Below are 120,483 nucleotides of genomic sequence, written 5' to 3'. Positions count from 1 at the left end.
AAACACATAGTAAAACAAATGCAAAATAAGAAAAATAAAACAAAAGCACAAGATAAAATTAACAAACAGTGGATTCACAATGAATATGCAGATTTGAACAGATGAGTTTTGAGTTGGGATTTAAACTGGGGGAGAGAACCAATGCTCCTTATTTCTGGGGGTAGAGTGTTCCACAGTCTGGGAGCAGAGCAGCTGAAAGCTCTGCTTCCCATAGTGCTGACGTGGAAGGAAGGTACAGCAAGCTAGATAGAAGAAGAAGATTGAAGTGAGCGGGCAGAACAGGTAGTGGGTAACAGGTCAGAAAGGTAAGGAGAAGCGAGGTTATGAATGGCCTTGAAGGTGAGCAGAAGAAGTTTGAATATTATCCAGAATTTCACAGGGAGCCAGTGAAGTTCCTGAGGAACAGGGGTGATGTGCTGGTAGGAGGGGGTTCTGGTGATAATGCGAGCAGCAGAGTTCTGAACCAGTTGAAGTTTATGGAGGGATTTTTGGGGGAGACCATGCAAAAGAGAATTGCATTAGTCAATACGGGAGGTAACAAGACTATGGACAAGAATGGACGTAGACTAGGTGGAAAGAGAAGGAAGTAATTGGTTAATGTTGCGTAGATGGAAGTAGGCAGAACGGATGAGATTATTGATGTGAGATTTATAGGAAAGTGAACTGTCTAGGATGACACCAAGGCTCTTAACCTGAGGAGAAGGGAAAACTGTGGAGTTATCGATGGTGAGTGAGAAAAGATTCACCTTCAAAAGGTTGGATTCAGTTTACTGCACACAAAAGCAAACAGTTTACTTCTCACACAACAAGTTTTAAACATGTACATTTTATGTCTCTATGTCTCATATGAAATACTTACACTTGTATTTAAATTATGTATCTTTGTATTTATTTGATAATATCACAAATTAATTTCCATATACTTCAAATACGTGATGAAATTATCTTTGCACATACACACAAAAGCACACATGTTTTTCCCATTGTTTTCCATGCTGACTTCCTGTTTTCAGTGAACTTCAGACAGTTCAAGGAAACATCCTGGCTCATAAGGCCATGACAAAAAGTGAGGATCACTGTTTTGGCAGTTAAACAAAACATTTTGTTGGAAAACTGATTTTGCCGCCACCATGGTGAGGGGGACGTAACAGTATAGAAACCAGTAGGCTCAGTCTTGGGCGTGGATACATGAGTGTGGAGTGCCAATAACATATTTGAAGTCAGGGAGCACACTGCCCAGATGTTCTAAGTTGGCAGAGATCCGAAAATTACCCTGAAACACATACAGAGGAAAAACTTAAAGTAAAGTAAAATGTAACCCTCAATACATTTATATAACCAAAATACATCCATCACAACTCAGGTTTGACTCCTGCACCCGAACAATGGCAGTTTGACTTCCAACAAGGAAATTCCTCTGAGAATACTTTCATGTTAAACACCACAACTTGCTTTATATACATTCCACTTTGTGGAAGAAGATGAAAGGGGACATATAAACCTCCTGTCAACGTGACTAAAACATGTTCCTCACCTTTTAGTGAATGAAAATTAGTGCTACACTATACATGAGTATACATTTATTAAAATGTGCCTATGACAGTATGACACACAAGCGGTCAGAGACTTTCAGAATAAATGTAATATAAAACAGCTGAGGACAGCCAGTGACCTTTAGAGACCCAACAAAATAATTGGTAATGTTAGTTCCTGTCGATAATGTGCACGGGAAAAAGAAAGAGGAAAATTTTGCTTAATTTAAATGATTCCATCGTTTTTATTCCATAACTTTCCATATTCCCACTCTACTGCCAAACTGGGATTTTACAGTGTTTTACAGTTGGTCTACTCCCCCCTCCCCCGGTTTTATACGCACGGTTCTGTCCTTCCAAAGAAAAGTCAGTGAGTCTGACTTCCCCTAAATGAGTGGTGCATTCTGCAACAGCTTTCACATGAGAAAGACTGTGAGACTCGGACGTAAGCGGCACACTGTGCGAATGGATTTAGGCTGGAGCCGAGCAGACCGCTTTCTACGAAAATACGCGAACTAAATGGTCTCGTAATGGATTCAAACAGGTAACCTGGATAACGTAAATTTGACTTTCTTCACGAATCCGTCAGGTTTGTTAAAAGAAAAGATCTTATTTTCGTTTTTTCTTCCAGACAAGTTTGCAACTGGATCTTTTATACCGTGCTTCTTTTTGGATACATGACTGCGGCCGTACTTCCTGGTATGTGGATTACAGTAAAAAAAATAAATAAATAATAATAATATTAATACTGTAATTAGATAGTCTGTGTGAGCACTCATAATTTACGTATTTGTATAATATGTTTCGTTCAGGAAAGAATCCGACAATTGGCTTCAACCTTGAATGTACGTACGACTTCCAGGTGATGCAGTGTGAGCTGGAGCTGCAAAACTGCACTGAGTACAGCATGACTCTCCAAGACAAGTATGTATATTTTAATCGATGATTTTAGTATTACACCGATCAGCCATGGCATTAAAACCAACCGGCTTACTTTCACTGGGTCCTGCATACTAGCTCCTACGTGTCTGGACACGATTTATCTAAGGGTATCTGCCCTGTGTGGGGGTTCCTGGGTCGGCTGTATGTGGACCGGACTTGCATTGGCACACTGAGTGGATTCTCAGTTAGATTGGGATGTTTGGATTTTTGCTCTTCGTTGTGTTCCTCACTCGCTTTCTAGACAGTTCTTGTTGTGTGGAAGTTCTCAGTGGAAATCCCAGCAAACTCAGTATTACTGGTGCTGAGAGGCAAAATGAATGTGCACAGAGTTATATCAAACATAAAAAAAAACTAAAATAATAATCTATGGAAGTTAAATGGTTGGTACATTCTTGTGAAGAACAAACATATTGTACTTTTAATACAGTTTTCCCAAATTTGTTTTTGTTTCTTTAGGTTGTTTTTTTTCAGTAAGTGTTAAACAGTTGCAGCTGCTTTTCTGTCTGTTAATCTTTTTTGGGATTCAGGGGAATGTGTCAATAGAAGAGCACTGTTAATTTTATGCCAGAATTTTTGTGCCGTTTAAACAATGACTTTAGTAAACTAGAGTAACACTGCCTCAGTATGTGGGACATGTGTACAAAGGATAAAAATGTGGCGTTGTTGTAGCGGGAGGTTAGCATGATCCAAAGATGATTAGTTGGGTGTAACTGAAATCCAAGGTTAATCATTAACACTGCATTTAATGTGATAGTCATTACTTGTTACTCTCTTCATCTGTCTGTGGTTTCAATGCTGTGGCTGACAGTGTAAATATACTGTGGCATATGAATGTTTAATTAAAGTGTTTTGCATATTATCTTTTGCTCCCCAGTGACAAGAAATGCACTGTACAACAGTTTGGCATTGGGAAGTGTTGTTGCTCCTTCAAACTGATGCGTGTGTTTGGAGAAACTCTCACAGCAAAAGTCTGGAAAGATGGCAACATCATGGAGTCAAAAGCTATCAATGTCACAGAGAGCAGTACGTTGGCTTCTTTCAAATTAATTCCCATAACTCTGCATCTGCCAGAATGACTCTCTGGAGGTGAACAAACATTCACTTTAATGCTCTTTTGTTTCTGTTTCTCTACAGTAAAACCAAAACCTCCAACAATCAAATCAGTCAATGAACTCGAAGGGAATTTTGAAGTCAAGTGGACGTCAAACATGGAGGAATTTATAAACAATGAAATGACTGCTGTGGTGACTTACTATAAAAAAGGAGAAACAGAAAAGGTAGGAACAATGCCACAATAACTATTTGTTCTGGAGATGTAAACATGGGCAACTGTCAAACTCATTTTTGTTCCTCCATACTAGACATCTGGACCTTTCAAACCAGCCACAGTTGATGGACTAAATTACTATGTAATAAAAGGTCAAGACCTGGATCCAAGTTCAGCATATGTGGTCAGCGTGAAAAGCTTCTTAAGTCTGAGTGGCAAGTTCAGTGACAGTAGCGAAGAGTGGGAATTTGAAACTGGTAAGTATTGTCTTTATTCAGTTGTAAAACAGTAAATTGTGTATTTCTTAACTGTGTTAAGAGGCCCTAATTATATTACTATTACACATTCAGCTGAAAAATAATAGGAGTTTTAATATTAACTCTCAAACTAACTTTCATGAAAGCCGTTGTCTCCAGAGAAAAGTGGAGTTGAGCTCCTTAGATTGTAACATTACAAGTGAATTTAGAAGTGTATTCAAATATAAAGGATCTGTGAAAATCTCAAAAACAAAGAGATAAATAGTTTGTATGTATGATATGTACAGTTTTAATTTCTCTTTTTTAATCTCCTGAACAACAAAGCAACAATAAATCAATAAATTATGATGCTATGTCCTCTTTTAGGTAGTATCGATCTGAACATTCATACTGTGTATAGCATAAGATACAGTATGAAGACTTTTTTAAAAATGTATATTTTATCTTTGTAACTTACATTTTGGAGGGTGCATAGAGTACAAACAAATGCAATGGGACACTAAATAACTAAAAACAATCCTTTTGAGGCAATATGAAGAAACTGTTTAGGAATTATATAGCATTAAGTAGTGACACACGATGTCATCAACACAACACATCTAACACAAAATACAAGTCTGTTAGCAGACATATAAGCATATGCTATGCACTTTATCCTACTATATCTCTCTGCTGTATAACATCTGTGTAAACACTGCGATTAGTAAACTTATTTCATACATGTTATTTCACAGGTCCTTCCCGCCACAACCTGATGTTGGTTATCATCATCACCCTCAGCATTGCGGCAGTCATTCTCAGCGTTGCTAAATATGGCTGTTATGCAAAGTGAGTCATGTAGATTAACAAGTTTTTCTTGTGCCTCGGTCAGTGCATATTTCCTCTAAATACTTGAATGGGGTCGTCATTTTTTTCCTACATTTCCTTTTAGGTTGAGAAAAATATATTGCGATGCAGTTCTGAAAACTACAAATCCCTCTTCTCTTAATATTAATCCAAGTGAGCAGAAGGTGAGACAGGTGAGGTGAAAAACCTCTAACTTCAATGGTTGCATTCATTTACTTTATTATTAATAATTATTAACAATTTAAAATCTTTTGGTGATTTTCATTAAATCATTATATTGCATCACTTTTTCATCATTTGCCATAATTGGATTTACATTTGGTCTATAAATAGCAGTTTTATCAGGAATGTTATAGTCAAAAGAAAATCTAATGCATCTAGTGGACAACATTTGGCGATTAGAATAGAAATGTATCTGCTTAGCCATCAGCTGATGAAGACTGGCACTAAAAATCAGCTGATCTGCAGGGACTACTGCTGAACTTGAATTTGTGGCCTGTCTTAAGTGACACTATATTTAATTTTTCATTGTTCATGGCATAATCAGCCCAGGAGTCAAACGGCCTTCACAAACGCTAGGACTTAACAGAAATTGTGCACAATGTAATTTGAAAACTACTTGTGCTGAAATCAGAATCCAGCTCTGCATTTTTTAACAATACAACAGGACATGTTTTAACTGCTCTGTAAACAGGCACACCAGTTAGTCCTCTATAAGCAAAGTAGCAGCTTAACAGGTTTTTTCTACGGTAAAATCAGTCACTAAATCCTATTGTCCCAAAAACAGGGCAAACTAAGTCAACCAGAAATGATATCTTAAGGAGTACAAAAGGCACTTTGAGAAACATACTAAAGTTCCAAAAGATTTTCCTCCTTTAACTGAAACGTTTAAGACTGTTCATTCCTTTTGCTTAGGTCTTGAAACTTGAACACTTCAGTACAATCCCCATACATGTTGAGACCCTTATTCAAGATGACAGTGAACTGGGGTTAGTATTGACTGCATTGATGCATCACCATTACAAGACATTTCCTTGAGGATTTATATCTGGCAGTTTCAGTAATTGTTTCTTTGTATTCAGGTCGAAGATGTCACTGACAGACACAAGCTGTGGAAGCCTTCAGCAAAGCAGTGGGGTCAGCACGGGTTCCTCTAATCTCAGTTATACAAATACTGAAAGCCCTGATGCTGTGAATGGAGAATCTTCTATTGCTAAAGCTGCTAAGAATGAGCTGTGTAAAATATTCCCAAATATTTGCCCAATATTACCAGTGAGCACCAGTCTCCCGACACAGTCAAACAATACACAAGGAAGTGAATTATTCTCTGAAAGGAGTTCTGGAGTATCTGCATTTGAAAATAAAACCTATCCCTTCCTTCTTCCTGGCTGTTTACATCAGACTATGACAAACAACTTAAACACCCAGGGGACGGCTGAAATGCTTTGTGACTCTAATTACCATCCCAGTAACAGTGGCATGGAGAGATGTCCGGATCACCAGATACCAGCTTGTCAAGTTCCTGCACAACTAAGTGGTATTTCACCATCAGTGGTTTCACCTCTTCTATCAACAGACATGTCCTATCAAGAGGTCCCCATATGTGTGCCCATAGGGTCACACAGTTTTCTTGCAGTGGATGACGACTATCAGGAAATTCCAAGTTTGGTGAGGCAGCCTGATGTTTCGCTTTTAGAGCACAGAAATACTGAGCATAAGGAACATTTGGACAAGTCGGAGGAGGAGTCACTTAGAAAGAGCCCTGAAAGCATCTTAAGCCCAGTTGTTCCAGTTCAGGATGGGCAGCGTGTCTCTGAACTCCAAGTACCCACCTGTTTTATATCTACTAACTGCTCTGTACCAATAATCACAGAGAATGGCTATCAAAGTGTGTAGTGTTGTGACCATAACTTCAGTTTTAGCTCTTTCTAATACATGGATGCATGAAAATGATCTGATGATAACTGTTTCTTATAGAATATGATCCTGCTGTCATTTGAAAATTATTCTATATAGTAAGTCAAAGATTTGCACTGTGAGGACACTTAGGTTCAGCATATTTAAAATGTACTCATAACAAACATTATTTTATTTATTTAACTTTGATTTCACCAGTTTAGTCCCATTGAGACCAAAGATCTCTTTTACAAGGGAGACCCGACCCTTAAAGGTCTGACTGAATTTAACTTGACCGGTGGATTTGAGGGGTGAGCACAGGAGGTAGAGCAGGTCATCTACTAATGTAAGGTTACTTCAGTCTGCATGCCAATATATCCTTGGGCAAGTTTCTGAATGCATTCACCAGAGGGTAAATCTTAAGGTCTATTTGGACTTCTGCGGTAAATCTACATCATACATGACGGTGGAACTAGAAACTCCATTTATCCCTACACCACAGCCTTCCACACCATTCAGGTCGTTGTGGTACGTGTCGACTGAACAGTGGTTATTTTTCTCAGGAAGTGCACATCAGTTACGTAGAAGGTTGTTGTGTAGGTTTGAAATGGGCTTTCAGTTATGGCGTACGATCTCAAATAAAAACAAACTGTGATATTTAGGGTATAAGTGATGTACATGTTGCCATTAGAATGCTTTTCAATCAAAGTGAATTACCCTGAGCTCTGTTTGTTTCAAAGAACCATTGCTGAAGAATTTTCAGATATTATATGGCTATAATTATAACCGTAATTTATTAAGTGTTTGTTTTCAACAAATGTTTAGGGAAAAAGTTTTATTTTTCATGTTGTTTTATATCCAAAATTCAAGTTATTTTCTTTTGTTTTGTTTTCACTTAATTGTAAATAACACATTTGAAATGAGGCAGCACAGTGGTTCACATTGTTGCCGCACAGTAAAAAGGTCCTGATTTTAATTCCACGATCAGGCCAGGGTCTTTCTGTGTGGAGTTTGCATGTTCTCCCAATGTTTGTGTGGGTTCTTCCTCCCACAGTCCAAAGACATGCAGTTAGTGGGTTACGTTAATTGGAAACTCGAAATTGCTCATAGGTGTGAATGTGAGTGCGAATGGATGTCTGTCTCTGTGTGCTAGACTGGCGACCCGTCCAGTAGCCCTATGAGAGTTGAGATAGGCTCCATCACCCCCCATGACCCTGAAAAGGATAAGTGGAAGCGAATGGATGGACATTTGAAATGTATTACCTGAATGTATAAATACTGATAAGACCTAAATATGTTAAATTTGTCGTAAATGCTAAAACAAGTGAGCTTTAATCTCTTTGCTTTTCCCGAGTTAAAAAAAATGTTCAAAGTGAATTACTCTGAGATGTGTTTGCTTCAAATAGACATTGCTGAAGACTTTCAATGATCTACAGTATGCTGTACTTTGTACAGTCTCCACAAACAATTTAATATTAAATTCTTCAAGCATCATTGCGTATCATTTGTAACATGGATCCCAATGCAGTGACCCATTTTAGAGATTGGTACTTCAAATCAAATTTGTTAATAAATGAGAGCACAAAACCGATAGCCAAAAAAAAAAAAAACACACACACACACACACACACACAAAGAATGAAAAACACAATACAGTTGCAGCTACACTGAGTCATACAAATAGTGGTGCATTTATTATAAACTTTTCAGTACTTAGTCAATACTCCTGATAACGTAGCTCTTTTCTGTTCACGTTGTTTAATTCAGATGTTTAATGCTGGCTTCCTTCAGTGTTACTTGGAGGCTGGATGTCTATCAGGGTCCGCCTCCATATTGTGGTCTCAGCATGAGCAGACACTGTCGCCTCTGCACTGTGAATTTGCATGAAATCACATGACCAAAACAGACTCACCTGCAGTGGGTGAGCATGCCAGAAGCCAAAAAACACGCATTAGATATTCATTGTTTCATTTATTTATTTGTTTGTTTTTGTCTGGCCCAGAGTTTTCCCTATTGGTATGGCGTAATATATAGAAAATGTACTAATCATAAACAATAGCATATAATAGTAGATTTAGTAGGGGTTAATTAGTCTCATAACTGACTCATAAATCACTTACAAGTTGATCACAAGTCAGAATAACTTTGGTTACTGTTACATGCTGAAGGAAGACAAGGTTCATCAAGGTGCAAATTGAGGTTTATTGCTCTGAAACACAGCAAAACAGCAGTTCTTTGTTACTGATGGCTTCCATTACCAAAACTGGCCCGCGTTACTTTTGTAAGGGATTACTTTGCCAGTCATTCATTTGTCTGAGTCGCTACTGCCACCTACTGGCGAAACTCAGTATCGCCTTAGCGGCACCGGCACAAAAACAGAAAATTGAGGTGGGCTGGGGGCAAGATCAGTATTACAGTATTACACTGAGAACACTGACTTCATTGTAATACGTTTATAAAAAGATATCTTTTTTTTTTTTTTACATCAAAGTGTTGAGTATATGCAGAGTTTGATGGCTGTAAAGGCTCTTGCCTCAGGTGGTTAAAAGTTGTGTCTTAATAACGAGTAAACAGGAGTCTATGACTCAATTCAAATCAAGTACACATAAGGACTTTGAACTAGAGTCAATTTTGATTTCATAATTAACTTTTTACAATGAAAAATATTTATATTATTCGAGATTGCCAAGTGAAATTTTGAGCATTGATGTCATAGAAAATCCAGATTACACTTTTTAGGATTTTTCAAAATTTAGGAGGGATGTTAGATATTTACATTGGAATAACTATCATTCTAAATACATTATTTATTCCATTGTCTTTTTAAATTAATCATTGTATATTTGCTGATGAGCTGATTGCCAATAATTGTTCAGAACAGGTCAACCTCCAGCCTCACACAGCACAGAGGAAAATGCACTCACCTGCATGCTTCACAGTGGAAACTATGCATGTAGAGACCTCGGTTCACCTTCTCTGTGTCATGCGAAGGCAAGGCGGGTGGATTCATCAGACCAAAGCACAGATTTTCATTAGTCTAATATCCATTCCTTGCGTTTCTTGGCTCAAACCAATCTCTTCTGCTTGTTGCTTTTTCTTAGTAGTCCCTAGTAATCTTTAGTAGTCCCTAGAAATCTGTTAATTTTGGGAACGATTTCTGAGGCTGGTGACCTTCATGAATTATCCTCAGCAGCAGAGGTGACTCTTGCTCTGCCTTTCCTGGGGCGTTCCTCGTGTGAGTCAATATTGCCATTTGTTGGTTTTGCAACTGCATTTGGGGACACATTCAAAGTGTTAGCAGTTTTCTGGACTGACTGACCTCCAGTTCTTCAAATAATGATGGACTGTCATTTGTCTTTACTTAGCTGGTTGGTTCTTGTCATAATATAAATCCTAACAGTTGTCAAATAGGGCTGTCAGCTGTGTTACCAACCTGACTTCTGCATAGCACAACTGATGGCCCCAACCCCATTAAAAAGCAAGAAATTGCACCAATAACAAGCCGCACCTGTAGAGCGAAAATCATTTTAGGTGACTACATCATGAATCTCACTGAGAGAAGGCCAAGGGTTTGCAGCACTGCCAACAAAGTAAAAGGTTTTATGTATGTATGTATCTACAATGTAGAAAGTAAAAAAAAAACCATCAAATGAGGAGGTGTGTCCAAACTTCTGACTGGTATATTCTTTATATATATTACAGCACCGGATCCCGCAAGGCTGCGTTCCCAGCCCCCTACTGTACAACCCTGTACACATATGACTGTACATCAACCCACCCAACTAACGTCATCGTCAAGTATGCTGATGATGGAGATGAAACAGCGTACGACATGCAGATAGAGGACGTGTCCCACTTGTTTAGAAAATAATCTGAATCTGAATGTCAGTGACCCCTTGAACCACCTGTTTGACCCGCTACCCTCTGGCCGATGCCTCAGGTAGATCAGGTCCCACACTTCCCGGCTCACAAACAGCTTCTTCCCCTGCATCATTCAGACCATCAAAAAACTATCACAAAATGCTAATTCTATTATTAACTACTTCTGATAATAATACAACTAAAAGAACTTATTAAAAAAAGATAAATTAAGTTTTCCAATAAAATTATGTTAAGAAATTTTTAAAATGTTAACTTACATGTTTTGTTTTGTATTAATAAATATTTCAAAAGAAAGAATTGTATGGAGTTGTGGTTTTAAGAGCCAGTGCATGGGTATGTTGTACTTTCAAGCTTATCATTTACTTTAACCAATGTTGTTTTTTCTTTCTGGCCGTTGGGCATAGCAGGAAAATAACATCAACCTCAATGCAGTTGAGTTACATGTCAGCCGTTTTGTGCTGTAATACAGTAACAGTGATATCAGTAAAGTTTTACTGATTGTATGTGTGTGAAAGAAAACCAACAGAACAAATCACAAACCAAAACTGAGCTCCTTTAAATTCCCCTCCTGACTTTGTGGGACCTTTTTTTTTTTATATTTTTCAGACTACACTTTAAAAACAGTAACGGAACACATTCACAGTGTAACAACAGATAATATAATATATGAAAAGGGGAGACAATAACTGAATCTTTTTCTCTTTTTTGTACAGCAGCAACAACAGCCTGGCATGATTATGCCACATGAACAAGAGCTACAACTCTTGCAACACTTCCTTTCTCAACATTTACCAACTATCTAAATTGTGAGTGGAAGTTTACAACATGTCTTCTCGCCACTTTTTATGCTGTATATGCTGTATATCTCTGCTGCAAGATACAACAAGATATCGCGGCCTTATTGTTTTATGCATAAAGTATGCCAATAAAAAAAACTACTCACTGGATATAAGTGTTTTGGGGACGAAATTTGAGCAGCAAGGCTGAGATGGTTTAGGCATGTGTAGGGTGCGATAGTGAGAGGAGGGATATATTGGACAAAGAATGTGTAATATGGAGACGAAAAGTGAGAGACAACAAAGAAAATCACAGGATGCAGTAAATAAGGACATGCAGAAGGCCAGTGTAAGCAAAGAGTATTCAAGTGACAGCAGGAGAGCTATTGTGCCCCCTTCAGGAGGCACCCAAGAGAAGAATATTAAATGTCAATGATGGGTTTCTTTCTAAACATTTACATGTCAATGTAAATGTCAGTGTTGGTAATACGTTACCAACAAAGGTGATAATACTTTTGTTGAAGTATTAAATAGATTTTATTAAGCGTATTTAATACGGCTGTGTCAGATAATGCATACCCAATTTCTCACTCTACACAAACACTGGGATTTCAGTAACTTTTTTGAGTCGACTCCCCCTCGACTACTGTTGTGGGCTTTATGCACACGGTTCTGTCTTCCTTAAGAAATGTGAGTAGGACTGACTTCCCTTAATGTGGCGCAATATGTCCTTCTATTGTTCCCATAACAGGAAGACTGTGAGACTATGAGACTTGGGCGTAAGCAGCATTCGCATTCCCAGGACATAGACCGTAGCTGAGTGTTTTCCATAGCAGAAAAAATGCACTCAGTCGTCTCATAATTTATTCAAATAGCTAAACTGAATAACTTGAAGTTGTCTTTCTTACTGAATCCGCCATGTTTGTTGAAAGAAAAGATCTCCTTTTGCGTTTCCCCTTTTCTTTTCCAGACGAGTCTGCATCAGGATCTCTGTTATCTTGCTTCTTTTAGCACACTGCGGCAGTTCTCTCTGGTATGTACATACCAGAGAGAACTGCAGGCTGAGATGGTTTAGGCATGTGTAGGGGAGTGATAGTGAAAGGAGGGATATGTTGGACAAAGAATGTGTAATATGGAGACGAAAAGTGTGGATGATGTGAAGAAGGACATGCAGAAGACTAGTATGAGAGGAGTATTCATGCAACAGCAGGAGATGGAGGCAGATGAGCCATTCAGGAGGCAGCCAAAAGAAGAATATTAAATGTCAACGATGGGTTTCTTGTTGATGTGAAACATTTACATCATAGTTCACCGTTATCGCTCAAAGCCTCTTAAGCCCAGTCTATTTCTCCAGGTTGAGTTATCCACACCCATAATACAATCCAACCATCCTTTTCTCTGCAATGTCTACTGACAGGTTTGATGACCCCTGCGGGGAAAGGCTCATCAGTGCCATCTGAGAACTCCTGGGCTCTCTGTTCCCCGATTATATAGCTGTGGTTGGCACATCATTCTGCCTCTCATGCACCTGCCTGCCTGCCACCATACCATGCTTCAACATACTTTCTTTATGTTGTTTAAGCACGTGCAATATCCATACTCACCTAATACTAAAGGAATATCAACGTGTGTCACACTCACTCATTCGATGAATCACTGCTTCATGTTTAATGTGAAAGAATCACCTTAAAGAAATTTGCACAGAGGAGCAAAGCAAACACAGACTTGTAGCTTATGATTACTAAATTTCATCTTTCATCAACTGTCAAATTTACAGAATTACTAGCTGTTGTTGTTTCTTGTCTTGTCATGTGTCATGCAGAGCTGTTATGACAGAGGCATCTTTGAAAATTAAGCTGTTTGTGTAGTGTAAAATTACACAAGCTAAGATAAAATCATAGAAAAAACATCTGATTTTATTTGAAATAAACAAACCACTTCCTAAAATGTAAATGTTTAGGACAAATCCAGTAAGATTATGCTAATACTTTTTCATAAACATATTGCTTAATCCAGTGTACCGGGAATCATTACATTTTTAGAAAATGGAAGATGCTCCTCTGTCAAAGTGGTGCCTGCTAACGCTTTGTAATCTAAGATAAATGCAAAATCGTGGGTTCCCTCCGGGTACTCCGGCTTCCTCCCACCGTCCAAAGACATGCAGCTTGTGGGGATAGGTTAATTGGATAATCCAAATTGCCACTAGGTGTGAATGTGCGAATGAATGTGAGTGCGAATGGTTGTCTGTCCCTGTGTGTTAGCCCTGCGACAGACTGGCGACCTGTCTAGGGTGTACCCTGCCTCTCGCCCTATGACAGCTGGGATAGGCTCCAGCGCCCCCCGCGACCCTGAAAAGGATAAGCGGAAGCGGATGGATGGATGGATGGATTTTTTATTAGGCTGTGGTTTCTTCTTGGTTCGTGTTTACTAGTGTTTTGGTTTCTGTTTTGTATTTCTAGTTCGTAGGTTTTGGATTCCTTTGCTCCTCATGTCACTCTGGTCCCTGTACTCTGGCTCTCTCTGTTTCGTGTCTCTGAGTCTGTCTGTAAGTTCAGTCTGTGTATTTTCTGTTTTATTTTGAAGGTCCATGCCTGGTGTCGCTGTATTCAGTTTTCCGCCATCCCTGTTTCGTCATGTTAATTAGGTTCAGCCGTGTCTCCCTCCTGTTTGCTATTCCTTGTTTCCCTTCGTGTATTTAAAAGTGTGTGTTTGCCTTTGCTCGTTGTCGGTCTGTCTGTGTTTCTCTGTTCATCATCCCGTGTTCCTCCCTGCATGTTATGAATTCAGGTTTGTTCACTAGTTTTCCCAGTTCAGCTTAGTTCTGTCCTCGCCATCCTAGCTTTTGCTTGTTTTCACCTCCTGATAGGGATGGGTATCGAAAACCGGTTCTTGTTGAGAACCGGTTCCCACTGTTTCAATTCCTTGGAATCGTTTGCCATTTTTGCAAACGATTCCCTTATCGATTCCAGTCGCCCCGAATGACGTCACCACATTGCGGAGCGTCATTTACCTGGCAGGAAACACGGCGCCTAAGCGGCTCAAACGCTCAAAAGTTTGGTTATACTTTACGAGAACGGATGACAACAGGGCAACTTGCAATACTTGCAAAGTAGATATTTTATTTAAGCGAGGAAACACTACGAATATGCAAAAGCATTTGCTCACAAAACACGCGATGACCTTAAATGAATGTCGTGTTTTAAATTCCGCTCCGGACTCGTGAATCTCAACCCAGCAGCAGCGGTAACGTTTGCACGTCCTCTCCCGTTAATGCGGCAGGTAAATAATCAACTAACAGTGCATATTATGTTAGCGCGATCTGCCTTATTACAAAACCTGCCATTACTGTGCGCTGCATTTAGGTGACCATGATGAGAGAGACAGACAGAGTCTGGCTCAGATGCTGGCAGTTGTCGCTGCAGTCTACCGTTAGCGTCTCCTTTCAGGCCAGGATAGACGAATGTCACCGAGCAGTGACTAAGTTTGTGGTCAAAGGCTTGCACCCATTTGCCACAGCAGATGCCCCGATTTTAGGTAAGTGAATGTGTTTAATTGTAGGCAGGGACATTACTGGATATTCTTGTTTTATTGCTACAGAAGAATATTTATTTTATTATTTTACATTTACAATTTTTTTCCTGGAGACCCTGTGACACCCCATTGAAAAGCCGTAGGCTGTGGATCTCTTAAGATCTCACTGTTGGGTTTGTAAGGCCATGTTACTCCTAAATTTCTATCTCGTTCAAAGAGAAGATATAAAACAAAGTTCTAAGCTATTTGACCTTAGTGTTCTCCTTTTTTAAAAAGAATCGATAAGAGAATCGATAAAGAATCGAATCGTTAAACAGAATCGAAAATGGAATCGGAATCGTGAAAATCTTATCAATACCCATCCCTACCTCCTGATAATAAAGCTCACTCGCATCAAAGACAGTGCCTGCATCTTGGGTCCTTCTCTTAACTCCATAGCTGCTTAATGAACAGTTCAAAGACATACAGTTTTACACGCACAGTATACTTTTAGACTAGATCTTTACGGTCCTTTTTACTGACAGTTCAACACAACAGTCAATGTGTTATTCAAATTGCACCACACTACCAAAACACTTCTAGTTTAACTCAGGATCAACTCTTGGACAAGAACAGTACAGGACATATTTGGTCTTCAAACAAGGAAACGTCACTGAGAATACATTTAGTTAAAAAGAAAGAAAGAAAGAAAGGTAGCACAGGTAGCATCATAACATGTCTATTAATATGTTTTTTGGTTGTTGTTTTCTTTTTTCAAATAAAGATCCCATCAAAGCAAAATGTTACATTTTATTTTATGACAGTTGTGAATATATTGATTAAAAGTATGCAAAATGATGCAGTAGAGCAATACAACTGTACAACTGCAGATATCTTTTGTATATACTGTACATCTGAAGTTGAAAAGTGTTCCCCTTTGAATGTGATCACAAATTCTTCTCAACATTGCATCTGGTCTAATATATGAATCAGAAAAATAAAAATAAAACTTTTTTCTGTCTGATCCATCTTGGGAAAGTTTAGCACCTACCATTACATCATCAAGTATTTTGTACTCTCGCCCACCAATGTCTAAACTCCAGGTGGTCCTGATCTAATCCCTATCAACACTGGGATACCGTTCCGCCAAGACACGCCATCAGAGTCTAACCACTAAATACCTCTATTTAAATTCTGTACATCATGTTCATTTCATTTTAATGATTTCTCCTTATATGTATATATATATATATATATATGTGTGTGTGTGTGTGTGTGTGTGTGTGTGTGTGTGTAGAGAGAGAGAGAGAGAGGCAGCCCATCCAATCCAACACACATAATGTTATGTGTAATGATGACAAATAACTAAGGCAAAAAAAATTCAACACAGGAAGGACGAGAGGTGCAAGCAAAAAAAGCATGGAATTTCATGACACCAGCTGAAATCTATCAGTAATTAGAAAGCAATACACCCACTTAGTACAAATTAAGTTTAGCTGGTTCAGTCCAAACATATAGTCTGTTAAAAGCTTTCTCATTACCACTGTCACACAAGAAGCATCATGGGTAAACATGTTGAGTAAACATGGTGATCGCTCTCACAACCCTCGCAACCCTATTATTGCGAAAAAAAAACGTACATAGCATACAAACAATGGTTACAGAAGAATTTCTAAACTACTGAAGGTTAATGAACATTGTTGGGGCCATAATTCGGAAGTGGAAAGGACATCATTTCACCATAAACCAGCCATGGCCAAGTGCTCCCTGCAAGATTTCAGAGATCGAGTGAAATAAATTATCAAAAGATTTGTCAAAAAGCCAAAAGCCACTGGTGGAGAGCTACAGAAAGACCTGGAAGCAGGAGGTACAATGATTTCAAAGAAAACTATAAGTAATGCACTCAACTGCCATGGCCTGTGTGCACATTCACCACTCAAGACTATTGCTAAAGAAAAAGCATGTTGAAGCGTTTTCAAATTTTAAGGAACAACCTTTAGTTTAAAAAAAAAGCCTGTGAAATACACTTGTGTATAATCTGGCCAGATGAGACAAAAATTTTACTTTTTGGATCCCATACTACAAACATTGTTTGGAGGTGAGGCTCTTTTTCAGAGCGTCACTGGCATTCTTCATATGACTGAAAGAAGTCTAAATAGAAAAATGTATGGAGACATTCTAGATAAAAATCTGCTGCCATGGACCAGGATGATGAAGATGAAATAAGGGGGGTCCTTTCAGCAATACATTGATCCCAAATACACAGCCAAGGAAACTCTCAGTGGGTTTCTGAAAAAGAAAATAAATCTGCTAGAATAGCCCAGCCAATCACCTGACCTGAATCCATCTTAAAATCAGTGGAAAGAAGCGAAGCTCAAAGTTCATCAAAGAGGCCCGCAGAACTTCAGAATTTGAAGTGTTTGTGTGGAACAACAGGCCACACAAGACACCTCAAAGCTGTCATTACCAACAAAGTTGGTAATATTTTTGTTGAAGTATTAAATAGATTTCATTAAGCGTATTCAATACGGCTGTGTCAGATAATTCATTCCTCTGTGAGGCATAGGCCAACATGCAATTAGTCACTTTCACTTTTCACAATAAATGCTCTCAATGTGCCAACAGCTGAGATAAGACACGAGACTTGAGTAGAAATCACACAACACAGTACAGTGGGACATGTTAACGTGTGTCTGTGATGTGGTAGGAAAAATATCGATGCTTGCTTTAAATGTTTGCTTTAAATCTTCATATGTACATTTTTTTTATTTGTTATATTTATTTTTGTCGGGGGTGTTTGTTTTAATTTCAACCTAGTTTCTCACTCTACACAAACACTGGGATTTCAGTAGCTGTTTTAAGTCGACTCCCCGCACCCCGGCTACTGTTGTGGGCTTTATGCGCACGGTTCTGTCTTTCTAAAGAAATGTGAGCAGGACTGACTTCCCCTAATGTGGCGCAATATATCCTTCTATCGCTCCCATAACAGGAAGACTGCGAGACTCGGGCGTAAGCAGCGTTCGCGTACTCAGGATATAGACCGTAGCTGAGTATTTTCCATAGCAGAAAAAATGCACTAAGTCGTCATACAATGGATTCAAATAGGTAAACTGAATAACTTGAAGTTGTCTTTCTTACTGAATCCGTCATGTTTGTTGAAAAGAAAAGATCTCCGTTTCCCTTTTTTCTTTTCCAGACGAGTCTGCAACAGGATCTCTGTTATCTTCCTTCTTTTAGGGCACATCGTGACTGTTCCCTTTGGTATGTAGCTCACAGTAAACTAATTAATTGTTCTATGTGTGAATTCTTAAGGAGCCACAATTTATAATTTGTTTCGTGCAGGAAATAATCAGACAACTAACTCCAGTCTTGACTGTACCAACGACTTTGACGAGCTGATGTTGTGTCAGCTGGAGCTACAAAACTGCACTGAGTACAGTTTGACTCTCCAGAGTGAAGACGGGTATGACTGAGATGTTTTTGTTTGTTTTTTAGTCTAATTTTAATATTAAACGGATCACCTATGACATTTAAACCAGCTGCGTCACTTTGAGTGGATCCTGCTTTTGTTAATAGCTCTGAACTGTCGACTTAGTGTGCGGAGCAGGGACTGTAACAGCGGGTTGTTTCGGCGGGTTTGTACTTGCTTTGGCTCATTAAGTGGATGCATATTTGGACTGATATGCGGGAGTATTGTTGCTGGTTGTTTGTTGTGTCCTTGCTTGTTTTAGGAGTGCGACTGATCCTCACAGAAATGATCCTAACAAACTGAAAGTGAAGCATGTTATAATGCTGAAGTTAGGTAAATAAAAGTAAATAAAATGATAAATATTAACATTCACGTGAAGAACATATATATTGTACTTCTTGTTAGTGGATTTTGAATTAGTATTTGTACACTTCCTTTGGCCGCTCCCTTATTGACATGGGGTCTCCGCAGCAATGTTTGATATTGGAGCTTTTTTTTTTGTTTTGTTTTTCTCGAGATTCATAAGGGGTTGTCTCCTCCCAGAATTTGTTTATTAGGCGAAGGTGTAAACCACCATTTCAACTCCTCTTTTATCTAGTGATCATCTTGGGATTTCAGGGGGAATGCTTTCATTTTCCAGCCGTGGTTTTGTGAGACTCAAACACTGGCTTTTGTAAGCTAGAGCAAATAAAAATGTGGGATGGAGGCATTGGGTGAAAATGCTGTACATAAAAATGTAATATTAGCTTAATCAGCATAAGATGTCATAAATATTTTTTTTATATTTGTTTTAAACATTTTGTATTATTAATTCCCACAGTAAGAAGAATTGCTTTTTACAACAGTGTGGCACTGGACAATGTTGTTGCTCCTTTCAACTGATACTCGTGCTTGGAGAAACTCACACAGCATCTATCTGGAAAGATGGCAACGTCATGGAGTCAAAAGTTTTCAGTGTCACAGAGAGCAGTACGTTGACTTCTTTTAAATTATTTCCCATAACTCTGCATCTGCCAGAAAGACCGGGCGAACAAACATTCACTTTAATGCTCTTGTTTCTGTTTCTGTACAGTAAAACCAAAAACTCCAACAATCAAATCAGTCAATGAACTCGAAGGGAATTTTGAAGTCAAGTGGACGTCAAACATGGAGGGATTTATAAACAATGAAATGACTGCTGTGGTGACTTACTATAAAAAAGGAGAAACAGAAAAGGTAGGAACAATGCCACAGTAACTATTTGTTCTGGAGATGTAAACATGGGCAACTGTCAAACTCATTTTTGTTCCTCCATACTAGACAACTGGACATTTCAAACCAGCCACAGTTGATGGACTAAATTACTATGCAATAAAAGGTCAAGACCTGGATCCAAGTTCAGCATATGTGGTCAGCGTGAAAAGCTTCATAAGTCTGAGTGGCAAGTTCAGTGACAGTAGCGAAGAGTGGGAATTTGAAACTGGTAAGTATTGTCTTTATTCAGTTGTAAGACATCAAATTCTGTATTTCTTAACTGTGTTAAGAGACACTAATTATATTTCTATTACACATTCAGCTGAAAAATAATATGAGTTTTAATATTAACTCTCAAACTAACTTTCATGGAAGCCGCTGTCTCCAGAGAAAAGTGGAGATGAGCTCCTTAGATTGTAACATTAAAGCTGAACTACAATGTCCTGTATTCAAATATAAAAGATCATTGAATATCTCAAAAGCAAAGCGATGCATACTTTGCTGTGAAGGTTCAGTTTGTTCATTTGAATTTTTCTCCAAAACAACAGAATTACTATGATGTCATGTCCTTCTATTTACGTTCCAGAGAGTGCACTCACATTTGTTATTTGCATTAGTGTTAATATGTACTTTCTCCAAACACTTTGAATAATGTGGTTATTGCGTTAAACTTCCTGACTTATGTCACAATACAAATTGAACCCTGTTTTCATTTTTGTTTGAATTGTTGGTCACAAAGGTTTTGTTTATGCTTTTGGAAATAACAAAAAATACAAAAGCTGATTCATACTTTTGTCTGTATACAGTAGTGTTTGCTCATAGTTGTGTATTTTCTGTACAAATAGAAAAAGCATTAAACTTTTTTCAAACGCGTATCTTCACAGCTCGCTCCCCACACTACCTGCTCGTGGTTATCATCATCTGCCTCAGTATTGCTGCCGTCATCTTAAGCGCTGTTATGTGTCGCTGTTATGTCAAGTAGGTTGTGCATATAAAAAGTTTGTTTTTTGTGCCAGTTTCTGCCAGTGCACATTTCTCCTAAATACTAGAACTTCTTTATTTTTTGTTGATTTTTTTTAAACATTTCCTTTTAGGTATAAAAGAAACTGGTGGGATGTAGTTACCAAACCTCCAAATCCAAGCTTTCTTAATATCTATCCAAGCAAGGAACAGGTGAGACATATTTCACACTAGTTAAAAGCTTCTGACTTCAAATGTTACACTCGTGTATTTTGTTAGTAATAATTGTGGGAAATTTTTATGATTTTTTTTTTCATTACTTTTTCATTAGTAGCAATTCATTGGATTTATGTTCTGTCCTTAAATAGCAGTTTGGTTGGGACTGTTATACTCAGAAGAACAGTGTTATTTCCATCTGCAGTCATTTATATTCTTATTATGGCTCTCTTCGCTGACTTCCTCACCCTTCCGTGTGTTTCATGAGCACAGATCAAACATGAATACATGGGCTGGAGGAGGTTTGCACCAATGGTAGGCAGGCTAAAACAACTTAATTAGTTCACTGAGTATAACATTTTCTGACGGCGCCCTGAACCTTATATTGGATAGTACTTCTCACACAATCTGCTAGGATTACAGCTGATCTTGAATTTATGACCTGCCTAAAGTGACTGTTTGTTTTTGTTGTCTGTGACGTTCCTGGATTCCAATGCCCATCACAAACAAGAGGGATTCCTAAAAGGCACTTTCAGAAACATACCAAAGTTTGTTCTGAAACATTTTCCTCCTTTAACTGAAATGTTTAAGACTGTTCATCCCTTTTGTTTAGGTCTTAAAACCTGAGCCATCCATTACTTCCTCTATCTGTGTTGAGCCCCTTATACCAGATGACAGTAAACTGGGGTCAGTATTGGCTCTATTGATGCATCAGCATTACAAGATATTTTCTTGAGGATTTTTATCTAGCAGTTTCAGTAATTGTTTCTCTATTCAGGTCGAAGATGTCACTGACAGACACAAGCAGTGGAAGCCTTCAGCAAAGCAGTGGTATCAGCACGGGCTCCTCCGATCTCAGTTATGCGAATGCCGAACCCCCTGAGACTATGAACGAAGAACCTCCTATCACTAAAGCTGTTCATGATGTCCTTTCTAAACTTTTCCTGAATATTAGCCCCATATCACCAGTGACCACCAGTCCCCTTACACAATTAATGAATATGCAAAAAAGCGATTTATGCTCAGCTCCCTACAGTCCGTGTAGTGTCCAAGCTAATGACACCAGTTCAGGATCATCTGTATTTGAAAATAAAACCTATTCCCTCCTAATTCCCATCTCTGAACATCAGGCCATGACGGGCGACTTGGAGGCACAGGAGAAGGCTGAAATGCTTTGTGTCCCTGATTACCATCCCAGTAAGAGCGACATGGAAATTTGTCCTCATCAGCTGCTACCATCTTGTCAAGTTCCTGCTCAGCAAGATTCTGGTTCATTTCTAAGGCAACCAGACATGCCATATCAATCCTACAAAGCAGATTCTGGGACATTTTCGTATGAAGAAGACACCAGCTTGTCCTCTGTCTCTAGTGGGACTAACGCATCTGATTCTTGTGAATTTTCATCCAGAGCTGAGGCAGAGTTTGAAAGCACTGATGAGGTCATCAGTGGTAAACCAAAGCTAGGTGAAGAGGTCACAATTTGTGATGAAAATCCCTGTTATGGTTGTGTGCCTAAAGGGTCAAACAGCTTTCTTGCAATGGATGATGACTACCAGGCACTTCCAAGTCTGGAGAAGCAACCTGATATTTTGCTTTTAGAGCAAGGAAATGGTGAGTATGAAAAATTATTCAAAAAGACTCCTCAAAGCATCTTAAGTGAAGTCTTTCCAGGTTTTATCCACAATGTCCAGGGCGGGCAGCTCCAAATACCTTTCCCCCCCTTAATGTCTGTTGACCACTCTGTGCCAATAATTACAGATGCTGGCTATCAAGCTGTGTAGCACTGTGACTGTGACCTATGTTTCATTCTTGTACTTGGAAACGGTTTTAAAATTATTGTAACTCAAGAGCCATTTAGTGTCTGTTTTTTGCATTGCATGGGATCTTTACGCTGTAAGTCCTGCTTTTACATATAAATGTATACATTTTTCAATATAGAGCGTCCACAGGTATTCATTCTGAAAACATTTCAACTGTAAATACTTTCTTTCTGATGTTTTTGATTGAAAATTGTGAAGTATTCATGAAACTTCCACATAAAATGACCGATATCAGATATCAACCTGTAGCCTTAATATTTTCAGTATTTGTTTTCTACAAAGGGATAGGCAAAACAGCTCCTATCACATCATTTATCTACATTCCACATCTGATATTGAACAAAGTAAATTTTCTTTCTTCTTTTTGTTCAGTTTGGTTTGTGTTGCCGTTTGTTTTTAAATGTCATTCTGCATTTCTTTTTGAAAACAGATTCCTTAAATGCATAAAGGCTGAGATGACTAAGCTGTATCAAATCTGTCTAAAATGTCAACTCAGTAATCCTCTTGAGCCATTTTAGAGTTTTCATTTAAATCTCAGTTTAAAAGAATAGAAAAGATAGACAATTTGCCCATTAAGTCTAAACCTTTTAAGTAGGAATTACATTGGAAATGGCTGCACTCTCTGACTAAAACAAGCCGCAACACTTATCTGCCCTTCAGGGCTGCTGTTCAGAGTTATGAAATTACTTCCTCATTGCTCTTCTTTGGAACTGTTGATCCGTTTCCACAGAAGCACACGTCATCGCCTTCAGCATGTTGTAGTTGTCAAAATAAAAACATAGTTACTTTTTAATATATGCAACTGAAAGAAACAACTTTATTCTGTATTTGGGTGATGTGAATCTTAATATCACAATTTTCTGTTGTATAAAACAGTTCAAATAAATGTGAATACTTCTGAGTTGTGTTTCCTTCAACGAGACAAAAAGGTTTGAATGATCCACAACAAGCTTTGTCTGCTGTGTGCTTTTGGTATACCAAAGTATAAGATTATATCTTATACATAAATGAATTGACCATAATGCAAAATACAATTGAAAAGTATATACCTTAAGTAGGATACATGTTATTTGTATTTTGGATCCCCATGTAGTAAATATGTGTACTTAAACATGACAGTGGACTAATGTAAACTAGTGTTTATGTGCTACTTAAAATAAAGACATCAAGCATTTATGGTGAGTCAAAGTCGCTATATTCTATACTACATAGTGCATATATATGTGTGTGTGTGTGTGTGTGTGTTCTGTATCCTGTTGCTTCTGTGTGTATGTATATGTGTGTGTCTGTGCTCAGTATTAGTGGTGGGCGCATAGCTTTAAAAGAAATGTTCATGCTTAACTGAACTGTACTGAACATGTACACTAAAAAGTTGAGGCCCTGTTGCAACATGTAAGGGAACGTCACCATTACTACACCATTGCTTGTGCTTCCACCTTGTGGTCTTAACATGAATAGATGCTATCTAGCAACTGTGCTGTGACTTAATAAAGCCAAAATAAAAAATATATTGACACTGACTTTCTGCAGCAGCTGACATATACAAAAATTCACATATCATACAAACATAATATATATTTACCTTTTCCCCCATGTTTATACAAGTTATTTTAAATTAACTGTAAACAACTGGTTAGTAAACCAGCATTTCTGTCTATATTCAAGTATTGGAAAAGGATTAAAAAAACCTGTACAAGCAGCTTTACAACTCTCCTCCCACCTATAACCGCACTATTCCAATTCAACTCCACTCGAAGCAAACAACATGCCGTATACAATATTTTCTGTAACAGGAAGAGCCTGTGTGGTAGACTATTGGAGGAGGAGCGGGATCGTGTTAACTGTGAGTCTTCTGATTGGAAGAACCAGCCAGGTAGGAAGGGTGTCCCAGCATAACCTCTGATTTAATCTGAGCTCCTAAGAAATTTTCTGTTATTGCTGAAACTCCTGCTTTTGTACTGACTACCTTTTCCACTCACCTGAAGCACAGACTGGAGCATGCAACAACAAGGCCGGCTCAGGCTGAGGCCGTGGCTGGAGGAACAGATTCAGTCTGGGAGGTATCCAGGAGTCAACTGGCTGGACCAGGTAGATCACCTTCTTCCTACACACATATACAAATACAACTGGGGTTTAGAAAGTTTCCTATAGTTAAAATCACAGTAGGTAAACATAATAAGACATTTATTCTTAAATAATCCTAGGAATAATACAACAAATCACAGTTTATTTTCTTTATCATTCAACAGTCAGCACGAATCTTCCAGATCCCATGGAAACATGCCGCTCGCCATGGTTGGAGTATTGAGCGAGATGCTACCCTTTTCAGGAGCTGGGCCATGCATACAGGTAAGAGCAAAACACTGACACTACGTGATTTGTTTCATCTGATTGTTTCTCGGCTCAATTCAGACTGTTTTATTATCCATCTGTTGTACTGATCGCTCTTACTGATCAGAACAAAGTTCTTATGGTACATTTTTTCACTGCACGCTCGTGTTTCGATACAGAGCAGCAAGAACTACAAACAGAAACCACAGGAACATCCCACAAATAACTACCAAAATCAATCCCTGGGACAGAATCTCAGCGCTTTATTCATATCAGCGTTGAACTATACAGATATCTATTTGTTTTTACAGTAAATAGTAATAAAAATGATCATACACATGTCATGAAAGATTATCTTGGTAGGGGTCTATTGTGTCCTGGTATCTTGATAGTTTAAGAGGTGAGCCCTGTCTTCATAACTTCTGGTACAAGTCAGGTCAGGGATCTGTTAGGGAGCTGATATGCTCCCCTAAAAATATACATCTAACAAAAAGATTGGGATAATTACTTTATTCGCAAAAACAAAAACAACAAAGTCATGGGAATGTTCAACACGGAATGTATTTTTTTAGGGTTACATACTTTAGAGAACAGATACAAAGTTTCTAAATGCTACTTAAAGGCACATACAAATGTTTTCCCTGTTGTTGTTGGGGTTTTTGCCAAACGGAATATGAACATTTTGCATTGCAATCATTGTTTTAACGACCCTGATGAGATTTGCCTATAGACCGGTTTCTTCTGTTCTAGAAGTGTTTCCAATGAAGAGCTCCACGGTTGTGTTGCTCAGTCTTTCTAGATCTACCACATTCCTGTTTACTTTCCAGCTAAGTGATGAGAGCTTGACGGCAACTTCAAATAAAACAAGCCTTATCCAATCAAACATAGACATGGTCTCTTTAAGGGTAAATAGTTGGCACTACAAGCTGTTGCAATGACTTTAGGGATGTCAGTTCAGTTCATGTAAGTCCCTTCTGTCGCTCTCCAGTTCCAAACTGAAGCATTCTAATACATGTTATCTTCCCAGATCATTTAACTGACATCTTCTCATGAGTAGTCTGATAACCTTCTTCTAGTAATTTAATACATAACACTGAGTAATTTTCCTCACTCCTTTTAGTGGATCACACAGTTTTCATAATTCACAGAATATAAAACATATATTTTTCATAGTCTTCTATCCCCACATTATTGTTTTGGTCAATGCACAGAGAAGCATAAGTGCATGTGCGCATGTGTTAAACATGTTTCCGTCTTGGGAAAGTTGTGATTTATGACTGCATCTGCATCATGGGAAAGCTCCAGTTCACTTGCTGTGAATGCTCAAAGCGATCGAATTGCTGTCAAAGTACAACATTAAGGCTTAAAAAAAACAAGCTCTAAAAGAGAGACAAAACATATTCATGAACTGTCTGTGTAAAAACACGGTGTGAAATAAATACTAAATTGATTTGAACACAAACCATAAAAAGCTACATGGAGTTAATGTCTTTAATAAAAAAAAGGTCTTTGACATGAGACTTGTGGAAACCTTGATGAATGGGAGGTTTCAGTGGCCGCTGCCTGTGCCCCTTTAATTCCTGTTAGCCCTTGTCTGCTGTAAGTGATCCATAGTGGATCTTAAAGCTCCGGTGATTTTATTACTTTAACAGTTCTTTTCAGAAGGCTGGCTGAGAGCCAAGTTAAACTGTTGTGCTAAATTTGAGAAAGACGACCATAGACTGGATGAAGTCACCTGACAGCAGGGTTAATGATGAATGATGTTAACGATTCACCATTAAGCCTGGTCTGGCACCAGGTGATGGAGAATCTTGGTAACACTTCATGATATGGCCCGCGATTAAAGGTTTAGTTCTTTTGGAATTAAATGGAATTTCAAATGCTTAAACATGGGTACACTAGAATAAAGAGGTAACAGATCAAGGTTTTACAAACAAAGAAACAATTTTACTGTGAGTACATTTAAGTACTGCATAAGTATCTTAATTATTTTGTAACTTTTTAATGATTTAGAGAGGAAAAAAATGTATTTCCCCCCATCTTACACTTGGGTAAGTGGTAAGTGGGAGTGTCTTGCCTATCTTGCCTAACTTAAAGTTATTTTACAATAAAGGAGATTTAAATGCTTGTAAGGGATAACAGTCCTTTTCGCATTTCTATTGGTAAAATAAAGAAGCATTTGAAAAACAGACCATCCATGCACATCAACACAATCAATATTAAATAAAGATGTAGCAAAAATAAGGATGTAAAAATCTTCTTTTTCTATGACTATCTTTAAGTATTTGTAGGTAAATATAATTAAATTGTAATCTTAAATAAAATACATTGAAATTCCAATCCAAACATGGGACTTACGCCCTTAGTGGCATGTTGTGGTAGAAACATGTGTTAAATGTGTGTAATAACACAATTTGGCAAAGCAGAACTAGGGAACAAGTCAAACATTATGCATACACTCGTTCTGATTTGATTACTTGTTGTTTTTTATTGACAGTTGGGCTAGTGTCATTACAAAGAGTTGAAACCAAAGGCTGTGATTTTCAAACTAATCAGTCAACCACTAACTAGTCTCTGAAGATTACCGTGTGGTCCTTTCCTTGGTACTAGTTTAAGGCTTCAGGAATTTTGCAGTGCTTACGTTGATATGTGCTTTGTATTACTTCTTGTTCCCTTTATTCACTTTAATGAGAGGAAACCAAAAAGGGCATAGTGACATAGGTACACTGGTCAAACTACATCAGAATTTCCCTTTAAAAACCTTGTTTTGCTGGCCGCAGCTGTGTTTTTCTTCCCCATTTTTACTATACAAAAAGTACTTTATTCAGCAATCACATAAATAGAGATTGTTACAGTGCACATAAAGTCTATCTATGTACTGACAAGTGACTGAACAGGTTCAGGCAGAAGCAATGCTTATATATGCTTGGCTTACATTTGTTTCAGTATAGCTAACCTACCCTAGAAAAGGAAAAGAAAACAACAAATACAAAATAATTCACTCATAACACTAAAAAATATCTTCGTAAATCATTCTTTTGAAACCCAAAAATGAATTGCAGAATTAGTTCACATTTATGTCAGGATTAGTTCACATTTTTACCCCAACAAGATAAATATAATTGTTATTATCTAATTTCTAGCTTTTTGTACAGTGAAAATATAAATACCTCTCAAATCTTAGACTAAAAAATAATTCTACACAGTCTGAGATGGACTTTGATTTTGTTTTGAACCTAATACGCAACTTTTTAAAGAACCAAATCGTGAAAGCCCACGCTGTGAGATTTTAGAAACAGTGGATTGGTGGGACCATAGTAACTTGGCTTGTTAATAATTAGTATCTAAAGGTACATTTAAAGGTTGATCCCCACAGTTCCACACAATAAAAAAATATTTGAGCATAATTGAGCAATTACCTATATCGGTTATTGCAGGGCCTTATAGTTTACATCCACTGTTTTATACAAAATTGGTAGCATTTTTTTTCTTTATTGCAGTCAGTGTGTTATTTCCACGTTCTTTTGTGTTCAATCAGAAACCAAGAAACTGCTACATGTACTACAATTTCTGTATCAGACTTGTAGTTCATTTTCCTTGTATTTCCTGTTGATTTACAAAATTTAATAAATGGAGTTTCCTTAATTATAAGACACATCTGACTATATTTTAAGGACTTCACACACTCCAAATTGTGATATTACTGTTAAGTATGTTAATAGGTGCAGCCACACCTTTAACCCTATTTAACAGTATAAAGAGTTTGGCTGTAGCTGCCTTCCATTGTTTTCTAGACTATTTTTCAGCCTCTATAATTATGCACACCCATGAGTATGATTATCTCTAGTAAATCACAAGGAAGCTGTGCCCTAAAGCATATTCTGTTTTGTTGTCACTCTAACTGGGACCATGATTTTTAAAACAAATATTATGCTGTAACAAAGAAGCTGTGACACTTATAACTGAGGCCATCCATAGCCTAGTAAGAAGGATGTTTACTGAAGTCACTCGTGAAATGAGTAGGATCAGTTTCTCATTTACTTCTTTTCGATTTGGCTACTTGCAACCGGATTAGTTTCCCCCTGTTGGCCATTAGAAATATTGCAGGTTTAGGAGACGTGCTTTTGCTGTGTGCAGCTTTTAAATAAAGTCTGTGGTTAAAACGATGCACACCGCAGACTTCCCTAGCTACGCACACCTGACCACAGTCTTTTTCTGCCTTTATCATTAACCTTTCTGTATATGCTTCTTTAGGACGGTACCATCCAGGCAAAGATAAGCCAGATCCAAAGACATGGAAAGCAAATTTCCGCTGTGCCTTGAATTCTCTGCCTGACATCTGTGAGCTGCGAGAGCACAGCAAAAAGAGAGGCAGTAATGCCTACAGAGTCTACAGGATGCTGCCCAGCTCACAAACACAGAAACGCAGAAGAGGTAAGAAACAGACTTAAAGTGTATTTCCCAACTTTACCTGCAAACACTGGCCTCATGTTTCAGTCCTACTCTCTCTCCTCTCAGGGCTGCGGTTATTCGACCGACCCAGAGAAAGACAGACCAGTTTAGGTGAATGCACATCTAATGACATGCACAACACACAAATTTGGCAACCCACAACAACAAGGCCCATTACAGACATACCACAGAAGGTGGAAGCTGTTGCAGAGAACACATTTACCAGCACTCAACAGGGTGAGATGCTTGTTCTTTAAAGTGCTCTGTTGGTGTTTTGGATGTAAGAGACACTTTGAAAAGATTGATGATGGTTCTTGTTGGTATGCAGGGATGTGGGACGCCAAACCAGTGGACCAGGAACAGAGTGAGGCCGTCTTTAAGGTACCATATCTTAAATATGATAACTAATCAAACACAAACCAACAGTTTTGGTATTCTTGCAAAAACATGCGGTTTTTCCTTAGGAAACGAAAAATAATTGCTATGTAATTGAACTACATCATATTTGACTTAACCGAGATCAGTTTCCTGGGAATTTCTTTTTGCTGCAGTTTTGATTCTGTATGTGCTGCTCTCCATATCTGTTTGACTAACTTTCAGTGTTTTGTTTCCTGCAGCTGATGGATCACTTAAACAACACAGACCTCTGGAACCAGAACGGGGAGCAGAGAGGATGGAGAACACACAATCTCTGGAACCACTGGCACTGTATGACGCTTATTTTATTTCTGCAAAGTATTATTAGTCCATAGTTAAATGAAATCTTAAATATGAAAAAACATAACCCTTCTTCTTCACAGTACTAAACTGCAGTACAGCATTTTACTGTATGTGGATTTAATGTAAACATTTCCAATTATATTCAGTTTTATTCATATAGCGCCAAATCACAGCAACAGTTAAGGCGCTTTGTATTGTAAGGTAAAGACCCTAGAATAATACAGAGAAGACAGAGAAATGCACTGTGGAAGAGAGCCAGAGATTAATAATAACTAATGATTAAATTAAATTACATCGTGAAATGTTTTAATTTTACTCGGACAGAGTAAATGTAAACATGAACAGGAAGTGTGTTGTACTATATATTTTTGGATTTTGGGGTGAGTAACACTGAGGGAAAGACTATGAGAATAACAAACAAACAAACACAGCTCTATTAGGTAGATGAGCGTTAAGCCTGACAGATCAAATTCAATATATTATGTGTACATGTAACAATCTGTAAAAGTGGGATAAAATTAAATGCATTAAAGGTGTGATAACAGCCATGATTGTTGCCATGACTGTGTGTTTATGTGCTGTTTTATGCTTCTCAGGTCCTGGTGATGATAACTCATATCCTCTGCACACAGAGAACTGCAGTGATCTATTTGGTCCAAACTACATCAAGGAACTTTCCGACTGGTCCACACATCAGCAACCACTGATGCCATAGCTGTGCACCCAAGAACTCCATCTACCTTTTCTTCATGTTTACTTTGTGTGTTTTTTCTTTTAAGCTTTCTTGCTAACCTTCATCCGTTTCCCTCTTATTGTTTTTCTGATAAGCTAATTGCAGGAAATAGGAGAAATGCGAGAGGGCAGGGAACATTGCTCTGTCATCCTCTCTGCTGAGCATGCTGGGATGAAGATCCAGTTCCAAGCCAAGCTTTACCTCTGTCAACATTACTTATGTTTAGATTTAGTGCCTAACACTCACAGAAATGACACCAAGCTCGCAGATCTCATTTCATCGCAGTGCAGGATCAGTTTCTGTTCGCCCGTTTCAGTGAGCTTGACTGGATGTTTAGCCAGTAAATGAAGTGCAGAACAAAGAATAACAATTTGTAGGTTTGTGTTTGTGAGTGGAGTTCAAATCTCACTTTACCTTCATCCAAAGAAAGCTGACCCAATCTCTAATCTCCCAATCTAGTATTCTATATCCTTGTCCATTTGTAATATGTGTGCGACGTCTACATTTGTAAATTAATTTTACTACCTTTTGAAAAAAAAAAATTCCAACATGAAATACAAGTTTGTTTGTTTGTTTTTTGTATCTTTTTTAAGGCTATAGATTGTTCAGTGTGTTTTGTGTGTTTTAGTGAATAATACTGTTGTTTTTTGTGTATATTATTTGTTTATATATTACATTATATATATATATAAATAAACCTGCTTTTACAAATTACACAAGGGCATGAACTTGTCAGGATTCTTGACATCCTGTGTGTATATAAAAATGAATGCAAAAATACTGAATTTTAGTGTGTGATTAAAAAGCTGCCAAGTTTCTACTTTTTGATTTCGTTTTTTTCCCCCACATTTATTGCACGTTGTTTACATCCTGAAATATATGAGGAGTATGATAACTCATTGTGATTGACAAGCATCCAAAACCCAATCCTGTGATGAATAACAAGGAGCAGATGTTACATTTCTATTTTTTTAACATCTTCTTCACCTCATTCCTTGTTGTGTTAGGAGATATGAAACCATGTAACCAATGAATACAGCTTGAATCTTCTGATCTTATCTCGAAGTTGTAATCTTGAGCACAGCTTTTAAAGTTGTAGCTTTAAATCCTGATTAAGGCTTTAAATCTTTAATCTTGAGCACAGCTTTACATGTTGGAATTACTAAGCCAATATGCCATTTGTAAGAAAACGGGAGCTACTGTGCATTAATTCAACATAAAACTAAAATTTCTGAAAACAGAGTTATCTAATTGCTATAACTGGCTAAAACCTAAAAACTTCAAACATATGCTTTTAACAAATACATTAGTGTTTTTAACTTACACGTCTTTTTAACAGAAGACATTCGGGTCTATCACAGCAGAACAAGCAGAGCGCAAATAACACAAGAGTGCAATAAAAATACCAGACGTTGATAAAGTGAATCTGCTATCAAGGATTACTATTAGAGACATTGTATAGTTATTTATGGGTTGCCACAGCAGATCATCTACCTTCTTCACAGTCTATCCCGTACATCCTCTTTTGCCACATCAAACCTCTGCATGTCGACCCGTGCTGTTTCTCTGGATCTTCTCTTTGATTCCTTTTTGCACATACTTGTTGGCTTCTTTGCCTGTTGTATCTAATATAAACCTTGACTTTCTAACTTTAGCTCCAAACCAAGGTTTCCCTCTGATGTGCTTATTTCTAATCTTGTCAATTCCCTTTTTCCAGTTCGGGATCACAGAGGGATGGAGTCTATCCTAGTTATCGTGGGACCAAATGTGTCATACACTTTGGACAGATTACACATGGAGACAGAATCATCACCTCTCACATTCAATTAACCAATTACCATTTAACCCAACAAGCATGCCTTGGGACTGCTGGTGTAAGGTGCATGCAGGTGGAGAGAGAACATGCAAAGTCGCTACAGGCAGGCCTCAGCCAGCCAGCAGGTTTAGACTGAGAATCTTTAGCTGTGAGCTGTGAGTGCTAACCACTGCATCACATATAAAAGTTGATAATTGTTTTAAATATTTATGTATAAATATTTTAAAATTTGGGTAGTTTAACAGTTAGAACATTTAATAGAGCAATCTCTGGCTCATTTTGTCTAAACGGTGAAATATCTTTGGCCAACATATTGAACCCTGAGATGCCCTTGATGTATTCATCACAGTGTGAGTCTGCCTGTCAGTGTTAAAACAAAGCGATAAGAAATAGATAAAAGTGCTACATAAATGTGTGCGTAATTGCGTGAATGAGACTTTGAGCGCTCAAAATTTGTTGCTATGTATCAGTATCATGTATCATGCAAGCATCGGGGAATGTCAGCCACTAATTGCCCAACTTTTGTTAATAAGGTTCCTCTTTGCAGCATTCAACACTCAAATGTATTAACAATCTAAAAGTATATCCAAGTATGCTCCACGGGCAGTATTTCATTCTGGGGTGAGCACTCTTACTTTGTATAAATCTAGTAGAATTTTACAGTAAAATTTTGCATTGTATTAAAAATGTATCGCCTTTGTTACACTGATGCTTTCACTGCTTTCCTCTTAAAAATGAAAAGATTGAATACACATTTGGTGAAACATCAACGTATAACATTTATTGGCTTATTCTGAAAATGCAATAAAGGAAAGATGATTTTCCCTTTAAAGTGAGAACTACACATTAGGCAGATTCTGAGGGTGGGCGGGGTGGGTGCGGGGGATTTCGCCAACTACACCTTTCCTGTAATATTATACAGAAATATATGAATCTGAGAAAGCGTGGATCCATCACTTTTATACATCATGTAATAACAGTGTCATCATAAAATAAGCCCTGTGACAGGAATCCAAACACAAAACTGTTAAGTCACATTCAAACAGTCCACTGGCACAGCCTGCTGGTCACATAATGTACTGCAATCCAAGTATGACTGCACATTCTACAGCATTTATCCCAGAGCTGAAATACAAACAAAAAAACACAAAACAAAAACGTGTACATGTATGTGGATCCATCTGCACATAGGAATAACTACAGAAACACAGATGTTTGTTACAATGTTTCAACCTGATGAATCTTAAATCTGTCCGGGGTTATGGGCAAAGTACTTGCAAGAAGTCTTAAGGCTGATATAAGAAATTTGACAACATCAATTAAATGTATTCTATGATTTGAAGTACCAACATCAAATGAGACGTTTTCTTTGTACCATAGAAATTTTGACAATAGCACTCATTTAACACCAATCTACATGCTCGACTTAATACATTCAACACATTTTGTCGCTGAAATAGTCAATCAATATGATGTACAAAGAGGACAAACAATGACATTTATTAGGTCCAGGCCTGCTGGTTTGCTCAGCACTTTTGATCTTTCTGCTTAGATTTTTTTTTCTTATGATGGACCCTAATTCAGAAATTTGGACAACACATAACAATTCCAAGGGAAAAAAAAAAATCAAAAAGACATTCTAGTCTGATCACTGACATAACTGACAACTAGAATAACCAGGCAATAAGATCTGTTTTTATTTATTTTCCCCAAATAGGAAATTTATGTGCTTGAAGGTTAAAAACACTGGCAAACTGTGAATAAAGTAATGTCCAAGATGGTCAGGTGGTGTGTTAATACTTTTAGTAAATTTTTTTTTTAACAAAATAAGGTTATATGTAGCAATAATTCAAAACAGAAGCAACATAAGCTCAAACACTGCGACAAAGGTGGGTCACATGTGGCTGGAAGTCATTAAGCTGCATTTATCAGCTGTAACAGTCATGGCAGGTTAGTTTAAGAAAAAGGACAGCATCATCTGTGGCAAAATTAATTCTCTTCATCTTTAAAAAAAAAACAACCAAAAAAACCCCCCAAACAAACAAACAAACAAACAAACAAAACCAAACACCCCCCCCCCCCCCCCACGATGATAGGTAGGTGAACTAGATATGAGAATACTGCCGACTGTAACAAAACCCACTTTTGCTGCAGTGTTTGCGACATTCTGATTACTTCCAAGTTAAGGTCTAAAGTCTACTGTTGGTACACAAACCTTGAAAAAAAAAACAAATGAACAAACAAAAGAACAAAACAAAAAAAATAGCATTTAAAAACATGAAATTGCAAAAATAAATAAAAGCTCAAACAAAGCATTAAAGCTGGGGGAGACACCATTTTTGGCATACGTAGGCAAAGGCTCCAAGGTAACTATTCAGCATATTGTACTTTAATGTGCTCTGCAAGAAATTAGCCTTCTGCGCCGCCTCTAAGCTCTTCTATCAATCGAAAAATTTCACCCACTGTGACAGACAATCAAGTCTTTTCAATTGGCTGACCTACAAATGTGCCTTCAGATGGTGGATTGATGACAGAAAAATCCACCAACAAGCAAAGGTATCGTTAAGTGAAGCTACATAAGAAGCAGTCACGTGGCAAACTTTGGTCAAGCCTATTTGTTCAAGAATCTAGCATAAAGAGGTTACTGACAAAACAGCAAAGAGCAAAGAGGAGAAAGGTGATCATTTAAAACGTTGCCTTTTCCAGATTTGTGCCTACTTCAGCTTTAAGCTTCCAAATCGCACTAGCAAAACAAATAACATGACTTCAGGAAGGCAGATTAGGAAGTTAATAGTTTATTAAAATCCTATATGGTTCAATCTAAATGAGTATAAAAAAAACAAAACAAACAAAAAACAGTTGAAATCAATGCTGAACTCCTAAGCAAGTGTGAGTGTACAATGTATGGTCCAGTGTACTCTACTCGTTTCAAGTTTATTACAAAAACAGCAATCTTCAACCCTGAAAGCAACTCAGTATAATGAGTATTTCTCAGAATAAAACTTTGAACGTGTTGCTTTTTTTTTTTTTGCCTTGCTACCACTACCTGTCCTTTGATAAACCTCTGAGGATAAAGAAGGAAACTCAATGTTCCAATTTTCCAGCGTGGCCCAGCCACCATGAGGTCCGTTGTCAAATCAAGATAATAAATACAGGCATCCAAATTGGCTTCAACAGCAAGAATCTTTGAAATAAATTTTCCTCATGCATACACACAAGCATACGTCTGTCTGAGATTATGAGCTTTCTAAACCCTCTTCCCTACTCTTAAACAGTTTCTCTTTACAGTGCAACAGTATGGCAGCAAATGGATAGCAGTGCTTTCATTAAAAACAAAAAAGGGAATGGAAAAATAAAAATATATACAACATCAAGGTAAAGCAGTAGTTTCATCTTTTGGTCCTGTGTCCTTTATGGACAGAACTGCTTTTTGAAAATTCTTCCTTATATGAACAACAGTAGTTTTCACAAGACTGAAGAGCTGTTGGAGGAAAAGGTGGAACAAATGTTAGGATTCGAGTTGCTTCTGATTGGAGGTGTGCTTTTGTGTCTGTGTGCATTTGTCATCACCAATTTTAAAATCTTAATTTGTTTGGTCAAATTTACAGTCATCTGTGTTTTTCCCCAGAAAGTATTTGATATCTTTGGGTTCGATCTGTCTTAGCACATATGGCAACACTGTGTGGGAGTGCTTACAACCCCCCCCCCCTCCGCCGCCCCCCTAAAAAAAAAACAAAAAAGCAACCCTGCAGATGTAACAGTTTCTTGATATCTTAGGACAGTAGAGAGCTATAATTTTGCTAAAGTAACACTAATTTAAAAAAAAAAAAAAGAAAAAAGTATAATTCAGTAGAGTCAAGAGAAAAAAAAATTGTCATTTTTATATAATAATTTTTTTTCTCCTTTTTAAATTGACCTTGGCACGATTACACTGTCATTACTCTGACAGCTGAGTCACGCTCACAAAGACAGTTTGAGAGGTAATCAGCAAAACAATACCATGCACAGTACAGTGTAAATATGTGCATTCATTGCATTTCTCCCATTTCCTCTCTAAGCCACATAAGGCAAGCCTGCAGTTGTGTGCAGGCTTGATTTGCCATCATTTGTTTTTGACAGTGCATGGGTGGAGCAAACTTTTGAGGTTTACAAGATAGTGTCAAAGTTCTCGTGACTGTTTCCATCACTGACTTATGGCTAGAGCCCCAAGTCAAGAATTTCACACATCGTATATGATATTGATATTTCTAATCTATTATTTTAAAGAACTGGAAGAGCTAAACATGGTGTGGAAGACAGAGGAACAAGACAAATACTGCTTTTGCTAGGGAAAAAAACCCAACAAAAAACGAAAATTCACTCAAAAACAAACTTGACCTTTTATAAGTCGGCTCTGGCTGCATGAAAACAAGATGAAGCTGTGCTTGTGTAGCTTTGGGGTAGTGAAAAATCTGTGGTTAATGTCAGTTTCACTAAGGGATATCAGGACATCTCTCACCTCGTTACAACTGCGAACCTTCAGAACTTGTGTGTGCGTATCCTCCTTTAGATTTCATCTGGGCCTGAACTAGGTCGACCTATAGAAATATATAAATGTTAGCTGGCTGAAAACACATGTTTGAAAATTCAGTGAAAACAAAAAAAAAAACAAAAAAAAAAACTTACTGATGCCAAACCCAGGCCCATGTCCCCTGAGCCTACATGTGTGGTATGAACAAAGTTTGTCGGCTCCCCAATCATGGAGCGATCGATCCTTCGCCGCCGTTTCTGAAAAGTAGCAAAAATCTTTACTTAAATATTAATATCACACGTAGACTTACCATACTACACACATTAAAGCAAATATTACTATTACTGGGAACTGAGAAGAGCATGTGTGAATCAGAAACTAAACACTTATCAGTTAACTTTTTAAATCTTTGTTTGAAGTATAGTGGATCTGCACTGAGACAAAGGTAAAAACTGATCATTTGTGTTATCTTATCTGTTAACAGATAGTTCACTACCAAAGTGATGAACTTTGAACTAGTGATGAAGTTTTACTGAATCTGTTTTGTCAATCCAGGGTTACTAAACCTACAACAAGGAAAAGTTTTGAATTTCTATGATGGACACTGATTAATCACACTCAGGCTGGAAAAACTAAACCTATGTGAATGCTTCACTGTAAAGATTCTCAAACTATTCTGTGGGCAAATATGACAATAAGACAAATGTGGACAAACAGAAAAGAAAACAAACCTGCCAAAATGTGGAGTGCTATGTTTAGAGGGAAACAAAAGAGCACTGGCAAGCCGACACAAAACACCATCCATAAAAACATGGTGCAGAAAGAACAGTGGGATTTATGGTGGAGCAGAGTGAGCGTGTTAGCTGTCCACTCCGCTCCAGGGCCTGACTGTCTGTGCTACAAACAGTCTGTGGACAACTGTGGCTCATGTTGTTTTTGGTCTATGAGCCAAACACGAAGAAGAACGAAGTTATAAAACACAAAAGCTGAAGTGAAACCGAGTATTAAAAACAATGAAAACTGTCACTGCAGTCACTGTCTGTGCTTTTCATACATTATTTTTTGATCTTTGAAGTTTTTTAACGGGGATCTCCTATTCCCGTTGAACTCTGCTACTGCTCCCTTCTCTTTTTCTGGCCCACTTATCAACCAGTCAACGTTTGGCAGTCGCATACGTCATGCGATTCCAGCGAGACGCAGTCAGGATCTTGGAGGACTGCACAGCAGTGTTTCTCGCGTGGGTGAAAACCCGTCTCCCCTCTCTGACTGAAAACTGTATGCAGACGGACATTTGCGAGGCTATAAATCCCGCTTATCTTGAGCTGCTTTTATAGCTCAGGTCTGCGACACCTTACATTCACAAAGGCAGCAATAAATTCATAACCGCATTACAAAACGTTACAGAACGATATCTGGGCAGCAGTCCTTGACCAAAAAGTCATGGCAGATCATGTGACAGCAAACAAGTAAATAAACGAAGGGTTTTTCTTGGTTTGCTTTTTTAAATGAAGAAAACTAGGTTTTGTAGTCTGGGTCTAAAACCAATTTAGATACTGTGGCATGACCTAGATAGCTTCAATGTTAAGTCAAGATATCCCAGATGTAGCAGATATAATAACAAATAGTTTTACAGTGAGGAATGATCCAAATTCCCTCCCAATCACTGTGCCCGTCTTATCAGCAGCTACAAGAAACTTCTGATTGAAGTTTTTGTTTTCTAAACTCAGAAGTTAATTTAAATTTTAAAGCCTTCCATGAGAACAATTACTTGGGGAGTTTAATACAAACAGGAAATGTACAAAGGTCTGCATGTTTTTGTCATTAACTGTGAATTAGTTGAGCAGTAAACCACATATGATGAGTAATCGATACATTACTCACGATCATTCCAAAGGACTCAACAACTTAGTCTTGCTGCGGCAGGACAGGGGTTATTATTGTGACATCAAACAGTTCCCTATTATAACCAGACTGTCAGACTGTCTGTCTGCCAACAGATAACCTTTAGCAAATATATTGAAAGTTTTTTGCCAGGATGTGTTTAACTGGATGAATGCTACTTTGTTAATCTATATTCAAATTAAAAACTTTTAAAAACAAGACAGCTTAAATTAAATAAATCAGTTCTTCTTGCAAATTTCATACTCACAGGCTGTGGCTGCTCTGCAATGCAGCAACTGAAACAAACCCAGAACTCAGTCATTCTGAGGCCAACGAAGAAGCCGCAGCAGTTTCCTCTCTCTGCTCAGACGTCTCTACGCCCGTCTTCCTGTTCCGTGTTACCAGAACCACAAACACACGCCGGAAACTGATGACAGACACAGGCCAGTGGCTTCTTGGGGGTAAACCGTTGGCACGAAAAGTCTTGTCCCACTTCAGAGCAGCACACACCTGCTGACACGTTAACAAAGGACAATAAAAAACACATTTCAATCAATTGCTGATATATTTTGATGTGTATCAGCAGCTTTCGGCTGCTCATGTTCCCCATAGCTAATAGTTCCCTGGACTTACTTTTACAGGAAGCAACTTTTGATTAAAAACAATATTTAAAAATTCCTTTCTTGGAAGCTTGCCACTTTTTGTATGATACCATCTCGCGTCTGATGAGGTAATCTACGGTTATTTTTAATCATACGTTTGAACTACTGTCAGACACACCTACTACATATAAGGCATGGTGAAACATTTACGTCAGAAGGTTAAAAACAGAAAGTTCACCATATTCAAATTTAACTTCTCTTGTAACAAGTCTTAAGAAAAAGAAATGGGGCCAGAGTGTGGCCTCCATTTCAACAAGCTGTCCAGGGGATCACTGTCACTTTCCCTTTTGTGGTTAATCTCCGGTGGTAAATAACTTACTACCTGAATCCAACCTTGGGCTGTGAGGTTAAACGAACAGCCGGTGTTTCAGTTTTCAGAAGGCTGTTATTAGCTCCGACGCCTTGATAAGCTTTCCATTTTAATTAACATCTCTGTGGACTTGAAATCGTCTAGAGGCTTATTTCACTAATAGGGCAGCAGCACAGAAAATGTGGAGCACCATTTGGGAAAATAAATTAAAAATAAAAATACAACTGCCTTCACTGTACTGTACTTGTTCAAAATATACTTAATTGTATAATGAAGCAAAGAATGTTGGTGAATGTTGCTATACTGACAAATATCTTAGGAAAAAAGGTAGTTAAAAGGGATAAATGCTGTAAAAGAACTATCACTAATTTACTAATTTGTTTACAAGGATCAAAGAAAATGCAGTTAAACATATGATCCACAAAGTTATTATAGTTAATTAAAATTGGGTGTATATTTAAGTTTAAATTACATAAAATAATCTTAAAATCATCATCATCAGTCTTTGTCAAATTTAGTCAAGTGTGTCAACACAACTAGGGTGGGGAGGCTTTGTGTTTTGGATGACTCTCTCAATGTGAGCCAACTCCCTTTACAGAGTGTTGTGTTTGTATTGAAACTCCTCTCCAAATATCAGCCACAAAAGACTAAACTAATACTCAAAATAATTAATACCAAACATAAAAACATAAACAATAAAACGAGTAAAAAAGTCGAACAAAACGATAAAAAAAAAACCCCAAAAAACAAAACAGGGTGATATAATCAAACAGTGTTACCACATATTTCGAAATGTCAATCGTTTTTTTTGGTCGATGCCTCAGAAAGACACAGTAGAAAGCCTTCTGGCTGTCAAACAAGAGGTGACAGGAGGATCAAATGATCTGCCAAAAGCGAAGTGCTCGCTGACGGAGTGTATTTCCCAGTCTGTAACACTGACTCTGCAGCTGACGCTATGCACCGCTGACACTCAGTGCAACTGAATCATATTATCAAGAGTCGTAAAATGAGCGCAGACGTGTTTAATGATGATTTTAACCACATCTGACATCCTTTAAGGATTACCAACTCTGCCGATGATCTTGGATTACTGGAACTTAATCGGTATTTACAAACAAATGAGCGTTATGTAACTTCGCCCCGCTGCGTCAAAGACGCTTTACATGACCAGTCTGAACACAGCTCGCAGCTGGGTGCAGTTCAACACATGTACTGCTGCTGTGCTGGGGCGTCGGCGTTGATTAGAACTGAACTGCTTTAGTAAATCGGAGTTTTAGCTCTACCACATGCTAATACAGCTAGCTCTCCAGCTAACGTTCACGGGCTCGATGATAGCCGCGCGTCTGTGTTTTTTTCCACTGACAGCTAGCTGTCGGAGCTAACTCAGCCCATTTTCGGAAGCTGTGACTTCAGTTGTTAAATTAAAACAAAAGCTGAAACAATTGCTGGTTTTCGCAATTAGAACCAACTACTCTTTCAAGATTTCTTTGTGAATTGTAATTATTTAGTATGAGAAAACTTACCAGATGGCGACCGGTTTACCGGAGAAAAAAACACGTCCGTCCAACTGATCGCTAAAGGAGGCAAAAAACCAGGAACTGTGATCACTGTTACGTCACACAACTTCCGTTTTAAAGCATTACTGCTTCCGCGTAAGCCCACGTTTTTTTCTCAAAGGAGACACGTTTATCCGTTGCTAACGTTAAGGATTTATAGTAGTAAATATGAGGCCGCTAACAGAAGAAGAGACCAAAACGATGTTCGAGAAGTTATCGAAATAGTGAGTGAACGGTTTCTGCGCCGTGTTAGCCTGTAAAGGTTCAAATTATACCAACACGTTCAGCAAGCCCGGTAGCTCACGCTGTGAACGTGTGTGTGATCCATGTGTTTTCTCTTGTAACAGCATTGGTGAAAACATAAAACTTCTAGTGGACCGACCAGACGGCGTTTACTGTTTCAGGCTGCACCATGACAGAGTCTACTACATGAGGTAATTTTGGTTAATTAACACGCATGTTGGGTACCTGTCCGTACATGAAAGGATTAAGGCGTTTGGTTTTCTGTCCACAGTGAGAAAATTCTAAAGCTGGCCACCAATTTTTCCCGGGACAAACTCATGTCAGTGGGTACGTGTTTTGGGAAGTTTACAAAGACCAAGAAGTTCCGCCTGCACATCACAGCCCTGGATTTCCTTGCTCCATATGCAAAGGTGACTATAAACAACACACAGCCAAGTCATTCCCTCCTACGAATATACCAAGCGGAGCTTAAATAAGATGTAGGAAACGAAACAATACGGATATTACTAAAGTCCTCTGTAGTAGAGGCTCATTCTGAATTATGCCACTAGATCATCTTCCAGAAGGGTTTTTTGAAAGTTACAGCAAAAATGTAAAGTAGTGGAGTGAGTATAACCAGTTTTTAGGATCAGTAACACATGACGGGTAGAAATTGTTTTTCACGTGCATAAACAGCTGTTTACTATACAGATGGAGAATCAAAATTCTGTTTGAAGCAATTCTGTGTGCTATTACAGATTTATTGCATGAAAAATTGTGCTGTACAAAAGTTTGTTTATACTTATAAACAGGCTGTTATTTTTTTCCATCTCATTGCATTAGGCTTAACATGCACTATAAAAATAGATATTTTTTCAACAAATTGAAGTTCATATGTGAGAAGATTCGTATGTGGATACATCTGCCCGTTTCACATCTCAGCTACATGGATACTTTAACTGAATGTATTTTTTTGCTTTTTGAAGACCCTAAATTGCGAGAACCTGTATTAAGTCGTTTATAAATATTATGAGAACAAGGGAGCAGTAGCTCTATGTGTGCTTAGAAATTCTAGACTTTCTCTTAATTGTTCAAGCTTTTCATCTGTGCTGTCATATTGGACTCATTCATTCATGTATGAATAACTTGAAACTATCATGTATTCAGTTTAAGGTGTGGGTGAAACCTGGAACAGAGCAATCTTTCCTGTATGGGAACCACGTGCTAAAATCTGGTCTTGGCAGAATTACTGAGAACACGATGCAGTATCAGGGAGTTGTGGTTTACTCCATGGCAGATGTGCCTTTGGTAAGTCCTTTAAAGGTTACTGTTCTTGTCACACTGTTATGGGCAGTATTCACAGTATAACAAAGATACATATTCCTGCTGGTAACACAGCACATATTATGCAGATGTTTTGTTTTCCTCAGTGCCGTGTATTCACAATAGGGTATTGGATATATCCACTCATGTACTAAAAAGAGGTTAATACCTGATTAACTCAAGGTTATATGACAAAAGGCACTTATAGGCTGGCTGTTTGTCTTAATCTTCAGGGTTTTGGTGTGGCGGCCAAGTCTACGCAGGAGTGTCGGCGAGTGGACCCCATGTCTATCGTTGTGTTCCACCAGGCTGATGTCGGCGAGTTCATAAGAAATGAGGAAACATTAACATAAAGATGCAGAAACAAGTGGACTGTCAAACTGTTTATTTTTAACAGTAACACTCACTCAAAGTCAAAGGTTCAGCTTTTAGCTGCTCAACATTTTATAGTGAACATGATCTGATCAAAGTTCCTACTTCACGAGCAGCTGTTATACCTGGAACACTTCCCTACAGTCCAGAGGCTAAAACAAACAATCTGTCTATTGACTCACTTCTGCCATTTGCAGAATTTCCTGGTTTGTCCCCTCCCTGTTGTATTAAATGAGAAGGGTTGTTTTTGTGTGTATGTTTTTTGTAACTTGAATCTTGAAATAAATCCACATCTCTGTATTATTTAAATTTAAATCTTCTTCTTTTTTTTTTACAAATAGTTTGTGTGGGAGGAAAAAGTTACTTGTAGATCTTAGCTATATGGATATTTTGCAGCTTTCATATCTTTAATTAAAGGTCTGTTCTGCTTTTCCGAGATCATAAGACTGAGAGAACATACTGACTTTTAAAGCTATTCCCATCTCTGTATCAATTCAACGAGTGGGTTTGTTACTTAGGGCTGCAGAGATGCTACAATAGTCACTATTACTGCAATTTCTGTTATCCCTTCCTAAAAAACAAAACAATCTTTGACCCACAAACATTCAACATTTACAAAATTTTAAAGTGGCTTTTATAATGTTCAGTAACTTGTTAAGGAAACCAAAACAAATAAATGGAGATGGGATAAAATGAAAAAGGCTTTGGTGAGTCAGACGACATTTGATTTTTTCATTGTTCTCCACCTGTCCTTCAGGTTGACATTTGTTCGATCTTTGAATTTGTAATATGCCTTTATCTTGCTCCAGTTGCCCTCTCCAAATTTTTTGACCCCGTCTTTTAACTGCTGTGTCTCACTCTCTGTCCATTTCTGCAACACAGTAAAAACATGTCGGTTAGCCATTTGCCACTGTGGGAAGTCTACAAATGACAGCATTTTAGATCAAGTTGTAATACCAGTGCAAGTGACTGAACATGCAATGGTTTTGATACAGGAACTTAAATTTGTATGATAGCAACAAAAGGCAAAGCAGCAAATTACTGTGTGATATGGAACAAGAAGTCCTCCCTATGGACTATTTCACACATTTATGTGACAAAGGGATTTAAGTACAAATATCAACAGTAAAGTAAAGTGACCAGTTAACTTTGCAGCATGTTTTGCTATACTTACTCTTTTCCTTTGGCCTGAATTTGAAATGGTGCTCATGTCTAAGCCTTTGTGGGAAGAAAAAAAAAAAAATACACAAAATTATTTGAACCCCATCATCTAAACTCCATGAATTCAAGTTGAATATTCAATGAACTATTACTTACTTCTCTTTTTGGAGGTAAAATACAATTCTTCGTCGCTCCATACCTCCTTGGTCTCCTTTGCATTATGGTACCGTTGCTTCCTGTGAATAAGAGCCAGAGTGTGTTTTTGTTCGGCAAAACGATTAAGCACAACAACAAAAGATAAAAATTAAAAATAATTAGGGCTATTAATCAGATATGCTGGGAGGAATACTCGTGTGTGTTTGCACGTAATCACATATTTAAATATCTTCAGTTAATGACTAGTGCATATAAAAAATAATATGAGACATTTACAATTCAAAAACAGTCAACTTTATTCTATATTTATAGAGTAATATTTCTAACCATAAAAAAAAGTGACTATGACCCGTAGCTCATAAAAATCACAAATCCATGATTTCAGATTGTTAAAAACAGACATATCCAGTATACTAATTTCATACTGGGTTTTTATTTAGAAATCAAACACTTGGTTAGGACTCCTTTGCTATGAGTTGCTGCATCAGTGTGGTGTGGCATGGAGGCAATTAGCTCGAGTAACTGCTGAAATGTTATCAAAGCTCAGGTTGCTTTGACAACAGTTTTTAGCTTGTGGGTAGACAGGTGCTAAGTCTTGCTGGAAAAGGAAACCAGCATCTCCAGATTAAAGCACAGACTGGTCTAAAATGTCCTGGTAAGAGCCTGCTTTGTGTACTTTGTGCTTAATAGAACACAGCAGACCAATTGCCACCTGCACTCGCAGATGACATTGCACCCTAAATCATAGACTGGAACTTCACACCTTCAAACCAAATCAAAATGTGCACCAATCAAAAGGATAAAGCATTCAAAATGTTACATTTTAACATATTACAGTCCTCTTGTTACTTTCTCAGACTTATTGGTGTTTACTAACCATTCTGAAGGGGAATGGACGTTCTTTTGAGCAGAGTCCTTGTGAGGAGTAGAGCTCGTTTGTGGGATTGGGTGAGAAGGGGACTGACTTGGCGAGCTCTCCACTGAAGAGTCTGTAATATGGATGTCATCCGTATCATCTCGATTCCTGTAAAGTAAATAAAACTGGTCAAATATGAAATGATTAATTAGTCGTCTAGAGCACCGGTATAAAATACAAGATTCTGTAGTTACACTTGATTGTCCACAGGATCACTGGACAGCTGCTTATGAGGCTTTTGTACTGGAGTTTTCTTGCAGGTCACAGGCTCCTTCGGGTCTTCCTCGCTGTCTGACGATAACCGTATTGACTTTTTAGACTTTCTGCAAGATGAGAAAAAAAGTCAATGATATTCTGTAAAAGGAACGACCTGTTTTGAGTGATTGGTGATTAAAATTATGTTTTACTCTTTATTTCTGAAGTTAAACAGCCAGGTTTTATAAAAAGGAACAGCACAATGTGTGCAAGCAGAGAGAAACTTTTAACTGCAAAATGCTAAATCAATACTAATACCATAAGCTGTTATCTGGTTTTAACTTGTACACTGTGGTTTTAAGTGAGCAGTGTCTGTGTTTCTTCATTGGCTACCAATAATGTCATGAGCTTAAAAGCACTGTATATAAATGTTTCAATAAATAACTTCTTCATAAAAAAACTAAATATGTGGGGGATACACTATCACTGCAAAAAGAATCAGGTCTTAAACCATGATGTAGATACAGCGATTTAAGAATATGAAGCAATACAATAGAAGAAAGATGAGGAAACAAAGACAAACTTATTTTTGATGCAATAGTTTTTTGTAGAGGCTGGCTAGACTTTCAACGAGTATGATTAGATCTGGGAAGAGTACAAATGAGAGTCAATGATGCCACAAAGCTGTTAACCAACTTTAAGTTTATAAATAAATTTATAAGTCACTTTTGAGAAATGTGTGAGTACATGAGGCAGCAAGCCAAACTGGAAGGTCCAAAGCTTTGAGCATAGAGTGATCAAATTTCTCAAGGTCCCTACAAGCATCCTGCTTGAGTTGCTCGATCTGTTCACGGTCTGAGATTTGCATCATAGCATCTTCTGATGGATTTCTCAGATATCATTGCTTTTTGTTTGTTGTCAATTGAGAACCTTTGGTTGGAGAGCTTTCCTTTGATGATGGACTCTGACCCTTGACTTTGCAGGGTCAGAGTGCATTTTCCAAGGTGTTCTTCCAGGGATTTGATGAAGCTAGTTCTTCCATTTGTTTTTCTTTTTCTGAGCTAATCTTAGTCTTTTGCACGTCTCTTCTGTTGGAAGTTTTTTTCTTTCTCTCCATTAATTCACACTTTTCTGCTCCATAGTTTGAAATGATTCCATCCAGCCTCTTAAGCTACAATGTATATTAAGACGATTGCTTTGGTGTCATATACATCGTAGGTAAGAGTAATTCATTTTGAAATCTAAAAATCTATAACCGTTTTTCAATGTTTTCAGTTAATGTGCAGCACAGCCCACAGCAAACATCAGAAAAATAAGTTATTGTTAATGTTCTCCAAAGTAGATCTTTAGCTATAAGACATGTCAAGCCAGTATAAAGTGAAGCTGTACATATGGACTTGCCATGCTTGATAAAGTATTTAACAAGTTACAGTGTTCCCCATCTGTAATTTCACTGCTGTTATCTTTGTGGCCAATAAAAAAAACATCAAAGTAAATCACTTATCTTACACTCAAGATGAACACTTGAGCATGTGACGTCTATCTATTCATAGCCAAAACTACTGGTGTTATCTCTACTCACTTCTTTGAATAGGAGTTGTTGCTGAGTAGAGCAGAATCCTTGTGAGGAGTGGAGCTTGTCTGAGGAACAGGGTGCAGAGGGAGCAGACTGGGAGAGACCTTCACTGAAGGCTCTGAGAGCTTCTGTGGTTCTCCTTCACTGTCTGATGACGACTGCTTTGACTTGTTGATGTTTCTGTTAGACAAGAGTTAGACTGTTATCTTCAAAATGTAACATTTGCTTTGACTGGAGATCTGAAACATACTATACTGTTTATCTGTAGTGTTTAATATCTGTGTTTTTAAGCACCAAAGTAATAAAACAAAGAGTAATTTTAATTAAAAAAACAATTACTATTAACTAAATGACATCATCAAATACACAAAAGCGTAATTTGAATTCTCTTTGAAAGTGAGTCCTGTTCACTTGCACTGAACCCTCACATTAGAGAGGAGGGGGAAACATAAGAGAGTGAGGATAGTTTAGAGTTCTGAGCTTCATGTCTCATGTGTTTTACTACACGCTGTCGGTTCTGAGTTACATAAATTTCATGAGGCTCTGTGCTGACATCCATATGCCTGCCAATGATTTGTGACTGTCTGGACATGTCTGTGAAAACAATACATTACAGAACATCAACTACGCACACACCCTTCAGTCAGACTTCAAAGAACTAAAACAGGAATATTCATTCATTGTGTTGACAGTTGTCTGAGTCACCGTGGGCAACCGAGTATAATAGCTGCTTTAACTAGTTTATTGTTAAGTGTAAGTTGACCTGAGTAAGTTTTATTAGCATTAATATTGAGCGAGCTTAAAACAAGGAGACAGAGTCAATAATTACAAACAAACTGACAATACATGAATGCATCCTTTGCTCTAACGATGGTGAAGGCTTTCTGGTTATTGTTAAGAGTTCTAATATTTTACCTGGTGGGTGAACTACTGGACTGGTTATGACGTTTCACACTAACTGCCGTGCTGGCCGCAGAATGAGGAGAGTCCTCCTCACTCTCTGCTGACAACTCAGCAAAACTAGTTGAAACTCTGTAAACAAAAACAAAAAAAAAAGGTTTAATGCCATACACTGATTAAACAATACTAAAAGTAACCTGCTTAAACTGAAATGCAAAACCTTACAACCTTGTAAGAAAATAGTGCCTACTAATCATTTTCCTGGAAAAGAAAAAAACAAATATAAGTACCTCCTGTTAATTCTGTTGGTCCTTCTGTGGCGTTTTGGTGCTGGTATGGAAACTTCTTGGTCAGTAACTGGACACTGTGAGTCTGTTTTATTTGACAGAGCCAGTGTCTGTGGTGCCTCTTCTACTCTGGCCTCGGTCTCTAGTTCCTCTGAAACCTTTGAGCACTGTGAACTTGCCTGACTATCTGGTTCCATCACCAGCCGAGACAGAGTGTGAAGCTGTCTGTTCCATGGCACAGAAGTTGTCTTTGAGAGCGAACTTTCCTGAGTTTGTGGAACAGCATCTGCTTGTGGTGGTTTTTCTGCCGGTGAAGCTTCCATGGGGCTGCCTGAGTCTCTCTGAAATAACACTTCCTGCTCCAAGTCCAAACTGGTGTCCATTTTGGGATCAGGTGAGAGTTGCAGACACATATGCTCGCTTTCCTGGTCCTCTGTCTCCACTTCTTCTTCCAGCTGAGAAAACATTCTCTCATTTAATCCTGTAGCCAAGGCTTTGTAGGCTGCTTCTAGCCTGGTCCTCTGGATAGTTGAATGCTTGCTGGAAATTAAGATGCAGACAAGGAAAAGGGGCTGAAAAGGGATGTCTCGCCACATATTTAACTTTTCACACTCGCTTGCTAATTTAATCGGTACACCTGTTCACCAGCTTGTTAACGATAACATCTAGTCAGCCAGTCACATGATAGCACAGAGCATTTAGGCATGTAGGCATGGTCAAGACAACCTGATAAAATTCAGAGGAAAATGGGCAGATTGCTTTGAGCCAACAGGGGTAAACAGTAACCACTCAGCACAACCAATGTATGGAGAAGAGCATGTCTGAACGCATAACACATGCGATGCTAGTGTAATGGTGTGGGGGAATATTTTTTTGCTGGCACACTTTGTGCCCCGTAGTACCAGCTGAACACTGTTTAAATGCCACAGGCTTCCTGAGTACTGTTGCTGGTCCTGTCCATCTCTTTATGGCCCAAATGTACACGCTGACAGCCGCCTCCAGCAGTATAACATGCTCTGTTACAAGGCTCACATCATTTCAAACTGGTTCTTTGTTGCATTCACTGTACCTAAGTGGCCACCAGAGAGCAAATTATTATTTAAATTTTTTTTAGGATTATATTGATTTATTTTGTGTATTTAAGTTAAGGGGACCTAATTAAACCTTTTATGGTTTGCTGAATCTAGTACTCCTGAAAATATCATAAAAAACAACAATGAATAAAAAAAATGGAAATCTATGTTGGATTTTCAAGCTGCAACCGTTCTCAACTGATATTATGCTGCCCAGCATTGACAAGGGGTAGATACAGAGTGTGCAATATATTAACGGAATTAGTACTGAATTTCAGAATTGAAATAGCTTTCACTGGTTCTGCTCTGAGTAATGAAGAAACTAAGACCACATTTCTCATTTGTAATAAGTTTAAAAGAGTCATCTGTGATGGATGTTTGCAATTCCCAGTCCAGATGAGGAGTGAGTTTTCTCTGGGCATTTGTGTGAGGGCTCCGGGCAGCTTAAGACTATAAGAGAGCACAATGTGCGAATACTCAGCACAGATAAGCGTAACTGTACTTATTAGGATCTAATAATTCAATTCAATCTTTATTGGCAGACTTCATGTCCATAAAAACAAGACAGAAACACAACCCCCCCCCAACACAAGGTATAGACCATTAAATATATATAAGTATATAAAGCATTTGTAAAAATATAAAACCATAATATACATAAAACACAATCACTTAAAATAAATCAATAAATACACAAACACTTTAACCAGTGCTTTCTCAGACTGGATGAGTAACGGGAACCACTCACTGTCGGATCTGTAAGTGCTAAAATTATACTGTTACTCGAACCATCCAGTCGTTCTCTAAAATTGAACATTAACTTTCTTAAAAGTGCTTTAAAAGTCCAAACACCCACAGCTACAAACATCTGGCTGGCACTACCACTTCTAGGTATCCTGCAAAGGATTCTCATCGCATCATTATATGCAACATGCAGCTTCAGCATGCTACCTTGTTTGTAGGATGACCACAAGGGGGCAGTATATAGCGGTGTGCAATACGCTTTAAACAAAGCCACTTTAACTGGAAGTGAACAAAAGCTGAATTTGCGTGCAATCGTATTTGCCTGCACATAGAGCTTGCATCGTTGTCTGTACATGTCATCATCATCATTCATTTGCTCAGTAATAAAGTGACCAAGGTATTTCACCTTTTTATGAACTTCAAGAGTTTTTTGTGCCAGTTTAAACAAAGGGAAATTTAGCTGTTTATCCTGCTTGGTTCTACATATCAAAACAGCACTTTTAGCAGAATTGTACTCAATGTCATATTGCACACCATATTCAGTACAGACATTAAGAAGATCCTGTAATCCAGCACTGCTTGGACTAAAAACAACCAGGTCATCTGCATACATAAGATGATTTATCAATGTTTTACCTAATATACACCCAGTGTTACAGGCTCTCAGCTGTGTGGACAAATCATCAACATATAAATTAAATAAAATTGGAGACAAAATCCCACCCTGTCTGACACCATTGCTGACACCAAAGGGGGCAGAAATACTGCTTCCCCATTTAACCTGCATGTTCTGATGAGCGTACCAGTAAAAGAGAATCCTCACGATGTATTGAGGAACCCCCCGTGTCTTCAATTTATCAAAAAGTTTTCTGTGGTTCACTCGATCAAAAGCCTTAGAGGCATCAATGAAACACATGAGGACAGATGAATTTTTAGCCCTATACAAACTGACTATTTCCTTGAGTGCATATATGCACATGTCAGTGTCGTGCTTTGGTTTGAAGCCAAACTGATTATCCAGAGAAGAGATGAACACACTAACTCTGTCAAACAAGATTCTTTCTAACACCTTAGATAAAATACTGGCTAGTGCAATTGGCCTGTAATTATCCAAACAGCTCACTTTTGCAGCTTTGTCCTTCTTAACTGGTACCAGTAAAATACACAGCATTGAGTCTGGTAATATGCCATGAATCATAAACTCAGTGAAACAGAGTGCTAAAAGAGGAGCTAGCCTTAAACTAGCATGTTTTAAATGTTCTGCAGTGATGTGATCCAAACCAGAAGCTTTATTATCAGACAACCTATGAATGGCTTCATATACTTCATGTGTCCCTACACTTATTGTGTCATTACTCATGTCAAGATTGTCCTCATATGGATCACTTTTTATACAGTTAAACAACGCACTGTAATGCTGTCTCCATAACGCTGCAATGTTATCTGCCCCAGAAACACTTTCAACAGTTGATGGTAGAGATGGTTTACAGTTATTAAGAGCTTTCACCTCTTTCCAAAAATCTGCCATATTATTACACAGCATTTTCCTGGCCAAAGAATCTGCTCTCAGCATTTGCTCATTTTTAGTTATAAAGCGAACAGCGTACTTATATCTGGCATTCGCATATTTTTTCTGTTCAAATTCTGGGCCTTGTTTAGGTCTTCCAGCCATGGCCCAACATTTATAAGCTATGCGAGCTTCATCATGATACATGGATACATGTTCTTTCCAGCCAGGTCTGATGTTAGGTTTCTTATGCTTATATTGTTTATCAAGCAGTGTGCCACTTTCATCCAGAGCAGTCACTATATCATCATACATGGAGCAGAGTAAATGTTTATGCACAGCATTCTTACAGTTGACATCCTTGCACAAAAGAGCTTCTTTGGGCAAAGAAATGTTGTTCAGATGTATATCGGTATTACTATGATAAGCTAAGAAATCATCTTCACTACATGCTGACCAGTCTAATTTTACACTGGTAGCAATATTAGTAATATTATTCCCAGTTGTTGCTGGCATTTGTTCCACATTCACAGTAAAACCAAAAGGTATATGATCTGACACAGTTACCTCATACCTAATAGTCATGTTTGCTAAAGCTGCATGTCCATCAGCTGTACAGATACAGTGGTCCAGCCATGATGTACTATGCCAGGCTTCACTTATGTATGTATAGCTATCTGCAGGCAGTAACACTTTGGTAGACAAGATAAGATTATTAACTTGACAAAAGTGAGTTAAGTGGTTAGCAAACCGAGAACTGCTGTCTGTGAGATCAGCATTAAAATCACCCAAAACATATATGCTGTAAGTATCGTTGTCTTGAATAAATGCATTAATAAAAGCCAGCCTACTGAGGTATTCTTGCTCATTTTGACAAGATTCATAGGGAGTATAAATATTAAGAATGATAAAACTACTATTGTTCTGTGTATATTGTATACCAATACATCCAGTCTAATGGGCTTTATCACAGGGTCTATTTTTTTATCCCAGAGCACAGCAACCCCTCCAGGTATTCTGCCTCTGACTATAGCTGTGCTGAGATCAGTTGTTGATTCCCCCACTCCCAAAAAACTTGCATTTAGACAGTTAAGTTTTCCCAGGTCCTGTTTGGACAACCATGTCTCCTGCAAGCATAAAATGTCACATTCTGCAAGCAGACTGTCCACAACAATCCGTCGAGCTTTGTCCCCTGCACTCTGTCCCAAATGTAGACCACGACAGTTGTAAGATAATATCCTAATAGACATCTTCATGTTAATACATTGGTACCAAAAGGCGCAGTTATCTCCCCTGCTGGATCCCCTGAGCTTGGCACCACCGTACCGGGCTTACGAGGTTCATAAAAACGCCGGACCAGAGCCCCTTCAGGCCAGAGTTCAGGATTGTACATTTCACCCACATCATTACATTCAGCAGTAACCTTGAAAGAGCCAAACCTGCTACGTTTACCAGCAATTTTTTGACAGGTCACATCTCTAATAAAACCTAATCTGATGAAGGATGTAATGACATCCATAAAATGTTGCGAATTTGTTATTTTAATTAGCTTTGATCAGATCACCTGAGAGGGAGAGATATCTTACCACGGTACAGACTGGACCATGTTTATTTGTGGACTTGAAGAGGGGACCGGTTGGACTTGCTCATCAGCTCTAGCTGCACTGCTGTCTTGTTCCTTATTCTTTTCCTGAATAAGCTGATTTGCAGCCTGGTAGAATTACACAAAAATATACACTTTTATATAGCGTAAGTGTAAAGACTTTTATGTTACAGACAAATCCACAATGTTTTGTTAATTGTTTTTCAACAGAATAAACAAAAGTCACAGGCAAACATTTCCTACTGATCACAAAGTAGAAACAAACAACCAAAAAAGAAACCAAAAAAAACTCCAAACAAACTACAAAGCCTTTATCTTAAGTATAGCATTCATACCTTTTGGAGAAAGGGAACGCTTGATGGGCAGAGCCTTTCACAAAAAGCCAGCATCTCCATCTTGAACCGTGCAAAGTTGATTTGCTCAATTACTTCATGCTTTTTATTTTTCTTGCTGATGAGACCCATGAACAGCATTCTCTACACAGAACACAAATATTTCATTAATATAAGACACTACATGAACACCTATAAAAAATCATGAATCACCATCAATAATTTAGTATAATAAACTTTTGGTGTTTACAGTTAAAGCTAAAAAGCTTTTTATAACTACTAATTTTAACACTGTAAATAATGTCAAAATGGCAATCAATGTGAATATAGTTACAAAGACAAAACAATCAAAGAATATTGCTTAAGGAAAAATATGTTTTAATTAGTGAACTCACCCTGCCATCCATCTTCTTGGTAAAGTGCTTGTTCAGCACCTTTCCTGCTTTCTCAAATTTTCCATTCTTAATAGAAAGCATTATAATCTAAAGACAGAAACAAATAACTTGTTGAAAAAAAACCCTGATTAATGTCTTGATGCATGCTCAATGATCCAGGTAAGTTAATTCTAAAAGGTTGATTCTGTTCACCTGGACGTAGTGTTCAATGGGAGAAACGTTTCGTCACTCATCCAAGTGACTTCTACAGTCTCAGCTACTGCAGGTTTCCCCAACCTTATAAACAGTACATTTGCACAATAGCTGAAACCAGCCCACTGAATGAACAATGGGCTGTGAGGTACTTGGATGAGTGATGAAATGTTTCTCCCACTGAAAATGCTCCATCCAGATGAACAGAATCAATATTTTGGGAAACCTGATTAATAATGTAAAAACATGAATTTAGCTCAGGCTTAGTAAGCTCATGTATTCATCCTTTGTCACAAAAAAAAGATGTGTACACACACTCGCCCATGCATTTACACCATCAAGTTAGCAGCATAATAATTTCATTTACAGTCTCTGATTAAACATAATAGTGTGTCTGTATGTTTTTGTGAAAGGGAATGCAAAAACGAATCATGTGCATAAATTGAATAGGTGATTAAAAAAAACAATAAGGAAAATGCTTACCATTTCTTTAATTGAAGTGCATACATTCTTGTAATCCTGTTGTGGGATACTGAATTCCTGGCTCATACTTTCCAGCAACATTAGGGCTGATTCCAGAGGACATACTGACTGAGAAGACGTGTCTGCAGCTGGGAGGGGAAAAACAGGTTCGTTTTAGTGTTTATTCACAATGCAAAAGAAGCACATGAATCAGACTGACAGATGTGTGATAATGAATGGTCAATGTGGATCTCACCAAGTTTGTCACCTTCATTTATCCGACAAAGAAACCGCCACACTTGAATCTTTTGTGGCATGAAATCAATGGGCCCATAAGGACGAACCAAGACACCTGTAAGAAAACAATCAAAAGGCTAAAAATGCATATTTATCACAAAATAAAAAATAAATACACTCTGTTATTAGATATACTTTTTTTTTTTGATGAAACAAGTAGTAGGCAGTAGCAAAATAGTATAAGTATCTACAATAAAAACAAGATTGATAAAAAAGTCACATAAATGACATAAACCAGTGGGACATGCAACCACGAACCTACATCACAATTAGTCCAGCACACGAACCGTGACACTTTGACATATATAGAGCACTTCTTCACTTTTCAAGGATAACAAGCTTGCAAAAAATAGTTCTGGTAATCCCAAAGATACGTAGACTAGTCAAAACACGCTAAACTGATTGTTACTTACTGTCGAGTACATCTGTGATGGCACAGAAATCCTCATATTGTTCCTTTTTAAATAACTCTAGCGCCAAAAACAAATAATAATCCACTACCCAGCGGTTCACCACGGATTCAGTATCAAATTGGCGACTGTTTACGTTTTCTTTTTCCGCCATATTCATAGGGAGTGTTGGGTTAATAATCTCCGGGTTTAGCTTGTCAGGTGGCGCTTCATTCCAATTCTTTAGAGGCAGAATTCAGCAAAAGCGTAAAAAAAGACAAAACAAATCACACACCACATACAAAAACAGACAAAACGTTCATATCAAACGGAAGACTTCTTTTACTTCTTCTAAATTATATGGGCGGTTGTCAAACAACTAAATTGTGCATTACCGCCACCAACTGGTATGGAGTGTGGACGGAACGTCACTCACGCCCCAAACACCCCCCCCCCCCCCCCCCCCCCCCCCCCCAAAATCCTCCCAAACCCTCTTTTAAAAACCGGAATAAGGCCTGATAATTTTCACGAGACCTTTTCAAGTAAATCAATAAGATCTTGTTTCATTTTCATATTACTGAGGTTTGGGGTCAGCTGACTTCTCTCCACCTGATACTTCTGACAGTGTAATATAACATGTTCTATAGTTTCCTCTTCTCCACAGTAGTCACATTTCCCTGTATTATGTTTCCCCATTATGAATAGTGTAGTGTTTAAACCAATATGTTCAAATCTTATTCTCCATATGACCACCTCCTCTCTCCTACTCCTTCCTGTCCTGTGCTTCTCATTTCACTCTCCTTTGAATTTTTAAACAACCACCGTCCTGTCCTTTCCTCCTCCCACTGTTTTTGCCATCTTTTTTTCATTTTTTCCTTACAATACTCTTTATCTCTGTCTGACAGAAGTTAATAACCAGGTCAACTACCCCAGAAGACACCCTTTGAGACAACTCTCAATTAATACTATGAATACATTGGTCTCAATTTAGAGTATAAAAAAAAAAGAAGAAAAGAAAAGAACTATATCTTACTCTTTGAACATATTGGCAAATCGTATGCTCGCAAAACCTCGTGCTGCCACACACTGGACTGGAAGGCGCATTACGCTTTAAACATTCAATTTTAACAGTGATCTTGATTTTGCATTTTCTTTCTTTCTTTTTGCCTTAAACAATTTGTTTTTACACATACCTGATCTAGATTTAACTAACTCTGATTTATCAAGCCCTGATAATCCAGGTTTCAATCCCAGATGAGAAAGCAGGGCTTTCCTACCCCACAAACACCAAGCTGCTACAGAAACCTCGACTAAGCAAACTATCTTGTTGCTGTAGCACTGTACAGTTTTGAGCTATTAAAACCGTTGTGACATTTTAATAACGCCTCATTTATTTTCCTGGGGAGCTTGACTAATAATAATGCAATTTATGGGCCAAAAAAAAAAAATTAAAGCTTAAAAATAATTGGTATTGTTTAGAAAGAAATGTATTTGGATAAAAAAAAAATAGTACAGTAGCAGAAAGTAACATGTTTACATTGTAAAGGCATTATTAACGCAGTTTTTTTGGTATATATAATTTTTTCCATCTGCTACATTTCACTACTCTCCAAATGAATTTAATCTTCATTTTAAGGCAACTCACTGATATTTCAGTCTACACTGATTTAATTGGACGACACGCATAAATGAAAATGACAGCAAAGAGCGGTTTCACAGAATATGAAAGTGAGACAGTTATTGGAGAAGTGGAGAAAAGGAAATGTTTTATTTTGCAGTGTCACTTCTGGAATCTCACTATATTTGCTGAAGAGAAAAAACAATGGAAGCTATTAATACTGTAAGTGAAGAATAAAGAACATTAAGGGGCACCTATATTTACCCAGAATTACCAACAGTAATGTCATAGCAGAACTTTGTTCATCATTATTTTTAATAGGGACTGAATGATAAAATGTATGTCTCAATATGGGTTTGTGCTTGTAAACAGGAAAGGATTTTTAAATTCTCTTGGCTTATTTTTATATCTATTTCACTGCATCAGACCTGACACACACACACACACAAAAGGTTGCTCCATTCATTCTTTTTACCGATAGCTTGTTTGGGGGGAAAATATACCTGTAGATCTCAGCTAAATAGATATTTTGCTGCTTTCATATCTTTAATTAAAAGGTCTCTTCTGCTTTTCTGAGATCACAAGACTGAGAGAAATTTTTGACTTTTAAAGCTGCTCTGTATATACTAAATTGTATCTGCACTGATAACAATGTGGAATTAATCAACATTTGCGTAGCATCCTGATGGGGAGACTCGTTTTCTTCAGTGCCATGTAGTCACAATAGCATACAGAATGGATCCAATTTAAAAAGCTAATTAATGCCACTTAAATTTAGGATTATATGGGGGTGGGACCTTGAATTTTGTCCTTGTTCACTAAAGGGACGTATGAGTCATTTCCTGTAATCCTCTAGGACCCCGTGAAACATAAATGAGAACACATTAACATAAAGATGCAGACACAAAGAAACTATCAAAGATTTTTATTCTTACAGCAACATTTTATCCCTTCCTCAAAATGAAACAATCTTTGAGCCATGAACACTGAACATTTACTAAATCTATAAACTAATTTTTAAAATTGCTTAAGAAACAAAAATAAATAAATGGAGATGGGATAAAATGACATTGGTGAGTCAGACAATATTTAACTTCTTCATTGTTCTCCACCTGTCCTTCAGGTTGACATTTGTTCGATCTTTGAAGCCGTAGTGTTCCTTTATCTTACACCAGTTGCCCTCTCCAAATTTTTTGACCCCGTCTTTTAACTTCTGCGTCTCACTCTCTGTCCATTTCTGCAACACAATCGAAAGATTTGTTAGCTTTTTGCTACTGTGGAGAGTGGAAAAATTGTTTCAGTTGTTTTTAATGTAACTGACTAAAGTGAAATGTCCTCATGTGTTTCCTCATTATTCACACAGGAACTTAAATTTGTATGATGTTTGCAAATGAGTACTTTTTGTGCAAAAGAGGAACAAAATATATATGCTAAACTGTAAATTGAGATGCCTGAGTTTGACTTAGTGTAATTTATGTGAATAATCATTCAAATATAAATAACATCCACAGGAAAGTACAGTGACGGGTTAGCTTTGTAGCATGTTTTGCTATACTTACCCTTTTCCTTTGGCCTGAATTTGAAATGGTGCTCATGTCTGAGCCTTTGTGGGAAGAAAAAAAACAAACAAACAGAAAAACATTAAAACCAGATGTTTCAGATGGCAAACTTGCTTTAGTCTTATTGAATATTTATAAACATTTTATATTTAATGAAGTATAACATACCGCTCTTGTTAGGGGTAACATACGACTCTTCGTCGCCCTTGCTCTCCTTTGCATCATGGTACAGTTGCTTCCTGTGAATAAGAGCCAGAGTGTGATTTTGTTTGGCAAAATGATTAAGCACAACTACAAAAGATAAAAATTAAAAATGATTAGAACTATTAATCACGCTGGGTGAAATATTCACCCAGGTGTATTCCACCATTTTTAGTTACTCAGTTACTGGCGTTTACTAACCATTTTAAAAGACGAGGACTTTTGTTTTGACCAGAGTCCTTGTAAGGAGTGGAGGTTTTTTGTCGGACAGGATGAGAAGGTGACTCACTTGGTGAGCTCTCCACTGAAGAAGATGTGGTACGGCTGACGTCCATATTATCCTGATTCCTGAATAAATAAATAAAACTGATCAAATATCAATCATGTTGTGGACCTAAAGAAGACAATTGGGTGAGTTGGTTTTTTTTTTTAGCATCCTACTAGGATTTAGAACTTAGTTGGGTGTTTTCTGCAATGTCTAATTGGAAGGAGACCAGGACATGCTGGAGTGATTCGGCTGACATGGTGAAAACTCATATACCCTCAGAAGACCTAAAACAGGTGGCTGGGGATAGGAAAATCCGGACATCTTTGCTCAGGCTACGGCCCTCATAACCCAGAGCCAGATAAGTAGCAGAAAAATGATTGATGGTTGTTATTAGTTTTCACATCAAAGTTATTATAAAAATACGTTCAAACATTGAAAATTGACACTCTAGTAACCAGTAACAGGTGAGAAATGCACATTTGGACTTATTGCTTAGTAAACCATCAAACTGCTGTGCTGCAGCATAACTTTCCCTGCTGGATGCAGAGTCAGAGGAGTCAACTCAAACAGCTGAAACAAACGGTTTTTAATGTTGTATATCTACTAAACAGTAACTTTCTCATAACACAGTGGTTCTCAAACTGAGGGGCAGACGTAAGTTGTGGGGGATGGACGAGGCGAAACAATCCGGTCTTTAAGTGATGACGTGATGAATCCTGCTTCCCGGCCCAAGCTACTCTGTGTTTAATAAGGCTGTTGTGTATTTAACATGTTTTAATGCTTTGTATCTTGTTCTATTCAATCTCAAGTCCCTAAAAACAGTCAGTAATCACTGTCGGCCTCTCTCAGTTTTTATTACAGCTAATCATTTTAAATCTCAGTTTTTAAAACCTTACGATGTAACTGCAGCCCAGCCCACACAGCAGTATATTAATGACTAACCTCATATTGTGGATAGATTCTCTCAGTTGTTCTCCTGACTGACGTTTGGTCCGTTTACAGCATCCTGCCATGCGATTGCATTTGTCCCTAACCTTCGGGAACCCTCACATTAACTTTTTATTGAGTGGAAAAAGGTTAGCGTTCATCCTCCAGCTTCACCGTTTATATGATTGCTAGTGATCACGTAGCACATCATTATATACCAGCTAGTCCTACTTCAGTAACCCTACAAAAGTCACTGCTGTTTACTTTCCTGTCTTCATTTATGTTGGAAGTGATAGCTGAGCTGTACGTCTTAATTTTTTCAGAAATCCCTCAGTCAGAACATGGTATATTATATTTAGATGGAAACTAGCGAGCTAACTCTCTGCTAACTTCTAACTCTAAAATTTCATAGATTCTGTTTTCATGGATGCCTGGATGTTAAACTTAATTGTTACACCTGGTAGAGCAGCCACACTGAACATTTTATTACAGATGAAATAATTTAGACAGTTTTTAACTCTCAGTGATCAAGGCTCGCAAAATTTCAAAATCTCTGGTAGCCCTTCGGGCAGGCATTCTTCAGTTTTTGGTAGCCCAAAATAAATTTAAGTAGCCCAAATAAAAAAAGAATTTTTTTTTACATTTTGTTTCCGTTACAATATTATACTTTAATGTATAATATTGTAACGGAAACAAAAATTAATCAAAACAATTGTTAAAATACAAATCACAACAACTGTATAAAAATTAAAACCATCAACTCAAATACTTGGTTCTAATTGAACAGAAATTTCTATGAACTTGTAAGAACTGTGTAGAACATGAATCAGTCTGTGTCAGATCCTGAATCTGAAATTTTCACTGAAGTCAGGGGTAAGAAGTAAGTGGAACCAAGATCGAGGCCATTTGCTTTTTGAAGTTTGCAAAGACTGCTACATTCTGCCAAAGGTAGTTCACTCTTTGCAATATAGCACGCTGTTCTAAACAGCTTTTTCAGGAGTTCTTGTTGTGCTTGGTTTATTTGTAGTTTGTTTTTTTGCAATTGGTGTTTGTTCTGGGAAAGATACTGCAGACTGGGCAATAATGCATTTCTTGCATTTCTCATGGGTTCTGATGGGGTCTTTCTTAAAATTACTGGTCCCAGTAACAAAGGCGCTTGTCGACTCAGAAATCAAATGAAACTCACAACACACCTGGCAGAACATCATGTTATTTAGCTCGTCATATTCCAGCCACAGAAATTCTTTTGTCCATGAAACCAAAAAAGCTGCGCTTTCTTTTTGCCTCATAGTCTGATTTGTCCAACACGTTCTCACTCCCAAAGCGTAACATTTTAGGCTAGGTGACAAATCGTCAACATATTACGTTTTCGGCTACCCACCACGTTCCTAAATGACGACCTCGGAAAAATGAGGAAATGTGAGAACCGCATGGACTCAATCTACACATGTTCGCTCTTTTCCTTCAAATAGCTTAGAAACACGCTATTTAACATCATTTAAGTCCTGTTTAAGGTGAGGAAAAAGGTTATGGTTAGGGCTAGGGATAAGGTTAGGTTTAGGGCTGGAATACAGGGCTGGAACGTTGATTACCGCGGGAGCGTCATTGCACTGGATTTCAGCCATAACCCGCCGCGTTCCTCAGGAACGCCGCGGGACGTGACAAAACGTCGCCATGTTACGCCTCGGGAGTGAGAACGGGCTCGATTTGTCATATCTTTTCCGTTTTGTGATCGGCTTTTCTTTGGCTGCCCCTTCTTCACCCTGACCTGTCTTATTTGGCTCTGCAGAACTAAAATACCAGCCTAAATCCTGCTGCTTTTACACACGTACTTACATAATGATCAGCGATTCTTTGCGCACTCAACCTCTGACATGTTTAAGCTTGCTGCGAGAGATTTCACTTGTCGCGTTTGAATAGTAAGCTAATGAGTGATAAGACGATGTCAGAGGAATTGGTGCGCAATTAATCGTCACTCACCAATCAGTGCTGCCGCTCTCTATACACCGTTCGCGCGATCGCAAAATGAAAGTGAAAGCAAAAAGCAAGCGCAAATTCAAACGCGATTTCAATATGTCACATATTGACAGTGGCTCATCGATGCCAATGACATAATTACTCAGCTACATTGGCGAAAGAATGCAAAAGCACTGACATATATTTTCCTATGATAGCCCGACGGGCAGGGCTGAGTTAGATTTTGGTAGCCCGACTGGAAAAATCGCTAGCCCCGGGACGTCGGGCTAGTGATTTTGCGAGCCCTGGTGATGCTGCAGTGATCGTGTGACTTAAGGACCTGCAGCGGAGTTTGGGCCCAGGCACGGCTAATGACGTCAGACTTAAAGACCGGATAGCAAGAACATCTTGCTATTTGCTACTTTAACTGACCTGGTGCGAGTTCTGTTGGCTTGAATGCATCTCTTTCGGGTGGGCGTGGCACTTTTTTTGTCGGTTCCCCGACACTGACGGTCTTTTTCATTAGATGCAGACAGTGTCTGTGGTGTTCTTTTCCTTCTGACCTCAGGTTCCAGTTCCTCTAAAGCGGTTGTGCAGCGTGAACTTGCCTGACTGTCTGGTTCCACCACTAGCCGAGACACAGTGTAATTCTCTCTTTTACACAGCACAATGGGATTCTTTAAGTGTAAATCTGCCCAACTTGGAGGAATGGCATTTGCTTGTGTTGGTTGGTCTGCGGGTGAAGCTTCCATAGGGCCTCCTGAGTCTCTCTGAAATAACCGTTCCTCCAAGTCCACACTTGTGCACCTCTCTGAAGTCATGGAAAGCTGTTTGCAAAAATTTTCTCTTTCCAGCTCCTCTCTGTCTACTTCTTCCTCCAACTGAGCAAATGTTTTTTTATTTAAACCTGTAGCCAGGGATTTGTAGGCCGCTTCTAGCCTGGTCTTCAGGATAAGTGAATGTGTACTGGAAGACAATAAAATACTATTAACACTAGGAAACTGAAAAACAGACAAAACAAACATCCTGACAACAAAAAGGTATGTACAGTTAATCTAATACATATATGTTTTTGCATGCATGGATAGTGTGATCACATGAGTGCAACATACAATTAATGCAGCTGCTAATGGTGAGTATTAATAAAGTTAATAATCACTTCCAATTCAAAGAAAAGGGAGAATTATTTTTCTTCACACATTTTCAAACTGACTGTTGTTTTGCCACTGATCTTAATAGGCATTACTGTGGACATTACATTAACATTAGACATTACTAACATTACTAATCAACTAAGAGAAGGGAAGCGATTACCATGGTACAAACTGGACAGTGGCTATTTGTGAACTTGAGCATGGCTGAGGTTCAGCTTGTTCATCACTTTCAGTTGCCGTGCTGTCTTGATCCACAAGGGTTTTATCAATGAGATGTTTTGCAGCCTGGGATGCATAAACCAAACACACACACACACACACACAAATTCACAACAAAGAAACTTCCACGAACAGGATTTCTGAATTGATTACATATGAAACATGGCTTGTTCTTCATTTGAATCTCAATTCTAGTCAAAAGACAATGCACTTAAATTCATAATATACAGCAAGTTGAAACTTTCATGCATTTACTAAACACAATGAGCTACTAGGACTGCTCACGAAAGCAATCTGATATTTGCAGCCGTAAACATCCTGGTCTCTTCCTCACAAAGAAAAACTTATTGATTAATACTAGTATTGGAAGATACTACAAATCAAGGTGTCAGGATATATTATATCTGAGCTGAAAGAGCTGGATCTATGAAATCCTTAATCCTTAAGCAGGAAAAGTACAGCAGGGATGTACATGAAGAATAGACATAATAAAGAAACATATAGAAATCCTGATAATTTTACAAGATGTGCAGGCTTTAAAAAACACCAACAAAATAAATATCTCCAAAACCCTGGAGACTTGGTTTAGAGCAGGGGTGGGCAATTCCAGGCCTCGAGGGCCAGTGTCCTACAGGATTTAGATCTTTAGATCTCTGGGTCAACACACCTGAATCACATGATTAGTTCGTTACCAGGCCTGTGGAGAACTTCAGGACATGTTGAGGAGCTAATTTAGCCATTTAAATCAGCTGTGTTGGTTCAAGGACACATATAAAACCTGCAGGGACACCGGCCCTCGAGGCCTGGAGTTGCCCACCCCTGGTTTAGAGGGTACAGTTTAATGTTGGACTGCAGTTTAATGCCGTCAACCTCATGTAACAGCAATTTCTTTGCAGATGCACCGGGCAGTGTACATTCCATTTGCTGAAATGTCTAAATGCAAAGATGGGCCAATGTTGACCCCAAATGTTTAAAAGGACTTCACATTGCTTAAAGTTATTCTATTGATTAGTTTCTATAATTAACTTGAAAAAAAAAACCCAAACATATTTAATACAGAGCATGTATACCTTATGAAGAAGAGGAAGGCTGAAGTGGCAGATCCTCAGGCAAAACGTAAGCATCTCCTCCTTGAAGTGCTGAAAGTTGATTTGCTCAATGACTTCATGAATCTTATTCTTTTTCCTGATGAGACCCATGAATGTTGCTCTCTACAGAAAATGTGAGAAATGTGGCATTAAAAATATAATGTGTTTAAATATCTTAGCATGCACCATTTTAATTTTTGAATAGTTTTAGGGATGTAATAAAATCAGACCCAACATTGTTTAACATTCATGTGAGAGAAAATGAAAACTAGCCAATGCAGTTATTTGATGGTTTTGTTGTAAAGGGGGAGGTTGGCCACTGGAGGGAGCTGGAGCTAAAAAACAAATGCAGAAAAAGTTGGGGAGGATTCTACAGTGAAATGAGGCTCCACCATCCAAAGATCACTCAGTGATCAGTCAACCACAATCCAGATAATAAAAGGGACACTTATAATGCATGCAAGCTAAACCATTTTAATTTGTCTTTTCCACATAATGTCTCCCTGCACCAGCGCTATCATCATATCAGCACACTGATGACTGTGGCTGGTGAGGAGATGCAAGATGGGAAAGTAGACTGTCCATTATCCAGTATATTTATGGCCTAAGCTTGCAAAGCCTAGTAGATCTGAAATGAAATTATACGTTGTGTCTTTGTCTACACTTAAAAGCTATAAAACGATTAGCACCACATCATCACCATCTTCTGAAATTTGATTACGAGCCCTTATTTGTTATGTTCAACATGTCAAAAAGCTTCCCATCCTGGTTGTTTTGTATTACACAGCATATCAACATTGATATGACAATGCTTATCAATTTTTAAACAAGACTTTACAAAATAACTTATAAGCAGGGATAAAGTTACACACTGACTTTAATGTAAATGTTATTATCGTGTAGTGAAAAAAGGTTTTAGCGAGTAACCTCACCTTTCCGATATTTTTGGGAGGAAAGTGTTTCATCAGCACCTCTTCTGCTTTCTCAAACTTACTGTTTTTGATGAAAATCCCCACAATCTAAAGACAGAAATATATTATTTGTTAAACAGAATAGAATTAGAAACCACTGTTTTGATTGCCTTTGTAGACGTATGTAAGAATGTAAAAGCTGAACAAGTGCAGATATTTAAAATGTAAAAACAAAACCAACCCACTTAATTTAGGGAGAAGTTGTCTTTGAATGGAAGTACAATAAAGGAATTCAGCTCAAGAGAAATGCTTACCATATCTTTAAGAGAAGAGGACACCTTTTCATACTCCTGCTGTGGGATACTGAATTCCTGGCTTATTTTTTCCAGTAACATTAAGGCCGATTCCAGAGGAGTTGAGGGCACATCCATTTCAAATGAAACACCTGTAGGCAAAGACAAACCAATATTCCCTGTTGTGTTTATTCACAATATTAAAGTATGACGAGATGTCAACCTCAAATATGAATTTAGAGAAAGCTGTGAATCAGGCTATTGATTATGACAGAAATCAAACTTAGTTTTGTTATCAAGTATTCTATCAATTGAGTAATAATGGAAAATTACATTTGTCTCTTTAATAAGCAATTTTTAAAATATTAAATATTAAAATGAGAAAAAAAACAGTTCTTTTAAAATAAACTGCTCATTGCTCTTTTAGAAACGATTTTTGTTTAAAAACCTGAGCAGCTTGAGAGTAATGTTTTTAACACACCCATGCTCTTAGATATGTTTCTGCTACGTTGTCTGTTTTTAGTTGCAAATGTGAGTGACGCCGTGACAACTGAGCGCTACAGAAGCAGTCCTAGTATTGATATGTCGCCAGATGTCCTTTATATACCATGTATACACTCACTGGACATCACTGGACTATTAGGTACAATAATACCAATAAGTTTCAAAAGCTTCTTAATAGAAATTTCTAAAATCCCACCACAGCAGCTGTAGCACATTTAGGGATTTGGATATGGTAAAGACTACGTGTGGAATTCAAACCGAGCATCAGAATAAGAATTTCAGTGACTTTAAACATGGCATGTTTGTGGTGCCAGACAGGCTGGTCTGTGCATTTATGATGTACTGGGATTTTCTCTAACAATCATCTCTAGGGTTTAGAGAGAATGGTCAGATAAAGAGAAAACATCCAGTGAGCAGCAGTTCGCTGAATAAAAATTGTTGTGTTGATGCGAGAAGTCAGAGGAGAATTGTGAGACTATTTTGAGTTGACTCATTCACTCAAAATGGAAAATTCTGCCTGGTCTGGTGAGTCTTGATCTCCGCTGTGACTTTAGCATGTTAGTCCCCAATTCTGTTGTTAGTTGATTCTGTTCATCTGAACGCAGCGTTTTCAGTGGGAGAAACGTTTCGTCAGTCATCCAAGTGACTCCTTCAGTCTCAGCTGACTGTAGGTTTCCCCAATCTTATAAACAGTACATTTGCATAATGACTGAAACTAGCACCACCTCAAGTAGTGAAATAATAAATAAAATAAATAAATAAAAATAACTCTAATTACAAGCTTTTATTATTTATATTGGCCTCTAAATGTGTCTAACTGTGGCATAACTGTGGTACAATGTATTGCAGATTAGTTACATACCCTTTTTTAATCATTTGACAGGTAAGTTATTACATTTTTGCAAATGATTTATTTTGATGCACAGAGCTGTACACTGATGTCGCTTAAAGAACCACAGTAATACTCATCATGATCATGTTGATAAATGTTGAGCTCACCAAGGTTTTCACCCTCATTTATCCGGGATATAAACTGCAACACTCGAAATTTCATTGCGATGTCATCCGTGGACTCCAAAGGGCGCGCCATAATACCTGCAATAAAACAATAAAGAAGCTTCTTATTTCCCCCAAACACACAGAAATTAATAACACAAAATAGCCTACCTAACTGGCAATAATAGATGGCTATATGCCCACTTTTTAACGTCTACTGAGGTGTCTCAAATTGAAGGAATACATGGCCGATTTTCACACAATTTTACCGATTTTACTGACTGGCTACAAATAACATTTTCAGGTAATGTCAGAATCATGTTTGTCAGCATTAGAAGTACAGCTATATAAACACTTGGCATTATGACAGTCCTGTTGATACTCCATTATCATGTCACCTGGAGAGAAGTCTATGCCCTAGAAACAAGTTCAATAAATAAATAAATAATTAAAAAAAAACGCCAAAAATAAGGCGTATGGAGGTTGTATTTGAGGAAAAAGATGTCTTTTGTGTGGTAATAAAACTATAAATATGTCATTAAAATCACCTTGATTTTTTTCTTAAAAGACACATTTTAGTATGTTGAAAAACCACTACGTGAACGTACATACATGTAAACAGAACTGAAATTGTTCCTTGTGTATATAAAAGACCAAAACAAATAAATAAGAGCAGCCTCGCTCGACATAACAACTCAATTCATGAAATTTCCCCCGTTTATTCATTTATTTTCTGTCAGCTGACGCCTGCAAAGTTTAAGAGCATGTATTATCGTAACCAAGATAGAAGACAACTTATAAAGGAGCACTAATATTTAAGTCCGCTAACTTGTATTAAGTTTGGTACGAAGTTAGGCAGTTCTGGCAGTACTATAGCTGGTTACGAGCTAGCTAAACTAGTCAAAAACACTGCTTATACTTACAGTCGAGTATATCTATAATGGCACAGAAATCCTCGTATTGTTCACTTTTAAAGAACTCTACTGCCAAAAAGAAGTAATAATCCACTAGCCAGCCGTTCACGACAGATTCAACGCTCACTTGGTAACTGTTTACAGTCTCCTTTGCCGCCATATTCACGTTAAGTTAAACGGTAAAGCAGGAAAGCATTTACGGTGAAGGCGGGGAAAATTTGAAGGCTGGCCGAAAGATACGAAGGGGGACTTTATTCTCCGAATTTAGTTTTTCAGGCACACTTAAGTCATTCCAGTTGTACAGAACCACAAGACAAACTCAACCAAGACAATAAATATCCCCAAATAACGTTTAAAAGTGTAAAAATTGGTGAAACTACAATCATGACTGCCAGTCCAATATCAAAAATACAAAATTTGATTAAGACTTTAAAAAGAGTTCTGCCTGAAAGTCAAAATTCAGCTTACAAAACACAAGCACTTCGTCTCTGAGCCGACGTTGCACTAGCAGGATAGCACTATGCTGCCACCCAGCGGACTGGAAGAAGCAGCGCTGTTCTTTTAAAGACATTTCTTTTCAAATGTTTTTTACTGCATTACTTGTACCTTGCAAGCGTTTTGCTCCATCGCTGCCTACTCAGCTCACCTGTACATTGCTGTAATATTTGCATTACAACAATACTAAAAGTTTGGTGTTCCCCTATTGAAATAATTGCTCTCCTTTACATTTTTGTGCATGTCTGTTTCTGGGGAGGGATTCTGAATGAAGCTCAACTAAACTTTGAAGACTTTAAATGCTTAATTATGTAATTACAGTGTGTATTTTTTTTTGCTGCTGATTTGCTTAGTAGATGTAGAGTTAGTGATGGTGCGTGGGGTCAACCTTTTTGTATAGTGAACAAGGGAGGTGAAAAAGAGTGTAGGCAGTACCAGATGGATGGAATTAAGTGGCAGTATTTATTTCTGACAGAAGGAAAGGAGGAAGAGCGAAAGGGAAGGTTTTAAAAGCTATGATGTATGGTTTGGATATGGTGGCACTAACAACAAGACAGGAGGTGGCAGAGCTAGAGATTTTAAGGTTTTTGTTGATAGTAACCGGCATGCACAGGAGAAGAAATTAATATATCAGAGGGATGGCTCAGGTCGAGCATGAAGGAGACAAAGTTAGAGAAGCACGTCTGAGATGGTCTGGACATGCACAGTGGAGAGATTGTGGAATATACTGGACAAAGGATGCTGAATCCAGAGCTGCCAGACAGGAGGAAACGAGGAAGACCACATAGAAGGTTCAAGGAGGTAATAATGAAGGTCATGCAGAGGGTTCGTGTGACAGAGGAGGAAACGAGGGGTAGGGTGAGACGGAGCAACCCCTAAAGGAAGCAACTGAAAGATGATTTGCACACTGCAGCTGGATCACAAATGACTTAATATACATATACTCCATAATGTATGATGAAAATCAAAATCCACTCCAAATTCTGCCCAACCTCACACTTGCTGAACTGCTTTAAGCAAATCAGGAGCACGTGAGCATGAGTATGACAGGCAATTAATCCGAGTGTATAGCTTTAAATTAATCAAGTTTATTATGTAAAAGTATGACATTAACAATATAAGACATCATAAGATTATGACACCATTAAAAAAACTTGAATAAAACATTCCATTTATATATTGTTGATAGTAACCTTTATACTTTGCTTGTAAAGCTGAAGGACTTTTGTTCTTGAAGAAACATTCTCTCAGGAGTGTAGGACACAAAACTTTCACAACTGTTCATGGTGATATTAACGGTAAATCTGTGATCAAACACCCATCCTGTTAAGAACCATTACGACACAACACAAAATTCTCTCTATCCTTTATATTCTGCAGGACTCTGCTTCAACTGCCAACTACTGTGAGGAGAAAAAAAAAAGCATTGACAGAATAGTGTTGTATTGGTTTAAGCATCTTTGCATGTTGTTCAACATTCATCTTCCTGTGGTGATTGTAGCTTTTTAAAGTCATACAGCGGAAAGCAGAGATCATCAGTGTAGTCCTTCAGCATTCATCGAGTCTGTTACCAAATATGAAAAAGACATGAGACAGTTTAAGAGTTCGGTCATGGAGCAGGACGTCCTATTGTCAAATACTTGACCGTATCAATCTTGCCCAAATGATACCAATCAAATTCAAATGCTTTGACACACCAATATCTGCAATTACTTTTGTTTATGTACCCACAACAACTCCAACTTACAGTTCAGCACTGCATTAGAACTGTTATTTCTTTTGATATTTGCCTCTAATCTAATGACATAATAGTTTATTGGACTCGTCATCATTTCCTGCAACACATTTATTCAGCTGCTGCATGATTAGCAACATATACACGTGCAAAACTAAACAATGGGAATTTTAGTATTATTTTCTGAGAAATTTTAAACTTCTTTCAGTTATAAAAAGTTTCATTTTCTACTTTCTATGAAGCTTAACTTTTAACAGTTTTCAGTTTTTAGCATGTTAGGGACTTGTTGAATGTTCTATGATCTATATATAGTGAAAGTAAAGCAATGTTTAAATAGGAAATATATGAAATCCAGCAGAATACAAATGAGAAATGAGGCCAGCATTAAAATAATCCCCTGATATTAATTAGCTTTCAGTGCTGTGACCCTTCTGATGACAGTGCTGTCAAATACCATTCTAATGACAGCATGTTTTTCACAACATTACAGCCATAGAGCATCAGATATTATTTATTGTAAACAGTGGACACACAGTTCCTTTTCTTAACGACCACAGATGAAAACAAACAGCAGTAATATAGTAAGAGTCTAGACTTGACAATACTTTGATAATACCAGCCTGTGCATCTGGACTTGACTGTAAACTGCAGATTCGAAAAGCCACATTCATCCAGTGCCAACAAACTCGTTAGTTAGGCAGAGTGAAGTTAGGAGAGTGGCAGCCACAAAATTGATATTTTCAAAAAATCACAATATCTTTCAATCTCAAAAATGAAATTGATTTGATGTTTCAAAGGCATGGCAAAATGTTATAATAACACTGGGAAAGTGTCTGCTGCTGTCCTGCCACTAGATGGTACATGCCTGAAACTTTTGCAGTAATAGGAAAAAAGGCCTCACAAGCCTCTGCTGAGCTCTCCGAGACCGTATTAAAGCTCGTATAGTGAGCCTGGTACCTCAGTCTTTTTCAGCAAAGCACTCTTTTCAAATCTACAAGCTGACTTCACAATGGAGCTTTGCACAGTCGATCAGAATGTGAAAACAATGAGCCAAAGGAGGTTGTGCTAACGTTTCAAACCTTCCTTTTCAACTCATTGTTACACACGGTGGCCAAGGAGCATGTAAAGTGACCATGTCTGAGACTTGGCTCTGTCTTGAGGGCTTATAACGTTGTTTTTTAGGGTTTAAAATGCTATGAAGACTTTTCCGACATCTTTTGTATATAGTAAAATTTCTACTACACAGAAGTTCCCTCTGATTTCCCACACAGAGATTAAAAACAAAACAAAACATGACATTAAACAACGCAAACTTAGTAACATTTAGTCTTCGGCCTAATTCACGTCATCATGAAAGCACAGCCATCAGTTGTCCTGTTGTTTAACTGATTGCAGAGATAAGGAGATGTTGATCAGCATGTAGGAGTGATGGAAATGGATACACATATACAATTATTACAAAATGTTTTGTCCAAATAAAGACTAGCAGTAGTCGTCTCCTGTGAGTCATGGTCATCTGCTGAGGTGTGCACATGGTGATAAAGCTTCACCAATAAATTTCTTTTAGCTCGAGTAACCTAAACAACTTTATCTCGAGGACCCCCCCCCAACAAAAAAAAACAACAGAGATGAAGAGATAGAAAAAGCCAGCTCCTAGATAAGAATGAGCATTGTGTTCATTGTAGCTTGTTAAGATGATTAAAGCCTCATTTTCAGACTAAGATGCTGAATGAAGCCTTATACATGCAGCACAGTTCAAACTCTAATGACCACTGTGCTCCATAACCAAGCTTTTTCCTCAAGTGTCATGTAAGTAGTGCATGTCCTTGACTGTGAATCCCTTGTCAGTGGTTCTCTTGTCTGGGCCAAAAGAAAAATAATTCAAGCACTTTCCATTTCGACCCACTTGTGTGGCTCCAGTGATGATGAAAGATGTTGTTGATCCATCCCTCAAAAAAAAATTATTCAAAGACTTTTCTCCAATCTCATGTGCACAGCAAACAAAACATACTCAAGTTGTGTCCCAAGGTGCATTAGTTGAGTTCAAACAGCATCTTGGATGGTGGGGAATAAAAAGACTCACTTGAGTTACGTACTGCATGCGTTACCAAACAACACAAACCACATAGCTCCTCATTTTGCCCACCCTGCAAAAAAAAAATCCTGTTGTTCATCTGATTTGTGCAAAGCAATATCACATGTGTTGGATCCACATCAGCATGTGATAGACAACACAGACTCTCAGTAGTGATTGTGATACACTTGGGTCCCATTACTGCAGAATGTTTTGTCACCTACTCAGGAAAGACGCCGCAGGAGGTTCATGGTAGCTCCAGTCGAAGAGGGCATAGAAGAAATCCTTTTTTTCCACCACACCAGACACGGTGAGGTGTCGGTGAGTTGCATCAGTCTGCAGTCTTCTCAGACAGAAAACTCAGACCCACCACGGCGACCGTGGGTCAACAGCATTAGGCGCCGCAGACGCAGGCCTGTGAACGGATTGCACCACAGCAAAGATGGCGAACCCCCAAATACAGCTTTCATGCCATCCCATCTCATGCGACGCTCCCAAGTGGGTTTCTCGTTTTTAAGACGTTCAATTTCCTGCAACACATTTGAAGCCACCAGAAAGGAAAGATTCTCAATAAGTTGTCCATTTCCTTTCTCATTATCATGCTAACACAAACATTTACGCAGAGAACTAGAACGAAAGTCATTGCATATTAAATATACTACTATAGCTAAAGAAATTTAATGTACGCCTGAACAATGTCTCAGTTGATTATTTTATAAATAATATATCACTGCTATCTGGGTACACAACTTTTAGGTGAATTTCCTGTGACTTTTACAGATTAAAATTAATGAATGATCATGATTACCAATGAGATGACATTGCTGAGGCAGTAATATGACACCGTAACAACTTGATAAAATTAGTCTATGACTTCTTTCTTCGATTCATGCACATTTAATCCCTCCACTGCTGAAAGGAACAAAGCTTGGTTGGCGCAGTAGATACTGACCGTCTCGTCATTGCAGATGGAGTGGATCTGCGTACCAAACATTACAGCTGTGAAAGTGAGGAAGAGGATGGCTTCGAGACACAGGAAGATAAGCAGCAGCACAGACACCCCCGGAGAGAACTCACTGCACTCTGGTTAGAGGAACAAAGTTAGAGGTTTCAGAGTGCGCTGAACAACTGAGTAAAACAGAATATAAAATGCCAATCAAATAACAATACATTTAAAATAGGACAGATTCTAAAAGGGTAAATGTCTTCCCTTTGGGGGTTTAAAAGTCACATAGGTCACTGGATAAAATCTAGTGCAGACCATTAAAATAGTCCCTTTGCTACAATACAATTGCTCAGGTCAGAGTATTATCCTGTAGAGACGAAGAGAAGCTAGAATTTGAAGAATGAAATATTATCTTCATTTCCTTCATCTCCTCCGTGAATCGCAACCTTATCGTGGTGGAGGGGTTTGTGTGTCCCAGGGATCCCAGGGGCTATGTTGTCTGGGGGCTTTTGCCCCCTGGTAGGGTCTCCCATGGCAAATTGGTCCTGGGTGAGGGACCAGACAAAGAGCGATTCAGAAGACCCCTATGAAAAAAACACCGAGGGAACAGTTTACCCTGCCCGGGATAGGGTTACCGGGGCCCCGCCCTGGAGCCAGGCCCGGGGAGGGTGCCCGAGGGCGAGCGTCTGGTGGCCGGGCCTTAGTCCATGGGGCCCGGCCGGGCACAGCCCGAAGAGGAGACATGGGCCCATCCTCCCGCAGGCCCACCACCCACAGGAGGCGCCATAGGGGTCGGGTGCATTGTGTGCCGGGTGGCGGCCAGGAGCGGAGGCCCTGGCGGACTGACCCCCGGCTGCCAAGACTGGCAATAGGGACATGGAATGTCACCTCTCTGGTGGGGAAGGAGCCTGAGTTAGTGCGTGAGGTTGAGAGGTACCGGCTAGATATAGTCGGGCTCACCTCTACGCACGGCTTGGGCTCTGGAACCAGTCTCCTGGAGAGGGGCTGGACTCTGTCTCAGTCTGGAGTTGCCCCTGGTGAGAGGCGGCGGGCTGGGGTGGGTATTCTAATATCCCCTCGGCTTGCTGCCTGTACGTTGGGGTTTTTCCCGGTGGACGAGAGGGTTTGTTCCCTGCGCCTTAGGGTCGGGGAACGGGTCCTGACTGTCATCTGCGCTTATGCGCCGAGTGGCAGTTCGGAGTACCCAGCCTTCTTAGAGTCCCTGGGGGGGGTGCTGGAAGGTGCTCCACCTGGAGACTCTGTTGTCCTGCTGGGAGACTTCAATGCTCACGTGGGTAACGACAGCGAGACCTGGAGGGGCGTGATTGGGAGGAACGGCCTCCCTGATCTGAACCCGAGCGGTGCTTTGTTATTGGACTTCTGTGCTAATCACAGTTTGGCCATAACGAACACCTTGTTCGAACATAAGAGTGTCCATAAGTGCACGTGGCACCAGGACGCTCTAGGCCGTAGGTCGATGATCGATTTTGTAATCGTATCACCAGACCTGCGACCATATGTTCTGGACACTCGGGTAAAGAGAGGGGCTGAGCTGTCAACTGATCACCACCTGGTGGTGAGTTGGATCAGGTGGCGGGGGAGGACGCTGGACAGACCTGGTGCACCTAAACGCGTAGTGAGGGTGTGCTGGGAACGACTAGCAGAGGCCCCAGTCCGCGAGATCTTCAACGCACACCTCCGGCAGAGCTTCAACAGCATTCCGAGGGAGGCGGGGGACATCGAGTCCGAATGGACCATGTTCAGCGCCTCCATTGCCGAAGCTGCTGCATTGAGCTGCATTGAGCTGCATTGAGCTGCGGCCGCAAGGTGGTTGGTGCCTGCCGTGGTGGTAATCCCCGAACCAAATGGTGGACACCAGAGGTGAAGGGAGCCACCAGGCTGAAGAAGGAGTCCTATCGGGCTTGGTTAGCCTGTGGGACTCCGGAGGCAGCCGACAGGTATCGACAGGCCAAGCGGAATGCGGCTCGGGCAGTGGCTGAAGCAAAAACTCGGGTGTGGGAGGAGTTCGGAGAGGCCATGGAAAAAGACTTTCGGACTGCCTCGAAGAGGTTCTGGCAAACCGTCAGGCGTCTCAGGAGGGGAAAGCGGTGCTCTACCTGCACTGTGTATAGTGCTGGCGGAGCGCTGCTGACGTCGACTGAGAAAATTGTCAGGCGGTGGAAGGAATACTTCGAGGACCTCCTCAATCCCACTGACGCGTCTTCCAAGGAGGAAGCAGAGTCTGGGGATGAGGGGAATGACCCGCCAATTTCTGGGGGCGAGGTCACTGAGGCAGTTAAACAACTCCTTGGTGGCAGAGCCCCTGGTGTTGATGAGGTCCGCCCCGAGTTCCTGAAGGCTCTGGACGTTGTAGGGCTGTCCTGGCTGACACGCCTCTGCAATGTTGCGTGGAGATCAGGGGCAGTACCCGTGGATTAGCAGACCGGGGTGGTGGTCCCCATCTTTAAGAAGGGGGACCGGAGGGTGTGTTCCAACTACAGGGGGATCACACTCCTCAGCCTCCCCGGGAAAGTCTATGCCAGGGTGCTGGAAAGGAGAGTTCGTCCGCTAGTCGAACCTCTGATGCAGGAGGAACAATGCGGTTTTCGTCCTGGTCGCGGAACACTGGACCAGCTCTTCATCCTCTCGAGGATACTTGAGGGTGCATGGGAGTTTGCCCAACCAGTCTACATGTGTTTTGTGGACTTGGAGAAGGCATTCGACCGTGTCCCTCGGGGTGTCCTGTGGGAGGTGTTGCGGGAGTATGGGGTGTCTGGCCCATTGCTACGGGCCATTCGATCCCTATACAACCGCTGCAAGAGCTTGGTTCGCTTTGCCGGCAATAAGTCGGACTCGTTCCCGGTGGGTGATGGGCTCCGCCAGGGCTGCCCTTTGTCACCGGTTCTGTTCATAATTTTTATGGACAGGATTTCTAGGCGCAGCCAAGTGGCGGAGGGCTTTCGCTTTGGTGGCCTCAGGATCTCATCTCTGATCTTTGCGGATGATGTGGTTCTGTTGGCTTCATCGGGTGAGGGCCTCCAGCTCACACTGGAGCGGTTCGCAGCCGAGTGTGAAGCAGCGGGAATGAGGATCAGCACCTCCAAATGTGAGGCCATGGTTCTCAGCCGGAAAAGGGTGGAGTGCCCACTCCGGGTCGGGGATGAGGTCCTGCCCCAAGTGGAGGAGTTCAAGTATCTCGGGGTCTTGTTCGCGAGTGATGGGAGAAGGGAGCCGGAGATCGACAGACGGATTGGCGCTGCAGCTGCAGTAATGCAGACGCTGCACCGGTCCGTCGTGGTGAAGAGGGAGCTGAGTGTAAAAGCGAAGCTCTCAATTTACCGGTCGATCTACGTCCCTACCCTCACCTATGGCCACGAGCTGTGGGTAGTGACCGAAAGGACGAGATCGCGGATACAAGCGGCGGAAATGAGCTTCCTCCGAAGGGTGGCTGGCATCTCCCTTAGAGATAGGGTGAGAAGTTCGGCCATCCGGGAGGGGCTCAGAGTAGAGCCGCTGCTGCTCCACATCGAAAGGAGCCAGCTGAGGTGGTTTGGGCATCTGGTAAGGATGCCCCCTGGGCGCCTCCTGGGTGAGGTGTTCCAGGCATGTCCCACCGGGAGGAGGCCCCGGGGCAGACCCAGGACACGCTGGAGAGATTATATCTCTCGGCTGGCCTGGGAACGCCTTGGTGTTCCCCCGGATGAGCTGGAGGAGGTGGCTGGGGAGAGGGAGGTCTGGGCCTCTTTGCTTAGGCTGCTGCCCCCGCGACCCGGCCCCGGATAAAGATGGATGGATGGAATATTATCTTCATTTTCTGGTTCACTCTTACAGACAGACCCACAAGGGAGCGGGAAGTGATGGATGACAGCTCAATGATGGCTTTGCTGCACAACTTCAATGACTTGTGCAGAGTAGCTGTTCTGACAACAGGATAAAAATCTCTTTCATTTCCATACTCTGCTTCCTTTCTTCATGTCTCTAAGGAGTTTCAACCACTTGTACTAATAGTTGTATTTCTGCCTTAAACTGCATGTCTTTGACATCATGTGTTCATGTTTTTGATTCAAAGTTATGTTAGAGAAGCCTTACCGTTCCACTGAAGTTTAATACATGTGAAGAAGTGCATGCCACTGAGGCCGAGGGCATAGGCAGAAATCAAGGCTATGTACATCTATGGAGAGATGAAGAGAACAAAAAAAGTCACATATACAAAACAAAGAAGGTAAGCAAAACCACTCACAACCCAACAGTTTACTGACATTCACTGGAGTAATGTAGCCTTAAACTATAAATTTTACATTCACAAGTAGATGCTCTATTCACAAGTTTAAGTATTTAGACTTAAAAACAAAAACAACTTTCAATTTTAACCCTTTAAAACCTGAACCATGAAATAACTGCCAGAAATCTTTAATTTTTTGATAATGGAGTGTTTGTTGAACCTTGCCACCTGACCTGCTCTGCCACCTGAGCAGGTCAGCCACTAATCAGAAGGTCGGTGGTTCGATCCCAGGCTACCTCTTAGCTGCATGCCAAATATCCTTGGGCAAGATACTAACCCCATGTTTGCCTACTGGTGGTGGTCAGAGGGCCCGGTGGTGCCAGTGTCTGGCAGCCTCGCCTCTGTCAGTGCACCCCAGTGCAGCTGTGGCTACAATGTAGCTTGCCATCACCAGTGTGTCTGAATGTGTGTATGAATGGGTGAATGACTGAATGTAGTGTAAAGCACTTTGGGGTCCATAGGGACTAAGTAAAGCGCTATACAAATGCAGGCCATTTACCATTTAGACAAAATATATACAAATTAGTGGTGTTAATAGATTTAAAAAAATTAACTAATCTCAAAATTGTCTGTAATTAATCGCGATTAATCGCATTTACTTGATCCTGATTACTTGATTTTTTTCAACTTTATATTTAAGCTTGTAACAGACATTTATGCATTATAATGAAGTAAATGCAGAATAAACAAATAATCTATACTTAAATTCAAAGAGAATTTGAATAGTTTTCTTCAATCTTTTAACACAGGTTCTACCACATGTGTTAATTGCATTAAAAACTTTAACCGCGTTGACCGTGATGGTGGATTAATTTGTGTTAACGCGTTAATTTTGACAGCACTAATACAAATATTTGAATCTGAATTTTAATCTGCATATACATATTCATGAGTTTTAATTTATATCACATTTACTACATAAACCATATTTTTGCAATTTAGTCATTAAAAATGTGTCATGCAATTTATATCCTTTATATCCTATCCTGAGGGTTAAAAAAAAAAAGTTACGCTGATGATGTAGAGGTCTCAAAAACTCACAAAAACACATGTATCAAATACAATATGCTGGGCTTTAAAGGATTAAATGATGAACCTGTGTTTCCACAGATAACTTCTCCTTTATGGCAATCTGAAAGGAAAGTTAACTATGACCTTGTGCCACTCAACCATATATGACAGCTTTATGTTTCTGCCCTCAAAAAAGTTCGAGTCAGCACACGAAACCAGAAAGAAGTGCTGATTCTGTCAAGAGAGTCACAGATGGCCATGAAAGCACATTTAATGTCGGCATGTTCCTGCTGTGCGGTGCATCTCTACTGAGCTGAGCTGCTTATTTGATCATGGAAATGAAGCAAGTGGGGAGACTTTTGCAATATCTCCCATGTAGTACCAAATAAAATGTAATTTATGTATTTATTTAAATTTAAAATGAGTGGAAAACAAGCAATTTTCTAAGAGGATTAAAAACAGTATTTTCATATGTAAAACGAGCATTTCTACTTGCTTTGTAACTTTAACAAACAGATTAACTCATGACTGCAACTGTGTACTTACAGTGAAAAGAACAAAGAATCTCTGGTTCTTTTCTCCCACACAGTTATTGACCCAGGGACAGTGATGATCCATCTTCCTGATGCATCGTTTACAAATACTGCAGGCAGGAGAAAGGAGAGTTTAATTCATGACAAACTGACTGCTAATGCAAATGTAATCAGCTACTCTGTTTGTCCTTTCATAAAATATGTTTTTAAGGAACATTTTTCCTGCTACAACAAGCCTGTGTATTACTAAGTCACAGAGTCTGAATGTGCTTCTGTTCTCATTACATGCTGCTCATGCTTTGCCTGCTGCGTATGCATGGTGTTAGACTGACCTGCAGTGGTGTGCCCTCTCAGGCTTGATGCTACAGCACTTTGGGCACTTGTAGATGACCTCGCCAGGCTTCAACTGCAAGCTCTCCATATATTCCTTTGTTGCGTTACCCTTGGGAACTGCGCCCTAAGGAAAAGGGCAGACAGAAAAAGAAACATGCTTTTTATTATAAAGATCCACATAAATGCATTATGCTGGGGTCATTGAGAATTCAAGCATATACAGCAATTCACCCACTGTTCTTAATGTCTCTAGGCTGTGAGAGGGGAAAAAATACTTTAATTTAAAAAAAAAAAAAAAAGCACACAATGTCTACTTGTATAAAGTAATACAAGTAATTAATCTTAATAACCCAAAATGGCAATGGTCCAACTGAGACACAAACCGATGCATTGGTTCTTATTCACAATTCTTCTATTCTACTTGAGGACTCACAGCTTTTTCTATACAAAATGTCTGACTCACCCTCTCACGCAAACATTCACACAAGCACACATGTCAAGCATTCACGCACATATTCACACTCTGATGAATGCACTGGGTCCAACTCGGGGTTCAGTATCTTGCCCAAAACCATTTTGGCATGTCGACTGAAACACCCAGTGTGTAACTCCCACTTAAACTCAAATACACAGATGACCTTAAGACCTTGAAAGTACAGCTGAAACTCCAGTTTCTCCACTACAGCGTACACTTCTGTGTTTTACTTGGTGGATTTAAATTAAGCATTTGTTCAGGAAGGGCCACTGGGCTGGAGGCAACAGTGGGGCTGTCACCAGACATTTTAGTTTCTTTGACTTAGAATCAGTTGACATTTCAACAGCAGCACTAACAGTATTAGACGTGCAATCCCCCCGACACATGACTTTGCTGTATTTAAACTATTCGCCAAGTATTAGAAGCAAAGTCAGTAGCAAACCAAATTAAAAGTTGAACGTTTTTTTGAAAACCTCAAATGCTCTTAACAGATTAGAGTAACAAGCTGACAGAAATTCAGTTCAGAAGACTGCACTGTGCTGCTTTCGTGCACAGCATCCACTCACACACTATCCCTAAGCTTAGTGTCCCAGATTACATCAGTGAGTGACTCCAAGTATCACTGTCAGTGATTTTCACTCATGGTGTAAGCTTCACTGTCAAAACATCTACTGCAGTAAGACTACTATACAAACTCTGAGCATCATGCCACACATCTTTATTTCATTAAGATGATTTGATAACCAAAACACCAAAAATTTAGCTTGCAAAATTACAACAATAAGCCTGGTTCTATTTAATATTTGTAAATGTTGTTTGTTTGCAAAAACAAATTATTACCATCAGACTGAAACTCTCACACTTTCAGTGACCTTTGCCTTCTCCACCCTTACTGTATTAAACATACTTACCGGGTCAGTCAGCATGGTGCGCAGGTGCGAGGCCAACGCAAGCACAGCCAGTGAGTTGAAGGTAGCGCCATTCAACAGCGAGTACCAGAAGTTCTTGGCAGGCAAAAGCATGACGAAGTTCACAACAAATTCAGCGTACAGAACCAGGAACCAGGTCATGGTTGCACACACCATACCACAGCTGTCCTGAATAAACCACAGAGTGCGGTTTCCTGCTGTGTGACCCACATGTGGACCTCCAACCATCACTCCGGCTGCAAGGCTACCTGTCTCGACATCCGCACCTGCTGACAGCAGCGGATGGTGCTGCTCCATATCTCGTAATCTGTGGTTTGAAGACTGCATTCTGCCCTAGAGAGAGGAAAGACATTCGAACTTAGTAGCAGTAAAAGTAATTGCAGTCAATTAATAAATACGGTTTAAGCTAGAAGCAGTACATCAAAGAGACAAATAGTAAAATGTTTGGGAAAAAAAATGAGGAATGTGTGTTAATTAAGAGTTCTACAAATAGCATCAAACAAGAATGTAAGGTACTTATTCTTAGGTCATTATTATCTGTAAAATGACAACTAAACCTTAGGACAGCAGTGATTATAACTAGTGATCAGAGTGCTTTCCAAAATAATTTGAAATCACATAATCAAATCATTTCTTAATAGTTTATGGCAACTTTACAAATTCAAAGTTTTGGACAAACGTCTGATGCCAGCTGACACAAATGGGGCAAAGTATGTATATGATCAATGTGGCTCAACCCTGGACTCAACCCCCTCAAAGCTCAGGGCCTGTTGAGCCTTTCAGCATGATTCATTGGCGTACTCTTCAAAGTCGCAAGCGAACATTCAGGACCAGCTGGGGAAACTATCTCCACAGCTTCAGGATAAATCAATGGCTATTCTGGTACCTTTAGGAAACTGATCCCACAGCTGAGCTACATGTTCAGGAGAAATAAAGGCTAATAATAATTTGTGGTCCTATTTTCCCTTTGGCTTGTAGGTTTTATGTTAAAAAAAAAAAAAAAGACAAACCAAATAATATAACAAAGATTTTTAGATTATTTGGTATTGGTATTTAAAAAAAGAGAGAAAACAAAAATCACACAGCCTTACTTTAAGGTCAAATCTAGTGTTTCTACCATTGCTGGAACACTTGAACCACCAAACACTCAAACGGGAAGAAGGAGAAGAAGAAGAAGAAAAACAATTCCATCCATCCAGGGTCTAGCACCGTATGACAGCAAATCTGGGGGGAACTGGGGCAAACTTTGTCTCACTTGTGGCAAGGTTATATGATGTCGTCAACTATTTGTACCTTTCTCTCATCACCTCAACTCCACACATAACACACGAGTGAGGAGGTGACAGAAGAACAACAGGGAAAGGAGAAACTTGCACGTCTGGAAAATTATACCAATATGCAGTAGCCTAATGACTCTTACACTGAGCTGTTATGAGACTAGTGCAAATAAATTGCTGAAAGAATGACTCCAAGGAATACAATTATTAATTTAACATTATTATCTGATCAGTATACTCAGTATTGGCATACGCCCAAAGCCAAATGGAGACCGGAAACTGTGGGATTGATGCATCCTTAGTGCACATGAGTGTCTGCTTCACGTGCCTATATAAAGAGGAGCAGAGAAATACAACGGATGGCATTTTAAAGGGACAAGAGGAATAAAAAAATTAATACAATGTCCAGTTTTCACAACAGAATACAAGCGCCCCTGCTAACCAAACACAAATATTAAAGCTCCTTAAAGTGATAAGACTCAGCCAGAAGAACAACCTTGCACAAGGTCTTGCCACCCCCATCAATCTTACACTATTTCCTCATTACCATGCTACAGAATTGACTTAAGGCGAATAGTAGAGGTGCTTTAGCTGCTTCCTTTAGGTAAGCATTTAAATAAAATGAGACAGGAGATAGGGTGGTGCAAAGCTAAGCAGTCAGTCTTGTGCAGAATTTCTAATCAGACTGTCTTTGGAATACCCTGGTGATATTTGCTTGTGCTTGCACCTTCAACACCTTTCCATGACAGTAACTTTCACTGAAGTTGCAGTATGAGGTTTTTACCCTGCAGTGTTGAATAGTGCCTTTCTGGCTGCCAGAAAACAGACATCCTCTTTCTCTTTGGGAGTTCAGTTCAAGTCCCAAAGTGATTTCACGGTAACTGGTTCAAAATAATAGAGGTGTTCTGTAAAATCTGTGTTGCAAGGTGACACTTTAGTAGTGCATGTTTCATAGTCTGTGTGGATTGTCCCTTTTGATAATATGGGAAATTATCTATATTGTTACACAAGAGTAAGTGCTAGAACACACAAATTCTTCCAAACACTTTCTACATGGATAAAATCTTACGTCATGCAAGTTAGCAATATAACTTGTGCAAACAACTGGTTCAGATAGTAAGAGTGGTCAAACTGTCTCTGCTTTAACATATCTTAGCTACAGATATAGTGCACAAAACAAATGTTTACCATATGTTTGTATTTTTTTAAAGGTTACCTTTAACGACATACCTGTCTGATTATCATGCCCTTTCAGAGACAGTCTGTTTGTGATGGAGTGATGTTTTTTTAAGTACAAATTGTGAAAAGAAATCCTAATTTTCAGTGTGCAAGCACAGAAGTGGTAAAATTGCCGCTTTTAACCACTCTTGTTAATTGATGTTCCTTTCATTCAAGAACAATAGTTTTTTCTTTTTTTAATCAGAAGTGTCAGACACAACAGAAGAACAGACACACCTTTGAACACAAACTCAGAAAGGTAAATGTGCTGTGCTGCTTTATATATTTTTTCAAAACACACTCATGTCCCTATACACACATTGTGTCGTAACTTGTGTGTCTAATCCATGGGTGTCAAATATAAAGCCCAGGGCCAGAATTAGCCTGCCAAAGGCTCCAATCTGGCCAGCTTGGCAGCTTTGGAAAATATTAAGGAGGACATAAATATGGGGCATTTAACTGTAATTTCATAAGTTTTTGTAGCTCTTCTCCTGAATACCTCATTAATAACCATTAATACTACATCAAAGTAAATAAATAAATTAAATTACAGAAAGTTTGTTTTTTGCCATCTACTACAGAAAAGTATGTTTCTTTTTCCAGTAGCTCCAGAATTTAAAAAAAAAATTGTTAACTGATTATATAAAAAAAAGGACATTCTGTCAAATAACAAAATCATCTCGTGTTATAATTAAAATACAGATTGGGCAATATGATACCAGAACTTTTTTGTCATTTTACACACTTATTTCTTACAATTTAATCATCCCAAATAGATTTATTTAATTTACTACAGCAGCATTTCTTCATTGTGAAGAAAAACTGGTATGCATGGTTTATATTGATATCTTCTTTTTCATATTAAAATATATCAGGGACTAAATGTGTAGTTAAAGTTCTTTACTAGGGCTGCCACAAACGATTATTTTAATAGTCGACTAGTCACTGATTATGTTTGCGATTAGTCGACTAATCAGATCATGCATCCATTGGACATAAAACGTACAGCTTATTGCACCAGCATGCGTCTGCCCTTATATAACTATCATTAGCTTACAGCTGAAGTGTTTAAGGTATGTGCTAACTAAAAATAAAGACAAGATGATAGTTTATTAAACTTTTAATGAATTTTGCAGATTGTCTCAGTGGAGCTTAATAAACTCAGTCTCGTCTGCTCCTTGCTCTCTAAAATATAACAGGGCACTGGAGTATATTCTCTACCATCTCACACTTCTGTTTAATCAGTTTTCTATTTGACGTTTATTCAGCTGTGTAAAAACTATAACTTTAATCTCAGCCAAACCGATTTACTCGGGAACAAATAAAACACTGAAAAAAGCCAAACAATAACAGTTTTAAGTTATCTAAGTGACTTATATATCATGTTTAACCTGAGTAGCGAAAGACCGCGGGGGGTTTGAAAATGATTTGCCGGGAGTCCGGTGTTCTCACCGGCTCTAGTGAGCCTTGAACCCCGGCTAGCTATCGAGCTGGTGGGTAACAGATGTCTCCGAAAATGTCGGAGCGCTTTTACAAATATGTGGTGTCTTGATAAACCGAACAGATATTTGAAGTTTACACAGCTCCATTCTTGCCTGAAAATATGTTCAAAGTTTATTTTGTGACCCAGAAAGAATAATAAGAGTAATATTAAAACTAAGTAGCTGCCGCCATTGTTGGAAACAGGAATATGCTGAGCCGTGCTATGAATTCTGGGATAGGTTGGGCCATACGCCCGACCCATCCTTCAAATCTGGGGAAAAGTAGAACACATTTGTCGGCTGCATTTGCAGAAGTCTTCAAATTTGGAAAGCCTTTGTCGCGTCGGTGTAACGTAATCGGCCTTCAAATGCGGGCACAAGAGGATGCGGTTCCTGAATTTGGACACGGCTACGATATCGGAGACTGCTTCTTCTTCTTGGAGGTTTAACGGCAGCTGGCATCCTTGTACATGCAGTGCTGTCATTTTCTGTTTCAGTCCGTTATTACACTCTTAAATCCTACTACTTATTCCTGCGTCTTTCAAATTCAAATTCAAATTTTATTTGTCACACACACACACACAACCATACACTTAAGATACACGTAAGATACTTTCAGGATCTTACAAGGCTTTAAACTACGCGTCGACTATTAAATTTGTAGTCGACAATTTTGATAGTCGACGTAATCATGACTAGTCGACTAATCGTGGCAGTCCTATTATTTACACTGACAAAAAGGAGAGTTTCACTGGTGCGGCCCACTATAAGATCAAAGAGAGCTGTACGTGGCCCGGGATGTAACATGAGTTTGGCATCTCTGGTCTAATCTAATGAGACCACTCTGTGCATATTGTAACCCTCCAAATAAACCACAGCAGTGCATTTTTTTTTCTATATCGTGCAAAAAAACAAAATACAGGATGTCTTACGTTAATAAAATTCTCCATGTTTTTAAACCTTGTTTATATATAAAAACTATCTTAAAACAAAGGAAGTTTGTTATCAAGCGACCCGAGTGTGAGGTACGGAACAAAAACAATAAACCACAAATAAAGCTTCAGTTATGAGATGACTGTGTGTGTCGCTGAATTTTGCACTTCCTTCGTATAGACAGACTGCAATATTTCATATAGCAAAGCTGAGCTACTGTTTCCCACCCAGTTTTAATGGGTATAACAGGAACTGAAAAAGTCAGCCCAGAAACTGATAGTGACCGACTGTCTAGCTCATATACATGCTTCACTTCAATTAATTACAATGACAGGAAAAACTGTTTGTGCCAGTTGATGAATATACTGAGGAAAAGCTGCTCAATCACCAGCAGTCAGCTAGACTTGCTAAAAGAATAACTCATTCACTCATTGCATATTCCCAATACCACTGGCAACATTGCATTTGTATGTTAAGAAGTCACGCTGAAGTTTAATATCCACAAAGCTGATGCCATTAGGACCACAGGCCAGGTAAAGACAGACAGCATTGCCAGTAGACTGTTAAACTAAATAAAAACAAACAAAAAAGAAAATCACCATCCTAAAGAGGACAAAAAATGCTCTTGCTAGTTTAAGGAGTATTGATTTTTCCATTGTCAATAAAGAGGAGGTCCATTAAAGCCGCAGCTGCTGCTTGTCCAGCTGTCTGCCCTTCCCAGTCAGAGGGCACAACACTACAGCCACCAACTGTCCTCTCTCCTCCTTTTCCTATCTTTGTAACCAGAAACAGCACCCAAACGCTATCCTGCTCAGATCACTTTATGGGACTCACACTAGTCTTGAGTCATCGCATGCCAACAGGGATGTAGCAGTTCCACCAAAACAGAAACCAAGATCACGATGCAAACGCCGACAATATCATCTCGTGGTTCCATCTTCCTCTACCATGATATCCACGTGCAGCAGTTAATGCCTGTTTAAAAGTAGTTAATCCTGTTAAAATCAGACGTTATCTGATTGAATTATTGAGTTTAATTTTTGTTCATGATCCAAAGATTTCCCCCTGCTTTTTCCATTTCTTTTTTGTTACTCATCCCCTCTAAAATCTGAGGTTTGTTATATCCCCAACACGCTAAGCAAGAAAGGAAATTATATGAAAAAAAAGATTTACTTAGTTATATTACAACTCACTGTCACATTTTACATACACCATTAGAATTCAATATTGCAGGTCAGATTCGCTATTAACAATTGAAAATACCATAAATTAAACCAGCTTGCAAGTGAATCAAGCAAATATTCTCTGCTGATCTGAATCTCGCTAGAGGGCTTTTCATCAGCCAAAACCAAGAAGTGGAATGCAACTTCTCCAGGTTTTGCATAAGCGACAAACTGGTGACACAAGCTCCTTCCTCTGTTTGCTCTTGTTACATACCTAATATGTTCCAGCTTCACAACAGCATGCTGTGGTGTGCACCTCCTGGGCCAGCATTCAGGACGAAATACACATGTGGACTGCTGCCTGAAAAAGACAAAAGGCACACAAATATTTGTTCAGTTTCCACAGAGTGTAATGAACTGAAGTTATTACTTTTATTTATTTATTTATTGATCGTGACCAGCCATAATTACAGATTGAAGAAACCATTTCTGTCTATCAGTTTATACATCGCTTAATTTCCTTATAGCAGAATGAGAGTATTTTCCATCTATATTTACAACTGATTTTTTACTTCCAGGTGGCACACCCATAATTAAGGCAAGTCATGGTGATGAGGTGAAACTGCAAATATAAACAGTAACATTTTTTCCCCGAGTTGGTCAATCAGTCCTTCTCTGTTTGGATCAGCTCAATGTGGTCAAACTATAGTAACACTAATCAAATACACAAATTAATAGACACGGGGGAAAAAACACGACCAGTTCCTCAACGTTGATACAAAAAACTAACCATGTAAACCTTTCAGCAACTCTTTAAGAAACTAAACTGAAATGTAAAGGACTTTTTTTTTTTTTTGTTTTAAACTAGTTTGACCAGATACATATTATTATTATCAGGGGTCTTTAGGCGTCTCGTCACTCAAAAAGATTGCTTAGAGGTATGACTGATCAGACCACAAACCACTTTCTCATTGATCATCCGCCATCAGTGGAACTCGTCGTACTAGTATAGGTATCACTGACTATCTGTCTGCCAGCTAAAAGCATCAACTGGGGTCGATCTTCAGATCTACAATACCTGCAGAGGTCGTGACAGAAACTCAACACTTCGACACAGGCACGCAGACAGACACGCGCGCACGTACGCCAGCACGCACCGCTAGCCTGACAGTTCACATGCAACCGGGATGGCTGGTAAATCTCGCTTGCTAACAAGCCACTAAAATAAGCTAACGCCGCTAGCATGCTAACACTGTATACGAATGACGAGTGAAAAAACAAAACCTTTGGAGTGACAGCTAAATTACAAACCTTAATATTCGTCATGTATTTTCCTGGGAACTCTGTCTCAATACATTCTGGCGTAGCGTTTCAGCTGAACTCTTAACCCTCAAAGCAGCTGTATCTGCAGCAAGCGACACATCGTTTGAACAACGGGCTGAAAGCCACCAGTAACAACAGAGCTTCCGGGGTTCGCTTCGGGTTTGTCCGGTACCTTTCGTAATATTTCGTCGAATAATATTTGGTTAAACACTGCTACCGTGTGGTTAATGATAGAATTGTGCCTAAAAACTGCGATACCATGATTTCTCCACTAGTGGGTGATATTGGCCAATTACAGTGAATAACCTTAGGTAAAGTTCAAGTGAAAAAGCTAAACTATAGTTAAAGAGCAGGTGATGTGTGTGTGTGTGTGTGTGTGTGTGTGTGTGTGTGTGTGTGTGTGTGTGTGTGTGTGTGTGTGTGTTTTAGATAGTGTGTGTGTGTGTTTTGGGGCAAACTCCACTCAATAAAAAAAAGAAACAAAAATAAATAAATAAAAACAGGGACCCTGTTACTTCAGGTTATTGCCCTTGAATTACTGAATAGCTATTTTTTTTAATTATTCATCTCAGCTGAATTGCATTCAGGGACCCTACTGGTGCTTTAGAAATTTACTTTATATTTCTGCATACCTTTATCAAATGCTTGCCCACAAAAACCTTATAACAGCATGAGGTTTTAGGGTGTATCTTTCTTACTTTTTGAAGTACCCAATTTTTATGCCACTCACTCCAGTGAGTAAGGTCAACACTGTTTAAAACTCTGCACAATTAAACAACTATGCATACACTTTTGTCGCATGGATACCTTTAAAATCAGTCTGAAGTTGAGGATGCTCTTGTAACTCAACCTTGATCAACATGCACATGCGTATTTAGAAAAAAAAGAGGATGAATACTGTAATAAAACTCTGACTTGTCTGGGAAGTGTCTCTCAAAACAAACTCACTAAATCTTGTGGCTGCTACATAACCTTGAACATCAATTAAATCCATGAACTGGACCTATTGAGGGAAAGGTCACTGCAAATCAATAAAAAACTGTTCTGAGTGACAACCTTTTCACTGTGATGAAGCTAATTCTTACAGCAGGGTGTACAGCAGGGAGAGGCAACACCTTACTGGCAGAAGTCTCTGCTGTCACGTGTCACCCAAGAGTGGATTATAAAGCCAAGACAAAGCAGCTTGGCCCTTCTCTGCCCTGTGTAACTGCGCAGTGAAAGCTCAGGGCTTCTGCCCTCTCCCGTTCTGGTTTAGAGCCAATATCGGCAGTCTGTTTTAGAGAGAGGGAGAGAAAAAAAATACCCAGCAATCCTCTAAAGCAGCTTAAAGGCTGAATCTGGGGACTGAAGCTCTTTCCATTTCCAGAACTGCTTCTCTCTCCATTACTGCTAGATGAGCATCTGACTGACTTCCAAAGGAGCAACTACTGTGGATATATTTAAATTGTGTGCTGCATTCTCCAAACGGCTCTTCATGCCTCATGTGCATCTCACAAAACATTGACGTCCTATCAAGGCATTAGAGACTGTGAATAGAAACTGTGGGAAGAGGGGGTTGTTTGATTTGAACTCTTGATGTAATCAGGAGTCTTGCATCCAATTAAATAATGAATGTCAAGTGATCATGTAACAAATAAACTCTCCCAATGGGAGCCTATGGGTTGCAGTGCCCATTATTATTTTGGTGCAGTCGCCTCCGCTGTCCTTTGTTAACATGCTGACTTTCGAGTGAAATGAAGTGAAGCAAAGACGAGTGGAGCCCTGAGTGGTTTGAAGTGAGTGCATGATGTGACTCTAGGTGGTCCTCTTGTCAGTGTGTGTGTGTGTATATTGCTGCAGGAATAAACAGAGGAAAACAGAATTGAAGGCTTGAGTTACTTCTCAAGGGGTGAGAGGAGGGAAAAAGGCAAATGAGAGAGAGAAAGAAGGAACAAGCAAAACCGAGAATAGAAACAAGAGTCTCTAGAACAGCTCCAGACTGATGCATTTACGCAGACATTGAAAAAACCTTATTTAGATTTGTCCTGGAGAAGAAGCCCCATCTGGGTAGTCTCACTTGTTGGGTTTCTACCAGATGCATCCAAATGATATATTAATTTTTGTGGTTGGTTAAGGATTAAGTTAGCATAATCGTGCATATAAATACTTCAGCACGGCATGACACAAGGAAGGAAATTCGTTTGAAAACCAGAGGGAAATCACTTTAATCACTTTTCTTAAGGGAATAATTCAACATCTTGTAACTATATTTATTCTGTTTCTAGCTGCAGTAAGAGGAAGTTTAAGACTGCTCTCATTCCTACAGAAAGTTACCAGCAGCAGCCAGCTGTCTTAGATGAACATATACACACACAACTACAAGACCTGCTTTGTTTCATTGTTTCAAGGTGAAATCTGTCAGTTTTATGCCCCAAACTCAGTACTTAGCACAGTATATCTTGTGCGTAGAAGAAAAAAAAAATACAGATTCAGAAAGAGGGTTAGTTTTATTTTATTTTATTTTATTTTTTGCTTGGCTACTGGTCAGTATTTCAGAAATAAATCTAACACTTTAATAAACTTGTAACGGAGCTGAATGGTGCAAATTTTGTAACCTAAGATGTTTGTAGAAAATATGCAAACAGTGGACCATTTATAATAACATCTATGTCCAAAAAGTGAAGCCTGAAAATTGCATTCTTTCTTATGGCCAAGAGGCAAATACTTTGGCTGCAAATTGACTTCCTTGACCTATGAGCTCAATAAATTGTTTCCAACTTTAACATCTTACTAAGAACAGCACACTTTTTTCCAATGTTTAGTCCTCATTAGAGTGAAAAGGGGCAATAAAGCATCCTCATGTTGGACCTACTTTGTGCTTATTGCTACTTTATGAGTGTTTCAGTTTCTCTGTCACATTTCATATCATATTTAGTGATGTCACATGGCTATACATTCACCTCTTGTATAAGATATAAACTCCACATTTCTAGTCATTGTTTAGACATTTTCTCATTGCAAAGCTTATTCTGTGCCAAGACAACTGACCCTGAGTTACCATAAGAGAAGAGACTCATAACTGAATATTAATGTCTTATTAAGAAAAAAAAGTTAATTAATAGTTAAAGAGAGAACCCTCAGAGGAAAATGCTTTGGTGTTGATGGTAGATGGTCAGCAATCTACTTGTGGTAGAAAAGGAGCAGGAAAATACAGTGGAGAGTAGATGCACGGTGTAATAAAATGCTAGATCGAGTACTAGATGAAGTAAGACTTGATTTAGCTAATCTCAAGAAAACTAATATTGCCACCTTGGTTATATTCAGTCTCCAGTACAGGGGACCAGCTTAGCCCTCCATTAAAGGGGTAGATTGGCCTGCTTAATGAAATTAAAAGAACAAGATTTGTTCAACAAACTGAGGTAAAGGAGATAAATACAATTCAATACATTTCCCATGACCTGGTCATTCTCATGCCCTCCGTGAAGCATGGCTGAATGAAGCAAAGTAATCTTTTTAGCACCATAAAACTGCTGGAACCATTTCTGAAATGAGTTTGGCCTTTTTTTTCTCTCTTTTTTTTGAATGTATGGTCAATTTTATTATATTAGCGACCACATAAAATAAATTAAGATACCTTTATCTTTCTTTTTCCTGTTTCAGTAAATACATGAGAGTACATTGGATGTTTATTATTGCCAGTAGGTAATCTGGTTTTCACGCTAAATACATCTACAACAGAAAAATGTATGAGGTCTTCTTCTAAATATGATTGAAACAGACATAGTAATGGACATTAAATGCTCCACAATATCATATAAAGTGACCCAGGTCAAGGTGAAACACAGACTTTATACACAGTCTTTAGATGGAATGGCCTCTGACTTTTCCAAAGGCTTATCTCTGCTGCACCCACCTTCACCACACAAATCCTAGAAGCCTTTTAGAAGGGATTTTCTGACTCTGGAAATCTGTTTGCCTTTCTAAAACTGCAAGAGCACAAACAGGTCATGACCTTTCCCCCCCCCCCCCCCCCCCCCCCCCCCCCTGCAGGCCATCAGCTCTGCTCGTATGGTTTATTTGGAATATGCACATTCAGTAAATGACGCCAAGAGGAGTGTTATAAATAAGCAGCACATCAGCGTTTTTAAAGGTCACTAATGTATTTCTCTCATTAACTATGTAAAACTTCTATAGTATGTTTTTGCAGAGCTGAATATCTTTTAAGAGCCCAGTGGAGGACATCGCCTTAATGCACCTGTTGTTTCCTCCATTCATCGTACTGTTCTATTTTCTGCAAAAAGACACACGTACAATGGATGACATTAATGCTCCAGAGAGGGGAGCTAAGGATAAACAAGTACCTCCTTCACATGCAAGCCACAGGATGACAGGCTGGAGGGACCGCTTGTTTTAATATGTTTTTATCAGATACTATGAAGTGGAGAATGACAAGAAGCAATACGAATGAAAAAAGGGCTGACGCAAAATAAATTTCAGAAAACTGATTCAAATGTTTAGCATGCAAAGCAAATGACCTGCATCTTCATTTGCTCTGCTGACACTATTCTCCAAATATATCACTTTTAAAGCTTGCCATACCTCAGAGTTTTCTGAAGTTTGCCTTGATGTGACGCAGCAAATGCTATTGGATCTTCTGGCTCATCTCAGTTGTCCAGGTAAACATGTCATGTTGTGTTACAAACTAGTGAGGCTTACTGCCCTCGACTTAAAAAAGATACTTGTCCTTTAAAGGCTGCCATTGTATAATATTTTCTAGCTAAGGGAATGTAGGCCTTTTTTTCTCAGAGTCTATGCGGTAAACACTTCAAGGAAACACGCTTACTTCTTCTGTAATGGAAAGTTAAATGAGAAGATCAGCAGCTCCCCAGCGTGTGTCTGTTAAGACTGCAACTAGTTTGAATGATGAATGCATCTTTAGGAAAGAAAAAGCAGTTTTTTCTTTTAAAGTTTAGCCAGTTTCAACCACAGCCTCACATAGTCACATATATCCCTTCTTTAATAAATGTTGCTTTACACTGGCAGCGATCAATGCAAACTTTGTATGAGGGCTTTTAAGGTAAGCTTGGCTATCCTTTTCATAGGGAGTGAGTAAGATGGCTTATGTGTGTTTGTGTGTATGTGTGTGCGTGGGCGCATGCGCACATGGCTTCTAGGGACTCATCTTTCTTTTTGGTATGAAAATCTAATCAAATTTACTATGCAGCGCATTTTAAAACAGCAGTACAGCAGTACTGGATTACTGTATTTGGCAATATCATAAATAAATGCAACAAAGAAAATCATTAAAATAAACTTGATATACTAAAGAAATGCACCTATAAACAGCAGTGAGACACAACCAGGTACAAACACATGTAACATGATTACTGAAATAAAACAGTTTAAATAAAAATCTTTGCAAGGGCGTGGCTTGGTTTGAGTTTGTAACATCCATCAGGGTGTTATGAAAAAGTGTCTGGGTTAAGTTAACATCCACCTTGTCTCTTTGGAACATTGATTTTGAAGAACTTCAGTTATTCCAAACCATCCATCCATCATCCAACTATACTTTTATACATGCAGTTCACCAATCTATCATAGGAAAGCTCTTTCAGTTTCTCAAAATGTGTCTATTTACCATATGGTCAAAACAAAACCCACCCTAAAGCCTACGCGGGTTAATTAGGTTACATTTAGGTTAGAGCTAGGGGCTGGGGTAATTCTTACATCACTGCAAATCAATATAGTGTCCTCAGACACTCAGTCTTTCTGTGTGTATATCTGAAAGTCAAGGTTGAGTGGAGATCTTTGTGGAGTTGAGGCATGACTCACAGTTCATTCCACTGCTGCATGCTATGCGTGTAAGAGGCCACATAGTGGATAAGGTCCATCTATAATTCAACAAAGACAGACTTCCTCTTTCTCTGCTCTTTATTCCCCTCTGTGCTCTGCCCCTTTTTCTAAGTGACTGAATCTTCCTAATTCTGCATACAGCTTTTATTTTCCACCTTCTTCTATGCCAAACGTTGGAAGTTATTAAAAGACAAAGCTGCAAAGTTTTTAAAAAAAAAGAAGAAGCTCAAATGAGTATAGGGCTACATGGGTGTGTAAGACCCTTGTCATTCTATAAAGCAAAGAGTGGTCGTTAAGTGGATTTTAGAGATGATATTGTGACGACATACAAGCTCGCCTGGATATTACAGTCTAGAAGGACTTTTCCTGAGATTTTCTGTAAGGATGTTATCAGAAAAGGATTATAAATATCTTCTTAAATATATATATATATATATATATAGTTCAATTTTATTTGTATAGTGCCAATTCAATTGGCAATAACAATTGTCCCAATGCAAAGTTTAGGATAGAGTAGTATAACGTTTGGTGCCACTGGACTGTAGAGTGGTTGAGATGTGCTCTCTGAAGTGACATATCACATTTCTCCATCTGGCAATCCAATAGATGAGTCTGGGTTTGATGGTTGCCAGAGGAACAGTACTTGTGTGCTAAAAGTAAGGTTTGGTTTAGAGGGGATTGTGTAGGTGTTAAGTCCGTGGGTATCCTGGTGTAAAGTGGAGAGCACAGAGGTAAGTTGAACAAAAAAAGTTTATTATGATACAGTGTTCAACACAGGTTCTTAGGTGGTGGCTGCAAAGTTATCCCCCATAAGCATTCTTGTCTTCATTGAGCTACTCTCCCATGGTGGTCCAATATCCCCTTTTCCACTCTGCATTGAAAGAGCTCTGGACAGAGAGGGAAAGAGGAAAAGAAATGCACAAACACTGATTCTTGCAATACTGATTGGAAGGTGAGCTGAGCTTGTTTAACAGTGCAATGATCTGGTGTCAGTTGAAGAGAATCTCCAGCTTCTAGTAGCCAGAGTATAATTGGTCTGGCAACCTGCAGGTATGGGATTGGTTGCTGAATTCAGGTATGTGATCACCGCAGCAAAGAGTAGTAAAACAATCTACCTCTGGAAGACAATGCAGAACTGAGAGGAAAAAAGAGTGTGAGAGAGAAAGACGGAAGGACATCTCAAGCCAGGAAGAGAAGGGAACCTGACAATGACAATGGAGGTTTTTTTCTCAGGTATTGGGCTTTGCCCCTTAGTTCCATTGAAAAGGACTCTTAATGCTTCAGCATACCAAGACATTTTGGACAACTTCACACTTACATGTTTCTGGGAACAGTTTTGGAACTGGGAACTGCACATCAGCGCACAAGAAGGCCCATAAAGATATGGATGCGTGAGTTTAGTGTGGAAAAACTTGACTGGCTTGCACAGAGTACCTCAATCCGAGAGAACACCTTTGTTATGAATTAGATAGAAGACTGGGAGCCAGTCCTTGTCCAACATCAGTTTCTGACCTCAAAAATGCAAATTCTCATAAACACACTCCTAAACCTTGTGGAAAGACTTCTCAGAAGAGCTGAAACTGTTATATCTGCAAAGGGTGGGCCAACATCATGTTAAACCCCACGGACTAAGAATAGGATGTCACTTAAGTGTTAACAAAAGCAGTCACATTGATGACTGCACTAGTGCAAACTTAAAGCTGGGTGTAACTAGAAAGCATATTTGGTCATTTGGGAAATATCAGTTAGTGCTGGAGCTTTTTACTGGGATTATCAAAGGGCTTACAGACGTTAGAGTCTTCTAATGTGTTTGGTCAGAGTATCAGAGATCAGGGGGAAACCGTGTTTATGTCTGTCCTCTTTTAACCATCATCTCACACAAAGTGTAGTAAGCATCAGAGGCCTCAATTTCCTCCCTAAATCCATTGATTCCATATGACAAAAATGCAAGAGAGACAGATCAGTGTTCTTCAAAAGATACATTAGTGAGCATTATACTGCTAATCCCAGGACCTGTAGGAAACTGCTAATCTGGATTATAGAATTTGTATCATGTTATAGCATCATTTGTGTCTCCTTTACACACTAAGATGTTTTCCTCCCTTTTAAATTCCTCCTCTTTTTAACCTCTTGAGCCTCTTCTTTTTGCTTAATGCTTAGCTCTTGGTGCATGAAATTTCTCACTTAAACATTCCATAAATACGATATTTTATATTAGTAAAACATGAAAAATGGAGTAATTTAGCATCTGAATGCTATCATATACTAAAATCTAATAATCCCCATGGAAATGAATTTTGACTTCTTTTTTTTTTGGTGAATTCTGCTAATGGGATCATTTTGCCTTATGGAAGTTTGTTTTATGTTGTGTATGTGTGTGTGTTTTTTCCTTTCACAGTTTGTATAGGCTACTTGGTTTGGTTTAAGAAAAGGTAAATGACACTTCTTATAGAGCCTGTCAGAGATAAAGCATGAGAGGCAAATTTCCCAAATATTTGTGAACACAGCCACTGCTCAACAGCAGCAGGAGACAGAGGGACTCATTAAAGGTTCAGTGCAGCACAGAGAGAACCTGGACCTAGGACTGGGGCAATGGTTCAGCTTTTAGTACCACAATGAGCTGAGGCACGTAGCCAAGACAATACTGGAGTGACTTCAGGACAACTGTCTTACTGTCTTTGAGCAACCTAGCCAAGGACCACAATTACAGCCTGTAGAACAACTCTGCAGAACTCTGAAGAGAGAAACTAAGAGGCACTTCCTGTCTAAACCCAGTTGTCAAAACCACGCTCAAAGCTGCCAGTACTGAATTAAGTGACTAAATACTTTTGTAATATGACATTTTGATGTATTTATGATAAAAATCATGTCAAATATGCCAGTTTTACCTATTTAATTTAGGTATATAACATAAGCATATAATATGAAGATAGTTGCAAGGTTGAGACTCTCTTTAAAGCCAATGCAAATATCATTTTTGCTTTCAGCTGTTTATATTCTTATTCAGTGCAGTAATACCTTTCTTTTCTTTTAAATTCATTGTGCAGCAACACAAGAATCACAAGAAGAACAAGACTCCACAATACCCTGAACTCAACATCAAAGATTGATATTTGGACTACATAAAGAGACAGAAGCACCAGAGGCAGCATGAATCCAAAAAGGAAAGATGGCAATTTTTTTTTTTTTAAAAAAGAAGCTTGGAACAACCTTCCTGCCAAGTACCCTGGCAAATACACACTCATACATCTATTCAAACATCATTTGAAAGAATGAGATCAAAATGGAGATTTGTGGCCATGAAGCACAGTGCCACATTTGGCAAAAACCAAACACAGCATGTCAGCACAAACACCTCATACCAACTGTCAGCACAGTGGTGCAGGGGTGTAGAGTTGGGCTTATTTTGCAGCCACAAGACCTGGGCACGGTCAGTGAGCCAACCACAAAGTCCCTTGTGTACCAAAGTATTACAGAGTCAAATGTGTGGTCATCTCTCTGACAGCTAAAGCATTTTCAAAATTAGGTCATCTAACACGGCAATTATCCCAAACAAAACATCAACTCTACAACAGAGGGACTGAAAAAGAAAACAATCAAGATGTTCTAATGGCCTAGTCAAAGTCTAGATTTCAACCTGAATGAAATGTTGTGGCAGGACCTTGAGAGAGCTCTGCATAAATGTACTGAAGCAACACTGTAAAGAAGAATGTGTCAAAACTCATCCACAATGATCCGAGAGATAAAGTTACACAGAAAGCAACTCAGTGTACTGGAGCTAAAGGTAGTTCTATAAGCTACTGAATCATGGTGTGTACTTAGTGCATCACTGTAGCTCTTCCAGGCAAAACAAAATTGCTATATGTGTCTTTTTCTTTGGGATCTATATCAGTGTAAATGATCTAATGATGTACTCATAATGCATTTGTTACACAAACAGAGATTTGGGGGTATTTCTTTATCTCTTCGATAATCTGTGTAAAAACAACAGTAATATCTGGAGAGCTTCCATATTTTTTACTGTCCTGTGCAAACAAAAATCCTGCGGAAATCAAAAATGGAGTTTTCCATCATGTGTTGGCACTGAGAGCAATCAGACCACTGCATGTCTGACTCATCACTTGAATCTAACACAACAGCTTATCAGCAACCTTTTTATAGGAGAGGAGAAAGACAGAGACTATGGCCAATTTTCTAATCCTGCAAGTCCGACTTACTTTAGCATTTCATCAGTTATTTATAAAGGTAATAAAATCTACATTAGCCCAGTTATACGTTTATTGGGAATTCATATGGTCTTTAATCTTTGAATGAATTCCTATATTTTTTATTATTTGTTTACACTTTAAATTCAAGCTCAAAATAAGTTAATGAAAGCGCATGAAATGAAAATTGAAACTGAGTTATTTGTTTAGTCTATGTAAAAGTTAGCTCCTTAAGGAATTTCATGAGAACATGAAATAAACAACAGAAAACAACGGATTTGTAACTTTAAATGCACAAAGTGAAAGATGACATCTCAGAGCAATGTCAGCAATGAAATACCTTGGAGAAAAATAACCAAAGAGTAGTAAGAGGTGAGATGTAGCCATGGAAACATATTCATGAAAGGAAAGACGATCCATTTGCCAAGATCATCTGACTCAACCAAGATATTTGTTATTAGTCAGAAAGTGCTGAAATGGCTACCAGCACTTTAAATATATTAAACAGGGCAGTTCACAGCAGAGCCACATATTGTAATCTTAGGATGGTGATCTGCAGGTGTTAGTACACAGTTACCTTATAAAGCATCAAATATGAGGGGCGGGCATGCATAATGTTTTTAATGAGTGATATGAGCAAAAATGGATTCAAACTAGGAATAAATTGAACAGAAGAAATCAATTCCCATGCCGCAGCAGATGTCATTTTATGTGAAATGAACAATAAGCCTCTCACTCAGTTCCTCAGGCATTCACTGCACTCCAGTCCATTAGCTTTGCACTGTAGTCACTGGATCATTAGGCCCCATCCGCTTGAATAATGCAAAAAGAGCAAAGCAGGCAAATACCACTCAGCCTTATGTGCCTCTCATCTCTCAACACAGCAGGAGCCAACTAAACAACACATTATCCATCCAGTACTGTGTGCAACAACAGGCCTCCTCCCCGTGTGCAGGCAGCTGTGGTGACAACCCACAAATTATCCACTTTTACCACACTTATAAAACTGAAAAAAAAAAAAAGGCAAGTAGTCACATGAGAGAAAAACTGAACACTATTTCCGCAAACCTGTGTCTCATAATCACATCAGCTTAGCTGTAAAATCAGATGGAACAACACACCAGGAGAAACAAAGTGTTTTATCTTTTTATAGGAACATATGACTGAAGGTTTAGTCAGTTTATGAAAGATCTTTTGGTATCAGGGTATCATCAGTTTGTTTTGGGTTTGTTTTCAGTGTTCATTGAACCTGATCAAGCTCATTACAAAACAAAGACAGCTTCTTCGTTAGCACTCATGCCATCTCTTTTCAACTCTCAGCTATGACGGTCAATGGTGCAATACATGTCAACCAGATGGTAATTTTTTATTCTGTTATTTTTAGTATTGCAAAATTATACATTTTTGATATGCTGATGAAAAGGTGGTGCAGCATCGTCAATAGTGTTTGTTTGTTTTTTTAGCAGCTTTTCAAATGTATCACCCTCCACTACACTCTACACTCACCGATGTCTTTATCAGAAAAAATGTTGCTAATCCTGGGTTGGAAGCCAGTTTTACCTTCAGAACTTTCTGATTCTTTGTTCCACAGATTAAGGTGTCAGAGATTTTGGTTCATATTGATATGATAGCACCACACAGTTGTTGCAGATGTCAGCTGCACATCCATGATGCATCCCAAAGGTGATTTAATGGACTGAGGTCCACAGACTGAACACATTGTCATGTAAAATATATGTAAATGAAATAAAATAAAACAACTTTGATTGGATCTTTTTTACATGGTTTGTTATCTTGCTGGAAGCAACCATTAGATGATTGGTACACTGTGATCACTAAGGGATGGACATGGTCATCAGCAGAAATACTCGGGTAAGTTGTTGGCGTTGAAACAATGCTCAACTTGTACTAAACAGCCCAAAGTGTGCCAAAAATATCTCACACACCATTACACCACCATCAAGAGCCTGAATCACTGACACAAGGCAGGATGGATCCATGCTTTTGTGTTATTTATTCCTAAGTTCTGTCTCTATCTCTGAGTGTTGCAGCAGAAATCAAATCGTGAGACCAGCCAATGTTTTTCCAGTTTTCTGTTTTCCTGTTTTGATGAGCCCACACAAATTAAGCTAAATTAACCTAACCTTGCTTCCTTGTCCTTAGCTAACATGAATAGCTCCCAGTGTGCTCTGTCTGCTGCTGTAGCCATCAAAGATGCTCTTCTGCAAACCTTGGTGGTAACAAGTGGTTATTTAAGTTATTGTTGTCTTCCCATCAGCCTGTAGTAGTCTGGTCATTCACCTCTGACCTCTGGTAACAAGAATGCATTTTCACCCACAGAACTGTCACTGGTTGGATAATTTCTCTTTTTTTGGGTCATTTTCTGTAAACCCTAGAGATGATTATGTGATGTGGGGAAAATCTCAGTAGATCAGCAGTTTCTGAAATATTCAGTGGAACCTGTCTGACACTACAAATCATGCCACATTTAAAACCACTTAAATACCCTTTATTCTCCACTCTGGTGCTTAGTTTGAACTACAACAATTCATCCTTACCATGTCTACATATCTAAATGCAGTGAGTTGTTGCCATGGGATTAGTTATTATTATTAGTTATTGGCTTTACCAAGAAGTTGGAGAGTTCCTAACATAGTGATGGCAGGCATACATTACAGATTAGGGTAGATTTATCAGTGTGCTGCTTCCCATTGCAGCTTAGTTGAAACTACAGTGCATTTTGATGTTGATGGCAATATAGCCTCTGTTAACACAGGAAGTCTACAAGCCACATATATATACTGCAGGGCATCAGAGTTTGATTATTTTATGGCCATTGAAAGGGAACTGTGGGAACGAGAGAGAGTACCAGTGAAAGCTCTTTAGCCTAGACTCCAGCAGTGAAGATGAAGTAATAGGCAACACTGAAACAGACTGAGGATAGTTCCAAGAGGAAGAAAAGAACCATTAATTTAAACAATTCATACTAAAAGTATAGATTGTTTAACTTAAGTAAAAATTATATAAATAACAATCTAAATTTTTTATTTATTTATTTTACATTCCTCTCTGGGTTCACCGGTCTTTATTTTTCCTCGTGCAGCCGACTATAAGCAGGGACCCTGATGACAATGGTATTGTCAGAGAGTTAACGTGTTTGTGATTTGACTTCCCTGCTGATAGACATCGCAGTTCTGCCCACATCACGGAGAGAGCAGCCAATAGCATGAAGAATGTAAACCAAACGCCTGTGTGGAAAAAAAACCAATGGGAGTGAAGCTGTTTTGCTTCCCTGCCTCTGCCTGTCGCTGAATAGCACTGTTGTGCGTGCACATGTGACTACAGAAGGCGCTTACTGGTATTTAAAAATCATCGATCGGGTGCTGAAGTGGACAGCTCCTCATGCAGATAAAACAAACCAAAACAACAATGGCTCGCTTTGCTCCTCGCGGACGCTGAATGGCGAACCTAACTTGTCCGGCAGCGCATTTTCTTTGAACATTTATTTTAAGCTGCTGAAGAGAAAAGGCGCCGAGCTCTCTACGCAAACGGTTAGGCGGATGTTGTAACACCTGTGGCTGAATCGGGATCGCAATTTCATAAAAGGGTGGTTGGATTGTTTCACGTTCGCATCCGTCCTGCAGGAGACGGGCTGCGGAGCCGTATGATCTCGTGTGGGAAAACACAAAGGTAATCTAAAGCCTTTTAGGCTACGGGGGCATTAATTTCTAAGCCACTCTCTGTATCCACTTGCACAGGAAGGAGCATGGATAGAGAAGAATTTTCTCTCACCAGTGCGTTGAGTGGATTTGGAGAGCGGCTGGTGAGCTCCTGTGGAAACTAAACCGAGGTCAGTGGCTAAAGCATTGTTCGAATAAGCGCGCTGTTTGCAGCTCCCCGTTTTTAATCATTTCATATTTTCTAAGAAGGATATAGATTTTTTTTTTTATCAGTCATGGGGAAAGAGGAATGCAAAACAATGCTGGACGCTTTGAACAAAGTGACCGCCTGCTACAGGCATTTGGTCATCGCTCTTGGGAGCACTTCGGACTCTCAAAACCTGCGAGAGGAGCTGAAGAAGACCCGCAAAAAGGCCCAGGAGCTGGCGGTGGCCAACAGGACTAAACTGACTTCTTTGCTCAAAGATAAGACCATCAGCAAAGAGGATCGGGCCGAGTACGAGCGCCTGTGGGTGCTGTTCTCTAGTTGCATGGAGCTTCTTGAGGTGGACATGAAAAGGTCCTTAGAGATAGCACAGGATTTCCCCCTCAAGGTGCCCACAAGACACCTCATCCAGACAGGGATGACCGGCAGCACCACTACGGTGGCGGCCCGGGCCATGAGCGTGCAGAATATGAAGTACGAGGCGGACAGCAATATCGACACGGCAGACCTCAGAGACCTACAGGCCGAGATCACCCAGGTGAGCCAGATGATGGAAGAGATGGAGATGAAGGTGCAGGTGGCGCCGTGGGCTGTGGAGGCGAAGCAGGAGGCAGGCGCTGAGCTCAAGTCCAACATGAGTGTCGGGAATTCCTCAGTGGGTGTCATCTCGATCTGCGAAGAAGAGCCGAAAGAAGAAGAAGGTGGCGGAGGGAGCAGGGAGACTGGTTTTGCGTCAATCTGCGCTGTGATTGGATTCTTTGTCATCGTTATAGTCGCCTTGGTTCTAGGCTATTTGGTCGTCAATATGTGAACTGTCTAACCAAAAGCCCACCCTGATGGACATCCTGTGAAGCTGTCCAGGGAGCGGTAAGACTCTGCAGGCCCATAAGAAAGAGAAAGAGCGTCTTTTTGGGCTTGAAAAATAATGTGGATACAGAGAAGTTATTAAGCTTTCCTGGATTTGTGAATGTATTTGGCAGAGATGAGAAATTGCACTAGATAAGCTAAAATGTACTAGAACAATATAGCCAAAGTGTGAAAATAATGTGAGTGAGGTAGAAAAAGTATGTTTGGGGGGAGGGCCAGTGGACCATTTATTTTTGGAAGAGGGTGGGAAAAAAGGTCATAAAATTACGTGACAGAGTCTAGCCATCAGGATGATATAAACAACACGTAATCCAAGTGGATTAGTGGAAAAGCTCAAGCAGAAATGTAGCCTACGGTTAACTATTCTCATAATGTTCTGTGGATTGATGCTTTGCATCCAGAAAAGTTAAATCTGCTCAAACAAACAGGGGGGCCTCTAAAAAACGGTTGTCTTATTGAAACTATAGTGGAAGCCAGCACAGTTAATCTCTGCTCCTCAAACCACACTGGTCGGATGTTATCAAATCTGCACTCTTCTACACTCCTTTCAGCACCGTTTTAATGCGTCATAATAATCTGTATAGCCAGATTGCAATAGGCCTGCATCTTACTTTACTGCATCAAATCACAATGTGCTTGATGAGAGCCTTGGGACCGAAGACATGTTCACAGTCTTTTAATAACGCACCCATTCACTGTAAGCCTGCTCATGTTCCTTTTCAGGGTTTTCTTGCACAGTGTTGAATGTACATTGCAACATGAATAGAAGGTTTGTATATACTGCTGTTTCAGAAAATGTACATACGATCAAGTATATTTATTATAATAAAACTTTGAAACACACTTGAAAATGTGCTTGCAGTTTGATAGGTGCTTTACAAACATGACCAAGCATGCTTGTAAGGTCACTTTGTGTGAAGGTGTGGCAAGTTGTGTACCTGGTAACTCATAACCAGGACTAGTTTGTAATCACTGCAAACCTAAGCTATAGAGATCTATACATCTAACACACATAGAGATATTTTAAGAAGGGAATTAACCACTTAACCACCTTAGGTTTAAAATAGTACTTCATTTAAATGGAAAGTAGACTATGCTTAAATCCCTAATAGTTTTACATCTAAGAGCCTTTAAGGGTATTCCTGGACTGGCATCCAGTTAAACTGGAAGCAGTCAGAGTCAAAGTTTCCACCCAAGTGGTTGTTAGTTAAGGGTAGATGCACACTAAGACAGTTTTCTTTAGCCCAACATGAATATAAATTCAAGTTAGTTATTAATTTGCAAAACAGAAACGAGTGCTGCTCCAGAAATATTTTCGAGTCACATGCTTTAGTACATTAGGCTAAAAACAAAAACCTTAACATATAGAGAGATAATGCATCTAATGTTTGTCAAACCACCCTAAGATTCATAAAATAGAATTATGCAAAGGATTGAAAACATCTTCCACTTTTTTTTAACTCCATAAAAGTTTGACAAAAAATGTAAAAAGTCAAAAAGACAAAAGTGCAAAGTGCAAAATTGTTGGTATAAGCATGCATGTAGATATTTTCAGAAATGTATATGTGCGTAAAACTTTCAAGGATGAAACATGTTGGTCTAAAAATAATAATGGTCAGTGGAACTTTGTCATAATCTGGGTTTGAAATCACAGTAACTTGTACTTTGATTCCTCCAGGCTAAAATATCCAGGAAGACGGTATCACAAAACTTCATTTCTTACATAGCCATAATGTCTATGTAAGTGAAATAGAAAACCAGATTTATGCACAAACTCACTGCATTTTTGTGTCAGAGTGTGTGTGTTATCATTATTATTCATTTAAAAAACATGCAAATTCATATAAGTAGGTGTCTGAGTTTCTTTCCCCAACAGGCCACCGTGTTCCTCCTGTGAGTTTCCTCATCTTCATTGCAAATTGGTTAACTCATGTTCACTAAACTCTCATTCATTTCATAAGTGAAACAACAAACAGTCATGGATTTAATGACTGTCAAATCAGCAGAGGGTCCATTTAGGGTCCAAAAGAGCCAATTTAACTAAAAAATAATAATTCAAGATAAATATTTACACTTGCATCAGTAAAATAACAGTTTGATGCAAATTCTAATGAAAAGACTGCTTAAATGCTGTCACCTGAAAAGCTGCACATCACATGAGCCCTGAAAGGACCCTAATGATCAGCTTCTTCTCTATTAAGGAGGTCCTCTTGTACTAATTGTATATGGTAAGTGGACCCATGGCATTTGAAGTCAACTGAGTCTTAGGCTGAATGTAGTTATCTCACATGTTTAAATGCAATTACAGTATATCCACATTCCTGTTCGAAGCAGAGGCTCCTTCCTTTACATATGTGTGTGTGTGTGTGTGTGTGTGTATATATATATATATATATATATGTGTGTGTGTGTATATATATGAACTATATGTAAAACATTTACATATAGATTCATTTCCTGTTTCCAGGAAATGAATCTCTCTCTCTTCTCTACCTCTCAATACAGAAATTCTGTGGAGAAACATTTAAAAAAGAAACTAGTATAATAGAGTAAACGAAGTAGATAAAATGCAAGATAATTAATCTTCTAACAAAAAAGCTGAAAGCATTCTTTGGCAAGACTTTAATGTGTGAAAATCAGTGGCATGCTCTACTCACATCTGATTCACAGTAGGCTTTCTGACATCTTGTTTATCGTTGCTGTCATTTCACAGAGGCACTATGCTCTTCTAACAGTGAGTCATGGACCTTGAATCTCTCGAAACTTATGACAGATTTACATTGTCATCCGGAAATCTAAAAATATAAAAGCGATTAATTAAACATGAGGATGAGAGGGAGGAGATTTAAGTAGAGAATGAGATGAAGCATCCTCAAATGCTGCCCTTTAAAATTTGTTCCACTCACTTCCAGAGGAAGAGTAGCATTTATGCAACATGCAACTCAGAGACTGTTTCATGCGTCTTTTAAATTGCTTTTTCAAAATTTCAGTTATGCAAGATGTTCCTGAAAATAGCCACAGCATCAAATATTTAGAGTGCCCCATCACTCACCTTTACAGGTGAGTAAATCAGGTTTCTCAACAGCTGTTTGGAGGTATTTTATTTTAACTTATGCACAACAAAATCATGTATTTGCTTAATTCCCTCGCTTGGAAACAAGCACACTAAGCAGACTGGTTCACAAAGAGGTGAGCTACACACTTGGCAGACACAGACCACTGCATCATCACTTCATCTGGACTTAGATGGTGGGTTTTCAAGGCTGTGAGTTGCCATAGAAACCCTTAACATACTCTGCAAACAGCACAGAAGGTTCAGCAGCGTTATTTCAACTCACCCGCTTTCTGCCACCACCATCCTACACACACGGCACTCTGAAGCAGTAAGAGATGAGGTGTGAGGACAGGGGAGGGCAAAAGGGGACAGAAGCTCTGCATCTTTTATCAAGCTGACAGGTAAAATATGTCAGAAAGATGAAAACCAGACTGAGGGCTGCTGACTCGCTTCAGTGTGTCTCTTCATTTTTTTTTTTCTGGGAGAAATGTTTTCGTCAGATCAGAGTGACATTAAAGTACTTTTTCTGATGAACACAGGTGACATTATGACAGCATATTTGGATCTATGTCTTGTGCTGGTTCAGCCTCTTCCCACTTGTTCTAGTCGTCTCAGCAGTCCAGCAGACAGTGGTCTGTCGCATTTAAAGTGCACTTTGTGTTTTTGAGAGCTGATACCAAAAACAGTTATGAAAAAAAAATCCCGTCTTAAAATACTGTACTGGAGAAATGTGTGAGACAAGGCTATGGGTACGTTGAGCCACCACCAGTTTTTCGGCCCGAAAAACAGGTGGTTTTTCAGTTCTTTCTTACTACAGAAGAAAGAACATTATGAATAAAGTTGTAATATACTTTATTTACATTTTAAATTTTGAGTGTGAATTAGTGAAAGTGTACCTCTGAATTGCACCTTTTCTAAAATGGTGACTGTTGCATAATGTAGTGGAACTCTCAGGGTGAATTCAACCATTGGCCTCTTTTATCTCAAATTGATTTTGTATCTGTACAAAGCTTGTTCTTATGTCAAATACACAGTTAAGTGAACACTGAAAGCTAAAAGAAAAAAAATCTTTGGATGCTCATGTTCCACAAGAAATAAAATTTGTCATGTCTTGGATTTCGTGACAAATCATATCCAGACTTTTACTTCAAAACCTGGTTAATATGAACTGTTTTCTCAGATGGTTTAACAAACTACCTCACACTACCCTCATGGAGCCTGTGTCTGGCTGTTTGATAAGAAAAACATGCATGAGTAGCCCTTTTGAAGTCTATTTGAAAGAGCAGAACAAACACTTCCAGAGCTCTGGTAGTGTTTCTTTCTCATACAAAGAAGCAGATACTAATCCTGCTGCTGGATTGATGCTCTTCCACACTTTTGATGGTGATAGTTGGGAGATACAGGAAACATTTTTTAGACAGTATAAACAGGTATGCCATCCTTGAGGAGCTGGGCTACCTGTGCAAAAGGAATGTGCTTCAGGTACTGTTTTATGCTGCCAGTATTGACAAGAACGCTACTGAAAAATCACAGCAAAGGAGAGGAAGCACTGCATGTGTTATCATGTTGATTTGCACCAAAATGGATGAAACTGATTTACAGCAGTCTATGTTCCCTACAATATGCCTGAAACTTACCTGACTTTGTGTTATACTGCGATGATTGAACTGAATTGAGAGCCTTAATTTTAATAGGACAAAGCATTTGGCTCATTATGTCCATCACAAATAATCACAAGATATAGCACAAAAAGGCAGGTTAAAGCAGCGTTATTGAAAGGTTAATATGAATAATGATCAAATATGCTCAATAATAAATTCATTTATATTGGCAAAAATCCTGCATGGCCCATTTTACACAAAGTATTTCTCACAAGGCTTCAATTTGTCCTGAAGGACACTGTTCTGGAAAACTTCTACTTATGCACTCCTCCACACAAGGACAACCACGAACACACACAAGAAGACACTCGTGTTTTTCAGCAGCCTTTATGTTTAAATTAATCAGGGTTAACAAATTTCATTAACAGCATTGCTGTAATCAACCTATATTTCCAGTAATAAGCACAACTGATCAAACACAGCCTTCAGCTTTCACTACAACTGCGACAAAGTTTGAGGACACTCTAGTCCTCTGTATAGTCATGAAGGACATGTCTTTGGATCACAATAACTATATATACACTTTTATTGGAACCAAAATCTGACCTCTTAATGCATCTGTGTCTGTGCAGGCAGGTCCGTGCAAATAAAAAGTTGTCTAATCTTTAAACTGCATATACAATTTTTGAAGTTGCTTTTTGTCCTAATGTAAAAACTAACTGCACACTGTAAAAACAGACACGATTACTGCCATTATTTAAATGAGCTGTCTGGCAGGTCCTGCAAAGTTTGGCCTGAGCTGAAGACTGAATGTCCTTTCTCTTCTGTCCAAGTTTGTCTTCTTCTTCTCTTCAGCTTTGTGTACTAGGAATTTCTACCCAAAACAAGCCATTCTGAACAACATTAACTCTCAAAGCGCTGCAAAATTTCTAATTTAAATTAACATAATAAAATATACAGTGATGAGAGCGACATGACTGAGACCGATATATAAATATGACTGTAAATTTGCCTGGTTTTGTGACTTTTTATTTCACAGGCACAGGAGGACAAGAATCACAGGGTTGTCAAAGCTGACTTTTTGAATCATGTGACACTGCTGAATGTGCAACAGGGAGGACGTGGTTGTATTTTGGAGTGATGGTGATCTGTACCCTTAAAGTGTATGGATCTGATATGACAATACGGTGGAGCGGGGAAGCATCCTGATGATCCTTTGATTGAGGGGCTGTGCTTTTTGCAGCTTCAGAGTCTCTTGGGCTGTCCACTGGATAAAGTTTATCACCTGGATGAGTAAGCAGTCCAAGAGAGAGAGAGAGAGAGAGAAAAGATTAAACATAGATAGGTGTAAATTGTTAAATGATAATGATAAAATCTGCACCTGGCAGCAGCGATATATGATGTTCATCATTTGATACAACAACGGGCATCCACTGCTCGCAGCCCGCTGTGGCACGCTGGCTGGCGAAGTTGTGGAGATCATTTAGTAGAGGGAAGCGGCACAGGCGGCTGAGTTCATAGAACTGTGGAGGCGCAATCCACAACTCCTGTGCCTGGTAGCTCTGCAAGATCTCTGAGGGTGTGGACCACTGAAACACACAGATGGGGTTAGTGTTTTAGAACTGCAACACTGTGATCTTACCTTTGATTTGGTACATAATATCGCCAGAAAGAGCTTGTGTTATTTACCCACTTAAACTAATGTGTAGCCACATTTTCTGTGTAATTTCACCTGCAAAACCCCATTTTTGAATTACTCATGCTGACTTATCCTTGTAATCAGTGGCACCTGGAAGATTTTAATGATTGGTAGAGGAATTGTATAAAGAAGTTCAGTGTTAGGTGATATCAGTTCTTATCTTGGGAGGTCAGAGAAGATGCTAGCCTCACAGTGTGATTTTCTGAGATCACACTTTTTTTTATGAGGAACATTATTTAAGAGGCAAGTTGACTGCACTGGGAAAATTTAAAAAGGAGCAAGTATCGAACCGCTTCTTAGGTCTATGACATTTTCCAACTGTGCTTCTTTAAAAAAACAAAAACAAACTCTGTGTCGTAAAACAGAAATCATGATTGTCAAGAAACTGATTCACAAGGCGGTAAGCATCACTATCAAGAATTTGGAGGTGTTTCCGTTAGTGAGGCACAGGAGGACAGGAGGTCACTGAACAAACTGCTCCCCACCACAGACAATCTCACCCACTCCACTCCGCACTACTGAGGCAGCAGAGCTCCTTCAGACTGATTCAAACACACTGCCATAAAGAATGATTGTGGAAATCAATCCTATATTTCTCTATAAAACTGTACAATAAGGTTTTGTTCAGTCACAGGTGAACATACCTGTCAGGAATAAGATCTAAAACACACATGTTTGTATTATACCCTTTCATGTTTACTTTTATTTATTTTTTTGTAAATTCAATTTACACTATTCTCTTGCATTCGCTTCAGTTTTACTCTCTTTGTTTCTTATCATTGTAGTCTATGTAAAATTTTGCACTATTTAACAGTATAATTCCCTTACTGTGCACCTGTGGCACTTATACATTAATTTGGTTGTTTATTTACTGCAGACTGTGCTGTTTTTATTCCTTATCCCGCTCCTGTAACACAATCATTTCTGGGATCAATAAAGTATTTAGCAGTGATTACTGAAAGGTCTTAATTTTGTTCTGCGAATTCATTTCTTGTTACATTTGGAGCATTTCTTTGCTTTACTTTGTCCCCTGGCATTGCATGGGCTGTGGACAAAAAGATCTGCAGGTCTGTCTAATAAGAATAAATTGCAATCTCTTGTTTTCTTTATTTTTATTTGCTTCTCTCACTTCTCTATCATGGCAGCATAGAAACAAGCTATAAGCAAAAGGTCGATAGAGGCTGTGTCCTGCCACACCAGGCAAGACCCTCGGTGCAAGTTGTGCAAAGATGCTCCTGAGATGACCACATAACAGCAGCGTGCAAGATGCTAGCAGGCAGGGGATACATGGAACCCTATAACCAAGTGCCTGGCATACATCTGGAACATCTGTGCTGAGTATGGCTATACTATATCTTTGCTAAATAATATATCCATAACAAGAGATAGAAAAATCAGAAAGGAGCCACCCCTCAGTGGCTGTAGCTCAGGAGTCAGTCGCTCTACCAGATCCAAGATTTTAGTTGGGATACTGTTGGTTCGATACTTGCTCCTGACTCCTTTTTTTAATGAATTGGTAAGCAGGTTTTGATGGTCACATGTGCGTTTCGTGTGTCTATAAAGAATATAAATTAATCTGGCTGGATATATGTAATCACCTGAAAACGCTCAATTTCCTTATCATCTTGTAGCGTATGCGGAATCTCCTGCAAGCAGCAGATGAAGAAAGCTGTGTCAAATCTCGTCGTCCCATATCGGCCTGCTGGAGTCAGCCAGTTGCCCCACTCATGTAAAGCCCAGATGTCAGGCAACACTTGCAGCTCTCTACACATCCTGATAAAGTTGGAGGGGTTCTGGTTAACCAGAGCCCTCCACTTGGTGAGCTCACTGCTGCACAGATCATTCACCCCGTAGCGCTCAATGTAACCTAAGTCTTTTATGCTTTTTAACATTTTTTTCTCCTCTATTTTGGGAGCAACCAGAAGTACGCCAGATTCCTCAAATGTTTCCCTCAACGCGCAGATCCGGAGGGCGACTTCTCCCGGGATGGGAGAGCCTAGTTTCAGTCGGTCTGTAGCAAAGATCGGAGGTCTGGTCTCCAGAGGCTGTTTGACACTTCTTAACCCGAAAGTCGGGGAGTTAGTGAAAGATCTAAAAATGTCCAGCCACTCACTGGAAAAATCCGATGCGTCCACCACTCCCCCAGGAAACACATAAGCATTGGGCATGAATCCGCTTTTACCGCTTCTTTTAAGCAGCAAAACGCCGTAATCAAAGAGGGACCTGTGGGGCAGATGTGACTGTCCAGAGTCGCTTTCCCCTGTCAGCGGTGCTCTCGGGGTGAAACCACGCCCGCGTCCTGCGGCTAAAATCAGAGTGGCCGCCTCTTTCCAGTGCTTCAGTGTCGTGTTCATCCTAAAACAGCAGCGGTTTCATTCAGTCTAAAAAGTTTCAGTCTCTGACCTCTGTACTTTCACAGTCAGCTGGCTGATAGCTTTGTTTTGGTGGAAGTCACATGATTCAGGGAACTGGGGACAGAAGCCGTTATCGCCATCTACAGGCTGGAAGATCAACAATAACACGATCCTTAAATACAATTTATAACAGTTTTTGAGCATCTATCTATCTATCTATCTATCTATCTATCTATCTATCTCAGTTATAATGATGTGTTGTGGTTACTTTGCTGTAAAACTAAAAAAAAGTATTTTAATTAAAGGCAGCTAAATTGCAAAATGTAACATGATTTTAAATAGAAGCAAATATGTAATGTTACATGTAATGCCCTAAATCTTTTCCTCTCTATATTAAGTCGTCATCCTTTATTGGAAAAGGAGCCAAAACTGGTACCCACAGCGCCACATGGATTTCTCTCAGCCAAGTAGCAAAGATCAGGTTGTGGAACAGACAGTGACTTGTTGCATGACCAATCAGCAGTGGGCATGACCAATCAAGCTTCAGTGACCTTCTGGATAGATTTCCTGTAAAAGGTGTATCAGGCTGAGGAACATAGGAGGGCAGCCAACTTAACTCAACTCAAGCAGCTTGAACATTACAAGCCATTTTTAATGTGATGCTTAGTTCAAAGTTACACTGAGTCCCTGAATAGGTAAAAACACCAACTGTCTCTACACTGTAAAATGTAATATTGTGTTTAATTAAAAATATTAAATAGGCTGAACTCAGTTTTTATCAATTTGTTATCAGAACTCGATTTAAATAAGTTACCAGTACTTTTTATGCAAAAATGCTGATAAACTCAATTTATTTGAGTTGTCTTAACTTAGAGAAACTAAGTAAGATGGAAGTTTTGCTTCTCCTTCAGTGCAGAAGGATGAAAGATGTGTTTTGAAAATGCCCCGTCACTACCGTCCTCCTCCCTCTTGGATCAGTCCGCATGTTCATGGTGTCAGCTAGGGTTGCCAACCGTCCCTTAAAAAACGGAATCGTCCCGTATTTAGAAACAAAAGTACACGTCCCGTATTGAGCTGAAAAGGGACGCACTTTGTCCCGTAATACAGTGAGAATCAAAAGTAGTCTATACGTTTTAATGTAATTAACGCTTTGTTTGAAAACATAATTCCCAGCCCCGCTCCTGCTTTGTGACCAATGAGCTGACAGCGCACTTATGACAATTCGAGTATGACAATTCAGATTACCGCTCATCTCATTGGTTGAGGAAAGGTCGCTTGCGGAGAAAATACCGGAAGACAACAGATGACCACAACAAAAAGCATGGCCAACGGGGAAACAAACGCCGACACTGCGGTGCAAGTCTCAGACGACAGTACACCTGAAGCTGGGCAAACACTGTGCGATTTTCAAACTGCACGATTGGCTCGCATGGGTTATAAGTTCGTAGGTCACGATGCAGGGTCTCACACTATACCGCCCGATGCTCTGGTGCCTCCATAAAATGAAGGTTATAACAGAAAATCTGTCGCTCGCTCTTCCTCTCTGTCTTTCACTCACACAGACACACACCACCATCAACTTTGCTAAATTGCTAATGAAAAACATTGATCAGGCAGCTGTGATTGAGCAGCAATGTAAATCCAACTATTTTCACGGTTTTTGTGGTCGTGATAATTTGGTGATGCCACATCGAAAAGGCTCGGATGAGCTTTCCAAAGTTCTACAAGTTGTGCCTCCATCGCTTGTGTCCAGATCACAGCCGTGCTGCTCCGTCTTTTTCACCGACGTTTACGTGTTTGCGCGTGAGCAGTGTGAGCGGCTGCGGTGACACCCTCACGAGCGATTGATGATCGGGAGCTGGTAGTGATGGGATTTCTGGCTCTTTTTAAAGAGCCGGCTCTTTCGGTTCGGCTCACTAAAAACGAGCCGGTTCTTTCGGCTCCGAACCGGCTCTTCAGGTTGTTTTGTTGCCTTAATTAATTTATTATTAACAATAATATAAAATTATGCACAAAAGGAATTATTAACGTAAAAAAAGTGGTTTTATTTATATATGTTTATATATAAATATATGCGGTGGCCCCTAGAGACAAAACACACACAAACTCCAAAACACATTTCTAGCATGAACTGAACTTCCAAAGCAGAGCTACTAGATCACTTAAATTACACAATTGAAAGCATGTGTGTATTGTTTGTGTATTTATACACAGGCACTCATATATATTCAAATAATTTAAAAAAAAAAAAGTTCATTTACCTGTTACTACCACACACCAAATCCGGTCGTTGGTACTTGCTGGCTTGTGTAGCCACTATGTAACTAAAGCTCAACACTGCGCCCTAGCATCCTGGAGCACTTCTGTTGTCTTTTGTACGTGTTTTGAGTTTTTATGTGCTTCTGAGTTTTTACGTGCTTCGGAGTTTGTACGTGTTTTTACGTGTTTTGGAGTTTGTACGTGTTTTTACGTGTTTTGGAGTTTGTACGTGCTTCAGGGTTTGTACGTGCTTCAGAGTTCGTACGTGATTTTAAGTTTGTATGTGCTTTGTCTCTAGGGGCCACCGTAAATATACTTTTATTTATTCACTCCACATAAAATGTAATAAATAAATTATATAATACAAAAATCAACTATTCACATTTCAATTTGTAACTATTTAAATTTTCAGCTTTTTCCTTTTACAAATTTAAAGTGAAACAACACAAAACACTGCAAACCACAACACAATTAAATATAAATTAAAATATGAAAACAAAAAGAACATGCATATTCTCTGTCATATGGACCTGCATGAATAAACTTTCTGAATCCTTTATCATCTGCAACTGAAAATAGTTGTGGATGATTACTATACCTTTCTAATGTGACGTTGTTGTCCCTGGCTCTCTCTCTCTCCCTCTGGCTCTGTTCCTGTGCTACTGAATGTAACTACCGCCCCTCCCCCCTCTGCCCAGCGTAAAGCACAAGGCTCGCGTGCTGAGTGAAGCGGAAAAAAGTGCGAGAGAGAGAGGCTGAGAGAAAGGAAAAAAAAAAAAAAACCCACGTGACGGCTCGCGATAATGTGACGGCTCGCGATAATGAGCCGGCTCGCGTCGTTCACGTCAAAGAACCGGCTCTTAGAGCCATTTCGTTCGCGAACGACCCATCACTAGGAGCTGGTCGTGAGGTGTTAATCGCTTCTCGTTACCCCACGTATACTACACATGCACGATGAAGGCCAAAATCGGGCCGATCACCAAATTGGTCGCACGACTCAAAAATCGGCTCAAAATGGGCCAAAAATCGCACAGTGTAAGCCCAGCATTAGACCAGCAATGTTTGTTCCTCTCAGAGAAAGAAAAAAAAAAGGCTGCAAAAGTACAGGGAAGAATGGGAAAAGGAAAACACCTGGCTGGAAAAGTGCACGATAACACCTATAAAGCGCAATGCACTGTGTGCCAGCGCACTTTTTCCATAGGCATGCTTCTAATGGTGGGCACATGAAGAACATGAGGGGCGTGAAAGCTCGGGGAACCCTTAACCAATTTTTGTCCACCAGGCCACGGCAGAAGCAGATATGGTATGTAAACACTGGTTTGTTTGTTTTTAAACCCTCTGGTTAAGGTTAAAATGGGCATGTGCTATGTGGCCAGAAGTGTGATAATATAATTTATTTTGTGTAATAAACAACTGCAAGGGTAGATTACAACAAATAGATGAGTAATACATAAAAGTAATACATAGATGAATAATGATGATGAGTTATGATGCGTAATTATGGGAACAAGTGGGTTTACAAACGGGAGCAAAAGCTGAAATAATGCCTCTAGCCAATTGCACTAAATGCACTAAATGTGCACTGTTACAAGAATATTTTTCTTTCTATTGTTTTCTATCAATTTATATAATTTTAAGTTAAGCAGGACAGAGTTCTTTTAAAGAAAGATTTACTTTTATTCTCAAAAGTTAAGCATGACAGGCTTCTGTTTAAGAAAGAGACCTGTTTTATTGTGTTAATGTTGTCATTTTGAGCTAAAAATAAATGCCTAAATGATTTTTGTTTCCCATGTCTTGATATCACAAAGAATACGCATCTACTTAAATCAAATTCAAGTCAAATGGTTAAAAAAATAATTTCACACACAAAAAAAGATCCAATTTTCTTGAGTTCTGGGAACAAATGAGCTTGTACAGAGTACTCAAAATAAATAAGTTATCCTAATTTAGTCATTTTTAGCTAAGCTTTACTCAATTTCTTTGAGGCAACGAGTTTCCTCAATTTTTTTGAGTTCTGGGAACTAATTCGATTTTACAGTGTAGGTGTTCTCGTTCAGCACATGCAAACACTTTTTTTTTGCTTTGTGACAGTTTAGCAAGTTTTATTATCAATAAAGTGCATATATTGGTGCTTTTTTTAAAGGCTTCAATACAGCGGTTTTATTCCATTTTACTTATTTAGTAATTATTAAGCTTTTATTGAATTGTGTAGCTTTAATGTTTTTTAAACTATATATATCTGTAAATATTTGTTTTCAACATAGCTCTACCCATGAATCATATATTGGTAACTTTCCTGTCCTGGGTTTGCAACATAAAAATGAAAAAGTCAATAACACTCTAGAGTTAAAACTTTGATTTTCCAAGTATTTCAGTAAAGGCTTATGAGACTGTTTCTGGAGTTTCAGTGAATGAAAAGTCTGCCAATCTGTCAAACTGAAAGTTCTCACTGCAGTAAATACTCTTACTTTCTCACAAATTGTTCTCAATTTTGTTGGTGAAAACTCACTCAGTCAGATCCTAAACCCCCTCCCCTTTGTATGTGTCTGAAACGTGGTCATAAGTTCTGGGTGTCAGGGTTACTGAGTTCATATGCCAGTGTGTTTTTGTGTTAGCAGATTATAACTGTGTCTGCGGCAAAGGTTCAAATTCTCCTTAAAGCGTTTTAAACATTTCCTTTGTATTCCGTAGGTACTCCAAAAGCTGCAAGAACTAGAGGAAGCCAGTGTTTGAAGTTAAAATAAAAGCCAGTTATCGTTCCTATAGTTTCTCTCCCTTTGCATTTTAAATGGTTTATGTAAGTAGCATATACTCTGAGTTGACTTCTAAGGCCTCATTTACCCTTGTGCTCCTTCTGGTGATATGTTAATTACATTCTGGTTAATTCCCAGTGTTTTATATGCAGAGGCAGCTAACAGAAAGAAATAAAATCCTGGTTTCCCTCTGGGTGCCCACTCTTTTATGTGGTCTTTTTTTTTTTTTTTTTTTTTTTTTTTGCAGATGCAAACATAGTTGTCTCTCTAGTTTTTCCCTCTTGATTAATTCCCTCACTTCCATTCTGATAGTTTCAGCAATCTTCCTCAAGGAATTTATTCAGTCCTTTTATTGAAGATATTATTGCTTAGATATTAAACATGAATGAGATGAGGATTTTTATTCTCTCACTGATAAATTCAAAAGTTTTCACAAAAAGTAGCCCACAATGCAAATCTCAGTTGTTCTTGGGTTTCTTTAGATCATGGCATGATGTGCTGCTCTTTTAAATTACTAGTTTGTTAGACAGGTTCTATTTATGTAATTTCTTTTTTTCAACAGATTTGGCAGTGATTGTGAACTGAGATTTCCCAAAAATGTGGTTAATCACATTTTTCAGGAAAGGTCGCATCAAGCTAAGGAACATACAAGTGGAGCCAACTCAACTCAAGCAGCTTGAACATTATAGGCCTTTTTAATATCCTGCCAATTTCAAAGTTACATACCAGTAGCAGGAACAATGAAGACAGCAAAAGTGTCTAGGAATTCTAGTTTAGCACTAAACACTTTTTCATCAATCACTAGAGAGTATATTCCTTTGTACTTGTTGCAGTAATCCTCCTCACCTTTGTTGTTTTGTTTTTTTTTTCTTCTTTTGACACATTGATGGTGTTAGAGTTAAACATCTCCTGGAGGACAGAATGTTCAGACCAGCATTGTTTCAATGTGTTGTTTAGCTGCTGCAAAAACCACAAAGAAGCACATAGTAGCATTCCCGGTAAGACCCAGTGAAGTGTGAACTTGTATAAATAATTGATCCTGTGTTAACTTCTAAAGTTGTTGAGACACATAATGGACCCCAATCTGTACAAATATACACATTCTTAACTCACTCAAAACCAAATATAATTCTAACCCGATATGAAGTTAGTTTGTTTTTTCACCTTATTATTATTTCAAACTTAATCTCAAAAATGACATAAAATCATTCTATTTCACTGATGGATCGACAGGCCAAGATACAACTAATAAAATACATGTGGACAGAGCTCAAATGAGAAACTTCAAGATTCTAATGACTAGAGATGAGAGCATGTGGGGGTATATTTGATTGGTTTTTAGGTGTTTAATTAGAACTTTAGGATTATAATGCCTTAATTAGCTTATCATTTTTTTTTATCATTATCACTGAGTAACAGATTAAGTGATCTCCATCAGTATAATTTATTATTTATGTGTGATGTTGATGACACCCATAAACACACCCAGTGTGAACAAAGTGAGTCTTATGCGTAACAAGGCTGAAATGGCTGCCTGTAGTCCAATCAGTAGTGCTGTTGGTGGAAGACAAAAGTCCTCCATAACTCTTCCTTGATTGAGGTTAGTGGATTTAATACTTGTTAAGTCTAATTGTTGAATGTTGTCATTGTTTCTTAAATTTGTAAGTCTTGGTTCAAACTGTAGGATCAAAGCCATTCCTTTGTTTCTGACCACCTCTCCAGCCACTCTGTGCTGGGGGAGGTTTTACTGCAGATACATTCTATCTGGAAGATCTGTTTCTTGTGTTGTAGCTTCCTGCTTTTATGACCCTTTTGGTGAGCAGGAGGTCACATACACATGCACACACATTCTCACACACTCACTCAAACACACACACATGGACACACATAGACACACACACACACACACACGTTCTTGCACATGCATACACATGCTTACACATACACACATAGTGCCTTGTCTTTGTAACCAAGAGGGGTCTTACGAGGGGAGGTGCTTTTGCTGTGATGTGTATTGTAACAGTTTGTCAATAAATAGCTGCGAGGGAAGCTGCTCTTTGAAGGATTTGGGTTATGGGACAGGTGAGGAGCGTGAGCTCCAAGAGCTGGTTTTTGTCTCTAAACTAGCGGGGCATGTGGAAACAGACCCAACAATACTTGATAAAGCATTTTAATCTAGATCACATACAGAAAAAAACAAACAAAAATAAAACCATTTAATATGGAGTCATCTTTGAATTTTCATCAATGACTGCACAAATCAAACCACTCAAAATAAAAATTAAAAAAAGATTGTTTGCAGACTTTAACAAGCTGCTGTAAGGAAGTATTCCTCCAACAAGAGATCTGTCAGTTTAAATATTCAAATTAAATATACAAGTCCTTCAAGAAGGAAATTCAACATGGAGATGTTGGTAATTCTCAGTTAGCTGTATCTACAATTTGAAGCAAATTCAATCAAAGCGGAAAAGGTATTAAGGCGAAACTATACAGGTGGACATGAGAAGATGTGTAGGAATATGCTTTGAAAATAGAAAAACAAGCATAACAGAAAAATGAAAAATTAATGGGCGGCAAAAATTGTAGTCAAATTTGTGAGAGAACTGTAAGATATGGGCTAAATGGATTTACATACAAAAAAGCCAAACAAAACCATTACTAACACCTAAACAAGAGAAAACAAGCTTGTAATGGACTAAAGAAACAGTCATGGAGTGCAGATGATTGGATTAAAGTGCTGTTTAGTCATGAATCACACATCTACATTTGTCATGGAGATGACACAATTCCAGTAAAACTGAATGCCTGACGTAAACACTACATTTATGTAGGGAGTCAGCATGTGGTAAAAGTTCAAGGGAGATGGCAACCACCACCACAACAACCTCCACAACTACCACCACAACAACTACAACCACATTTTATTTTTTTACAGATACTAGTATTTTTTTATTTGACTCTATGCGTCTATCTCTGTGCCGCTTTAACACTCAACCCTCCCCCCCATCCTGTGGAGCTAATAAAGGATTATTTTATCATATCATATATTATCTGAACCACAGTTATCATTACTGCAGCGTGCAAATCCCCTAAGACTCATAGTCCATCATCTCTTAAAACAGATGCGTATGAAATGACATAATTAAACAGATTAGAGTATCATAAAATCATTGTCTGCCCTTATCACAAGGCACAACAATTCTGCACTGTTCACTTTTGTTAAAGCATTTGTTTGAATTTGCACTTGCATTTACATCACAGATCATACAAGATTCACATAACACATAATATGATCCTATATACAAAGCTTTCTCATTTTTAGCTTGATTTTCTCATTTCATTGGATATTAATGTCTGTAATAGAATCTGTGGATGTCATAATGAAGCAAAGATTTGTATAATAATATCTGAAGGTATATTTAAAGGTGACCTAGTCAGAGCTAACTTTACAGCCTAAAATACACGTTCTTTCAGAGGC

General features: G+C 38.9%; 10 protein-coding genes and 1 pseudogene across 11 annotated transcripts; 5 read left to right on the top strand and 6 right to left on the bottom strand.

Moving 5' to 3' along the window:
* Positions 1-1,993: 1,993 nt before the first annotated feature.
* LOC102787693 (uncharacterized) lies at positions 1,994-8,234 on the top strand. The gene is made up of 10 exons (XM_035906021.2): positions 1,994-2,076; positions 2,164-2,231; positions 2,345-2,456; positions 3,349-3,497; positions 3,609-3,751; positions 3,836-3,998; positions 4,733-4,826; positions 4,930-5,008; positions 5,760-5,833; positions 5,927-8,234. Exons 1-10 carry the CDS (start codon positions 2,063-2,065, stop codon positions 6,738-6,740), a joined length of 1,710 nt encoding a protein of 569 aa, XP_035761914.2. The 5' UTR covers positions 1,994-2,062; the 3' UTR covers positions 6,741-8,234.
* Positions 8,235-17,892: 9,658 nt separating this feature from the next.
* On the top strand, positions 17,893-23,780 carry il4r.1 (interleukin 4 receptor, tandem duplicate 1). Its single transcript, XM_006779900.3, has 10 exons — positions 17,893-18,013; positions 18,105-18,169; positions 18,251-18,371; positions 19,198-19,346; positions 19,450-19,592; positions 19,677-19,839; positions 20,495-20,588; positions 20,705-20,783; positions 21,400-21,473; positions 21,565-23,780. The coding sequence occupies exons 1-10, from the start codon at positions 18,000-18,002 to the stop codon at positions 22,565-22,567; spliced, it is 1,905 nt and encodes a 634-aa protein (XP_006779963.2). The 5' UTR covers positions 17,893-17,999; the 3' UTR covers positions 22,568-23,780.
* A 772-nt stretch (positions 23,781-24,552) lies between these two features.
* irf1a (interferon regulatory factor 1a) lies at positions 24,553-31,302 on the top strand. The gene is made up of 7 exons (XM_006780492.3): positions 24,553-24,694; positions 24,856-24,955; positions 29,192-29,371; positions 29,456-29,626; positions 29,718-29,770; positions 30,007-30,097; positions 30,706-31,302. The coding sequence occupies exons 1-7, from the start codon at positions 24,605-24,607 to the stop codon at positions 30,822-30,824; spliced, it is 804 nt and encodes a 267-aa protein (XP_006780555.2). The 5' UTR covers positions 24,553-24,604; the 3' UTR covers positions 30,825-31,302.
* Positions 31,303-33,412: 2,110 nt separating this feature from the next.
* On the bottom strand, positions 33,413-41,766 carry cdc42se2 (CDC42 small effector 2). 2 transcript variants are annotated; one of them, XM_006779896.3, is made up of 5 exons: positions 41,545-41,766; positions 39,318-39,562; positions 37,324-37,425; positions 37,157-37,235; positions 33,413-36,139 (listed from the first exon to the last, which is right to left on the bottom strand). In XM_006779896.3, exons 2-4 carry the CDS (start codon positions 39,369-39,371, stop codon positions 37,161-37,163), a joined length of 231 nt encoding a protein of 76 aa, XP_006779959.1. In that variant the 5' UTR covers positions 39,372-39,562; positions 41,545-41,766; the 3' UTR covers positions 33,413-36,139; positions 37,157-37,160. The 2 variants fall into 2 exon arrangements, with proteins under 2 accessions (XP_006779959.1, XP_006779960.1); XM_006779897.3 differs by having other exon boundaries at positions 39,318-39,559.
* On the top strand, positions 41,339-43,803 carry nip7 (NIP7 nucleolar pre-rRNA processing protein). Its single transcript, XM_006779898.3, has 5 exons — positions 41,339-41,801; positions 41,925-42,011; positions 42,092-42,230; positions 42,967-43,107; positions 43,356-43,803. The coding sequence occupies exons 1-5, from the start codon at positions 41,746-41,748 to the stop codon at positions 43,473-43,475; spliced, it is 543 nt and encodes a 180-aa protein (XP_006779961.1). The 5' UTR covers positions 41,339-41,745; the 3' UTR covers positions 43,476-43,803.
* Positions 43,493-56,065, bottom strand: LOC102787396 (telomeric repeat binding factor 2). Its single transcript, XM_006779899.3, has 14 exons — positions 55,704-56,065; positions 55,250-55,345; positions 55,015-55,142; positions 54,340-54,426; positions 53,948-54,088; positions 53,596-53,720; positions 48,689-49,225; positions 48,414-48,530; positions 47,505-47,678; positions 45,922-46,050; positions 45,689-45,835; positions 44,812-44,891; positions 44,669-44,712; positions 43,493-44,365 (listed from the first exon to the last, which is right to left on the bottom strand). The coding sequence occupies exons 1-14, from the start codon at positions 55,858-55,860 to the stop codon at positions 44,207-44,209; spliced, it is 2,121 nt and encodes a 706-aa protein (XP_006779962.3). The 5' UTR covers positions 55,861-56,065; the 3' UTR covers positions 43,493-44,206.
* On the bottom strand, positions 50,351-53,466 carry LOC148106391 (uncharacterized; annotated as a pseudogene).
* Positions 56,066-58,207: 2,142 nt separating the features above from the next.
* On the bottom strand, positions 58,208-68,690 carry terf2 (telomeric repeat binding factor 2). Its single transcript, XM_087833040.1, has 11 exons — positions 68,297-68,690; positions 67,377-67,472; positions 65,895-66,025; positions 65,602-65,688; positions 64,652-64,792; positions 63,523-63,647; positions 62,641-63,174; positions 59,259-59,405; positions 59,025-59,095; positions 58,857-58,900; positions 58,208-58,534 (listed from the first exon to the last, which is right to left on the bottom strand). The coding sequence occupies exons 1-11, from the start codon at positions 68,445-68,447 to the stop codon at positions 58,376-58,378; spliced, it is 1,686 nt and encodes a 561-aa protein (XP_087689166.1). The 5' UTR covers positions 68,448-68,690; the 3' UTR covers positions 58,208-58,375.
* A 1,164-nt stretch (positions 68,691-69,854) lies between these two features.
* Positions 69,855-88,615, bottom strand: zdhhc7 (zDHHC palmitoyltransferase 7). The gene is made up of 8 exons (XM_087832975.1): positions 88,484-88,615; positions 87,447-87,533; positions 81,083-81,433; positions 79,696-79,820; positions 79,377-79,473; positions 77,627-77,708; positions 73,544-73,674; positions 69,855-73,121 (listed from the first exon to the last, which is right to left on the bottom strand). The coding sequence occupies exons 3-8, from the start codon at positions 81,425-81,427 to the stop codon at positions 72,939-72,941; spliced, it is 963 nt and encodes a 320-aa protein (XP_087689101.1). The 5' UTR covers positions 81,428-81,433; positions 87,447-87,533; positions 88,484-88,615; the 3' UTR covers positions 69,855-72,938.
* Positions 88,616-101,829: 13,214 nt separating this feature from the next.
* LOC102786003 (regulator of G protein signaling 9-binding protein) lies at positions 101,830-104,121 on the top strand. Its single transcript, XM_006779894.2, has one exon. The coding sequence runs from the start codon at positions 102,488-102,490 to the stop codon at positions 103,226-103,228; it is 741 nt and encodes a 246-aa protein (XP_006779957.1). The 5' UTR covers positions 101,830-102,487; the 3' UTR covers positions 103,229-104,121.
* A 4,190-nt stretch (positions 104,122-108,311) lies between these two features.
* nudt19 (nudix (nucleoside diphosphate linked moiety X)-type motif 19) lies at positions 108,312-112,086 on the bottom strand. Its single transcript, XM_006779893.3, has 3 exons — positions 111,238-112,086; positions 109,322-109,529; positions 108,312-109,225 (listed from the first exon to the last, which is right to left on the bottom strand). The coding sequence occupies exons 1-3, from the start codon at positions 111,991-111,993 to the stop codon at positions 109,008-109,010; spliced, it is 1,182 nt and encodes a 393-aa protein (XP_006779956.3). The 5' UTR covers positions 111,994-112,086; the 3' UTR covers positions 108,312-109,007.
* Positions 112,087-120,483: the final 8,397 nt, after the last annotated feature.

This window comes from Neolamprologus brichardi, chromosome 1 (assembly GCF_056152115.1).
Source record: "Neolamprologus brichardi isolate AB-2024 chromosome 1, ASM5615211v1, whole genome shotgun sequence".
Lineage (NCBI taxonomy): Eukaryota > Metazoa > Chordata > Actinopteri > Cichliformes > Cichlidae > Neolamprologus > Neolamprologus brichardi.
Note: the sequence above shows the minus strand (reverse complement) of the source record. Positions and strands in the feature narration are given on the sequence as shown.

Bases quoted from the DNA above. Each gene is read 5' to 3' on its own strand.
- LOC102787693 (XM_035906021.2), top strand. The intron at 2,457-3,348 runs GTATGTATATTT...TTTGCTCCCCAG, and splicing joins AGCATGACTCTCCAAGACAA to TGACAAGAAATGCACTGTAC. The intron at 5,834-5,926 runs GTTAGTATTGAC...CTTTGTATTCAG, and splicing joins CAAGATGACAGTGAACTGGG to GTCGAAGATGTCACTGACAG.
- il4r.1 (XM_006779900.3), top strand. The intron at 18,170-18,250 runs GTATGTAGCTCA...TGTTTCGTGCAG, and splicing joins CATCGTGACTGTTCCCTTTG to GAAATAATCAGACAACTAAC. The intron at 19,593-19,676 runs GTAGGAACAATG...CCTCCATACTAG, and splicing joins AAAAAGGAGAAACAGAAAAG to ACAACTGGACATTTCAAACC.
- irf1a (XM_006780492.3), top strand. From the start codon at position 24,605: ATGCAACAACAAGGCCGGCTCAGGCTGAGGCCGTGGCTGGAGGAACAG. The intron at 24,695-24,855 runs GTAGATCACCTT...ATCATTCAACAG, and splicing joins GAGTCAACTGGCTGGACCAG to TCAGCACGAATCTTCCAGAT. The intron at 29,372-29,455 runs GTAAGAAACAGA...CTCTCCTCTCAG, and splicing joins AACACAGAAACGCAGAAGAG to GGCTGCGGTTATTCGACCGA.
- cdc42se2 (XM_006779896.3), bottom strand. From the start codon at position 39,371: ATGACTGAGTTCTGGGTTTGTTTCAGTTGCTGCATTGCAGAGCAGCCA. The intron at 37,426-39,317 runs GTGAGTATGAAA...GCTACTTTTCAG, and splicing joins TTGCAGAGCAGCCACAGCCT to AAACGGCGGCGAAGGATCGA. The intron at 37,236-37,323 runs GTAAGTTTTTTT...ATATTTCTATAG, and splicing joins TGGGCCTGGGTTTGGCATCA to GTCGACCTAGTTCAGGCCCA.
- nip7 (XM_006779898.3), top strand. From the start codon at position 41,746: ATGAGGCCGCTAACAGAAGAAGAGACCAAAACGATGTTCGAGAAGTTA. The intron at 41,802-41,924 runs GTGAGTGAACGG...CTCTTGTAACAG, and splicing joins TTCGAGAAGTTATCGAAATA to CATTGGTGAAAACATAAAAC. The intron at 42,231-42,966 runs GTGACTATAAAC...TCATGTATTCAG, and splicing joins TCCTTGCTCCATATGCAAAG to TTTAAGGTGTGGGTGAAACC.
- LOC102787396 (XM_006779899.3), bottom strand. From the start codon at position 55,860: ATGAATATGGCGGAAAAAGAAAACGTAAACAGTCGCCAATTTGATACT. The intron at 47,679-48,413 runs GTAAAATATTAG...CTTGTCTAACAG, and splicing joins TCCAGTAGTTCACCCACCAG to AAACATCAACAAGTCAAAGC. The intron at 44,713-44,811 runs GTAAGTAATAGT...CTTCCCACAAAG, and splicing joins TTTTACCTCCAAAAAGAGAA to GCTTAGACATGAGCACCATT.
- terf2 (XM_087833040.1), bottom strand. From the start codon at position 68,447: ATGGCGGCAAAGGAGACTGTAAACAGTTACCAAGTGAGCGTTGAATCT. The intron at 65,689-65,894 runs GTAAGCATTTCT...TTCTGTCTTTAG, and splicing joins CCTCTTCTCTTAAAGATATG to ATTGTGGGGATTTTCATCAA. The intron at 64,793-65,601 runs GTGAGGTTACTC...CATTTTCTGTAG, and splicing joins CTCCCAAAAATATCGGAAAG to AGAGCAACATTCATGGGTCT.
- zdhhc7 (XM_087832975.1), bottom strand. From the start codon at position 81,427: ATGCAGTCTTCAAACCACAGATTACGAGATATGGAGCAGCACCATCCG. The intron at 79,821-81,082 runs GTAAGTATGTTT...CCTTTTCCTTAG, and splicing joins GCACCATGCTGACTGACCCG to GGCGCAGTTCCCAAGGGTAA. The intron at 73,675-77,626 runs GTAAGGCTTCTC...TCCTCTAACCAG, and splicing joins TATTAAACTTCAGTGGAACG to AGTGCAGTGAGTTCTCTCCG.
- LOC102786003 (XM_006779894.2), top strand. From the start codon at position 102,488: ATGGGGAAAGAGGAATGCAAAACAATGCTGGACGCTTTGAACAAAGTG.
- nudt19 (XM_006779893.3), bottom strand. From the start codon at position 111,993: ATGAACACGACACTGAAGCACTGGAAAGAGGCGGCCACTCTGATTTTA. The intron at 109,530-111,237 runs GTGATTACATAT...TGTGTGTTTCAG, and splicing joins AGGAAATTGAGCGTTTTCAG to TGGTCCACACCCTCAGAGAT. The intron at 109,226-109,321 runs GTGCAGATTTTA...TTACTCATCCAG, and splicing joins TCATATATCGCTGCTGCCAG to GTGATAAACTTTATCCAGTG.